A 144,179-nucleotide genomic window follows, 5' to 3' on the forward strand; every position below is an offset into this window, starting at 1 on the left:
TGTGATTCATGGGGTCACAAAGAGTCGAACATGACTGAGAGACTGAACTGAACTGAACTGATGAGACCAGATACCATGATCTTAGTTTTCCGAATGTTGAGTTTTAAGTCACCTTTTTCACTCTCCTCTTTCACTTTCATCAAGAGGCTCTTTAGTTCCTCTTCACTTTCTGCCATAAGGGTGGTGTCATCTGCATATCTGAGGTTATTGTACTTCTCCCAGCAATTTTGATTCCAGCTTGTGCTTCATCCAGCTCAGCATTTCTCATGATGTGCTCTGTGTATAAGTTAAATAAACAGGGTGACAATATACAGCCTTGACGTACTCCTTTTCCTATTTGGAACCAGTCTGTTGTTCCATGTCCAGTTCTAACTGTTGCTTCCTGACCTGCATATAGGTTTCTCAAGAGTCAGGTCAGGTGGTCTGGTATTCCCATCTCTTTCAGAATTTTCCAGCATTTGTTGTGGTCCACACAGTCAAAAGCTTTGGCATAGTCAATAAAGCAGAAATAGATGTTTTTCTGGAATGCTCTTGCTTTTTTGATGATCCAGCGGATGTTGGCAATTTGATCTCTGGTTCCTCTGCCTTTCCTAAACCCAGCTTGAACATCTGGAATTTCATGCTTCACATAGTGTTGAAGCTTCTGAAGATTCTTCAGATTTTTAATAAATATGTTTCTTATTTAGAAAATGGCTTTATAAAGCTACATTTGAAATATTATAGCTATAACTTTTATGCACTGTGCTTAGTTGCTCAGTCACGTTTGGCTCTGTGACCCCATGGACTGTAGCCCGCCAGGCTCGTCTTTCCATGGGGATTCTCCAGGTAAGAATACTGGAGTGGGTTGCCATGCCCTCCTCCAGGGGATTTTTCCAACTCAGGGATTGAACCCAGGTCTCTGCATTGCAGGCAGATTCTTTACCTTCTGAGTCACCAGGGGAGCCCTATTGATAGATACAGTTTGCAATAAATTCTGAAGTTATTTAATTAAATAGAATCTTACAAACTAATTCAATGGCTACATGTCTTAGGCTTGCATTCTTTTTCATTATCTGATATTTATAAAGAAAGATGTTGCCTAAAAAAAATCCCAATAACCTTAGATAGATCTTTACCTTTTTGTAAGTTTTTTCAAATACTTAATGTATTCATCAAAGCTGATTGCAACAATTATTTTTATCAACTTAAAATATTAATGGAAATTTATAAAAATAATTATAAATCCTTAGGAAAAGCAACTAGGAAAAACTACCATTTTATGGACATTAGTCATTGTGTAATTAACCAATCACTAATATTTAAATAGGGCCGTACAAGTAATTTGATACCAGATTAGATTAGTAGCTTAAAAAATTACACACTGATAGTCACTATAGGACAATGGTTACTCTTTAAAAGGTGTTGAAACTGAGATAAGTAGGAAGAGATATAATGTATCCTGTTTATGTTGAATATTTTTCTTTTTGCCATTTAGGGTCTTCATGAAGCAACCAGATTTAAAGAAGTTAAAATTATTAAGAATCATTTCAAGATTTAATAAATATTTTCTAAAACAAATCCATTAAAAAGATGTATTCACTATATTCTATTGAATGTAAGTTGTTATAGTCTTAGGATGGGCTTCCTAGGTGGCTCAGTGGTAAAGAATACACCTGTCAATGAAGGAGACATGGGTATCATCCCTGGGTCAGGAAGATCCCCTTAAGAAGGAAATGCCAACCCACTCCAGTAGTCTTGCCTGGAAAATCCCATGGACAGAGGAACCTGGCGGACGATAGTCCGTGGAGTTACAAAGAGTTGCACATGACTTAAGTGACTAAAATAACAGTAACAATTCTTATGATAAGATACTTTCCACATGCTAAAATTCCAAGTTATCTTTCTTATAATTTTGAGGAAAAAAATTGTGTGTAACTTTGGAGAACTTTTCACTTTCTAAATTATATTTTATTGTGCTCTGTGCCATTCTGCCAAAAGCAAAGATAAAGAAAGTAAAGTGGAGGCAGAAGTACAATGGAAGCTTAAAATATATACATACATATATAAATACAGTTATACCTTTAGTGCAAGAGAACTGGCTTCCATCCCTGGGTTGGGAAGATCCCCTGGAGAAGGAAATGGTAACTCACTCCAGTATTCCAGCTTGGAGAATTCAATGGACAGAGGAGTCTGGCAGACTACAGCCCATGGGATTGCAAGAATTGGACACGACCGAGCAAATAACACACACATATCTTTAATAGTGGTTTAATGATCAATATATCTAGAATGATAAATTAGAAAAAATGATTGTAGACAGTAATAAAACAGACTGTTAGGGGAAACACACTGACTGAAGCTGCCCACCCTGGTGGCACCCTAGTAACCATTTGCATGAGCTGTTTTGTGACAGGAGGTCCTGGTAAGGAACATGGAGCTAATAAGCCAACCCGAAGACTTTGGGAAAGGTCAAAAGGAGACATCACATGTCCAACCACCTCCCAGAATCCTTCTTGCTGACATCCATCTTGCCTGAGCTACCAGGAAAGACTGAGTCAGAATGATTGGCTAAAGATAACCCAGAAACTAATATCGGCAACATAAAACAGGAGACTTCAAGTCAGAGCAGTCCTCCTGGGTTCCCTTACCCTACTGCTCTCCACCCGGACGCCCCTTCCCAATAAAATCTCTTGCTTTGTCAGCACATGTGTCTTCTCAGACAATTCATTCTGAGTGTTAGACAAGAGCCCACTTTCAGGCCCTGGAAGGGGTCCCCCTTCCTGCAACAAGATTTTTTCACTTTTTTTTTACTTTTATGTACAAATTTGTTTATAGAAATTTTGGTACAATGTACATTGGAAAACATGTTAAAATATTGACATTTCTTACAAAAGGCATTGCAGTACTTGTAAATTTCAAGCTGGCACTTGCCATGGGCACTTGTCACCTACCTCTTCAAGGATTAAATTCCAGGTGCTGCTGCAGCTTGGAGGAGGCAATGGTACCCCACTCCAGTACTCTTGCCTGGAAAATCCCATGGACAGAGGAGCCTGGTGAGTTGCAGTCCATGGGGTCACTAAGAGTCGGACACAACTGAGTGACTTCACTTTCACTTTTCACTTTCATGCATTGCAGAAGGAAATGGCAACCCACTCCAGTGTTCTTGCCTGGAGAATCCCAGGGACGGGGGAGCCTGGTGGGCTGCCGTCTATGGGGTCACACAGAATCAGACATGACTAAAGTGACTTAGCAGCAGCAGCTGCTGCAGCTGCTGACTTTCAACACTCCCTAAAGGGAGTTCAGGGTGGAGAGCACAAATGCATTTTCTGCTCTGACAAAAACTGGCAGAATAGGTCTTCAAATAGATATTTTCAAGAGCGGATTTTATGAGCCCAATTTTTGCATCTCCTCATATCTAGAAATTCTGAAATACATGGGAATACCAGACCAGCTCACCTGCCTCTTGAGAAATTTGTATGCAGGTCAGAAAGCAACAGTTACAACTGGACATGGAACAACAGACTGGTTCCAAATAGGAAAAGGAGTACGTCAAGCCTGTATATTGTCATCCTGCTTATTTAACTTATAAGCAGAGCATATCATGAGAAATGCTGGGCTGGATGAAGCACAAGCTGGGACCAAGATTGCTGGGAAAAATATCAATAACCTCAGATATGCAGATGACACCATCCTTATGGCAGAAAGTGAAGAAGAATTAAAGAGCCTCTTGATGAAAGTGAAAAAGGAGAGTGAAAAAGTTGGCTTAAAGCCCAACATTCAGAAAACTAAGATCATGGCATCTGGTCCCATCACTTCATGGCAAATAGATGGGGAAACAGTGGCTGACTTTATTTTTGGGGCCTCCAAAATCATTGCAGATGGTGACTGCAGCTATGAAATTAAAAAGTGCTTACTCCTTGGAAGGACAGTTATGACCAACCTAGACAGCATATTAAAAAGCAGAGACATTACTTTGCCAATAAAGGTCCATCTAGTCAAGGCTATGGTTTTTCCAGTAGTCATGTGTGGATGTGAGAGCTGGATTATAAAGAAAGCTGAATGCCAAAGAATTGATGCTTTTGAACTGTGCTATTGGAGAAGACTCTTGAGAACCCTTTGGACTACAAGGAGATCCAACCAGTCCATCTTAAAGGAGATCAGTCAGTCCTGGTTGTTCATTGGACGGACTGATGTTGAAGCTGAAATTCCAATACTTTGGCCACCTGATGCAAAGAGCTGACTCACTTGAAAAGACCCTGATTCTGGGAAAGATTGAAGGCAGAAGTAGAAGGGGATGACAGATGATGAGATAGTTGGATCGCATGACCAAGTCAATGGACATGAGTTTGGGTAAACTCCGGGAGCTGGCAATGGACAGGGAGGCCTGGTGTGCTGCAGTCCATGGCGTCACAAAGAGTCGGACATGACTGAGTGACTGAACTGATATCTAGAAAAGGGCTAAATTCTTTCATGGTGACATCTATTCCTTGTGACTAGCAGGAACTTTCTGCAAAAATATATGTTTGCTTGCATTAACTCCCACTTCACTAAATTCATACATGTATTGATCTTTCTCCCACCCCACACATCTTTGGAGCACCTTCTCTGAGCTATCTGAAATGCTGTCTTCCAGGCTACAGTCCTCATTTTGTCTTCAGTAAAACTTAACTAGCAACTTTCACATTGTGCATTATTTTGAATCAGCATATTTTAATAAAGGTTCATTTATAAAATGTTAAGGGTGTGTCTGGGTCATTCTTCTACCTCCATTAACCAGCATTGCTTCATTCCATTTAATTTCAGAGCCTCTCTTACAAAAGCAGCCATTCTGCCTTTAATTGCCTTTTTTTCTTAGACCGATAGTCCCTTTTGTTGGTCATCACTCCTTCTGAATATCAACTCTTAACCATAGGTCATGACACCCAACCTAATTCTGGACACTTTCTTCAGAATATCTAAAGTGTGCATCTGATAATACTCTCAGTAGTATTAAAATTTTTTTTCAGGCACCATTTTCTTGGATGAAGCTTATCTTTTAGCACAGGTGGAGGGACTACAGCTCACAGGTCTCATCTGAACTGTTCCCTTTTTTTAAATTTATTTATTGGAGGCTAATTACAATATTGTATTGGTTTTGCCATACATTGACATGAATCCTCCATGGGTGTACATGTGTTCTCCATCCTGAACCCCCCTTCCACCTCTCTCCCCATCTCATCCCTCTGGGTCATCCCAGTGCACCAGCCCCGAGCACCCTGTATCATGCATCGAACCTGGACTGGCGATTCGTTTCACATATGACAATATACATGTTTCAATGCAATTCTCCCAAACCATCCCACCCTCACCCTCTCCCCCAGAGTCCAAAAGACTGTTCTATACATCTGTGTCTCTTTTGCTGTCTCGCATACAGGATTATTGTTATCGTCTTTCTAAATTCCATATATATGCGTTAGTATACTGTGTTGGTGTTTTTCTTTCTGGCTTACTTCACTCTGTATAATAGGCTCCAGTTTCATCCACTTCATTAGAACTGATTCAAATGCATTCTTTTTAATGGCTGAGTAATATTCCATTGTGTATATGTACCACAGCTTTCTAATCCATTTGTCTGCTGATGGACATCTAAGTTGCTTCCATGTCCTGGCTATTATAAACAGTGCTGCGATGAACATTGGGGTACACGTGTCTCTTTCAATTCTGGTTTCCTTGGTGTGTATGCCCAGCAGTGGCATTGCTGGGTCATATGGCTGTCTATATCCAGTTTTTTACGGAATCTCCACACTGTTCTCCATAGTGGCTGTACTAGTTTGCATTCCCACCAACAGTGTAAGAGGGTTCCCTTTTCTCCACACCCTCTCCAGCATTTATTTCTTGTAGACTTTTGGATCGCAGCCATTCTGACTGGCATGAAATGGTACCTCTTAGTGGTTTTGATTTGAATTTCTCTAGTAATGAGTGATGTTGAGCATCTTTTCATGTATTTGTTAGCCATCTGTATGTCTTCTTTGGAGAACTGTCTGTTTAGTTCTTTGGCCCATTTTTTGATTGGGTCATTTATTTTTCTGGAATTGAGCTGCAGGAGTTGCTTGTATATTTTTGAGACTAATTCTTTGTCAGTTGCTTCCTTTTTTTTCTCTCTTTTTTTTGTAAATGAAGTTGAATCAGAACAGTCATAATAATGTCTTTATATATTGTCTATGACTATTTTTATACCACAGTCACAGATTTGAATACTTTGAGAGAGAGTAAATAGACCTCAAAGTCTAAAATATTTGCCATCTAACATTTCACAGAAAAACAACTTTTCTGATATATACTCTAGCAGATTCTTCAGGAAGGACACATGTCCACAGTGTTCCCTAATTTCTGACAGCTTTCAATATAGTTTTTCCTATTGCCTTGATATTTCAAAAAAATCTTAGCCAGTTTGCACTGGTTTAGTTAAACTTTTTGAAATTGCTTCTCTCTCGTTGCCTTGTACATTTCTTTCGAGAAATCTACTACCAGTGGACTTATTTTGCATTTGTAAGTTTCATTTTATTTGTAAAAATTTATCTTTAAAATTTGGGACTTCCAGGAGACTCAGTGGATAAAGAATCCACCTGCCAATGCAGGAGACCTAAGAGACATGAATTTGATCCCTAGGTCAGGAAGATCCCCTGGAGGAGGGCATGGCAATTCATTCCAATATTCTTACCTGGAGAAACCCATGGACGACTACAGTCATCCCTGGAGGACTACAGTCCATAGGGTTGCAAAGTCTTTAACACTATAGTGAAAGAACTGAACACGCATGCATACATCTTTAAAATTTAGCAGTTTTACTAGGTTACATGTTACAGCTGATTATTCTGGATCAATTTTTGCTAATGTGTAAATTCAGGTATTCTGTTTCTGGAAAGTTTTCTGAAAATGTAGTTTTAATGATTAGTTCTTTTACATTGTTTTTATTTTATTCTATAGGGATGTAATTACAGACAGCTATAATTTACCTCTTTGCCTGTTTTCCATTTCAGCCACTTTCTACTGCTTTTTATTGCTTGCTTATCTTGTTTGATTTCTCATTTATTTATTTTTAAAATTACTTTATTATGATTAATTGACATACAAAAAGAAATACATATTTAAAGTATACAGCTTAATGAGTTTGGAGATAAATATATACCTGTGAAATCATCAGTACAATCTATGCCATAAATATACATATTCACTTCAAAAATTTGCTCCCACTCTCCTTATTTATCATTATTTTTGTTTGTATATATGATAAAGACAATACATAAGATCTGTTCACTTAGCACAATTTTAAGTATTTAATACAGTGTTGTTTACTATAGACACTAAAGTATAATAGTATATATAAACAGATCTCTAGTACTTATCTTGTATAACAGAAACATCATACCCTTTGATTAAGTTCAGTTCAGTCGCTCAATCGTGTCCGACTCTTTGTGAGGCCACGAATTGCAGCATGCCAGGCCTCCCTGTCCATCACCAAATCCCGGAGTTTACTCAGACTCATGTCCATCGAGTCAGTGATGCCATCCAGCCATCTCATCCTCTGTCATCCCCTTCTCCTCCTGCCCCCAATCCCTCCCAACATCAGAGTCTTTTCCAATGAGTCAACTCTTCGCATGAGGTGGCCAAAGTACTGGGGTTTCAGCTTTAGCATCATTCCTTCCAAAGAAATCCCAGGGCTGATCTCCTTCCGAATGGACTGGTTGGATCTCCTTGCAGTCCAAGGGACTCTCAAGAGTCTTCTCCAACACCACAGTTCAAAAGCATCAATTCTTCGATGCTCAGCCTTCTTCACAGTCCAACTCTCACATCCATACATGACCACTGGAAAAACCATAGCCTTGATTAGACGGACATTTATTGGCAAAGTAATGTCTCTGCTTTTGAATATGCTATCTAGCTTGGTCATAACTTTTCTTCTGATGAGTAAGTGTCTTTTAATTTCATGGCTACAATCACCAGCTGCAGTGATTTTGGAGCCACAAAAAAATAAAGTCTGACACTGTTTCCACAGTTTCCGCATCTATTTCCCCTCAAGTGATGGGACCAGATGCCATGATTTTTGTCTTCTGAATGTTGAGTTTTAAGCCAACTTTTTCACTCTCCTCTTTCACTTTCATCAAGAGGCTTTTTAGTTCCTCTTCACTTTCTGCCATAAGGGTGGTGTCATCTGCATATCTGAGGTGATTGCTATTTCTCCCAGCAATCTTGATTCCCGCTTGTGCTTCTTCCAGCCCAGCATTTCTCGTGATGTACTCTGCATAGAAGTTAAATAAGCAGGGTGACAATATACAGCCTTGACGTACTCCTTTTCCTATTTGGAACCAGTCTGTTGTTCCATGTCCAGTTCTAAGTGTTTCTTCCTGACCTGCAACACCAGACCACCTGATATTCCCATCTCTTTCAGAATTTTCCACAGTTTATTGTGATCCACACAGTCAAAGGCTTTGGCATAGTCAATAAAGCAGAAATAGATGTTTTTCTGGAACTCTCTTGCTTTTTTGATGACCCAACGGATGTTGGCAATTTGATCTCTGGTTCCTCTTCTTTTTCTAAAACCAGCTTGAACAACTGGAAGTTCACAGTTCACGTATTGCTGAAGCCTGGCTTGGAGAGTTTTGAGCATTACGTTACTAGCATGTGAGATGAGTGCAGTTGTGCGGTAGTTTGAGCATTCTTTGGCATTACCTTTCTTTGGGATTGGAAGAAAAACTGACCTTTTCCAGTCCTGAGGCCACTGCTGAATTTTCCAATTTTTTTGACATATTGAGTGCAGCACCTTCACAGCATCATCTTTCAGGATTTGGAATAGCTCAACTGGAATTCCATCACCTCCACTAGCTTTGTTTGTAGTGATGCTTTCTAAGGTCCACTTGACTTCACATTCCAGGATGTCTGGCTCTAGGTCAGTGATCACACCATCGTGATTATCTGGATCCTGAAGAGCTTTTTTGTACAGTTTTTCTGTGTATTCTTTCCACCTGTTCTTAATATCTTCTGCCTTTGTTAGGTCCATACCATTTCTGTCCTTTATCGAGCCCATCTTTTCATGAACTGTTCCCTTGGTATCTCTAATTTTCTTGAAGAAATCTCTAGTCTTTCCCATTCTGTTGTTTTCCTCTATTTCTTTGCATTGATCGCTGAAGAAGGCTTTCTTATCTCTTTTTGCTATTCTTTGGAACTCTGCATTCAGATGCATATATCTTTCCTTTGCTCCTTTGCTTTTCACTTCTCTTCTTTTCACAGCTATTTGTAAGGCCTTCCCAGACAGCCATTTTGCTTTTTTGCACTTCTTTTCCATGGGGATGGTCTTGATCCCTGTCTCCTGTACAATGTCACGAACCTCAGTCCATAGTTCATCAAGCACTCTATCAGATCTAGTCCCTTAAATCTATTTCTCACTTCCACTGTATAATCATAAGGGATTTGATTTAGGTCATACCTGAATGGTCTAGTGGTTTTCCCTACTTTCTTCAATTTAAGTCTTAATTTGGCAATAAGGAGTTCATGATCTAAGCCACAGTCAGCTCCTGGTCTTGTTTTTCCTGACTGTATAGAGCTTCTCCATCTTTGGCTGCAAAGAATATAATCAATCTGATTTCTATGTTGACCTTCTGGTGATGTCCATGTGTAGAGTCTTCTCTTGTGTTGTTGGAAGAGGGTGTTTGCTATGACCAGTGAATTTTCTTGGCAAAACTCTATTAGCCTTTGCCCTGCTTCATTCCATATTCCAAGGCCAAATTTGCCTGTTACTCCAGGTGTTTCTTGACTTCCTACTTTTGCATTCCAGTCCCCTATAATGAAAAGGACATCTTTTTTGGGTGTTAGTTCTAAAAGGTCTTGTAGGTCTTCATAGAACAGTTCAACTTCAGCTTCTTCAGTGTTACTGGTTGGGGCATAGTCTTGGATTACTGTGATATTGAATGGTTTGCCTTGGAAACAAACAGAGATCATTCTGTCGTTTTTGAGATTGCATCCAAGTACTGCATTTCAAACTCTTTTGTTGACCATGATGGCTACTCCATTTCTTCTGAGGGATTCCTGCCCACAGTAGTAGATATAATGGTCATCTGAGTTAAATTCACCCATTCCAGTCCATTTTACTTAGCTGATTCCTAGAATGTTGACGTTCACCCTTTTCTCTACTTTTTACTTAAAATTTTAATTATTATACTAATCATTTACTTTATTGTAATTTTCTTCATTCTTTTCTTTAGGTTTTCATTAACTTTTGGTTTAAATCTATTTTCCTTTTGGCCCCTTATGATTTACTCTGCATATAAGATAATTTGGTCTTCTTCTTCTATTTCTTCACTGTTAGACTTGGTTTATTTTTTCCCAGCTTTTATTGTTCACTTTTGTTCCTGGATTTTTATTTTCAGGCTTAAAATATTTTTTATATCTAAATGCTGGCTTAATAACATTTGATTCAGCTTTGAATTTTGGTTCTTCTTGTTTTCTTCAATTTTATGGTGTTTTTGGAGGATATTTTTTTGTTAGTAGGGTGTCTTCTGTGTCTTCTGATTTCTGTGTGTGTGTGTGTGTGTGTGTGTGTGTCTGCTTGCTATTTCCTGTAATGGGTTTTTATTTTGTGAGCTTCCACTACCCTGCCCACCCTTAAGTAGTTCTGATTTTTGGATGGTGGTGGTTTTGTGGTGTGGTGCAGGTAAAGGGTTGATGAATCTTGTTTCTTTTCCATTTCTTATGACCTCAGTTCCTTTGTTTCCTTTATTTTTGCTCACATTCTCCAAATAACTACCTCTTTTCCAGAGGCAATGCTTCTTCAAAACTACCATTTCTGGTTCTACACACTATTAAGTTCTTTTTCTGTAACCAAGTCCTAGCTTGTAGTTAGTACTTTGTCATTCATTCCAGTTTCTCTTTCAGGCGGTGATTTAATCTATACCTTGTTTAATATTCCTTTCCCCTTTGCTCTTCTTCATGGGACCTGAAACATCCCTCCTTACCCTTCCTCCATCCCCAGAGGCAATAGCATATCTATAGGTAATTTAAAATTTGAGATATACTCTGTTAGTAATGCTAAAAATGGGTAATCTGTATAGTTCAATTTGTTCTCAATGTTGATTTTAAAGTTTCCATTTTATGCTGTTTTTGAGGGCATCAGAGTGATTAGAAACGTGTTGATTTCCATTTTTCTCTACATCCTAAAGAGTTAATCTCAAGTAAGAGTTTTTATTATGGATGAATTTTAAATTTTAAGGCTTTTCCCCCTCCTATCTATTTGAATGACCATATGGCTTTATTATTTGTTAATTACTGTAAAAATCTTTCATTATTTTATAATTAACAGTGTTATATCTTTCTAGGAATTCCATATAGTTCTTAACTAAATTGGTTAGTACTTATTTATTTTTGGCTGCACCAGGTCTTTGTTGCTGCATGTGGGCTTTCTCTAATTACAGCAAGTGGAGGCTACTCACCAGGTGCAATGTGTGCGGGCTTCCCTTTGTGATCCTTTTCTTGTTGCAGAGCATGGGCTTTAGGGCACAGGCTCAGGAGTTGTGGCTCAAGGGTTTAGTTGTCCTGTAGCATGTGGGATCATCTCGGACCAGCATCAAACTTGTGTCCCCTGCGTTGGCAGGTAAATTCTTAACCACTGGACCAAGAGAGAAATCCAATTAGCTCTTTACTAGTTTTTATGCTTATCTTTTAATTTTATAACCCACCACATATATTTATTTTATATTGTGTCTGACAATTTCAATACCCAATTGAAACTGATGTGTAAGTTTTATCTTCTTTTTGTGTGCTATGCTTCTGTGTGTGTGTGTGTGTGTGATTGCGCTGAGAAAATAGTTTTCTTTGAAACTTCATTTGTGGGAATTCTTTGACATATGTTGGGGAGGGAAATTTTCCCTCTTACCTTTCAGTCTTTTTGGCTGGTTGAATAATTAAAATGACATAAGACAGATTAATTAGAGAAAAGTAAATTTAATTACATATGTACAAAGAATCCATGTTACATGAGAGATTCCAAAGGCAGTTGGGTAAAATGAGGTATATATGTCACCCAAACCTGAATATTCATTTGAAGGACTGATGCTGAAGCTGAAGCTCCAATACCTTGGCCACCTGAAGTGAAGAGCTGACTCATTAGAAAAGACCCTGATGCTGGGAAAGATTGAAAACAGGAGGAGAAGTTGGTGGTAGAGGAAGAGATGGTTGGATGGTATCACCAACTCTGGACATGAGTTTGAGCAAGCTCTGGGAGCTAGTGAGAGGGAAGTCTGGCATGTGGCAGTCCATGGGTTAGCAAAGAGTCAGACATGGCTTAGCAATGGAACAACAACAAATTTTGGGGTGGCCTGTCCTGAACCCCATTACTTGATATGAATAGACTTTCTCCCAGATAAGATATATCTCCTTTTTCTCTCATTTTTCTGGGGAAACCACCAATCGTGGATTAATTTAAATTAAATTTTCACTTTGAGGTCATTTTGATCACTAAGGTAAATAATATTTTGGGGAAAAATGAAATGAAGGTATAAACTTGGAGAGAAAGTATAACACCGAAACCGTCTTTCGTCCTGAAGACATTTGCTAAAGGACAAATTGATCTCCAGTTTACACAGTATTACGGGACTAGGCTTTTTAAGAAAACAAAGCCCAGAAACTTGCCATGGAGGGACGTTTAATATGACATAACCATGTAAGGATATAATTCCTGGTGTAAGAGTGAACTGGAAACAACTCCCACACAAGGGCCTGCAAGGATAACTGGCTAGTTTATAACCTGATGCTTAAAAAGCAAAAACTCTCTCTATTGCTACATGAAATCTGAGATTCATGGCTCACAAGGGTTTGTAGCTGAAATTCCCATTCCTTGGGAAACATTTATGGTATTCATTAAAAGGCAGATCTGCTGAATCAGATGGGATCAAAGATTATGAATTTTAATAAACTTTTTAAAAAATTCCATTGAAATTTGAGAGTCATTTCTGTTTGGACTTTTTTTGGTATCAAAATGCTATGACATAGTCTGTGCTGAAATGGATTCCTTTGTGTAGGTGATTATGTTAATAATAAATTTCAGATAATAAATCTCTACTATTTTATACTTCACATTGCCTGTCTTATATTTGAGATCTAAAATATACACATTTACTTCAAATCAACAGCACAGATTATTGTGTCCAGTTAATACTTGAACTAAAGCAATTTAGAGTTTAAACAATGATAATAAGTTAGCAATTGCTTCAGAACACTGCCATTGAATCTAAGCACTTTTCCTCCTTAAGTTACCAAGCTGAAGATTCAGATCTCCGAAAAGAGAATCTAAATGGTTTATCTTGATTTGTCTGCCCGCCCTTTGAAAAAGAGAAGGCAGGGGGTTGTTATGAACAAACTTTGATTTATAATCATGATAGAAAAACATGAAAATAAAGTCATACTTCTCCAGTGAGTACCAAAAAGGGAGAAGAAATAATGGTCAGGCATAAATAATAGATGTACACTATGATGATATTCTATTAAGTAAAATCAATGCTTCAGGAATATATGGCTTTGCATTGAATGAACTTGGCACCTAAGTATATATATCAGATTATATACTATTTTGAACTAACCCAAAAGATTGGATTGTCAAATCATATTCACAAAAAGAGAAATTACTGAGTGTCAAACTCTAATAATAAGTTTAAAGGTATCAGCAAACAAGGAGCTAGAAGAAGCGTGCATGAGGAGTCATCCTAGAGACTGAAGCCCTCCCAGGTTCTCTGATCAGAGTTAATAAATTCTTCAAGTTAGGTACTCATGTTTTTAGTCAACTAACAAGAAGTGTTTAATCTTAATAACACAACCTAAATGACATTTCCCAGGGAGACACACCTTAGGAATACATAGCTTCTAAATTTAGTACACTGCTTATGTGTACTATATAAGCAGTGGACATCTGGGATTTCCTGATAAGAATATTTTTTATGTAAGTACCCTTTCCTAGTAAATATAATTAGTCCATCTACCCAGAGGTCCAGTTATTATGTTAACAGGAAGATAAACCAGGTCACCTACGGTTATAGACTGAAGAGCTATGCCTTTCCAAAATTCATATGTTGAAGCCCTAATTCCCAATGTGATGGTATTTGGAGATGGGACCTTTTGGATGTGAATATAGGTTTAGATGAGGTCCTGAGATTGGAATGCCCTATGATAGGCATGGTGTACTTATAAGAATAGACAGAAAATCAGAATATTCTTTGTTTTTTTTTCTGTGTAAGGACACAGTGAGAAGAAGGTTGTCCATAAGCCAAGAAGAGAATCTCATCAGGAACCAAATTTGCTAGCGCCTTGATCCTGGCCTCCAGAATTGTGAGAAATAAATATCTGCTGTTTAATTCAGTCAGTTCATGGTATTTTGTTAGAGAAGCTGGAGCTGATTAATATATCTGCTTTCTTTTCATTATCCTGGAGATGTTCCTATAACAAAGAGGAAGAAATAGCCTACAAGTCAGATCCTGTAAGTTCTATTTTACATATATTAAACAGTTTTTAAAAATAGGTAAATTAGATGTGTAGAAATCTACTTTTTTATAATAAAGCTTAAAACCCTTAAACATATCTCTGCTTAATTGCCCTCTTTTAAATCTCCACATCATACTTGCTTTATTTACTACAATTATTCAAATATTATCTTCTTAGGGAAACTTTCATATAGTACTTTATTTAAAATTGGAAACACTCAGTTCCTCCTTATCTCCCATCTATTTTATTTTCCCGAGGTATTCATATCATTGCTTAACTTATTTTACTTATTTTTTCCTCTTTTCTTATCCTTAACTCTATCACTAGACTATAAATGCCACGAGAACAAGTTTTTTTTTTTTTTTTAAACTACTGTAAATCTAGTGCCTGGACTCTGTCTGGGACTGAAAAATTACTAGTCGAATTTTTAATGAATTAAAGAATGAAACAAAAGAAGCTGTCGATGCTTTCATTCCTTTGAAAGTAAGTATAAAATGTAAAATGTGAAGTGAAAATGAATGTTGCTTAGTTGTGTCTGACTCTTTGCAACCCCATATACCCCCGTGGAGCCTGCCAGGCTCCTCTGTTCATGGGATTCTTCAGGCAAGAATATTGGAGTGGGTTGCCATCCTTCTTCAGGGGATCTTCCCAACCCAGATACGAAAGCCAGGTCTCCTGCATTGCAGGCGGCTTCTTTACCTTCTGAGCCACCAGAGAAACCCGAATATTGGAGTGGGTAGCCTATCCCTTCTTCAGGGAATATTCCTGACCCAGAAATTGAACCAGGGTCTCCTGCATTGTAGGCAGATTCTGTACCAGATGAGCTACCAGGGAAGTATACAGTAAGCATCCATTATACATTAATTTTTAACGTTTGTCAGCATTTTAGAGGAATTTGTTTCCAGCTACCTTTTCTAATAGGTAGAGCATGCTCCATTTTAAAATGAACACTATTTCAAAGAAACCTGAAACTTTAAAGACTTAGTTTATAAATTTGGAATATGTAGTTCTACATCATCCAAGACTATCAGGGCCCTTTCCTCTTTTTTTGTAGTAACAGAAAGTTGCATGAAATCACATTTAAACTGCCTAGTGCAGGATCTGGATAACAATAGAATTGTGAAGTTTAGCTCTTTTGGGCCATTTCCAGGTCCCTATTCAACTATTTGTCCATTTTCCAATTTCCATCCAGAATAATGAATACTTGGATTAAATTTACTTGATGGTTAATTTTATATATCAGCTTGACTTGGGGCTCAGGGTTATCCAGAGAGTTGGCAAAACAATATTTCTCAGTGTGTCTGTGATGGTGTTTCTGGAACAGATCAGTGTTGAAATCAGTAAACTGAGTAAAGAAGATCAGCCCTCACTAATAGGGGCAGGTATCATCTGAATCCTCAAAGACTAAATAGAATAAAAATGTGAAGGGAGAATTTTCTTTCTTCTCTTGAGCTGAGTCATCTGTCTTTTGCCTTCAGACACTGGAGTTCTTGGTTCTTGGGTCTTTGGCCCCTGGGACTCACACAAGTGTTTCCCAGCCCCTCTTCTCAGACCTTCAAACTAGGACTGAATTATAATACCAGCTTTCCTGGTTCTCCAGACTGCAGAGAGACTATGGGACTTCTTAACCTCTATAGGTGTGTGAGCCAATTGCTATAATAAATCTATGCATCTCCTTGGGTTCTATTTTTCTAAAGAACCCTGAATAGTCCAATTAATAAACGTCATTAGTCATACCTAGATCTTTAGCACAGTTTTTCAAACTGTGGTTTAACTATGAACTCTATTTACAGAGATGGGGGGAAACAAATATTAAAAAGACAGAGGTTAGAATAGAAAAGAACAAAAAATATTGCACATTTTAAGAATGACCCAAGTTTTGGGACTTCCAGGACAGTCCAGTGGTTAAGACTCTGTCGAGGGCCTGGATTCAATCCCTGGTTGGAAAACGAAGATCCCAGATGCCCATGAGGTGCAACTGAAAAATTTTTTAAAAATGACCAAAAAAGTGAAGTGAAATCGCTCAGTCGTGTCCAACTCTTTGCGACCCCATGGACTGTAGCCTACAGGCTCCTCCGTCCATGGGATTTTCCAGGCAAGAATACTGGAGTGGGTTGCCATTTCCTTCTCCAGGAGATCGTCCCAACCCAGGGATTGAACCTGAGTTTCCCACATTGTAGGCAGATGCTTTACCATCTGAGCCACCAGTGAAATGCTTATTTCAGAAGTGCGTGTATTGTGTGCACACAGGGTTGCCTTGTAAAATACATTCTGTTCTTTGGTTACAGTGCAGAAAGGTTTAAGAACACTGACTTAGTGCTGATAAATCAATATGTGAACTACATTTAAATCCTTTTAAAGTGTAGTTACTATTTTTGAAGACTACCCTTTGTGTTTTTATTGCTGAGGCCCACAGAGCATTCTAAGGACAAAATAAACTTCCAAGGAGCATTTTTTCATCTTGGTGTACAGACTACATTTTTGCATTAATATAATTTGCATCACTTTCTCAGACCCAAAACTTTTCTTCAAACTGGATTATTAATAAATCACAAAACTGCCAGTTCCATTCTGTCTCTGAAATCATTCCTAGGTGCCAGTAGTGCTAATTACGAATAGTAAACAAAATTGTCAAGCAAATTCATGGTAAAATACACACAATGTTTTCAAAACCACAATTCCTGTTTCTAACTTCCTTTGCAACAATAAAAAGCTGTTTTGGAATCTGCTTTGAGTTTCAACATTTCCACTATTACTCACAACTGAAAACAAAGTAATGGAAACAAAATGGAATATATAGATATTATTCAATCTCAAGAGGGTAATTAGTGTTTCTAAGAACACTCAGAATTAATGATATTGAATTGAAGAATTTTCAGCTATGTCTTCCATTGAACATTTTCTCATTATGATATTTATATCTGAAGCAAACCAGTCCCTTGATGTTAGACTCTTAATAGTTCATTATAAAATATTAATAAATAGACTTCACGGGAATCAGAAATTCTTCAAATTTGATAAGCTCTGAAATGGGAAAAATTATAGAGCACCTATATTCTTGGAAGGTCAGAAACTTTTGTGAAAAACACTAATACTTGATTTTGATATCAAGCTTATAGTCTGTGAAGCAATCCGATACATGGCTTAGATTCTATAGCACTTTGAGAAACTGTTAGTAGCTACTTGGATATCAAAGTGATTTTGAATTGTAGAAAAGAGATTTATGGTATATTTAGACAAATGAAAGAGCTGATTACTCTGATGTCCAAATGCTCAGTGAATATGATTAACTAATGTTTTGGAAACGGTGTTTGATTTTTTAAAAAGTCAACTTTATTAAGGGCTATTTAACTTGCAGTAAAATGTTTTAAGAATGCCGTTGATGAAATTAGTTGAAAACGCCACCACAAATCAAGATATAATATGTTTCCATTACCCCTGAAAGTTCCTTCATCTCTCTAAAATTTATTTTTAATTGAAGGATAATTGCTTTACAATATTGTATTGGTTTTTGTCATACACCAACAAGAATCAGACATATATGTACATATGTTCCCTACCTCTTGAAGCTTTCTCCCACCTCATCACACGCCTCTGGGTGTCACAGAGCCCTGGTTTGAGTTTCCTGAGTTACGTAGCAAATTCCCACTGGCTGTCTATTTTACATATGGTAGTGTTTGTGTTTCCATGCTACTCTTTCCATTCATCCCACCCACTACTCCCCCAACCCACTGTGTCCATAACTCTGTTCTCTATGTCTATGTCTCCATTTCTGCCCTGCAAATGGATTCATCAGTTTCATCTTAGATTTTGCATACATGCCTTAAAACAAACAACCCAATCAAATAGTGGGCAAATGACTTAAACAGATATTTCTCCAAGAAGACATACAGATAGATAATAAACACATGAAAAGATACTCGACTCATAGAGAAATGCAAATCAAAACTACAATGAAATATCACCACACATGGGTCAGAATGGCCATCATCAAAAAACCTACAAACAATAAATGTTGGAGAGGGAGTAGAAAAAAGGGAACCCTCTTGCACTGTTGGTGGAAATGTAAATTGATACAGTCACTATGAAAGGCAGCATGGAGATTCCTGAAAAAACTAGGAGTAAAACTACCATATGACCCAATAAGCCTTAGTGTCTCTTAATTACCTTCATTTCTGACTCAAGGCCACCACTAATCTGTTCTCTTTCGCTATAGTTTAGTTTTGCCTCTTCTATAATTTCATATGCAGTTTGTTTTTGAGATTCATTTATGTTGTTGAATGTAACCAATACTTTGTTCCTCTTTTTTTACTCAGCTGTGTGTGTAATCCTGGGGACTTCCCCAGTGTCTCAGTGGTAAAGAATCATAGCTACTGGAAAAAATCATAGCTTTGACTATACAAACTTTATTGGCAAAGTAATGTCTCTGTTTTTTAATACTGCCAAAATAATTTCTAAAGTGTGTGTACTATTTTATGTTTTTGCTAATATTGAACACTTTAGTTGTTCTGTATGCTCACCAATATTTTATATGGCTACTTGTTTTAGCTTTTGTCATTCTAGTGGATCTATGTTTCTATCTTACCAGGTTTTAATTTGCATTTCCCTGAACACTAGTGATGTTAAGCATTTATTCATATCTTCATTGGTCATTTACATATCTTCTTTTGTTAGCCATTTGTTCATGTTACTATCTCACTTTTAAATTTAGCTATTTTTCTTATTATTGAGCATTATTTGTATATCCTGTATTTTATACAAAGTTTTTGTCACATTGAAAATATTTTCCCCAGTGACTTTATTTTTAATTTTTCAAAGTTCCACTATATATGATAATTATTTTTAAGTAGATAAATTAAGATTTTTAGTTGGAATTACACTATCAAACTCTCAAAATGTGATAGAAAGAATATACAGAAATATAAAAGGATATAGTATACCTAAAAAGCATCATGAACCAATTCAACATAAAAAAGATTTATAAAAATTTCACACAAGAGTAAGATGTTGTTTTCTTTAGGGAAAAAAAAAGAATCCAGTTCTATCTTTTGCTGGAGGTGAATGCCTCATGTCTCTGTATTGTATAGACAGAAGTTTTTCAAGGATTTGAGGAGATAACACTTTCATCTACTTCCATCAATCCTCTCAAACTCTTTTCTCTTCCTCTGAAATACTTCAAGTGTCTGGTTTTGAGCCTCTTTAAGGAGCTGTAGGATACAAATATACTACTTGACTGCAGCTTCATTGTTACATATTTTAGGATACAATGTTCTTTTCCAAGTTTCTTTATGAGAAATTCTCTGTGTTTTACTTTCTAATAATTATTTGAAAAGTACCATCTTCTTTTTATTTATTATTATTTTTTTTCATTTACTAGGATTTCACTGGACTCAAATGAAACATGATACCTATATGTGCTCAATCAGATCAGATCAGTCGCTCAGTCGTGTCTGACTCTTTGTGACCCCATGAATCACAGCACGCCAGGCCTCCCTATCCGTCACCAACGCCCAGAGTTCACTCAGACTCACGTCCACCGAGTCAGTGATGCCATCCAGCCATCTCATCCTCTGTCGTCCCCTTCTCCTTCTGCCCCCAATCCCTCCCAGCATCAGAGTCTTTTCCAATGAGTCAATTCTTCATGTGAGGTGGCCAAAGTACTGGACTTTCAGCTTTAGCATCATTCCTTCCAAAGAAATCCCAGGGTTGATCTCCTTCAGAATGGACTGGTTGGATCTCCTTGCAGTCCAAGGGACTCTCAAGAGTCTTCTCCAACACCACAGTTCAAAAGCATCAATTCTTCGACGCTCAGCCTTCTTCACAGTCCAATTCTCACATCCATACATGACCACAGGAAAAACCATAGCCTTGACTAGCTGGACCTTTGTTGGCAAAGTAATGTTTCTGCTTTTGAATAAGCTATCTAGGTTGGTCATAACTTTCCTTCCAAGGAGTAAGGGTCTTTTCATTTCATGGCTGCAGTCACCATCTGTAGTGATTTTGGAGCCCAGAAAAATAAAGTCTGACACTGTTTCCACTGTTTCCCCATCTATTTGCAATGAAGTGATGGGACCGGATGCCATGATCTTAGTTTTCTGAATATTGAGCTTTAAGCCAACTTTTTCACTCTCCACTTTCACTTTCATCAAGAGGCTTTTTAATTCTTCTTCATTTTCTGCCATAAGGGTGGTGTCATCTGCATATCTGAGGTTATTGATATTTATCTCGGCAATCTTGATTCCAGCTTGTGTTTCTTCCAGCCCAGCGTTTCTCATGATGTACTCTGCATATAAGTTAAATGGGGTGACAATATACAGCCTTGACGAACTCCTTTTCCTATTTGGAACCAGTCTGTTGTTCCATGTCCAGTTCTAACTGTTGCTTCCTGACCTGCATACAAATTTCTCAAGAGGCAAATCAGGTGGTCTGGTATTCCCATCTCTTTCAGAATTTTCCACAGTTTATTGTGATCCACACAGTCAAAGGCTTTGGCATAGTCAATAAAGCAGAAATAGATGTTTTTCTGGAACTCTCTTGCTTTTTCTATGATCCAGCAGATGTTGGCAATTTGATCTCTGTTTCCTCTGCCTTTTCTAAAACCAGCTTGAACATCTGGACGTTCACAGTTCACATATTGCTGAAGCCTGGCTTGGAGAATTTTGAGCATTACTTTACTAGCGTGTGAGATGAGTGCAATTTTGTGGTAGTTTGAGTATTCTTTGGCATTGCCTTTCTTTGGGATTGGAATGAAAACTGACCTTTTCCAGTCCTGTGGCCACTGCTGAGTTTTCCAAATTTGCTGGCATATTGAGTGCAGCACTTTCACAGCATCATCTTTCAGGATTTGGAATAGCTCAACTGGAAATCCATCAACTCCACTAGCTTTGTTTGTAGTGATGCTTTCTAAGGCCCACTTGACTTCACATTCCAGGATGTCTGGCTCTAGGTCAGTGATCGCACCATCGTGTTTATCTGGGTCATGAAGATCTTTTTTGTACAGTTCTTCTGTGTGTTCTTGCCATCTCTTCTTAATATCTTCTGCTTCTGTTAGGTCCCTACCATTTCTGTCCTTTATAGAGCTCATCTTTGCATGAAATATTCCTTTGGTACCTCTGATTTTCTTGAAGAGATACCAAGTTTTTCCCATCTTGTTGTTTTCCTCTATTTCTTTGCATTGATCGCTGAAGAAGGCTTTCTTATCTCTTCTTGCTATTCTTTGGGCTCTGCATTCAGATGTTTATATCTTTCCTTTTCTCCTTTGCTTTTCACTTCTCTTCTTTTCACAGCTATTTGTAAGGCCTCCCCAGACAGCCATTTTGCTTTTTTGCATTTCTTTTCTATGGGAATGGTCTTGATCCCTGTCTCCTGTACAATGTCACGAACCTCATTCCATAGTTCATCAGGCACTCTATCTATCAGATCTAGGCTCTGAAATTTATTTCTCACTTCCACTGTATAATCATAAGGGATTTGATTTAGGTCATACCTGAATGGTCTAGTGGTTTTCCCTACTTTCTTGAATTTAAGTCTGAATTTGGCAATAAGGAGTTCATGATCTGAGCCACAGTCAGCTCCTGGTCTTGTTTTTCCTGACTGTGTAGAGCTTCTCCATCTTTGGCTGCAAAGAATATAATCAATTTGATTTTGGTGTTGACCATCTGGTGACGTCCATGTATAGAGTCTTCTCTTGTGTTGTTGGAAGAGAGTGTTTGTTATGACTAGCGCATTTTCTTGGCAAAACTCTATCAGTCTTTCCTGCTTCATTCCGTATTCCAAGGCCAAATTTGCCTGTTACTTCAGGTGTTTCTTGACTTCCTACTTTTGCATTCCAGTCCCCTATAATGAAAAGGACATCTTTTTAGGGTGTTAGTTCTAAAAGGTCTTGTAGGTCTTCATAGAACCATTCAATTTCAGCTTCTTTAGTGTTACTGGTTGGGGCATAGACTTGGATTACTGTGATATTGAATGGTTTGCCTTGGAAATGAACAGAGATCATTTTGTCGTTTTTGAGATTGCATCCAAGTACTGCATTTCGGACTCTTTTGTTGACCATGATGACCACTCCATTTCTTCTGAGGGATTCCTGCCTGCAGTAGTAGATATAATGGTCATCTGAGTTAAATTCACCCATTCCAGTCCATTTCAGTTCACTGATTCCTAGAATGTTGGCATTCACTCTTGCCATCTCTTGTTTGACCACTTCCAATTTGCCTTGATTCATGGGCCTGACATTCCAGGTTCCTGTGCAATATTGCTCTTTACCACATCGCACCTTGCTTCTATCACCAGTCACATCCACAACTGGGTATTGTTTTTGCTTTGGCTCCATCCCTTCATTCTTTCTGAAGTTATTTCTCCACTGATCTCCAGTAGTATATTGGGCACCTACTGTCCTGGGGAGTTTCCCTTTCAGTATCCTATCATTTTGCCTTTTCCTACTATTCATGGGGTTCTCAAGGCAAGAATACTGAAGTGGTTTGCCATTCCCTTCTCCAGTAGACCACATTCTGTCAAATCTCTCCACCATGACCCGCCCGTCTTGGGTTGCCCCACCGGCTTGGCTTAGTTTCATTGAGTTAGACAAGGCTGTGGTCCTAGTGTGATTAGATTGACTAGTTTTCTGTGACTATGGTTTCAGTGTGTTTGCCCTCTGATGCCCTCTTGCAATACCTACCGTCCTACTTGGGTTTCTCTTATCTTGGGCATGGGGTATCTCTTCACGGCTGCTCCAGCAAAGCGCAGCCATTGCTCCTTACCTTGGACGAGGGGTATCTCCTCACCACAGTCCTTCCTGACCTTCAACGTGGGATAGCTCCTCTAGGCCCTCCTGCGCCCATGCAGCCACAGCTCCTATATGCTCAATAGATCATCTTAAACTAAAAGTCTTTTTCAATCAGTTAGAAACTAATCTGAGGCTAGTCCTTTACAACAATGAAGTCTAACCAGTTCCTGACATCACTTCTCTTTCCTCTCCAATCAGTTAGCAGAGTAATTTTGTCATATGCTCAAGCTAAAGCATATATGAGAGGAAACTGCTATTTTGCATGACAATGTTTTACAAGATCCAGACAAATTTATTTTAGAATAATGTAACCATAGTACTCGGAGAAGGCAAGGCACCCCCTCTCCAGTACTCATGCCTGGAAAATCCCATGGACGGAGGAGCCTGGAAGGCTGTGGTCCATGGGGTCGCTGAGGGTCAGACATGACTGAGCGACTTCACTTTCACTTTTCACTTTCATGCATTGGAGAAGGAAATGGCAACCTACTCCCGTGTTCTTGCCTGGAGAATCCCAGGGACAGGGGAGCCTGGTTGGCTGCCGTCTGTGGGGTCGCACAGAGTCGGACATGACTGAAGTGACTTAGCAGCAGCAGCAACCATAGTACTAAACTCTTACGTTTTCAAACCATCAGAGTACTAACCACTGAATTTTTTTTTTTTTTTTTAAATTTCCTGGTAGCTCAGTTGGTAAAGAATCCGCCTGCAGTGCAAGAGACCCAGGTTCGATTCCTGGGTCTGGAAGATCTGCTGGAGAAGGGAAAGGCTACTCACTCCAGTATTCTTGGGCTTCCCTGCTTCCCTGGTGACTCAGCTGGTAAAGAATCCGCCTGAAATGTGGGAGACCTGGATTTGATCCCTGGGTTTGGAAGATCCCCTGGAAAAGGGAATGGCTACCCACTCCAGTATTCTGGCCTGGAGAATTCCATGGACTGTATAGTACATGGGGTCAAAAGAGTCAGACGTGACTGAGTGACTTTCACACACACACACACAAACAGCAGAAGATGAGCAATCTGAATTTGGGATAAAAGTACCTGTGGATGATTAAGAAATTTTGTAAAGATTAAAAATAAAATTAAAAAATAAAAAAAAAAAAGAAATTCTTGGAGGTACCAAGAAATCTGATGAAAAATTTCAACTACAACTATCATTATATAGTCTCATTTTGATTATACCCTGTTCTCATCAACAAATTAAGTTTTGTTTTGTTTTGTGGCAAGAATTGATTTATTGTTTTTTGTTTGCTCATTTAGAATACATAAAAGAATGGTAAATCGATCCTTTAAATCTCAGAGGGGAGAATAATGTCTTGCAATAGAGATCTTTCAAGTGGGTCATGGAGTGGCATGGAAGTTTATTAAGCAATGGGTCAGATTGCTTTAATGGGAAAACCTTCTGAGAAATAGGGGAGCTCTCCAACCTCCGTCGAATGTTGGCATCTGAGATATTTCTGCAAGTACTGGTGGGCCATTAAAAAACATTCTTTATAGGAAGTTATATGGGCTGTATATATATCTGTTTTAGCTAATTAACCTTTAATTTTGCCATCTTTTACCTCGAAATAAATGGACTTGATTTCAAATTCTGGCTTATCCTTTATGAGCATATAACTACAGGCAGGATACATCAGTATACAGAACCTCAATCATCTGATATGTAAAATCATGAGATATTGTTTCAAAGGTAAGTGGTAACTTTATAATTCATATAAAAAGGCATATAAAATATGCATTTGTCACAAAATAAATGTTTTACAAATTATAACATCATCACCACTGTAATTTCAATAACTGAATTTCACTGCATAGATGTAATTGCACTCCTTTTATATTCTTATTTTTGAGGAGGAGCAGAGTTATTTCTCTATTTTCCATTTTTTGGTCCAGGTCAATATGGCTAAAGAAAATTCATATTTAGTATCTTCAAAAGGAACACACCAGTTTCAAGTAGGTTATAGCTCTGGGCATATATCTACTTTTCTGTACATTGTGATTTCCTTTTCTTTTTAGATATCTTTAGGAAGCAAAAAAATCATGTTCATATTCCTAGTATGAAGGAAGTGATAGGAACAAAGCACTTAGCAAAATAGTATAAAAGGCAAGTTTGCAACAGCCCAGCAGGAGAAAGAGATCAATGCCCCAAGGCATCCTGTAATATTTTTTGAGTGATTGAAAAAACTACTCCTTTCTGCCTGCTCTGAGAAATCTTTGGCGCATGTGTAAAATCAGTTCTACAATGGCAACTGAGCAAGGAGTTGCTCTGATACTGCCTTGATACTCTGGGCTATTCCCATTCACATGCCTGCAGTAGCCATCACATAAGAGTATCTTTTCAGAGCATCTGCAAACAAACCTGGATAGACTACCCCCAAACCAAACACCAAACTGTGGAAGTAACGTCATCCTCTCTCTCATAGAATATAGAAGTGGCTTGATTAAAAAATAAAGTACAGTATCCTGTTCACTATTGCTTAATCTCCACTATTTTAGAATAGAACTCTCGAAAGACCTAGTCCCCAGATACTGAGCTAAATACTCAAACACTCAGAATTGAAACAAGGAACAGGAAAAAAAACAATCTTCAACATGTGCACAGTAGTGCTAACAAAATATGTTTGTTTTAGTTCAACTAAAGGAGATTTCCAAAGTGTTTCATAATTTTAATAAAAAAATCATCAGAAAAACACAAAATTCTTAAAAATTCAGTTTTTTTTTTAAATTAGTAGACTAATTTTTAGTAAGTTTATGTTTACAGAAAACTGAGCAAGAAGATGAGTTTCCATATAGACCCTCACCTGACCTATCTCTTGAGAAACTTGTACACAGGTCAGCAAGCAACAGTTAGAACTGCACATGGAACAACAGACTGGTTCTAAATAGGAAAAGAAGTATGTCAAGGCTGTATATTGTTACCCTGCTTATTTAACTTATATGCAGAGTACATCATGAGAAACGCTGGACTGGAAGAAGCACAAGCTGGAATCAAGATTGCCGAGATAAATATCAATAACCTCAGATGACACCACCCTTATGGCAGAAAGTGAAGAAGAACTAAAGAGCCTCTTGATGAAAGTGAAAGAAGAGAGTGAAAAAGTTGGCTTAAAGCTCAACATTCAGAAAACTAAGATCATGGCATCAGGTCCCATCACTTCATGGGAAATAGATGGGCAAACAGTGGAAACGGTGTCAGACTTTATTTTTCTGGGCTCCAAAATCACTGCAGATGGTGATTGTAGCCATGAAGTTAAGATGCTTGCTCCTTGGAAGGAAAGTTATGACCAACCTAGACAGCATATTAAAAAGCAGAGACATTACTTTGCCAACAAAGGTCTGTCTAGTCAAGGCTGTGGTTTTTCCAGTCATGTATGGATGTGAGAGTTGGACTATAAAGAAAGCTGAGCGCCAAAGAATTGATGCCTTTGAACTGTGGTGTTGGAGAAGACTCTTGAGAGTCCCTTGGACTTCAAGGAGATCCAACCAGTTCATCCTAAAGGAGGTTAGTCCTGGGTGTTCATTGGAGGGACTGATGTTGAAGCTGAAACTCCAATACATTGGCCACCTGATGCGGAAAGCTGACTCACTTGAAAAGACCCCGATGCTGGGAAAGATTGAGGATGGAAGGAAAAGGGGACAACAGAGGATGAGATGGTTGGATGGCATTACCAACACAATGGACATGGGTTTGAGTGGACTTCAGGAGTTGGTGATGGACAGGGAGGCCCAGCATGCTGTAGTTCATGCGGTCGCAAAGAGTCGGACACAACTGAGCAGCTAAATTGAACTGATAGACCCTCGCTCCTCTGGATGACAGTTTTCTCTATATTAACATCTTGAATTAAAGTGATACATTTGTTTCAATTATTAATAAGTAATGAGCCAATATTTATGTTATTATTAATGAAACATTTTTTACATTTGGTTTCACTTTTGAGGTTGTAAGGACTTCCAAGATGGCCCAGACGGTAAATAATCTGCTTGCAATACAGGAGACCTGAGTTTGAACCCTGTATCAGGAAGATCCCCTGGAGAAGGAAATGGCAACACACTCCAGTATTCTTGCCTGTGCAATCCCATGGACAGAGGAGCCTGGCAGGCTACAGACCATGGGGTCACAAAGAGTCAGACACGACTGAGCAACCAATACTTTCAGCACTTTGGGGTTGTACATTCTATGAATTTTCAAAAATGTTGATAACATGTTGTGTCTTGTTTGCTTAAACTGCAATAACAGAAGATTAAGTGGATACCAACAATAGAAATTTATTTCTCATAGTTTTGGAGTCCAAGAAGTCCAAGAACAAGATATAGGTAGATACTCATAACTGAATCAATTCCCACAGGCCTACCACAAATATCATCATAGTCTGCAGGTTGTCTCAGTATATGAATTTGGGGTGAACACAAACATTCAATGTATAGAAACTTGTACCATCATTCAGTTCAGTTTAGTTGCTCAGTCTGTTCCAACTCTTTGTGACCCCATGGACTACAGCATGCCAGACTTCCCAGTCCATCACCAACACTTGGAGCTTGCTCAAAACTCATGTCCATCGAGTCAGTGATGCCATTCAACCAATTCATCCTCTGTCATCCCCTTGTCCTCCTGCCTTCAATCTTTCCCAGCATCAGTGTCTTTTCCAATGAGTCAGTTCTTTGCATCAGGTGGCCAAAGTATTGGAGCTTGAGCTTCAGCCTCAGTCCTTCCAATGAATATTCAGGACTGATTTCCTTTAGGATTGACTGGTTTGATCTCCTTGCAGTCCAAGGGACTCACAAGAGTCCTCTCCAACACCACAGTTCAAAAGCATTGAAACATGTATAATATCATATATGAAACGAATCACCAGTCCAGGTTCGATGCATGATACTGGATGCTTGGGGCTGGTGCACTGAGACGACCCAGAGGGATGGTACAGGGAGGGAGGAGGGAGGGGGGTTCAGGATGGGGAATACGTGTATACCTGTGGCTGATTCATGTTGATGTATGGCAAAACCAATACAATATTGTAAAGTAATTAACCTCCAATTAAAATAAATAACTTTATATTTAAAAAAAAGCATCAATTCTTTGGCACTCAGTTTTCTTTATGGTCCAACTCTCACATTCATACATGACTACTGGAAAAACCATAGCTTTGAACAGATGGACCTTTGTTGGCAAAGGAATGTCTCTGTTTTTTAACACTCTATTCAGATTGGTCATAGCTTTTCTTCCCAGGAGCAAGTTTCTTTAATTTCATGGCTGAAGCCACTATCTGCAGTGATTTTGGGGTCCAAAATACAAAGTCAGCCACTGTTTCCACTGTTTCCCCATCTATTTGCCATCAAATGACGGGACCAGACACTATGATCTTAGTTTTTTAATGTAGAGTTTCTAGCAAGTTTTTTCCCCTCTCCTTTTTCATTTTCATCAAGAGGCTCTTTAGTTCCTCTTTGCTTTCTGCCATAAGGTTGGTATCATCTGCATATCTGGTTATTGATATTTCTCCTGGCAATCTTGATTCCAGTCTGTGCTTCATCTAGCCTGGCATTTCACATGATGTATTCTGCATATGTTAAATAAACAGGGTGACAATATATAGCCTTGACATACTCCTTTCCTAATTTGGAACCAGTCCATTGCTCCATATATGGTGCTAACTATTTCTTCTTGACCTCCATACAGATTTTTCATGAGGCAGGTAAAGTGGTCTGGTATTCCCATCTCTTTCAGAATTTTCCACAGTTTATTGTGATCCACACAGTCAAAGGCTTTGGCATAGTCAATAAAGCAGAAATAGATGTTTTTCTGGAACTCTCTTGCTTTTTCCAGGATCCAGTGGATGTTGGCAATTTGATCTCTGATTCTTCTGCTTTTTCTAAAACCAGCTTGAACATCCAGAAGTTCACGGTTCATGTATTGCTGAAGCCTGGCTTGGAGAACTTTGAGCATTATTTTACTAGCGTGTGAGATGAGTGCAATTGTGCAGTAGTTTGAACATTCTTTGTCATTGCCTTTCTTTGGGATTGGAATGAAAACAGACCTTTTCCAGTCCTGTGGCCACTGCTGAGTTTTCCAAATCTGCTGGCATATTGAGTGCAGCACTTTCACAGCATCATCTTTTAGGATTTGGAATAGCTCAGCTGCAATTCCATCACCTCCACTAGCTTTGCTCGTAGTGATGCTTCCTAAGGCCCACTTGATTTTGCACTCCAGGATGTCTAGTTCTTGGTGAATGATCACACCATCAGGGTTATCTGGGTCAGGAAGATCTTTTTTGTACAGTTCTTCTTTGTATTCTTGCCACCTCTTCCTAATATCTTCTACTTCTGTTAGATCCATACCATTTCTCTCCTATATTGAGCCCATCTTTGCATTAAATGTCCCTTTGGTATCTCTAATTTTCTTGAAGAGATCTCTAGTCTTTCCCATTTTACTTTTTTCCTCTATTTCTTTGCATTGATCACTTAGGAAGGCTTTCTTCTCTCTGCTTGCTGTTCTTTGGAACTCTGCATTCAGATGTGTATATCTTTCCATTTCTCCTTTGCCTTTTGCTTATCTTCTTTTCTCAGCTATTTGTAAGGCCTCCTCAGACAACCATTTTGCCTTTTTGCATTTCTTCCTCTTGGAGATGGTCTTGATCCCTGCCCCTGTACAATGTTATGAACCTCCATCCATAGTTTCAGGCACTCTGTCTATCAAATCTAATCCCTTGAATCTATTTGCCACCTCCACTGTATAATTTTAAGGGATTTGATTTAGGTCATACCTGAATGGTCTAGTGGTTTTCCCTACATTCTTCAATTTTAGCCTGAATTTGGCAATAAGGAGTTCATAATCTGAGCCACAGTCAGTTCCCAGTCTTTTTTTTTTTTTTTTGTGACTGTATAGAGCTTTACCATCTTCAGCTGCAAAAAATATAATCAATCTTATTTTTGTATTGACCATCTGGTGATGTCCATGTGTAGAGTAATTTCTTGTGTTGTAGGAACAGTGTATTGGAAGAGTGTGTACCATTATTACAGTATCATTAAAGAAAAGATCACTTGTGTTCCACCTATTCTCTTCCCTTTCTTTTCACTGTCGTGAGTCCATGGAACCTCTTATCTTTTTAGTCTCCTTAATTTTCCCTTTTCCAGAATGTCAACTAGTAGGAATTATATGGTAGTAGCCTTTCAGATTGGCTTGTTTCATTTAGTATTATGAATTTTTGACATTCCTTAATGCCTTTTCATTGCTTAAGAGTTGATTTCCATTTATTTTGAATAATATTTTATCATATGGATGTCCCACAATTTGTTTCTGCATTCCTCTTATTGGCAAGCATGTTAACTGATTTACATTAGATAACTATGAAAAAAGTTTCTATAAACATTCATGTACAAATCTTTTATAAAGAAGTCAGCTTTCAAAGGAGAATGATTACTGGATCTTATGGTAAGAGTATTTTTAGTTTTATAAGAAACTACCAAACTATCTTCCAAAGTGTCTGCCATTTTATATCCCCATTGTGATAAATAAGGGTTCCCTGTTACTCTACATCATCAAGAGTATTTGGCATGAGCTTTATCTTGAATTTTGACAATTCTCTTAAGTGTATAATAGTATCTGTTGTTTTAATTTGCCATTATTAATAGCATGTGATGTTTATCATTTTTCTCACATGCTTAGTTTCCATCTGTATATCTGCTTTGGTAAGATGTCTGTTCAGATCTTTGCCCTTTTTGAAATTGATTTTTTGCTCTCTTATTGTTAAGCTTTAAATATCAGTTCTTGCTAACTTGATCTATACAAAAGATGCAGAATAATTGACATAATATTGAAGAGGAAGAACAAAGATTCACAATAAAGCTAAAATAATCAAGACAGTATCGTGTCACTTTGGTAAATGTGGAATCATAGGATACTTCTGTCATAGTCTACCAGTAGACTGTCAGTTGAACAGATAAACCTGTTGCAAAGTAAATGGCACACAGACCTGTGATAAACATAAAAAGCATATCATGGAATGTTTACCTCAGAGACAGAGAAAATTAGTGTGGAGATTCCTTAAAAAACTGGAAATAGAACTGCCTTATGATCCAGCAATCCCACTGCTGGGCATACACACTGAGGAAACCAGAAGGGAAAGAGACACGTGTACCCCAATGTTCATCGCAGCACTGTTTATAATAGCCAGGACATGGAAGCAACCTAGATGTCCATCAGCAGATGAATGGATAAGAAAGCTGTGGTATATATACACAATGGAGTATTACTCAGCCATTAAAAAGAATACATTTGAATCAGTTCTAATGAGGTGGATGAAACTGGAGCCTATTATACAGAGTAAAGTAAGCCAGAAAGAAAAACACCAATACAGTATACTAACACGTATATATGGAATTTAGAAAGATGGTAACAATAACCCTGTGTACAAGACAGCAAAAGAGACACTGATGTATAGAACAGTCTTATGGACTCTGTTGGAGAGGGAGAGGGTGGGAAGATTTGGGAGAATGGCATTGAAACATGTAAAATATCATGTATGAAACGAGATGCCAGTCCAGGTTCGATGCACGATACTGGATGCTTGGGGCTAGTGCACTGGGACAACCCAGAGGGATGGTATGGGGAGGGAGGAGGGAGGAGGGTTCAGGATGGGGAACACATGTATACCTGGGGCAGATTCATTTTGATATTTGGCAAAACTAATACAATTATGTAAAGTTTAAAAATAAAATAAAATTAAAAAAAAAAAAGAGAAAACTGGATAAGGAGATGGGGAAGCTTCAGGAATTGCCAGTCTCAGTTGCAATCGTTCTATTCTGGCCCCCTTGTAGGATATTATAGCTGAAAGGATTAGTTCTCTCTATTGTCCAAGGTCTCAGGTATATCTTATACATATTTTGAGTGCTTTCTTCTAATGGTGCTTTCTTTTTCATTTCTTTTTTTTTTTTCATTCACTGCTTATGTATACGCAAGTAGCTGATTTTTGTGTGTTAATCTTATATCTGCCAACTCAACTATAATTGTTTATTTGTTCTTGGTTTATTGTTTTTGACTCTGTGACCTTCTACATAGATAACCATGTCATCTGTGAACAAAGATAGTTTTATTTTTCCCTTCCCAATCTGTTTACCTAGTATTTACTTCTCTTGTCTTATTACATTAATTATGGCTTTCAGTACAATTTTGAATAAAAGTGGTGAGAAGGATCATCTTTACTTTGTCCTTGTCTTACTGGTAAAGCTTCTATTTTCTTACCATTAAGCATGATGTTAGCTGTAGATTTTTTGTAGGTAAAAGTTTTACTAAATTGTATCTTTCAAGAAATTGGTTCATTAATTTAGGTTATCAAATCTGGGGAGCATAGAGTTGTTCATAATATTCCTCTATTATTCTTTTAATGTCAGTTATCATCCTGTTGGTGTCCTTTTTGTCATTGTTTAGTCTCTAAGTTGTGACCAACTCTTTTCTGATCATATGGATTGTAGCCCACCAGGCTCCTCTGTCCATTGAATTTCCCAGGCGAGAATACTGTAGTGAGTTGCCAATTCCTTCTCCAGGAGATCTTCGTGACCCAGGGATCAAACCTGCATCTCCTGCATTGCAGGTGGATCCTTTACCACTGAACCACTTGGGAATCCCCCAATGTCCTGTTAGTTAAGACATAATACAAATCTTACTAAAAGAGAATTTCTGATCTCTTTTTTCTCTGAGAGTAAGAACTTGGCTTTTTAAAAATTCATGTGTTGTGAGGCATCCAGAGTTTAGGTTACATTTTAAGCTGATGTCATCACAAGAGGAAGTTCTTACAGGTATAAGCTTTGATTTTTGAAGCATGTCAGTATTTTAAATATTCTAAATAAAACTGAATAAAGATTACAGAAGTAAACTCTAAAATCAAATACAAAGACAAAAAAATGAACTTAACTCTATCAGAAATTAACAAACATAATGAAATATGCAAAGTATTTTTTCAATAAAATTTTGAATACTTCACTTTGTGTGCAATCATTAATGTAAAGTCTAAAAAAAATAAAAATAAATAAATAAAAAACTTTGAAGTCATCTTGTCCTTAACTTAGAGAGTTTTCTTTTGGATATAGTAATATAGCAAGTTTCTTGGATATTTGTTTGCTGTTTTTCATCAACTTGAGAAATCATAAAGAAAGCACAGGTTCTTTAAAAGATACATAACAAAGGACAGCAAAGTTGTAGGATAAATGCACATATGCTTCTTGTTTTCTTCAAAATATGGATAACAATTAGAGATTATTTTATATATTTTTCTCCATCCAACCATGGTAAAATCTCCAAGAAGTCACAAAATTATTGTCACAAAAGAAAATATGCAACACTTAGTTAAATAAATCAATAAATGTTGAGTTCTACTAAGTCATATTTATCTTTGTAATATTTCTTGAACCTAAATTCTCCTTATATTCACTGTCAGTTTTTTCAGCTTAGTCTCTCAGTATTTTTAACTGGGAATTCTGAATAGGGCCTCCACCTCCAGTTTTTTTCTGTTTCTCTCAAGTATCCATCTGCTTCAAGAATGATTTCTAAGATTTAACATAACTTTAGCTAATCTCTGGCCTAACTTTTGATGGATCATCATTATTTATAACCTCAAGTCTAAGTTCCATACTAGGTCATTAAGTGTACTCTTTCTCCCCTACCCATTCTTACTTTTCTTTGGAAACACATATATTCACACAATATGTTCTAGACATAGATAGCTATTTTTAGATACCTGATGGTCTCTCACTTTCTCATTGTTGAAGCACACCTCTCTTGTTTCTTTACTTTGCCCTTGAAGCATCTCTTCATATCTCATTTGTGGCAGGAGGCACTCCTGACATAGATTACAGAGCTCGAAAATGCAAGTTTCACCTATAAATATAGGAATCGAGATCAAAGTTGATAAGTTAGCCCAAATCATAAAGTTCATAAGGGAAAGATTTATGATTAATCCAGGTCTTCTGATTACAAGCTTTGTTCTCATTCTGGAATAGGAAAAGAAAAAAAAAAAAAAACAGCTTTCATATAAAATCTTTGATTCTTTATAGATGATTGTTATGATTTTTATGCAAATATTTCTAAATTATTCTAAGTCTCAGGTTCTCGTAAAATGGAATGCACATAATACCTACATTACAAAGTTGTTGTGAAGGTTAGATGAAATAGTTATACAAAAATGTTTGTTCTAACTTTAAGAGGTTAGAAAGATGATAGCAGAAATAGCTTTTACAAATCTTTACACATTTCAAAGATTTCAAAATTCTGACTTGATTTTTTTAAGAAGGAAAAATTTAAATATTATTTACTGAGTCCATGCCATATGCCCTAAAGTATATTGATTACATTTAATTATCACAACAGCACTTTAAGAAAACAATCATCATTTTCACTGGGTAATGTAGCACCCAAAATCTCCCTATCTGCTTGGATTCTGTCCAGAAATAAACCTTGTGGCTGCCAGATTCCTTGGGAAACAGCCTCAGCTGAACAAAGTTACTCACCCAAGGTCACAAGCTCTTCACTGCTTGTATCAAAGGACTTGTCAATTTGGGATTATGAAAGCTCATGCCTCTCAACCCAACTCCATATAACTCTGAAGCATCACCCTATCTTCAGAACCCAAGTAGAGTGAGCTGAGGTGTCTGTTGATACATTACAGCTTAATTTCTCTTTCTGCCCACTCCTGCTTCTTCCCTTTCCTTTCATACATATCGATGTCAAGAGCACTCACTAATAAACCTCCTTCATGCTTATAGCTAACTGTCTTGGAGTCTGCTTCTTGCACCAGCCATGACTCAGATGAGAAAAGAGAAAACCATCCTAAAAGCTGCAAAATGTGTTATCTATCCTCCAAAACCAAACCTCCTACTGGTGTCCTTTTCTTCTACCCTTTCTGATGAGAGCTCCATGGGTCTTTCCAGTAACTACTATAGAGTAACTAACAAATTCTGAGTACATCGTGTGATTCACCATTCAGGGAATGGTAGCTCTCTGAATTTAAACCTTTTTCACATGCTCTGTAATTTCTGACACGTGCCTGCCTGCTCCTCTTCTGTACATCATTATTTGAAAGTATAAGGTTGGATGCTGTCTTGAACCCCAATTTTGGTTACAATTTATCAGAGACCAGTATTTTTATTCAACTCTTTAAGGGCTAGGACAGAGTCCTTAAAAACAAGACTGGAAGGCTGTCAGCTGTATTCAAAGATATCCTCATATGACAACTTAGACACCATTTTCTCTCATTTTTTTTTTTTTTGTCATTTTTTCTTTGTCCCCTCTCTTATCCCTTGTTTCCAATACTATGGCCATCTAGACAAAGCAGTTTGGTTGACTTTTTAAAGTGGATCGAGTATCTCCTTTTTTTTTTTTTATAAAATCCCTTTAGTCACTGGCTTCACATTTCCACCCCCAATGTTTATCATCTGGTAATGCATCTTCAATGCAAGGCCAATAAATATAAATGGAAGTGTGTTTGAACAAGTTCTGTGGTGATAGAACATTACTCAAAAAAGATATTCAAAGGATTAGACTAAGTTAAGTCCAGATAAGAGTGTATAATTAGGGGCAAAAAACCATTTGCCCTGCTAATATAGTATAATAAATGATAGAAAAATCATCCAGCCAGAAGTCCTCTTTATTCCCCATAAAAACTTTCCTAAATTGTCCTTCAACCAGAACTAATGTATATAATAAAAAATGCAGTGGCAATGAAGTTGGCAACTGTGTCTTAATGAATATGTGCTAGGGAAAAAAATATGCTTAATTGACAGCCCTGGAAACACAAGCACTATTGCTCCAGGAACAGATACAGTGGAAAATATTCCTGTACAAGCTTCTCTTATTGCGTCCCTCTGGACAGGCCGGTTTTGACATATGAAAAGGCAATTAAATCTGTTTAGCTTGTATGGCTGAGAACAAGGCATGTGCTGAGTCCCCATAAAGACAGGCATTAGGTTTGTTTTGTTTTTTAAAGCTTTTTTTTTTTTTTTTTCCTTTCTTTCTCGGCAATGGAATCTCTGAACTGAGATATTGGTTTTTCTAAAGGTGTCATTCAACCAGAGAGTGTTTCTCAATCTTGCAAGAAAATTTAAAGTGCTCTTATTGATGGAATAAGTTAGAATACAGGGCGAGTGTTTTCACTCATTTAAATTGGCATAATAGTCTTAGCCTCAAAAATCACAACCACTCCATTTCTCCCCAAAGTTTCTTGTGACAAGTCATCTGGCTTATAATTCAGACAGGCAGATGGCTGCTAGAGTTCAAGTCAAATCTTCATTTCTCCAAGAGATGGAAATCAAGTCAAGGGAGTAGGTGTTAAATGGAAGAATTATTCAGTACACTGACCAGGAAGAAGGTTTGGGAAGTTATTATGAAGGAATCACTGAAACTATCAGTTCGGTGCAGAGTGGTAGGGTAGGAAAGGAAATAAACAAGATAGTAGGTGATGTGAGTATCAAAAGAAAAAGGAACGATCCTATATCATTCCTTTATACTGTACTTTTTTATCCCTTCTGTAGTAATCTTAGATCTGTGATTCTGTGTTGCCAAAAAAAAAAAAAAAATGACCGTAGGGCAGACAGGTAATGTAATGTCTACTGCCAAAATGACTGTAACTTAAAAGGTTTTGAGCGGAACAAGATAGGTTTTCCTGATAGATGGGTGTCAATTAGATAAGGAGAATAATAACACTAACTAAGATTTACTGTGTTCACGTATTATAAAATACCCTAGCACATGGAATGGTAAAATATACTAATAAATTTAATCATTTGACATCTGAAAAAGATCAACATTATGCTCATGTTGGAGATGAGAATACAGGCTCAAAAAGACTAAGTAACTTGACAAGGTCACAAAGATAGCAAATTTTGAGATTAATTTTTTCAATAGATAATGATTAGTAAATCATATATATCATATTCATTTTATACATAGGGAAAACTGAATACATGTAAATATAAGGAAACATGTATAGATGTAAATTTATAGCTAATGGGGCTATAATATAGATGTCAAATCTTTTTGTTGCAAGAAGAACTTATGCATTTTTACCCTTGAAAAAATAGCTGAGACATTAGAAAGAGACAAAATAAAATACTGTATGATCTCATTTATACGTGGAATCCAAAAAAAAGAATTTTGAGTCTTGTCAAAAGAAGTCAATTTAAAAGCTTTTACTAGAAAAAATATGGAAATTTTTTTCTATTAAAAAACCCCTAGTGATTGCAATGAATTCAAAGGCATCAAAATATGTTTAAATCCATGATTACATAAAAATAAAATATGAAAAAAGAAAACTAATCTGTCACTTTGGGAGGATTCTAGTGAACTTTGTCATTTTTTTGAAAATAAGTCAACAAAATGAAATAATAGATCATTTATCTTGCTTCTTCTATATGGTCTCCACCCCCTAACAGTCCATTAACTGATGAGAGAACTTTCTGTTATAGAAGTTTTCCAGTTACTAAATTGATGGAGGAATAATAGAATTGCATATTACCATTAACATTTCATTACCATTAACATTTCTTAAAAGAGAGCTATCCAGGAATTATGTTCTTTTTATGGGGAGGACACAAAGCTCTGTGAAAACCATCTTATCAAAATATTTTAAACTTAAATGTGATTCCACCTATCGATTCAACTACCAGAAAATCCTGATAACATTAGAATCACCTACTCTGTGGTGATACAATTAGCAAATCCCAGTCTTTGGGAAATTCTACAAGCAAAAAGGAAGTAATTTCTTTAATGTAGAACTTACAAGAAAAGATGAGAGATTGAGGAATATTAAATCTAAAGATTTAAAAAGCCTTAATATTAATGTAATATGTTCACTTCATTTGTATATCTAAACTATCCATACCCATCCACCCATGCCCACCCCATGCTTACTTACACACATATGTGTGTATATGAATGTATTATATAATTTTGTGTGTGTTAATCACTCAGTGTGTCTGACTCTTTGCGACCCCATGGGAGGTAGCCCACCAGGTTCCTCTCTCCATGGGATTTTCCAGTTAAGAATACTGGAGTGGCTTGCCATTTCTTTCTCCAGGGGATCTTCCTGACCCAGGGATAGAACCTGAGTCTCCTGCATTGCAGGCAGGCTCTTTACCATCTGAGCCACTAGGGAAGCCCATTATATAATTATATCTATAAATATATTGTCTTTGCGTACATATATGTAGTATAGTAATATGTCATGTATCTATCATCTCTCTATCTAGAGACTGAGAAAGAAAATGAGGAGTCAGAGAGGACATGAAGAAAGAACATACAAAGTGTGGCATTTATGAAATAATTGAATTCGAAAAGGGGAAATGGCTATATAATGATGTTAAGGAATTATTGTTCTAGATTTTTAGATGTGGTAATGGTGTTTTGATTATTTTTAAAAGTCATTATCAGATAGGCAGATAGTAGATAGACTGCAGAATTCATGGATTAAATAATACGATAACTGGGAAGTGAGAGAGTGTATGGACTTTGAAGTTCTTATCTGGGATGGGTTTTGTCCCCCAGTGGATGTATGATGAAGTCTGAAGATATTTCTGATTATCATGACAGGGGGTCAGAGACTACCGGCAACTAGAACCAGAGGCCAGGGAGCCTATTGAACAAGCTAAAATATACAGGATAACCTGCCTCCTCCCAAACACACAGAAAGAAGTATCTGGTCTTAAATGCCAATACCACCAAGGTTGAGAAACCACAGGTTATAGATAAAAAAAAAAAAAAAAACAACTTTTGTTTACTTTTGTACATGTTTAAACTCTAACATAATGAAATGTAAAAATAAATTAAATAAAAGAAGGTGATTTGAGGAGATTTAATTGTGTTCAACGATGATTTAGAAGATGTTCACATATGACCAATAGATTAACCCCACAGAAGAACTCAGGCACAGGAACGTGCAAGTTATAGAATCAATTTAAGATGATATAATAATCAAAATGTAAAAATGATTTTATTCTTAGGAAAAAATTCAAACTCCCCCAAATAGTTTTTAGGCTGGAGAAATTTGACTAAAATAGGAGAAGCAGGGCACCCTGTGATAAGAAAACCTAATAAATGAAAATCTGGAATTTAAAATGAAATGTTTTAGAGAGTGATGATTCACTTAATAAAATACATCTTTAAGAAAGATTCACTGTGCAATTTCTTTAAATAAATTTCTCTTCTGCATTAATTTGAATTGGTTTACACATATTTGACTGAAATGCAAATTTTTGGGAACTTGAATAGAGTGTGAATAAAATGTGACAAAAATACTAGGTTTACAATGTGCTTAGTTATGCGCTTAAAAAGTTCAGTAAGAAAGCCCTTGAACACCTTTAAGAAAATTCTCTAGTTAGAAGCTGGTTTATAGTTGAGTCTGTAATCCTTCCTCCATTTCTTCCTTCCTTTCTTTCTTTTAGTCAAACCACAGCTTATGGGATCTCAGTTCTATGACCAAGAATGTAACCTGTGCCATTGCTGTGAAAACACTAAATCCTAAACACTGGACCACCATGGCACTCCTGAGTCTGTAATACTTTAAAAAATTGAAATATGTATAATATCATATATGAAATGAGTCACCAGTCCAGGTTCAATGCATGATACTGGATGCTTGGGGCTGGTGCACTGGGATGACCCAGAGGGATGGTATGGGGAGGGAGGAGGGAGGAGGGTTCAGGATGGGGAACACAAGTATACCTGTGGCAGATTCATTTTGATATATGGAAAAACCAATATAATATTGTAAAGTTAAATAAAATAAAATTAAAAAAAAATTAGTCAATTAAATTTCTTCTGGATTAGTGAAAATCTCAGGAAAAGAGCAGTAATCTAGAACATTTATTAAGACAGGAGCAATAAGGAAAAAAAAATTCACATTTGCTTATTTGCCAATGTTTTAGAGGAAAAGCAGGTGGCATGAGTCATGTTTCTCTATTCCATTCTGATAAAGAGTGATATAAATGTGAAGAGTGGTTCCCACCTTTTTCCTAAAAGGAGATCTGACATACTACTGTTTTTTTTTTTTTAATTTTATTTTTTAAACTTTACATAATTAGTTTTGCCAATACTGTTTTTGTTAAGAGTTTTAATGGGTAGAAGGTAATCACCATGCCAACAATAGCTATCAGAAATTCTTTGGTGAGATTTTGCTCTAATAAAATACATAATTCATTAAAATTAACCATATACAAGTCTTATGACAGTATCTGAAGATGCCATGCTATCAGTGAACTCAGCAAATTAAAATTATTAATCTATCTAACATGTTTGCTGAGCACTTGTATGTGTCAGGAACAGTTTGTCTTTTCACAACATACAGTGAAGGAGAGGGAAAATAAACCATTAAAAAACACTAAATGTCAAGTAGTGATAATTTTTCCTTAAGAATATTAAGCTGTGAAAACAAATGAGCAGTAAAAGGAAATAAGTGACTGGGGATATTTATGATAGAGTGTTGAGAGAATACCATCTGAGGAATTGATATTTCAATTATGAGAGGAAATAGCCATGGAACTTTCAGGCACACAGCAGAAGTCCTGAAGTTTGAATTTCCTTGGCACACACTAAGAATGGAAAGAGGCCTGGTTGGTCAGAGCACTGAGATAGGAAAGTGGAAAGAAAGCTGCTGAGAAATATCCAGTGTTTGGGATTTATTCTAAGTGCTGAGGGAACTGTTAAAGGCTAGAGAGCAGGAAAGCAACATCAAATTTGGGTTTAAAAAGTTCATTGTTGTGTAAGGGATGTATTTGAATAAAGTAAGACAAAGAACTCCATGCAACAATCCAAGGAAGATAGGCTGGTGCTCTGGATCAGTATGCATGGTTGTAACAATGGTTGTTGTTGTTCAGTCACTAAGTAGTGTCTGACTCTTTGTGACCCCATGGACTGCAGCACGTCAGGGTTCCCTGTCCTTCACTGTCTTCCTGAGTTTGCTCAAACTCATGTCCATTGAGTTGGTGTTGCCACCCAACCATCGCATCCCTCTCTTCCTGCCTTCAATCTTTCCCAGCATCATGGTCTTTTCCTGATGAGTTGAACCTTTGCATCAGGTAGCCAAAGTATTGGAGCTTCAGCTTCAACATCAGTCCTTCTAATGAATATTCAGGGTTGATTACCTTTAGTATTTACTGGTTTGAGCTCCTTGCTGTCCAAGTGACTCCCAAGAGTCTTCTCCAACACCATAGTTCGAATTCATCAGTTCTTCAGTGCTCAGCCTTCTTTATGATTCAACTCTCATATGCCTACAAGACTATTGGAAAAACCATAGCTTTGACTATACGGACCTTTGTCTGCAAAGTGATGTCTCTGCTTTTTAATATACTGTCTAGGTTTGTCATAGCTTTGCTTCCAAGGATAAAGTGTCTTAATTTCATGGCTGGAGTCACCATATGCAGTGATTTTATAGCCCAAGAAAATAAAATCTGCCACTGCTTCAACTTTTTCCCTATCTATTTGCATGAAATAATGTGACCGGATGTCATGATCTTAGTTTTTTGAATGTTGAGTCTTAAGCCAGCTTTTTCACCCTCCTCTTTCACCCTCATTTAGAGGCTAGTAGAGTAGTATCATCTGCATATCTGAGGTCATTCATATTTCTCCCAGCACTCTTGATTCCAATTTGGGATTCATCCAGCCCTGCATTTCTCATAATGTATTCTGCATATAAGTCAAATAAGCAAGGAAAAATATGCAGCTTTGACCTAGCAATGGTATTATCAAGCAATGGTGATTCAGGATCTATTTTGATGATTATTACATTAATGCTTGGTTACAGGTTAATAATGTGATAGGAAGGAAAAGAAGAATAAAGGAGAACTCTACAATTTTTGGCCTGATGACTACTTAAGGGAATGGGGGAATTTGTTGAGGAAAAGTGAGAAAGAAGGGCTTTAGATGGAGGAAGAGAATGCTGTTTTGTAGCAGAAAAGTGTGAGGTGCCTATTATTTATGAAGTGGAAATATGAGACAGCAATGAGATATATGAGAAGGCAATGAGATATATGAGTGTTCAGTTCAAGATAAAGATTCAGAGTAGAGATATAAATTAGATATCATCAGATTATGAATAGTAATTTTTAAATGAGGTTGAATAAATTTATATAGGTATATGAGTACAGATAGAAAAAAGAAGAACTGACAAATCTGAAATATAATTAGAAGGTTTTCAAAGGAGCAGGAGCTGTGAGAGATACTGAAAAGGTCTCTTGAAGTAAAAGTAAAGGCAAGTTTGTGTTGCATCCTAGAAGTCAAATGATGAAAATATCTTAAAAGAAAGAATTCCATTACCTGGATCTGGTATTTCAAGTAAGATGTGGTGAGAACATCAGATTGAGGATCATGGAAGACATTGGTCATCACTGTAATAGTAGTTTTAATGGAGTTATAGAATCACCTCCATTTAGATTGAACTAAATTGTATGCAGGTCAGGAAGCAACAGTTAGAACTGGACATAGAACAACAGACTGGTTCCAAATAGGAAAAGGAGTACGTAAAGGCTGTATATTGTCACCCTGCTTATTTAACTTACATGCAGAGTACATCATGAGAAACACTGGACTGGAAGAAACACAAGCTGGAATCAAGATTGCTGGGAGAAATATCAATAACCTCAGATATGCAGATGACACCACCCTTATGGCAGAAAGTGAAGAGGAAAAAGCCTCTTGATGAGAGTGAAAGTGGAGAGTGAAAAAGTTGGCTTAAAGCTCAACATTCAGAAAATGAAGATCATGGCATCCGGTCCCACCACTTCGTGGGAAATAGATGGGGAAACAGTGGAAACAGTGTCAGACTTTATTTTTTGGGGCTCCAAAATCACTGCAGATGGTGACTGCAGCCATGAAATTAAAAGATGCTTACTCCTTGAAAGGAAAGTTATGTTCAACCTAGATAGCATATTCAAAAGCAGAGACATTACTTTGCCAACAAAGGTCCACCTAGTCAAGGCTATGGTTTTTCCTGTGGTCATGTATGGATGTGAGAGTTGGACTGTGAAGAAGGCTGAGCGCCCAAGAATTGATGCTTTAGAACTGTGGTGTTGGAGAAGACTCTTGAGAGTCCCTTGGACTGCAAGGAGATCCAACCAGTCCATTCTGAAGGAGATCAGCCCTGGGATTTCTTTGGAAGGAATGATGCTAAAGCTGAAACTCCAGTACTTTGGCCATCTCATGAGAAGAGTTGACTCATTGGAAAAGACTCTGATGCTAGGAGGGATTGGGGGTGGGGGGAGAAGGGGACGACAGAGGATGAGATGGCTGGATGGCATCACTGACTTGATGGATGTGAGTCTGAGTGAATTGCGGGAGTTGGTGATGGACAGGGAGGCCTGGCATGCTGTGATTCATGGGGTTGCAAAGAGTCAGACATGACTGAGTGACTGAACTGAACTGAAATTGGTTTCAAGAAAAATATTCAGTTCAGTTCAGTCGCTCAGTCATGTCAGGAAGCAACAGTTAGAACTGGACATGGAACAACAGACTGGTTCCAAATAGGAAAAGAAGTACGTCAAGGCTGTACATTGTCACCCTGCTTATTTAACTTATATGCAAAGTACATCATGAGAAACACTGGGCTGGATGAAGCACAAGCTGGAATCAAGATTGCTGGGAGAAATATTCAGTAGAAAGAGAGAAAAAGAATTGGTATTCATTTTTCTAGCAATTTTTTATGTCATGCTGCATATGCCAAAAACATAGAACTAAATCAATTTATAAAATACAAAAACAGTAAAAAATAAAGTATTTTATGAATTTATATAAAAGGAATTCTTTTAAAAAATGAAGTCAAGAATCTTAGGAAATAGATGAATTGTTTTTTTTTTTTTCCCTTGATGAAGGTACAATTCAGAAAAATAAGTGTTTTATGAACACAGCCGTTAGTATAATTATTATTGGGCTAGCTGTCAAGTTTTCCTATAACTTTGGAAGAATTCTGTAGGAAAACTTACAAAGATAACTTCAGTAAGTGCCATTTCACTTAGACTATTTGCCACTGGAGTGCAATCTAAAGTATCACAAAGATGTGATATTTTACTCTTGCCAAGATAAAATAAAGTGCAAATTAAAATATACCTCATCTTTAGAACTTACTCTTGAAAACAGGACAAATTTTGTTGGTTACTCCTCATTTCAGTTAAAAATAGGCCAAAAATGCACATAGATGTTCAGTACAATGATTATAGGAAGGCAGCCTGCCTTAAGCAAAGATGATTTCAATGACAGAACTCTAAGGCTGGATCCTAAATGGCCTTAAGATTGTGATATCTTCCTTTACCACTTTAAATGATTGGTTTTAAATGACTGGACTTTAGGAAGAAGTGAAGCATTTTATCAATCCTTTCATTTTATAATACAGAGCCAGATACCATGCAAGCATGTGTGTGCACCTGAGTGGCTCAATGCATGATATTCTCCAGATTCACTGTATTCCTTAGTCAATTGAGAAATAGCTAAAAAATAAAATAAAAGCCCTGAGCCACTTGCTGGATGGAGAGTCATATTACTTCATTTTCTAACACTGCCACATATCTTTGCCACCCCAGGAGGATGGCCATTGTCTGGCTTGGCTTCTTTTGACCCCAACACAATGAGACGTTTAGCAGTGAAAGAATCCAGGCCAAACATAAACATCCCTAAAGAGATTCCAGCTTCTCCCACCACTCTGGACTTACAGGATCATACTGTAGATATGAGGCCTAACTTTGCTAGTGGCATTCTGGAGAGTCTAGTTCATACAACCTGGAAGTTTGAGAGTTAATATGCTTGTGGTCAGTTGCGGGCACTGAAAATCACCATCACAGAAAACAAACCAATGTAATCATATGGACCACAGCCTTGTATAACTCAAAGAAACTATGAGCCATGCCATGTAGGACAGGTCATAGTGGAGAGTTCTGGCAAATTGTGGTCCACTGGAGAAGGGAATGGCAAACCAATTCAGTATTCCTGCCTTGAGAAACCCATGAACAGTATGAAAAGGCAAGAAGAAAGGACACTGAAAGATGAACTTCGCAGGTCAGTAGGTGCCCAATACACTACTCAAGATCAGTAGAGAAATAACTCCTGAAGGAATGAAGAGATGGAGCCAAAGCAAAACCAACACTCAGTTGTGGATGTGACTGGTGATAGAAGCAAGGTCCAATGTTGTAAAGAGCAATATAGCATAGGAACCTGGAATGTTAGGTCCATGAATCAAGGCAAATTGAAAGCAATCAAATAGGAGATAGCAAGAGTGAATGTCAACATTTTAGGAATCAGTGAACTAAAATGGATGCAGATGGGTGAATTTAACTCAGATGACCATTGTATCTACTACTGTGGGCAAGAATCCCTTAGAAGAAATGGAGTAGCCATCATAGTCAAAAAAGAGTCAAAAATGCAGTACTTGGATGCAGTCTCAAAAGGGCAGAATGATCTCTGTTTGTTTTCAAGGCAAATGATTCATATCACAGTAATCCAAGTCTATGCCCTGATCAGTAACGCTGAAGAAGAAGTTGAACAGTTCTATGAAGACCTACAATACCTTTTAGAATTAACACCCAAAAAGCTGTCCTTTTCATTATAGGGGACTGGAATGCAAAAGTAGGAACTCAAGAAACACCTGGAGTAACAGGTAAATTTGGCCTTGGAGTACAGAATGAAGCAGGGCAAAGGCTAACAGAGTTCTGCCAAGAGAATGTACTGGTCATAGCAAACACCCTCTTCCAACAACACAAGAGAAGACACTATACAAGGACATCACCAGATGGTCAACACCGAAATCAGATTGATTATATTCTTTGCAGCCAAAGATGGAGAAGCTCTACATAGTCAGCAAAAACAAGATCAGGAGCTGACTGTGGCTTGGATCATGAACTCCTTATTGCCAAATTCAGACTTAAATTGAAGAAAGTAGGGAAAACCACTAGACCATTCAGGTATAACCTAAATAAAATCCCTAATGATTATACAGTGGAAGTGAGAAATAGATTTAAGGGACTAGATTTGATAGACAGAGTGCCTGAAATATGGATGGAGGCTCATGACATTGTACAGGAGACAGGGATCAAGACCATCCCCATGGAAAAGAAATGCAAAAAAGCAAAATAGCTGTCTGGGGAGGCCTTAGAAACAGCTGTGAAAAGAAAAGAAGGGAAAAGCAAAGGAGAAAAGGAAAGATATAGCCATTTGAATGCTGAGTTCCAAAGAACAGCAAGGAGAGATAAGAAAGCCTTCCTCAGCCATCAGTGCAAAGAAATAGAGGAAAACATAGTGGGAAAGACTAGAGATCTCTTCAAGAAAATTAGAGATACCAAGGGAACATTTCATGCAAAGATGGGCTCAATAAAGGACAGAAATGGTATGGACCTAACAGAAGCAGAAGATATTAAGAAGAGGTGGCAAGAATACACAGAAGAACTGCACAAAAAGATCTTCATGACCAAGATAATCACGATGGTGTGATCACTCACTAGAGCCAGACATTCTGGAATGTGAAGCCAAGTGGGCCTTAGGAAGCATCACTATGAGCAAAGCTAGTGGAGGTGATGAAACTTAAGTTGAGCTATTTCAAATCCTAAAAGATGATGCTGTGAAAGTGCTTCACTCAATATGTCAGTAAATTTGGAAAACTCAGCAGTGGCCACAGGACTGGAAAAGGTCAGTTTTCATTCCAATCCCTAAGAAAGGCAACGCCAAGAATGCTCGAACTACGGCACAATTGCACTTATCTCACATGCTAGCAAACTAATGCTCAAAATTCTCTAAGCCAGGCTTCAGCAATATGTGAACCGTGAACCTCCAGATGTTCAACCTGGATTTAGAAAAGGCAGAAGATCCAGATATCAAATTGCCAACTTCTGTTGTATCAGTGAAAAAGTAAGAGAGTTCCAGAAAAACATCTATTTCTGCTTTATTGACTATGCCAAAGCCTTTGATTGTGTGGATCACAATAAACTGTGGACAATTCTGAAAGAGATGAGAATACCAGACCACCTGATCTGCCTCCTGAGAAATCTGTATGAAGGTCAGGAAACAACAGTTAGAACTGGGCATGGAACAACAGACTGGTTCCAAATAGGAAAGGGAGTACGTCAAGGCTGTATAGTATCACCCTGCTTACTTAACTTATAGGCAGAGTACATCATGAGAAATGCTGGGCTGGATGAAGCACAAGCTGGAATCAAGATTTCAGGAGAAATATCAATCACCTCAGACATGCAGATGACACCACCCTTATGGCAGAAAGGGAAGAGGAACTAAAGAGCCTCTTGATGAAAGTGAAAGAGAAGAGTGGAAAAGTTGACTTAAAGCTCAACATTCAGAAAACTAAGATCATGGCATCAGGTCCCATCACTTCATGGCAAACAGATGGAGAAATAGTGGAAACAGTGGCAGACTTCATTTTCTTGGGCTCCAGAATCACTGCAGATGATGCCTGCAGCCATGAAATAAAAAGATGCTTACTCCTTGGAAGAAAAGTTATGACCAACCTGCTGCTAAGTCGCTTTAGTCGTGTCCAACTCTGTGAGACCCCATAGACGGTAGCCCACCAGGCTCCCCATCCCTGGGATTCTCCAGGCAAGAACAATGGAGTGGGTTGCCATTTCCTTCTCCAATGCATGAAAGTGAAAAGTGAAAGTGAAGTCGCTCAGTCGTGTTCGACTCTTCTCGACCCCATGGACTGCAGCCCACCAGGCTCCTCCGTCCATGGGATTTTCCAGGCAAGAGTACTGGAGTAGGGTGCCATTGCTTTCTCTGATGACCAATCTAGACAGCATATTAAAAAGCAGAGACATTACTTTGCCAACAAATGTCCATCTAGTCAAGGCTATGGTTTTTCCAGTAGTCTTATATGGATGTGAGAGTTGGACTATAAAGAAAGCTGAACACCAAAGAATTGATGCTTTTGAACTATTTTGTTGAAGAAGACTCTTGAGAGTCCCTTGGACTGCAAGGAGATCCAACCAGTGAATCCTAAAGGAAATCAGTCCTGAATGTTCATGAAAGGACTGATGTTGAAGCTGAAATTCCAATACTTGGGCACCTGATGAGAAGAACTGTCTCACTGGATAAGACCATGATGCTGGTCTGAAAGCAGGAGGGGAAGGGGATGACAGAGGATGAGATGGTTGGATGGCATCACTGACTCCATGGACATGAGTTTGAGTAAACTCTGGGAGTTGGTGATGGATAAGGAGGCCTGGCGTGCTGCTGTCCATGGGGTTGCAAAGAGTCGGACATGACTGAGCGACTGAAGTGAACTGAGAACCAGGAGTCAGGATCAAGAAGTCTGAAGATATATCTTCCTTTCTTTCTCTCAGTGACTGTTGCAAAGCCCCAAGGTTCCCTTCAAGCTCTTCTACATTTCATATAACCATATCACAGATAGCTTGGAAATGCATACATTTTAATTGATTTATCTTCTTCCCTCCTTTAACCCTTAATGCCTTAGGATTATACCTCTCAATAAAGTCTTGCTGCTGCTGCTGCTAAGTCACTTCAGTTGTGTCCGACTCTGTGAGACCCCATAGACGGCAGCCCACCAGACTCCCCCGTCCCTGGGATTCTCCAGGCAAGAACACTGGAGTGGGTTGCCATTTCCTTCTCCACAATAAAGTCTTAACCTGTAACAAAATATCAATCAAGTCTTAACCTGTAACAAAATATCAGGTTGTATTTTGTAATAAATCTGTATTAATACAGAGGCCTTGACAGAGAGGTGAAAAGTGGTTTTACCACATTTGAACAAGTGTAAGCATTTTTTTTTAATTAGGGTAAATTCTTCTCATTGTCAATGATTTAAAAAGTGGAGTAAGGATATTTCATATTTATTTTTATGAAAATACTTATTTTTAAGAAAATATTTACTGGATGGACCTAGAGGTCATCATACTAAGTGAAGTAAACCAGAGAGAGAAAGATAAATATCATATGATCTCACTTATATAGGGAATCTAAAAAAAAAAAAAAAAAATACAAGTTAATTTACATTGAAAACAGAAATAGACCCACAGACTTAAAAAGCAAATATGGTTACCAAAGGAAAAAGTGGTGGGGAGGATAAATTGGAAGCCTGAGATTAACATAAACACATTACTATATGTAAAATACATAACCAGCAAGGACCTATAGTGTAGTACAGGGAACTCTGCTCAATATTCTGTAATGATATAAATGGCAAAAGAATCTGAAATATATATATATATATAAAACTGAATCACTTTGCTGTACACCTGAAACTAACACAACGTTGTAAATCATCTATACCTCAATGGTCTATTGAAAGGATAATCCGTCTTCTTGGGGAAATCACATATTGATGGTACCACTTGGTAGGGGGAGGAGTTATGGCTGCAGTATCATAATAATTCTAAATGATGGGAAGAGGCAGTAAAATCACACATTTCCTCCAACTCTGAAAAACTGTAGTGAGCAGGAAGTAGTGATGGGGTGACAGGAAGGGGCGTTTGAAAATGCACACGTGGGAACTGTCAACCTTAGACAATATACAGTCTCTGTCTCTTATACAGTTTCTGCTTCTAATATGCCTACATCAAGTATCATAAACAAGAGAGTTACAAGAGTGCCCTGGACATGAACAGGAATTTAGTAAATAATCAGAACCAACTAAAGCATAGGGTATGTGTTCAGGGGTGATGTGAGGTATTACTAGAGTTAAATAAGCTAGAGAATTAGTTGATCGTGAAAGACTGTATTATCCACAGTAGGAACTTTATATTTATGACAATAGAAAGCCATGGAACAATTTTAATTAGGGGAAAGTAACCTTGCCTTTCTTCTTAAGCTAGGCCAGATCCAATTCCTGGGAATGCACAATAAAGGACCACCAAATATATATATACATTTATTCATTTGTTCTATCACCAGCTGGTCTTCATTTTCCACATCAAACTTGCATCTAAGTATGGGCAGAAAATTTGATATGCTGTGTCCACATATTTCAATTTGGCAAAATTCTGGAAATTGATCCAAAAAAATGCAACAGCATCTTATTTGTTAATGAAAAAGTCAGGTAAGAAAGTGTTTTTTGTTTTTTTTTTTTAATTTAAACAATGAAAGATGTCACAAGTAAAATTTGTGTGAATTCTGACAATAAGACTTGAATGAAAGAAATGTCCTGCTTGTTAGAGGGGTAAGAACTTCTATCTCAAATTCATAATTGAGCATAAAGTCTCTGGAGTCAGGCTTTCTGGATTCAGACTCAGCTCTGCCACTTGCTATCTGTGTATTTGTGGGCCAGTTGTTTATCCTCTTTGGATGTTAATCTTCAATTCAGATAAGAGAGTATAAAAATATACCTATATTTTAATAGGTGAGGATAAAGTGAATTAACATATATATATAATATATATATATATAATACTTGGCACAGTGCCTGGGATACTGTAAGCAGCTTAATAAATATTATTAAAGGCTACTGAGTAGCTCTTGACCTTGGTCGCATGTTTTTTTTTGTCTTCTGCCTTCATAAGTACTCATTTAGTGGAGATGAAAATCAGAAGGATTTGAAGAGATGCGAGGAACATAACCTCAGGAACAAATACACTCAAGGTTATTATTGTTAACGTCTTTCTTTTGCAGGATTGAGAGGATTCAGAAGGACTTTAAATTTTGAAAAATATAAAAGCTGGACCTCATGACTTAGGTCAACTCTAGAATTAATGGAAAACAAGGACCTTCAGATCTGATTACTAGAAGAGTTTCCAGGACAGAACTGTGTAGAGAAAAAATGTATATTTTTACGTAATATGCCATATGTTGTCTTTCTTGGAAAGCTGATGGTGGCATAAATGTTAAAGAAGGTGAGGAAACATATTGTTCCCTGGGGGCTTGCTGGTGGCCTTCTCCTCAGGTCCCACAAGTTTTTTATTAGAGAAACAGATTTTTAAAGACCTGGCACCTTTTCCTGAAACTTCTAATATTTACTTTAGGAAAGGGCAGGTTCTCTCAGCATGCCACCTTCTGAACACCAAGGTGCACAGCAACAGAGAGAAAAGCTTGTTATTTTATCTTCCGCGCAGAGAGAATGAATAGCAGGCAGGTGGCTGTGGGGTGTAACAGGCTCGTCTACAAAGAGAAGAAAATGTTTCTCTCCAGAGGTTCCCGAGCTTCACTTTGAGTTCTGCCACCTGAAGGGGAAAATGCCAGTAAATTTACATCATCATTAAATTAGCGTAAGATTATTCTGATGATCTCATTGTTCAGTATAGATGGGGCAAAAAAGGAAACCAATAATCCTGAGAGAAGTCATATCTCCAGTTGCACTGAAAGATGAGCTGTGTGTCATTAAATATCAATAGATACAGATGAGAAGATAAAAATAGATTTTCCTTTACATTAGCAGAGCAGAGACTAAAAAACACTGATGAAAAAGAACCGCTTGCTCCAACCAGTCACCGCATGATGCCATACAGCGGGCAGAACCAGACAAGCTGCCTCTGCAGAATCACTGACACTGTTAAGCTTGCCAGCGAAGCCTTTCTTTACATCTAACCTTTAACAACATGAAAGCATTTACATTCTGTCCTCACTAAGTTACCATCTGCACAGTCTCCTCACAATGCGAGTTCTTTTAGTTTTCTTTCATTTAACTTAGGATGTATATGACCATCGCCAAGGCAGATTTTCCAGTTCTAATTATTCTCCTAACTGGAGAGATTCTCTGGGGCAAGGGAAGAAGTTTCATGCAGGCCACCTGTTCGATGGTGTGTCTCAGTTCTCCGCTATCAGCTTGTGGCAACCTGTCATGCTCAGCTATCCCTTCTCCCACAGACCTTTTTCTCTTCCCTCCTTGATTGCTCTCACTTTCTCCTCACCTCCCTTCCCAAGAAGAAAAATTTGAGTGTGATATTTTTTTGACACTGTAAACAGTGCAGGGCACAAGTTGCATGTTACAGGCTTGTGAACAGATGGTCAGTTGGACAGAACATATTGACCCATTGATTTACTGAGAGAAAAGAAAAGATTAAAAGTAAAATCATGAGGTTGAGGCACAGGATATTGGCTTTTTCTATCAAAATAAGTATTTCTTACAATAGCACATTGAATCTTTAACTAAATACCAGAGGCTTTAAAATATTACAAAAGTTTCCTAAAGTCCCTGTGTAGTATTCTTGTTATAATTTAGACAGCATATGTGTCCAAGCATTCAACTAAGTGTAACTGCCTATCTTGGAAAAAACGACATGGAATTGTGATGAGGTGGTAAATGGGGAGGAAGAGTGATGACTCATTGTCCTGACTGTATATTTAAGCCTGAGAGGAATATACAGAAGAGAAACTCTTCTCCAGTCCACTCCTCAAAATCAATCAAAGAAAGATTGAATAATTTAGAGATTAAGTGCCAATGCACTTAGATAAGAGAAATGTTTTAGGGGTCAGATATCTATGTCTGTGGCTATTATCTTAGGTCAAGTTACTTAGTAATAAGTGGCAGAAATCCTTGTGCAACTGACTTAGTGAAGGAGAAACCTGAGTGATCAGGCATGAGAAAAAGCTATGCAGAGACGTGTTTTCAGGGGAAATGTAACCCAGGTCAGAAGTTACTAGGAGTTCTGGCACATAAATTACACTGGACAAAGTCCTGAGTTGTTATGCTCTCCATAAGTCAGTCAAGGGCTTACTGGTGGCCCTGTAGAAAGACATAATCTTCCAGGAATCTCCCTGTAAAGTAGTTCCCATTAACCAAGGATGAACCTCAAGAGAAGAGTGCAGGTTTGAATGGTTAGTACCAACACTGCAATAGCTGAGGCAGGTGTGAATCAGACCTACAAAGGTGATCTGAATGGGCATCAACTGCATTTGCTGTAGGAACATTTTCCGATTAAGTTTAACCCAACAATTTTTGGACATTCAATACTTTCAAGAAATAACTATAGATGATACAGAGATTAATAAAAATATATAATTTCTAGCTTCATAGAAACTAATATGTACATAACTATCCAACTATGATTTGAATTTTTTCCAGGTTTTCTTATTTGTTAGTAGATAACATATTAATATTCAAGTTAACATCAATAAATTGTATTGGCTTATGTGGTCTCTCCATTCTGATCAAAGTCTGTTCTCAATGGTGTCAACAGGTGAGTCACAAAGAAGGTGGGTTCACTTTTCTTGTCTATCCTTACTTGAAAAGGTATTTCATTATGTAAAGTTTAAAAATAAAATAAAATAAAATAAAATAAAAATCTCAAGGCTTTGAAATCCACCTGGTAACTCCCACATCTATATTTCAATTTGAACATGTCTCTTCAACTCTAGAGTCAAATATTCAAATGCGTATTGTATATCTCCTTCTTGAATATCTCATAGGCACCTAAAACTAAACAAGTCTAAAGTGGAACCCATCATAGCCACTTCCTACCCACCTCCAGCTACTTTTCCTGCAGATTTCCCTATCTCAGTAATGATGATTCCATATGTGACTAACAAAATTAGATTCATCCTTAATTATTCTCTTTTTGTAATTCTTGTATCAGCAGACTACGTCCACTCAATCTCTGATATATTTAGAATCAGAACTCTTCTCACTTTGACTGCTGTTACCTTGGCCTAAGTGGCATCAGCTATCAGTCCTTTCCTGGATTATGGCTAGACTACTAAATGGTCCCTACTTATTTTCTTTAACTTTCCTCTCCCTGACCTCACTCCCCCGCCCCCACCACATATATAGTCTTCTGTCACCACAACAGCCAAAATACAAACACTATCATATCAATCCTTTGCTTTCACCATTTCACTTGAAGAAAAAAAGTGTCTTTCAATAGCCTACACAGCACTCTATGACTTGGTGCAATTACAGTGTCTGTCAGAATGGGCTATAAAGATTTTTTTTTTGAAAATTTATATTGTAAGTTAGCCCCCAAGTCATTCTACAAGTTGAAGCTCAGAAAATGAGCCAATGCTAGCTCTGAAACCTGGCAATTAATGTACCTATGGGCTTGTACTTAAAATTATGCTCGAGATTATCATTACGTTTGTAGAAAAATAAGTCAGAAGACAAGAGGTTTGGCACAGAGAGAAACTTCCACTTTTCATGGTCACATGAAGGTTGGAAAGACAAGCTTGGGAAATGGAGAGTAGATACTAGGGACCAAGAAAAGTAATCAAGAAAAGTGTGATTAAAAAAATTTTAAAAAGTGTGATATCAGGAAAGCTATGAGTTATATAGAAAAATGAGACAGCTCTAATCTTAAGAAGCTAGTATTCAACCCTTATCTGTGAACTAATTCAATGACTGAACTTCTTGATCTTGCACTGGATGTATTCTACAATCATTGACATTTTAAAATATAATTATAAAAGCTAGACTATTCCCTGTATGTTCTGTAGTAATCACAAGGTCAAGTATTGGCAATAATGATAATGATTTTACACCTATTGAATGCCTATCACATTGGACATCTATCTCAGCAGTTCCTATTTCCATGCTTCTTAATGGCCATTCTTTGAGAAATGCTTTGAAAATGCCTAGTTATTCAGCATTTATGACTATTGTAAATAACTTTGATAGTCCTGGCAATCTTACATTTTCTATATAAGGAGAAAAATTATCATGATATTTAACCTATATAACTTCTGATTTCTTGACCATTGAATAACAGATTTTTACAGTTTTTACAATGTATGAAAACTTAGGAAATTTTCTATATACTTTAAAGTGTCAGTGAATGAACACAGGAATTTAACTAAGCTATTTAAAATAGAGTTATATATATTTCTTCCACAGTTGTGATGAAAATTAAAAGAGGTGATGTATTACAGTGTATTTGGCAAATGATAAAATATTATATAGGCATGATTATTCATTCATCAAATACAGAGGTAGAGCACCCTCTGATGAGCAAAGGGGTAAATATGACAAAGACGATTTATCCTATGACTAAATCTCTTTCCTCAAGATGTTTCCATTCTAGTATTGGAGGACCAGAGTAACTTCAGCATAAGTAGAAATATACTAAATGCAAAACTCAGATGGCAAACTCCTTAAAGACAGGGACCTCTTCATGTTCACTATGATTTCTTCAGTGCTCAGAAATGGTATTTGACAGGTGCACTCAGTACTTACTGAGTGAATAAATTGGTGAATATAAATAAATAATAGAGGCTCAACAGAAATAATAGATTAAACAGGTCATAAAATATAAAGCCATATTCAAATGTAAATAAAAGACAGTATTATGAATCTTCAAAGGAAGGAAAAATCACTTCTGAATAAGAAGAAATAATTAAGCTCCATGGAGAAATGGCATTTGACAGGATTAGGGAAATTTTAACAAGTAAAGATTAAAATTGTTTTTAAGATGGAGAAGTGATAAAAGCAAAGGGCAAAAAGTCTCATGTTTCACATATATTAATAGTATATAATTGGATAGCTATAAAAGACAAGGTTGTTTTAATATAGGTTTAGATCAGAACATGGTAATCAATAATGTAGTCTAAATTTGCAGTGTAAAAGAAAGCTGATTTTGAACATTTTAATACACTGAGAGATATTAAACTATGTGTTTGAAAAAGTAGTCATGCTCATGCTGTGGTGAAAAGATAATTTGATTAAAAGTTAAGACATTTTAAATTAGTCATATTGGATAATTAGAAAAATAACATTGACTAAATGTTGACTAAATAGGACCTTTTACTCCCACTGGAAAACCTATTAAGGAAAAAGGCTATAAACTATGGAGAAATGTTTGCTATTTGTCACTATTTAAATAACTACCGCATTGACTGAAATGTTTAAAGAACTAAATATTTTTCCACAGTTGCAGCCACCTGGTGAGTTGCTAACAGTTAGACAAAGGCAACCTTAAGGAAACATATTTATCACTACACCCCATGCAGTTCCAGTCATAAAGAGTTCAACTCCAAAGTGGATATTTCCCTTAAGCTGTAAAATTTGGTTTCAGAAAACAGCTCCCTAGGGGAATTAAACTTTCTTTTAAAAAAATTGATTTGAGTTTAATAGTTATTCAATTATGCAGTTGTTCAATAAACTTTTATTAAACCTACATATGCCTAACACAAGTCCAGGCACTGTGGCGGTAAACAAGATAAAACTTCACATTATTATAATAGATACTTAAAATATAAACATTGCATCTACACTTGATGGCAGAGAAACTCAGAGGGACATTTTCTAATCATTTATGCAGAAGATACAAAAATTTTCTTTATTACATCTATTTTGATTCCAGGGCCAGAAACATACATAAGTGGCATTAAACACAAAATTATGACCTCCATAACAATCCATTTACTTTAAAGATAAATGAGATTGGAGATAAAATCATACTACTTTCAGATCTAAAAATGCTTTTCATTGCTTTCCCAGGTTTTGTCAAGAAAGCTTCTTATATAATTTTATTTAATGTATACACTTATTGTAGAAAATGTAAAAAATACAGATGAGTATAAATCATAAGATAAATTACCTTTGATCCAACTTCACAAAAATGACAGTTAATATGTTAGATTTTTTCTTAATAAGTTCATCACTTAAACTATTTAAAAAATGGAAACAGAGTAAACTACCTTTGTTTTCAATATTTCTTTTTTGCATGATATAAAGAGAAAGATGAAGCCCTTTCTCACAAGCTCCAGTTCATCTTCAGGTCACTCTCAGATAGAGATGGGTATAATATTCCTGTGTTTTATCTGAATTTACCCATCTCTCTCCATTTATCCTTATTCTTTGTTTTCATCTCTTTACTTAATCTGCAAATGTGCTTTTGTTTTTAATAATAATGGGATCATACTATGCAGGGAGAAGGCAATGGTGACCCACAGCAGTACTCTTGCCTGAAAAATCCCATGGATGGAGGAGCGTGGTAGGCTGCAGTCCACGGGGTCGAGAAGAGTCAGACACGACTGAGCGACTTCCCTTTCACTTTTCACTTTCATGCATTGGAGAAGGAAATGGCAACCCACTCCAGTGTTCTTGCCTGGAGAATCCCAGGGACGGGGGAGCCTGGTGGGCTGTCGTCTATGGGGTCACACAGAGTCAGACACAGCTGAAGCGACTTAGCAGCAGTTAGCATATTAAAGGATGCTTACTCCTTGGAAGGAAAGTTATGACCAACCTAGATAGCATATTAAAAACAGAGACATTACTTTGCCAACAAAGGTCTGTCTAGTTAAGGCTATGGTTTTTCCAGTGGTCATGTATGGATGTGAGAGTTGGACTGTGAAGAAAGCTGAGCGCTGAAGAATTGGTGCTTTTGAAATGTGGTGTTGGAGAAGATTCTTGAGAGTCCCTTGGACTGCAAGGAGATCCAACCAGTCCATCATCCTAAAGGAGATCAGTCCTGGGTGTTCACTGGAAGGACTGATGTTAAAGCTGAAACTCTAATACTTTGGCCACCTCATGTGAAGAGTTGACTCATTGGAAAAGACCCTGATGCTGGGAGGGATTAGGGGCAGGAGGAAAAAGGGATGACAGAGAATGAGATGGTTGGATGGCATCACCAACCCGATGGACATGAGTTTGGGTAAACTCTGGGAGTTGGTGATGGACAGGAGGCCTGGCATGCTGTGATTCATGGGGTCACAAAGAGTGGGACATGACTGAGCGACTGAACTGAACTGAACTCATGCATAATGGTCTGAAACAATTTTTAACATATTGACAGCATGTTATTTCAATATATAAAGTTCAATTTATCCTTTGTAGTGGCTACTGGTGTTCCATGGTATGGATACCTCACTAATTTATTCAACAGTTCTCACTGTTAAATGTCTAATTATCAATGTTTATTATTACAGTTGGAGAAGGAAATGGCAACCCACTCCAGTGTTCTTGCCTGGAGAATCCCATGGACGGAGAAGCCTGGTAGGCTGCAGTCCATGGGGTCACACAGAGTCAGACATGACTGAAGCGACTTGGCATTATTACAATAAATGGAATAATAAATATAGAAATGCATATGACACTTTATGGGCATTTCTGGAGTTAGTGATAGTCAGACATGGGTTATTCCTTTTGAAAATTTTAATAAAAATGTTGAAATTATATTAGAAACATTTTATTTTTCTGTTTATTCTATTCCTCAATTCTATATGTATTATTTATTAAGATTCAATTAGTTATTAGGTTTTGATGTTAAATGCTGCAGATATATTATTAAATAAAATTCAATCTAAGCTGATAAAGTTTGAAGTGGGAAAATTTGGGATTTAAATAGGTAATTTTACACAGAATGGCAAACACATCATAGAAGGAAAATAATAAAAATAAAAAAATACCTAAGCTCAGTTCAGAGGAATCAAAGAAATTCTGCTGGAAATAATTTTAATTTGGACTAGTGAGAGCTATTCAAGTGAGATTGGGTTAGAAGAAAATAACCTAATAAGAATAAAAAAGCATTTATTAGGTGGTGAAAATTCAGGGTTCCCCTCTGACCATTTCTGGGTATGATCATACTTGTTTTCACCTTAATGAGGACCCTAGGGCAGTTTCCTGGTGCACCCTATATGCATGCATGCTAAGTCGCTTCACTCGTGTCTGACACTTTGTGACCCCATGGACTGTAGTCGTCTAGGTTCCTCTGTCCATGAGATTCTCCAGGCACGAATACTGAAGTGGGCTGCCACGCCCTCCTCCAGGGTGTCTTTCCCACCCAGGGATCCAACCTGAGTCTCTGATGTCTCCCACATTGACAGACAGGCTCTTTATCACTAGCGCCACTTGGGAAGTCCCCTCACTTGGGTCTGACTCTTCTGATAAAAAAGGTCTTAACGTGAGCATATGACACCACCCTTATGGCAGAAAGTGAAGAAGACCTAAAGAGCCTCCTGATGAAAGTGAAAGAGGAGAGTGAAAAAGTTGGCTTAAAGCTCAACATTCAGAAAACTAAGATCATGTTATCTAGTCCCATCACTTCATGGCAAATAGATGGGGAAACAGTGGAAACAGTTGATGACTTTATTTTGGGGGAATCAAAATCACTGCAGATGGTGACTGCAGGCATGAAATTAAAAGACACTTAGCCCTTGGAAGAAAAGTTATGACCAACCTAGACAGCATATTAAAAAGCAGAGACATTACCTTGCCAAAAAAGGTCCATCTAGTTAAGGGTATGGTTTTTCCAGTAGTCATGTATGGATGTGAGAGTTGGACTATAAAGAAAGCTGAGCACTGAAGAATTGATGCTTTTGAACTGTGGTGTTGGAGAAGGCTCTTGAGAGTCCCTTGGACTGCAAGGAGATCCAACCAGTCCATCCTAAAGGAGATCAGTCCTGGGTATTCATTGGAAGAACTGATGTTAAAGCTGAAATTCCAATACTTTGGCCACCTGATGCAAAGAACTGACTCATTGGAAAAGACCCTGATGCTGGGAAAGATTGAAGGTGGGAGGAGAAAGGCACAACAGAGGATGAGAGGGTTGGATGGCATCACCAATTCAATGGACATGAGTTTGAGTAAACTCTGGGAGTTGGTGATGGACAGGGAGGTCTGGCATGCTGCACTCCATGGGGTCACAAAGAGTCGGACACGACTGAGCCACTGAACTGAACTGAATGTGAGCAAATATCTATTCGAAAAACAGTGAAATTAGAGCTATTGGAAGGAACACACTGGTTTTGTAGTGGTGGAGGCAGAGAAAGCTCAGTAGCTGCAAAGGGAACATCTTAGACCCTGAGATGTATTACAGTTAGAGGAACATTAATGCTATCTAACTTTCAGAAGCTCCTTCACCCCCAACCTTTCTAACAAAGGAAAAACCCTGTGAGGCTCTCCCAAATGATTTCAAGTATTGTTTAACTGACCATAGGATTACCCATCCTTCATTAGATGACTCTGACTTGACCATGATTTAATTACTACCCTTCTTATCTTACTGAGAAGTATATCCTCAGTTAGTTGGGGGAGCTTCCTAAAGGGAAAGGTAGCTCATTATTTATGTATACTTCATAGTCAGTTATCCATACAATGGGGGTTATCCAATAAGAAAAAAAAAATTTAATTTTCCTTAACTTTAGCTGATACTACCAATTTGCATGACATTCAAGTCAACATCAAATCACTGACTAGGGTTATTAAGGGTGTTGAACTCACCCTGCGTGCTTCTCTTGCTGGCCATGGTAGTGACTATGAAATTACTAACACATTCTTCTTTACCTAAATTGATGTCTTGGGCAAGTGAAGAGGTTAATACACAAACTTTAGGAAGGTCAACACACAAACTTAAGGAAAAACCCACTTTGGTTTCTAAGTTACACTCTGGTGGTTTTGGGGATTTGTTGAGCTGGTGGGGTCTGGGAACTTGACTTCCAGATCAATACTACAAGTTGGTCTCATCCTGATGCTTGAAGCATTGTTAATAGTCTTTATCAAATGGCCTAGCAGACAAAGTGAACAGGTTTGGTTTCAGTCTCTGTTGGTCAGACTTATCAAAGTGGCCAATGCTGCTGCTGCTAAGTCGCTTCAGTTGTGTCCGACTCTGTGAGACCCCATAGATGGCAGCCCACCAGGCTCCCCCGTCCCTGGGATTCTCCAGGCAAGAACACTGGAGTGGGTTGCCATTTCCTTCTCCAATGCATGAAAGTGAAAAGTGAAAGTGAAGTTGCTCAGTCTTGTCTGAATCTTCGAGACCCCATGCACTGCAGCCCACCAGGCTCCTCTGTCCATGGGATTTTCCAGGCAAGAGTACTGGAGTGGGGTGCCATTGCCTTCTCCGAAAGTGGCCAATAGAGTATTGTATTTATGGGAAATTCACCTGAAACCAAGACAGTGGCCACTCTACACTCTAAATCACATCTGGCATGATCCAAGGCTTCTAGGCAAACAAAAATATTCCCATCAAGGTTAACATTCCAAAAGCTTAGAAATTATCTCCCAGAAGTAAAGGTTAAAATTTTTATTATGCAATATCTCACTTTACTCTATGATTGATTCCTGTCTTCAATATGTTATGACCCAGAAAAATTAGCCATCTATGATTTTGAAAATTGGTTATCTTGTCATTGTATGACATGTCTGGTAATAGGAAACCAATTACCTCTAAGATAGATTCTTTTTATTTTGGGGAAAATTTATCATTTATATTGAGACTTCATATAACATATGATATACATTGCTTTACATCTAGCACAGAACTTCGTGTGTAATTTTTGTTAAATAAAGTCATTCTAAATGAATAAGAGCACATATTGTATTTTTGCTCTACCGTGAACCAAAGTCTAATATCATATGTGACTGCATGTAGACATTTATAAAAATGGGAGCGATAAAAAGCGAAGTCTCCTGAAATAAGCAAATGAGGAATGGAAGAACTTCTCTTGTTAAGAAAAGGGAGAGAAAAATCTCAACAGAATAGGATATTTTGCTAGTAGGTACATATTGCAACTTATATGAACAGCATGCTATAAATTGTGTTATACTGATAGAGAAATAATAAATCAAGAGTAAGTCAGGCAAAATAAGACTGTGTGATCTCATGACGCCTTCAAGGTAGCAGAGTTTATTTGATGGATAGCTGACCTTCCAAATATAAGGTGAAGAGAATGTACTTCTTATTGGTACTTTGCTCTATGTTTAAGCTTACTGATTTTTCTCTCTGAACCCAATTCATAGAGAATAAAATTGAGATTGTAAAATGATCTTTAGCTTAACTACTAATTCAACTCTATTCACAAGCCAATTGAAAACTATAAAATATTTTGAGCATTGAGATGGTGACTTTGTTATCAGGCTGCCACAGTGCACTTCATTTCTCCATTTCAGTTCACTTTATAGATTCAATATTGAAGCTAAGCAGTATATTTACAAAATACTTAAAGTTACCAGTGTCAAACTGATTATCTTTGAGTTTTCCTCATTTCCATTGCCTTTCAGAAGTTAATTTTGCCCACACTTTTAATGTCCTGGAATCTTAATCTTCTTGAAATTTTCATGTTTTATTTCCTTGTCATTTGAGTGAGACAGTGAATTTGGAACTCAGGCTAAATCAAATCTAAGTAATGGCTATGTATATCCCACATGTATGCCATCCCCTCTACAGCTAAGGAATTATAAAGCTACCTGTCCCATATAAGAGACATACGAATTAGATGGATTATAATCAAGGTAATGTGTGTGCTCAGTTGCTCTGTCCTGTCTGACTCTGAGGCACCATGTACTGTAGCCTGTTCATGGAATTTTCCTAGCAAGAATACTGGAATGCCATTTCTTACTCCAGGAGTCTTACCGACCCAGGTATTGGATGCATGTCTCTTGCATGTCTTGCATTGGTAGGCAAATTCTTTACCACTAGCGCTACCTGGGAAGCCCATAATCAAGGTAAATTTCGTGTAAATTAGACATAGATGATTATATTTATCTGCTATAACAAACTAATTTTTAATCATTGAAAGAGAAAGTGAAAGTCGCTGAGTTGTGTCCAACTGTTTGCGACTCCATGGACTATACAGTCCATGGAATTCTCCAGGCCAGGATACCGGAGTGGGTAGCCTTTCCCTTCTCCAGGGGATCTTCCCAACCCAGGGATCGAGCCCAGGTCTCCCATATTGCAGGCGGATTCTGTACCAGCTGAGCCACAAGGGGAGCCCAAGGATACTGGAGTGGGTAGCCTATCCATTCTCCAGAAAATCTTCCTGACCCAGGAATTGAACTGGGGTCTCCTACATGGCAGGCAGATTCTTTACCAACTGAGCTATCAGGGAAGCCCAATTTTTAATCATTAACCAATTTAATATACTATGATTTATTTTACTATTTTTGTGGCCTCTGTATATCACTTTAGAGACCGCTGCTAAGTCGCTTCAGTCGTATCCGACTCTGTGTGACCCCATAGACGGCAGCCCACCAGGCTCCTCTGTCCCTGGGATTCTCTGGAGTGGGGTGTCATTGTCCTCCAGGACCCTTTTTATTCTGTACAGACGCTATAACTTCTGTAATTCTAATCTGAAGTAAATCAGAGGTGTATCATTTTACAGCAAGAGCCAAAGAAAAGAAATTAAAATGGCCTTCGAAAATGTCTTCAGTTAGATTGTAGCTAGAACTGGTATGAGAGAGAGAGAGAAAGAAAGAAGGAAAGAAAGAAAGAGGGGAAAAGAGAGAGAAAGATAAGATCATGGTACATGGGGTGGTGCTGACATATAAAGCGAGGAGGAGCTCCAGAATGCTCCTAATTCAAGTCCCACATTTGGTTGAATTGATTCTTTCCATGAAGGAACTGGGGTGGATCTTTCTGCCTCATTTTTGTAAATGTGGAAAACGAGGAACAGAAAGGGGACAGGGCTTGACCTACATTGTCCTGAAAAAGTGGGAGTCAAGACTGCTTGGCTGTTTAATGAGGCCACTGTTCCCTTTGTGGATCATATCTATGTTACAAATAGACTAAACTAGCTTATCAGTGCTCTGGATCTCAAAATGAAGCAGAGATTTAAATTATTTAGTGATTCTGATCCATGTGCATTGACTAAACATGGTTTATGGTCATGACAAGAAAGAACAGTTAAAAAAAAAAAACTCTGTCTAAAAATATATATTCATTTATTGAAGAAGTCAAAGTTATTTATATACTATTTAATTTTTTTACCTGTGGTGAAATATACATAACAAAATTTACCATCCTAACTATATTTAAGTGTACAGTTCAGTAGTATTAAGTACATATATGGTGTTTCACAACCTCACTACTACCCATCTTCAGAACGCTTCATTTTTCAATAATGAAACTCGATACCCATTAAAGAGGCTTCCCAGGTGGCATAGTGGTAAACAATCTGCCTGCCAATGCAGGAGATGTAGGTTTGATCCCTGGGTTGGGAAGATCCCCTGGAAAAGGAAATGGCAACCCACTGCAGTATTCTTGCCTGGAGAATTCCAAGGATAGTGGAGCCTGGTGGCCTACAGTCCATGGGATCACAAAGAATGGGACACGACTGAGCGACTGTGCATGCATACCCGTTAAAAATTAACTCTCCATTCCTTTTTCCCTCCAGCCCCTGGCAACCACCATTCTATTGTCTGTGTCTATGATTTTGATTATTCTATTTCATATAAGTCCAATCATACAATATTTCTCTTTTTATGGCTGGCTTATGTCACTTAGCAAAATCTCCCTCAAAGTTCATTCATTTTGTAGCATACGTTAGGATTTTACTAACTTTACTTTTTAAAGGTTGCATAATATTCCTTTGCATGTATATACCATGTTTTATTTACCCATTCTTCTGTGAATGGACACTTGTGTTGTTTCACATTTTACCTATTGTGAATGATGCTGCCGTGAACTTGGGTGTATATTAAGTCTTTAAGAATCTGCTTTAAATCTTTTGGATATATGCAGAAGAGGAATAGCTGAGTCATGTGGTAAATCTTTTTAAAATTTCTTGAGTGTCACCATACTCTTTTCCATAGTGCTGTCCCATTTCACATTCCTACCAACAGGGAACAAGTGTTCTAATTTCCCCATATTCTCACCAAAACCTGTTATTTTCACTTTTTGTTAGTAGCCACCCCAAGAGGTGTGATGTACCTCATGTAGATGGTTTTTTAAAAAAATACTTTTGATGAAAAAACAATACTTTCCTGGGTCAACTTCTCTAAATTTCAAGTCCTAGAAGAAATTTCTGTCATTTGTTATCAATCAAAAAAAATTTTTTGCAGTCCTGATCTTTCAGTTAGATATCTTTCCTTCCTACAATGAAATACAAGGATTTGTTTTTGTCCTTTATTACAGACACACATGCACATGTACACACACATTGTCCCTTTACCTTTTTTTTGGTTAAGTTTATGTCTCCAATTTTGTTTACAGCAATTAAAAGTTTACATTATTTATTATTTTTCTTTATAGCAGTAGGTAAAGTTTACATTATTAATATGATGTAAATATTTTAAATTTTATTAAAATATTATCTGACAGATAATATTGATAATGTGAAAAGATAATGTGAAAAGAAAGTGTTAGTTGTTCAATTGCATCTGACTCTTTGAGACCCCATGGGCTATAGCCCACCAGGTTCCTCTCTCCATAGCATTCTCCAGGAAAGAATACCAGAGTGGCTTGCCATTCCCTTCTCCAGGTGTTCTTCCTGATCCAGGGATCAAAGTCTGGCCTTCTGCAATTCAGGCAGATTCTTTATCATTTACATGGCACTCACTATCCCCAGGTTATGTATCTGCAGATATGGAGAGCTGACTAAGGGATTTGAGCATCCACGGATTTTAGTTTGTATAGGGTGTTTTGGAACCAGTCCCCTGTGGATTCAAAGGGGCAACTGTATTTTATTTCTCACCCAAACTTTTGATTTCCTTGGAATTAATAACTGGGACATTTTTGTTTGTTTAATTTCATAAGAATTGGTTGTGGTTCATTATCAAACTCTCACAGAAACATAAATCTCTAAGAAAAATGTGCTGAGTACCTGCTAGATTGCTAGGTACTGCTCTGAGAATCTGCAATATAACAGATATAACAGTTTCCCATAAAAAGCTACTTGACCATTTGGAGCTTACTTTCTGGTGGGTGAGACAGAAAATAAACACTACTATAATAAACAAATGTACTACCAATAATGTCAAAAGGTCTGGAAACTGTGGGGGAAAAACAGGTAAGCATAATTGGTAGAATGCAATTTTTGGTATTAATAGGGAGTTGGGACAGGCCTCCTTGGAAAGCCAAATTTGAGAAGATGTGAAAGGAGTGCAGGCTTCAAAGTAGACAGCGAAATAAGGAAGGATGCTGGCATGTTGGAGATACATGTGTAGCAAGAACTGAGGAAGTGAGGAGGTAAGGGGTAGGAGATGAAGTTAGGAAATGGAGCCCACCTAAGAGTTTGTCTTTCATTCTGAGGGAAAGAAGCTTTTAAGTCTTGAGCAGAAAAGTCATAATCTGATATCTGTTTTAAAAGAATCTTCTGTGACAACCTAGAGGGGTGGGATGGGGTGGGAGGCGGGAAGGAGGTTTAAGAGGGAAGGGACATATGTATATCTGTGGCTGATTCATGATGATATGTGACAGAAACCGATACAATATTGAAAAGCAATTATCCTCCAGTTAAAAATAGATAAATTTAAATTAAAAAATACAATAGTAAATAAAAAGAATCTTCTTAGCTGCTGTATTGAGAAAAATAGGTATTATTTGGAGAGGAGGTCAGAAGAGGGTAGGGTAGAATAGGAAGAAGAATTAAGTGGCAGTTATAGTGAGTGAGGCGAGATTCTTGGTGGTTCTGTTGTTCACATACATCAGGAACTCTGTGCATTTTGTGTTTTTCTTTAATCATTTTTGCCAGTACTTTTGCAGCTTCCTGGGTGGTACTAGTGGTAAAGAACCAACTTGCCAACGCAGGAAACAAAAGAGAGGTGGGTTTGATCCCTGGGTCAGGATCATGTACTTTAAAGAAAAATGACTTTCCTCCCCTCTTTTTCAAAAACCTACTGAAATATTTGTTTCACAGAAATGGAATCATCAAGAAAGAAGAAGACTTTGAATAGTAAACGGTACATCCATTGAAGGCAAAGGGCATCCTGTTGATGACGGTGAACAGAAATTCCAGTTAAGAACACATGTGAAGCAGTCCATTCAGACTGCTTAATGAAGGCCAGGAGGGCTGTGTGTGCTCAGTCATGTCCGACTCTTGGTGACTCTATGGATCATAGCCCGCCAGGCTCTTATGTCCATGGGAGCCTCCAGGAAAGAATACTGAAGTGACTTGCCATTCCCTCCTCCAGGGGATCTCAACAAAGGAATAGAAACTATAAAAAAGAATCAATTTGAAGCCTGAAAATATTTTTATTACAGTCTCACATTCAATAGCTACCTTGACTGAGTAAACAATTCTAAATAGAAAATTAACTCCTTTTAGAATTTTGAAGAAATTGTTACTTTGCCTTCTGACTTCCAATGTTGAATTTTCATATCATAGCAATGGGACCTCGGTGTGACTCTTTTCCACCTCCTTTTCTTCCATATTGTATTTTTAAAGACAAGAAACAAATGTTTTAATCTCTGGGAAATCTTCTAGTATTATTTGTTCTTTATTAATTCCTTTCTCTATGTTTTCCCATTTATTTCTGTTTGAAAATTTATTTAGATATTAGACCTTCTCTACATTTGTAATATTAGTATTCCTATTTTATAACTTTTTCTTTGGTTCATATCTTGAGAAATCTCATACTCATGCTCATGTCAACTGAAGATATTGTTTATTTTTTCACTGAGGATAATTTTTTAAAAATTTAAAGATTTTTACAAACTCATACTTAACACCAGTTTACTCAGATACTACCATCTGGTCCCATCTGTATTGCCTGTCGTCTGTGCTATGGATGAATTACCCATACTTCTATCAAAGACTCCATATCCTTTCACATACTTAAAGATGCCAGTAAATTCTCTGTCAATTCTCCAATATTTTGCCTGTATCATTTTTTAATTTTCCACAGATTATTATTATCAGTGTATTATCACACTACAATTTACCTCATCTTAAAATGGCTTGATCCTACTATCCACTCCCACTGACCACTCATTTTCTCTGCCTTTACAGGAAGAAAAAAAACAAATCTTGGAAAATTGTCTACACTCATTGCTCCATTTTCCCTTATCTCCTTCTTTCTTAAACCCATGCAAATTTTGCCTTTGTTGCTAATAAGTCACTTTTTGCACTTGTTACCACTGCTGTTGTTGTCAGTGACCAACTTTTTGATAATCTCAAAGGTCAGTAATTAGCATCTTTTAATACACAATATTAGTTACCTTATTTATGGCCTGCATTGCCCACCAATATGTAAGCTCCATGAGGGAAGAATACAGGTCTATTTTGTTCACTGATTTAGGACAGTAGTTTTCATTATCTTTTAATTAACATTTGTTATAATAATTGGATACATTACCTCCTTTAATAAGGATATTCATTATCAATTTGCTTCATTTTTTTCTAAGCTGTTTACACTTTATTTCATTATTAGCCAGTTAATTCATTCGTTTATCCATTTGTTTCATGCCTTTCATGTGGAATGCTTTCTTTAAAAGTTTCATGATCTATGACTCTAAATTGAATACAATTAAGAGGCAAATAACTAAAAATCTTATTGGCCTAGAAATGTCCCGATTTTACCAAGTAGCTCTGTTTAGACCATTCCTCACACAGCAAAATCAAAGAAACTGGAGGGATGTTTACATTTGCCAGGAAAGAAACACTTTGAGTGCAGCAGCTCTCACATTCAGGTTGAGCTCTGATCTGTGTGTGTTAGTCGCTCAGTCATGTCCGGTTCTGTGACCCCATGGACTATAGCCCGCCAGGCTCCTCTGTTCATGGAATTCTCCAAGCAAGAATACTGGAGTGGGTTGCCATTCCCTTCTCCAGGGGATCTTCCCAACCCAGAAATCAAACCCCAATTTCCCTCTACTACAGGCAGATTCTTTACTATCTGAGCCACCAGGGAAGCTGGAGCTCTCTTCTATGTGTGCATAAAAAAGACTCCAAGCAGCCCAGCAAAGGTTAAAATAACTAATTAGAAATCAAGTTTATAGTCTAAGTTAATTGTATGCTAAAACCAAACAAAACAAAAATCAATACTGGGAACAGAAAAGAATCCAGAGCTTCTTCAACACAATACTCACCATGCCCAGGACATAATCACAAATTACTAGATTCATTAAAAAATAATAAAATACAACCAATCTTCCAAACAAAGGTAATAAATAAAGACTAACCCCTAGATGGAAAATTTAAGAGAAAAGAACTTTAAAGCAGCTGTTATCACTGTATTCAATGATATACAGCAAAACATGCTTAAGATCAATGAACAAATATGAAATCTCAACAGAGGAATAGAAACTATAAAAAAGAATCAATTTAAAATTGTACAATTGAAAAGTAAATGAAATAAAAATGCCTAGATAAGCTTAAAAGAAGAAATATAAATTATATTATCTAATTTGCAGAAATAGAAAAAAAAGTATTGACCCCATAAATGAATGGAGCATAAAGTACCTGGTAAAATAAAAATTTCCAATACATAAGCATTTCAAGTCCCAGAATGAAAAGACAGAAAAAAGGAACAGAAAAAATATTGAAAAAGCAACTCCTGAAAATTTCCCAAATTTAGTAAAAGTCATAAATGTACAGATTCAGAAGGTCACTGGTCCTAAAACAGTATAAATACAAAGTAAATTACATTTTAGTCAAAATAAGATAATCAAAGAAAAAGACAAAATCTGAAAGCAGAGAAAAAACATACATTAGAACAAGGGACAACAATTTCAAAGCCACGTATTTCCTGTCAGAAACAATGAGGGTCAAGACAGTGGAACTAATCATGACAGTGGAATATCCTGAGGGCTAAAAAAATGTAATGTCTATATTTGGGGACGTTAATAATATCCTTCAACTGTAAAAGCATAATAAGGTATATTTAAATGAACAAACTTTATAAAATTAATTGCCAGAAGATCTGCATTAAAGGAATACGTTCTAAATGGACACATATATTCAGAAAGGAATGAGGTGCACCAGTAATTATGATTAGCAATATAACACTATATTTGTGAATTTAAAATTCTATTTATACTTATAAAATATTTTTCGTAATTTATTTGACGTACATATGAGTGTTTAAAATAAAATATACAACTTGTATTAAGCAGATTAAAATATATATCCTTATAAAATGAAACTATAACATAAATTATGTGGAGAGTGGTAAACGGAGTGAAATTCTTGCCTGCATGCGTGCTAAGTCGCTTCAGTCATGTCCGTGTCCGTGTCCGACTCTTTGAGACGCTATGGACTGTACTCCCCTAGGCTCCTCCGTCCATGGGATTCTCCAGGCAGGAATATTGGCGTGGGTTACCATTTCCTTCCGGAGAAGGCAATGGCACCCCACTCCAGTACTCTTGCCTGGAAAATCCCATGGACGGAGGAGCCTGATAGGCTGCAGTCCATGGGGTCGCTAGGAGTCGGGCACGACTGAGCGACTTCACTTTCACTTTTCGCTTTCATGCATTGGAGAAGGAAATGGCAACCCACTCCAGTGTTCTTGCCTGGAGAATCCCAGGGACTGGGGAGCCCGATGGGCTGCCGTCTGTGGGGTCGCACAGAGTCGGACACGACTGACGTGACTCAGCAGCAGCAGCACCATTTCCTTCAGCGGATCTTCCCAGCCCAGGGACTGAACCCTGGGCTTTTACATCTCCTACGCTGGCAAAGGGGCTTCCCTGGTGGCTCAGACGGTAAAGCGTCTGCCCGCAATGCGGCAGACCCGGGTTCTATTCCTGGGTTGGGAAAATCCCCTGGAGAAGGAAATGGGAATCCACTCCAGCACTCTTGCCTGGAAAATCCCATGGACGGAGGAGCCTGATAGGCTATATAGTCCATGGGGTAGCAGAGTCGGACACGACTGAGCGACTTCACTTCTACGCTGGCAGACTGGTTTTTTACCTCTAGCGCCACCTAGGGGGTGGTAAGCGGAACTGTTGGTGAACTGTACAATACCAACTCTTAAGCAGACTGTAAAAGGTTGTATATTATAACCCTAGGTGGTGTAAGTGAAACTTTTATACGTTGGCGGTCGAAACATAAACTGGCATAACTACTTGAGAAAATTGCTTGAAATACATAAAACAATGAATCATATGTTTATCTTATTGCCCAGAAATTACACAGCCAGTTTTATTTCCAAGAGAGAGAAATGCATTTGTCCACTAAAAACATGTATAAGAACATTCATGACCACTTTTTTCTTAGTAGTTATATATAAATTGTAAATAACAATGTCCAATGCCAGAAAAAATTTAAAAATGTAGTATATTAATAAAAAGGAACACTACAGAACAATAGAATGGATAAATTTCAATCACATGTAACAACAAGGTGGGTTTCATAGACATTGTATTGAACAAATGAGACCACATATAAAAGAGTGCGTATCATCTAATTTCATTTGTATGAAGTTCTAGAATAAGCAAAACTAATCTATTGTAAAAGAAGTCAGTATAGTACCTTCCTTTGCAGGTAGACAAGTAATAAATTGGATACCAAGGGATACCAGGAAACATTTTGATGTACTCAGTTCAGTTCAGTCGCTCAGTCGTGTCCGACTCTTTGCAACCCCATGAACGGCAGCACGCAAGGCCTCCCTGTCCATCACCAACTCCCGGAGTCCACCCAAACCCATGTCATTGAGTCGGTGATGCCATCCAATCATCTCATACTCTGTCGTCCCCTTCTCCTCCTGCCCTCAGTCTTTCCGAGCATCAGGGTCTTTTCAAATGAGTCAGTTCTTTGCATCAGGTGGCCAAAGTACTGGAGTTTCAGCTTCAACATCAATCCTTCCAATTAACACTCAGGACTGATGTCCTTTAGGATCGATTGCAATCCAAAGGACTCTCAAGAGTCTTCTCCAACACCACAGTTCAAAAGCATCAATTCTTCGGTGCTCAGCTTTCTTTATAGTCCAGCTCTCACATCCATACATGACTACTAGAAACGTCCTATACTATCTTTTAAAACTTGATTCATAAAAGATAATCAGATGTAGTTACCACAATCATATTTTAATATTTTTGCAGATAAAAATTCATATTATCATATATATTTATATCACGTAGATGAAATAATATTGTTATTTATCTACCAAGAGTTAATGGTAACCCTGACTTTCAAAAGTTATTAATTATATTCTACCAATAGTAACAATAAATTCTAAAATCTGAATTTTGATGAGCTAACATTTATTTAGGAAGTTAAATTATAATTTCCCATTTCTAAGGACCTAGAACCACTTTTTCCTACATAATTGTTTAAATATAGAAGTTGGTGTAAAAACAGAGTAATGAAAAAAATTCTTTAATCATTTCTCTTTTAATCATGTGCACTTATTGATATTAGGTATTAACATAATCTTATATATGAGAGGGAAATTAGTTTATTGGCTTAATAATTACATTTTAGTACTTATATGTAGTCTGAATTATAATCATATGGATCAAGTTTGCCACATCATGCCTTAGTTCAAAATGGTATCATTAGATCCCTAATAGGAGATAGAGAGAAAATGTATGACTGAGTGTTTCCATTTATAACAAAATAAGACCAATTCCATAAGTCAGTTGTTATTACATGTGTCATGTTATTACATGACACAATACCATGTGTTATTACATGACATGTGTCATGTTATTACATGACACAATACCATGTGTTATTACATGACACAATACCATGTGTCAGTTGTTATTACACAACTTCATTGAAATCTGCAGTCATCAATTATTTGTAATCTATTTTGAATTTTGGTTTTGTTTCAAATTTTCATATAAAACTTTTAACCATGTCTTGTAAATCAATAATTTAGAAACTAAATGCTGTCTTTTTCATTTATCTTTTGTTTGTTTTTGTTTGATAAGCAGGGCAGTAAAACCAAGGGAAGTGTGATTGAATGAGACAAAGTCACCAACTTTGTGAAAAATATGGCTAAATTCATACTTTATCCTCTTATTAATCATTTTATTTAGGTTGTTAAATATAAAGGCTTATAAAATTTAAGAAAATATAGTCTTCATGTTATTAGTTGATAATAAAAATTCCATGTCTTTTTTTTTGTAAAGAAATATGCATCCTTGGCATTTTTCTAACATCTGTAAAGAATAGATTCATCATTTCTTGTGTTAAAAATATTGGTAAATTTCGTTATCTGGTTAACTTATCATGCATCTGCACTTTAGAAAGAATGCAGCAGGTGTTCCATTTCATGGCCATCATTGCATAAATATGACTAAATTTTCATTCTCTGTGAAGAAAATGACAATACATTTGTAAATGGATAAACAAGATATCTTTGAAAGAACCTGTAGCAAATCCTTTTGCTCTTCAACAGAATTAATCAAAATATTTTTGCTTTTTCCCACTGATATGGTGACTTGAAATGAGTGCAAATGAATTACTTTCTTTCATTCGCAATATTTATTAGTCTGTAATTCTAAAGTACCAACTTTTATAATTCACCTGAAAAGAAGGCAGCAATGTGCAAAGTACGTGCCTTCCCTTCAAAGCCCTTCCAATTTGATGGGGTTGGACACTGCTATATTTTAAATGGATAATCAACAATGACCTACTGTATGTAGCACAGGGAACTCTGCTCAATGTTATAAGGCAACCTGGATTGGAGGGAGTTTGGGGAAGAATGGATACGTGTATAGGTATGGCTGAGTCCCTTTGCTGTCCACCTGAAACTGTCACAACATTGCTAATCAGCTATACTTCAATACCAAATAAAAATGTTTAATAATAAAAGGAAAGACAAAGTAGTTACAGTATGATAGTGTGGAAGTAAACCATGGGGCTAAAGTGAAACATATCCCTAAATGACACAAAACACATAACAGAAGATCATGGGCTCAATTAATCTTTAAGTTTGTTTAAGTTCCTATATTGATTGAGAGCAATAGTTGATATAATATGCTATGCAGTTGGTTTCAAAATGATAGATTCTTTAAAAGTCAATTTGTTGCTATTTAATAGAATAGACTAATTGACATTGGATCATACCTTATCTCACCCTGTACTTTTCTTGGCTTCTAACATTTTCCTTCTGAAATTTCTGTCCTATTTACAAGAGTTTATCTTACCTTTCATTTTTTTCCTAAACACTTCAAATCTGTCATCCTAAAGAACTCCATATAATTACTTTTAACTTTCTCAAGTAGAAGTTGACCAAAAAGTCAGTTTTTTTTCTGACATGATGCTGATACTTCAAGGTCACTTTAAATTTTTTTTTTTCTAAAACAGCTAGTCCTCTAATAATGCATTACATAAGACTACCTCCCCCTTCCCACTTTCCATCATCTTAGCTCATGCATGCAGGTGTCCAAGGTACTCACTTTCCTTTGATGAGGACTTCGGCACTTATTTCAAAAGCTCCCTCTACCCCATTCGTGTTGTCATATTGGACTGTTTTTAAATCCAATGATGTGAGTTATAAAACCCATTTTTAAACCAATATGTAATATTTATGTACTGAACATTGTGTAAATCATTAGAAATACAGATCTGATTATTTCAGAGCCTCCAGCTTCAGGAGCTCATATTGTGAGACAAACAAGTGAGCCAAAGAGTTATGGTACAATCTTTCATTAAATATAAGACAATTTTGTTTGAAAGCCTGTGGATAGAAAATCTAAATAATTCTTACTTACTAAAGTAAGACATATGCCATTTTATAACCTTGACTCCAGTCTAGCCCATTAATCTGATTTCCATATCTTCGTTTACTAATCTCTGAATTTCTCTGCTTACCACCCAGCAGAACTCCAGACTTTATCCTCATCGAATTTCTCTCCATTCTTTAAACTTGCCATGGCTTTTGTATTTCTGTGCTGTTTTTCATATGGTTCCATCTGTCTGAAATATCTACCACCCTCCTTGGCCATCTGTCAAACTCCTGTTCATACATTCTATCTTAAAAATTAGCTATCAGATGAAAATTTCCCTGATACGGCGAAGAGGTTGTAAAAATCGACTCTTCTGTTCTCCCATGCCCTTTGTGTGTACCTGACATCATACATTATAGTAATTTAAAATGCCATCTCTTTAACATGTCTCTAAGCTCCTAGAAGGCAGAGTCTGAATATATATACTTAGTAGTTGGCACATAATAAGTGATCAAAAGTTTTTTTTTATAAAATAAAGATTGACACACAAAAGAGGGAAGATACTAGAGAAATTCACATCAAAGGAAAGGTTTTATTTTATTCCTGTGATGTTTCTTAGATGCAACTTTCCTGTTAATAATTGATAAATTTTTAAGTGTAATGAAAATTACCTTTAAGGTCTTTCACTTATCTAGACATCTTTATTAGTCAGGTAAGCTAACTTCTCTCAGGAGCAAGCCTCAAATTAGAGTACTTAACACAATAAATTTTACTTTTTGTTCATATAAATTCCTATTCTGGTGTTCCTATTAAGTAGTTTTACAAGGTGGCCCTATTCCATGTGGTGTCTCTCACAAACCCAGGCTTCATGCAGCTTATGAATTTGCCATCTGTAAAATATGGTTTCTAAATGTGTTGACAACGGAAGAAGAGCTCCTCTTCCATTTTCCTTCTAGCTAATATCTCAGCCAGAAACTGTCACCTATCAATTCTGCTCATAAATTAGTTTCTTGACCATATCTAGATACAAAGGATTGGGAGATATTCCCAGGTGCAACTTATACTATAGAGATTATGGATATCAGTGGTCCATTAGCCTTCTGTGTTTCACAAGTGAACTGGCTTAAATAAATGTAAATAGTAATTATTAGGCTGAAGTTAGGATTTGATGATAGATGAGAATTTGAACCCACTAGAATATGCATCTGTAGATGACTAAAGAAGAGGCATAATTAACTATGGATTGAATAAACTATTTTGAAAATGTTCTCTTTAATTTGGATAGGACCTTAAATTTTATAATAAATAATTTAATAGACCAAGAAAATACACAACAGTGACTGGTTCCCTGAATTTTATTGTTGTTTTAAAGGAAATATATTTTAGGTCATGATCCAGCATAAAACATGTAGGTTTTATTTAAAGTTCAGAAAATTGATACAAGGAATTGGAATTTTTGGCTTCCCTGGTGCCTCAGATGCTAAAGAATTCACCTGCAATGTAAGAGACCCGAGTTCGATCCCTGGGTTGGCAAGATCCCCTAGAGGAAGGACTGGCTACCCTCTCCAGTATTCTTGCTTGTAGAATTCCACAGACAGTGGAGCTTGGTGGGCTGCAGTCCATGGCCTCCCAAAGAGTAGACATGACTGAGCAACTAATACTCACTTTTCGTTGGAATTTTGTCTTGCCCTTAATCCAAGTGATCTAAGTCTCTGTGGAAAGCTGATTTCATGTGCAGTTGCTCCTCATGTGTGATTTCTGTTCTTCTGTGACAAATGGGCTCACAATTCTGTCTCAGTTATAATAAAATGTGAGTTTGAGTATTTTGGTTTTGAATCCAAACTTGCAGATACATGGCAAACTAGAGTTGATAGCCGATATTACTATTTTTGCCAAAATGTTTATTGATTGTTGTCTATATGTCACAAAATTACAAGGCACTAGACCTTTGCAAATCTCCATTAGATGAAAGTATATGAGATTATTTTCTGTAGGATATACAAAATCCCCTTTTGTATGCTACTATTAATTTTTCTTACTACCACTGTATCTGCCTACCAGTGCAACCTGAATATATGGTAATCATTTTATATGTTGACAGATGTTGATTGTGTATTTGTTTCTTGTGCTAATCTTAGTACTGGGTATGAAGAATACAAAGATTAACAAAACTTTTTGTTAACTTCCAGTATGCAGTGTTTCTCAAAATTAATTGACACAGTCTCTTATTAAAAAACAAAACAAAACAAAACATGTTTTAACTTACCAACACTCCAAGGAACTTTCAGTTCAGTTCAGTTACTCAGTCGTGTCTGACTGCGGCCCCATAGACTGCAGGCTTCCCTGTCCATAACCAACTCCCGGAGCTTGCTCAAGCTCATGTTCATCTAGTTGGTGATGCCATCCAACCATCTCATCCTCTCTCGTCCCCTTCTCCTCCTGCCTTCAATCTTTCCCAGCATCAGGGTCTTTTCTAAGGAGTCAGTTCTTTGCATTAGGTAGTCAAAGTATTGGAGCTTCAGCTTCAGCCTCAGTCCTTCCAATGAATATTCAGGACTGACTTCTCTTTAGGATTGACTGGTTTGATCTCCTTGCAGTCCACGGGACTCTCAAGAGACTTCTCCAATACCACAGTTCAAAAACATCAATTCTTCAGTGCTCAGCTTTCTTTATAGTCCAACTCTCATATCCATACATGACCACTGTAAAACCATAGCCTTGACTAGACAGACATTTTTTGGCAAAGTAATGTCTCTGCTTTTTAATATGCTGTCTAGGTTGGTCATAGTTTTTCCTCCAAGGAGCAAGTGCTTTTTAATTTCATGGCTGCAGTCACCATCTGCTGTGATTTTGGAGCTGAAGAAAATAAAGTCTGTCATGGTTTCCATTGTTTCCCCATCTATTTGCCATGAAGCAATAGGACCAGATGCCACGATATTTTTTTTTTTTCCAAATGTTGAGTTTTAAGCCAACTTTTTCACTCTCTTCTTTCACTTTCAAAAAGAGGCTCTTCAGTTCCTCTTTGCTTTCTGCCATAGAGGTGCTGTCATCTGCTTATCTGAGGTTATTAATATTTTTCCCAGCAATCTTGATTCCAGTTTGTGCTTCATCCAGTCTGGCATTTCACAAAATGTACTCTGCATATATGTTAAATAAGCAGGGAGACAATATACAGCCTTGTTGTATTACTCATGACACAGTTTAGGAAATATTATATTTATATATAATACAACAGATACAATTGAATTAATCTTATCCTTTTAGCAGGATAAGAATGGGTTTCAGAATGTGATGCAACTTAGTTTGAATTCTTCCTTTGCCATGTTATATCTATCTAATATAAAGCATATTTCATAATCTCTCTAAACATCATGTTCTCAAACCATAAAATAAAATTGTTGTTACAGTTAAAGAACATGTGAGAAATAATTGTGCAGAACCCAAATGTACAGCAGTTCTTTAATAAATGTTAATTTATTTTCACTTCAGCTTTTAATTTTTTTTCAAATTAAATAAGAAAGGTTTAAAGACTTGATGTTAGACACTAGATTATGAACAGAATCTCTACCTCTTAAAATATAGGAAAATATAACTGTATTCACCCAGTAATAACAGTAGGTCATCTGGAAGATAAGAACATGAAGCTTTCATGCTTCACAATATGAATTATAAGGAAGTAGCCTTCCTAAATTGCTAAAAACATTTCCATTACGTTCATACATCAACCCAAATGCTTAATAATGTAAAGGAACAGTGTAGTTTAACTTCAGAGAAGATTGCCTGTACCTTGCAACAGTGAAATAATCATGCTCAGAGATCAGATAGAATATTTTGTTTATTTATCTCAACAATAGAACAACTTACTGGTAAGAAAAATAATAGTTGAATATTCAGTTTTGCATCTTGAAAAAATAATAGCTTGTGAAGTGATGGTTTTTTATCCTCTACCCTACCTTTCATCTTTTTTATTCATACATTCTTCCAGTTATTCAATAAACTTTGTTGAGTATCTACTGTTTTCCAGAAATTTTACTAGGCATAGGAGTCAGTTATAAGCAAAAATATGTATGGTTCTCAACCTTGTGAAAATTTAATTTATTCTATTAGAATTAACTAATAGTGATATCTAATATCATTGATCTTAATTATTTTTAGCAATTCTATAAGATAGGCACTATTATTATCTTGATTTTGAGTCTATTGAAGTGAAGTAGGGTTATGATGAAATCACAGAGTAACCAAGTGCTGCAACACAGGCAGTCTGCTCTAGAGTCTACACGCTTAAGCCCCATGATACACTGCTACTACAGTAGTGGCTTTCATCAGTACAGAGATACCTCACTACGGGGCCTAATGAAAGCCACCTGGAGATTTTTAATCTTATCCGGTAGATGTGTAGTACTCACTTATTGATAATGATAAAGATTTTTGAAATTAAGTAATAATAAAGATTCCAGTTTTTAAAGAGCCATCTATAGAAATATAAAAGTGCTCTTTTACAGAGTACAGAGTTTCAGGCCTCAAGGGCTTTGCTTCAAAGTTGAGTATGAATTTCAAGAAATAAACTCACATAAAATAGTTTTAGTTATACTACATTAGATATGTTGGGTTGCTCTGTTCCACTTAGCTCCAAATGTAACATTATATTTTCAAAACCATTGCTGTGCCATCATTTTTTTACTCTCCCTCTAAAATTCCTAGAAGTTGATATGCTTCCAATATGACAGATGCAGCAAAATGACTAACTATTTTAGGAGAAAACTATTATAAATACATAAAAAGAAGAGCAATTCATTTTGTATTTTATTTGCTACTTCCTATAGGTTATAACACTAGTGTTTATGATATGATTGGTTATTTTCAAGGACAGAGAAAATATTCTCTACCTAATGGGTTTCATTTTTTTTACTTTCTTTCAATTCCATTGTTTTAACAACAACAACAAAAAATGTATATTTTAGAAAACAAATAGACTTCAGGAAACAACTCTTTAAGAAATGTATTATTGTGAGACTCAAAATAACAATATATAAATCAATATTCTATTGCCAGCATGGAAAACATTAAAGTCTGATTTACACTTATTTTCATATTGTTTCTTCCCTCTCTTTCATGTTTTCAATAACTACTTATGGAACTCTAAGCTGTAACGAAAGGAATTGAAGATCAGATCAGATCAGATCAGATCAGTCGTTCAGTCGTGTCCGACTCTTTGCGACCCCATGAATCGCAGCACGCCAGGCCTCCCTGTCCATCACCAACTCCCGGAGTTCACCCAGACTCACGTCCATCGAGTCAGTGATGCCATCCAGCCATCTCATCCTCTGTCGTTCCCTTCTCCTCCTGCCCCCAATCCCTCCCAGCATCAGGGTCTTTTCCAATGAGTCAACTCTTCGCATGAGGTGGCCAAAGTACTGGAGTTTCAGCTTTAGCATCATTCTTTCCAAAGAAATCCCAGGGCTGATCTCCTTCAGAATGGAATTGAAGATAGTAATAAAATATTACTGGATATACAAAAATTTTTTTGTTATTCTGAAATTGATATTTTACCCTCCCTAATAAATATTCTATTTTTGCCATGTATTTAACCAAACACTTTTTTGTTTGTTTCTATCAAGTAGAATATCAATGCAATAAATTTTCTGGAATATTTACTAATTATAGCAAAAAATAAAAATAAACAACAAAAACCAAACATGTTCAACTAGTGTATAATTCTTCCAAAATTATTTCTCCCTTCTTGACTAAATATTCCAGGGTACTAGGTAAGGGAAGATTTGTCATTTTATAGTCAATATTTTATTTTCTGTGTGTGTGAGTGAGTGTGTGAGTGAAGTCGCTCAGTCGTGTCCAACTCTTTGCAACCCCATGGTCTGTAGGAGCTTACCATGCTCCTCTGTCCTAGATAAGCTCTAAATATTAAGTTGACTCCAGACAAATATTTATTTTGACTTTTGGTATTATTTTAATAAATATAGAATATTCTTCTTCAATTTATTTTGCATTGTGTCAGGAAGGAAGAAATTTTCCTCTACGCTTCTAGGTTCTTCTGCCTGGTCTAAGAATTAAACTGACATGAGAAAGATTAGCAAAGGAAAATCAAATAAAAGTTTAAAACCATGTAAACATGGGAGAGATCTCAGAAAACTGAGTAACTTGTCAAAATGGCTGAAACTCTCACCTTAAATATCATCTTCAGCTAAAGGCAAAAAGATGTTGGGAGTAGTGGTTTGAGACCTCAGAAGGAAGAAAGGCAATTGTCATGGAAATAAAAAAGTAAATGCTTTGTAAACAAATGTTTTCTGGGCCTTGCAGAGACAGTCGGACACAGAGGGATTTTAACAGACTTTACTAGGTTCCACATGTAATTTTGGGAAGATCCCCTGGGGGAGGGCATGGCAACCCACTCTAGTATTCTTGCTTGGAGAATTCCATGGACAGATGACTCTGGCAGGCTACAGTCCATGGGGTTACAGAGAGTGGGACACAACTGAGCCACTAACACCTAACTGGTACAAGAGTTATCGGTGGCGATATCTCCCTTCTTGGAACAGGTCCTCTATCTTCATTCCTTAGGCAGTTAGGGGGAAGGCCAAAGTTTCTTCCTGAGTCTTTTGGACCTTGATTGTTTTCAGTTTGAAATAATCCATATGTCAAAGAGACATTTTTGAAGTGGCAAATTTTATCCCCTATAATAACATAGGGACAATAACATAAGCATATTTTATGTAATTTATATGGAGCTTTTACAAGTCTAATAGCCTCTTTCTATCTTGGTTTGCTTAGTTTGAAAGAAGAAAGATAATGCCTAACTTTGTATATATTTACAATTAGAAATAGTTTGAAGAAAGTGCCTGGAATATAGTAGGCACTCAATAAATGGTAGCTAAATTTAAAATGCCAAAAATTGAGACAGATTTTTGTGAATAAATTGTGTCTAACTCTTTGTGGGAACCCATGGAACTTAGCCCACCAGGCTCCACTGTCCATGGGATTTTCCTGGCAAGAATACTAGAGTGGGTTGTCTTGCCCTCCTCTTGACCCAGGGGATCTTCCCGACCCAGGGATCAAACCCATATTTTCTGTGTCTCCTGTATTGGATGTGGATTCTTTACCTGCTAAGCCATCAGGGAAATCCAATTATATGTATGGGTGTATATATATATATATATATATATATATATATATGTGTGTATATATATATATATAAATATGTATATATGCCAGAGAAGGCAATGGCACCCCACTCTGGTACTCTTGCCTGGAAAATCCCATGGATGGAGGAGCCTAGTAGGCTGCAGTCCATGGGGTCGCTAGGAGTCGGACACGACTGAGCAACTTCACTTTCACTTTTCACTTTCATGCTTTGGAGAAGGAAATGGCAACCCACTCCAGTGTTCTTGCCTGGAGAATCCCAGTGGCGGGGGAGCCCGGTGAGTTGCCATCTCTGGGGTCACACAGAGTCGGACACGACTGAAGTGACTTAGCAGCAGCAGCAGCAACAGCATGTATATATGAAGGAAATGGCAATCAGCTCCATTATTCTTGCCTGGGAAATCCCATGAACAGAGGAGCCTGGTGGGCTGCAGTCAATGGGGTCCCAAAAGAGTCAGACAAGACTCAGGGAGTAAAACAAAACAACCTCATGTATATGTACTTATCATAATGAATTTTTAAGATGAATATGGCAATAATTTTTATCCTACTGGATATCTGGATACCCATCATTATTTAGTTAATTGTGCCCGATTGCTTTCCCAAGTACATCCTCAGTACTCTTTGAGCTGTTTTATCTATGAGTATTTAGTCACTACTAAATGATTTGTGTCTTAGAGGCTTTTAACTCAGTCTTTTGGGTAGTTAAGAGGTTCTGTTCTTCCTTTCTGCTTTTTATTATTCACTCATTCTTTCATTCATTCATCTCATTTATTCACCCATTCACTCATACTATGTTCACTTAATAAATCTTTACGGAGAAACGGTTATCTGCAATAAAAAAATATTAACAGTGTCCTGCCCTCGTAGCTTAGACTACTTTTGACTTTTATTCAGCAAACACTGATTGGGTATGAATGTTGTGTCATGCTCTTTTCTAGGAGTTGAGAACATAGGTGAGGAAGAAAAAAAGTACTCTTCTTTCTCTCTTGGAACTTATGCTGTCAAAGAAAAATAAAAACAGATGTACGGAATAAATAGAATATAATATTATATAAGCACTAATAGAGTATAAAGGAGCTTCCCTGGTAGCTCAGATGGTAAGGAATCCACCTGCAATGCAGGAGACCCCGGTTTGATTCCTGGGACAGGAAGATCCCCTGGAGAAGGGATAGGCTACCCACTCCAGTATTCTTGGGCTTCCCTGGTGGCTCAGACAGTAAAGAATCCACTTGCAATACGAGAGACCTGGTTCAATACCTGGGTTGGAAAGATCCTCTAGAGGAGGGCATGGCAAACCACTCCAGTATTCTTGTCTGGAGAATTCCATGACCAGAGGAGCCTCATGGGCAGCAGTGTATGGGGTTGCAAAGAGTTGGACAAGACCGAGTGACTAAGCATAGCACAGCAATTGAATGTAAAAAAAGTAACCTTGTTACTCTGACTGAGAAAAACCTTTCTTCATGATCAAAGATACATACTTTTATAGAATCCATTTTTATAAGTTGGATTTTTTTCAGTACCTCCATTTTGGTGCCACTATTTGCCATTGTCCTGCTGTGCTTTAGTTTGTCCTGAAGCTAAACTGTCTAAGAATCAAAATTGATTTTTAGTTTCAGCTAATTAATATTTCTCTAATTTAGCTTATTTTCCCTGTTTGGGAAATGAGAACAAATATTTCTCTGGTCTTCTTCATACTATCAAGCTAAAATGGAAGTTGGGGCCTTGCTTCTGCTTCCTCTTTGTCCACTTGAGTGTGTCTCTAGTGAAGAGAACTTCTCAGTCAGAATCAGATGCTTGTAAAGTAAAAGAGCTGCTGAATGCCTAAGGCATGTCTGAGCAAGCTTTACTGCCCTATTTATAAGACAACAGGGTGCTTTGCTTAGAAAACCCAGCTTCTTCTGGGAGCCCACAGGCAAGTTGGTTACCAGGCAACAACTGATTTCTTATGAAAACCAAATATAAAAGCCTACATCATTAATTAAACAGATAAGGATACAGTCTTCCCATAGTTACTAACCTGAAAGCAAGGAACTTATGCATCAAATATGTATAAATCATCATTTTGGTTTTGCAAAGATGCTCTTGTTTTAGTCATATACAGCAGGTAACTGCTGTGAGAATAAGATGAGTAGCCTGTATTAAAATGTCACTTATTGGTTAGAGCAGTTGAATAGTTTTTATCTATTAGAAAAGAGATTACAGCCAGGAGGTTTATATGTAAATTTCGGGAAAGGTGCACACATTGATGTTGTCAGTTTAGCATAAACTGTGCCATTTCAGTCTTAGGCGATAAAAAGAGGACAGACAGAGAATAAGCATGTTATGATAGGCCCCAAGGAAGCAAAGCAGAAGAAACAAAATAAATTGCAGCATTCAAAGTCCTATTAAGTAGATCATTGTCAGCATTTAGATTTCCAAAATTAAGTCAGAGGGGATGTCATACAATTGAGCAGTTCTTTTCTAGAACCATAATGTGGCAGTTGCTACTGTAAGCATTAGTCAGAGGCTAACTGCACTCTGTTCCACTCGTAAGCTCTACTAGGCCACGATGAATAAGTTGGACAGATACAGAAAGGCAGGAACACCCAGAACCTTACATTATTTCTACCAAGAGATGAGTAATAGGTACAGAGAGGTTAGGAGGAACAAGGAACTAAACTTGTTCCCAGGAAGATAAGAATAAGATGTTTGCAGGCAGATAATAATCTGGCGATCTCAGAGAATATGAGCTGGTTTGAATATCTCAGAGCATTTTTGTGAGAGGTGTTTCTCTGCTTGCATTCATAATTCCTATAATTGGTTAAATTTTGATATCCTCTGAAGTTTGTTGTCCTCTGATAGGTAGATGCCTAAGAATGTTAATTTGGAAAGATGTAGTTATATTTTCTATAGGGTTTCCTAGGTGATGCTAGTGGTAAAGAACCCGACTGCTAATGCAGGAGACGTAAGAGATATGGATTCCATCCCTGGGTCAGGAAGATCTGGAGGATGGTATGACAATCCACTCTAGTAGGCTTGCCTGGGGAAGCCTATGGGCACAGGAGTCTGGCAGGCTACAGCCCACAGGGTTGTAAAGAGTCAGGCATGACTGAAACAACAGCACACGCACACACACACACACACACACACACACACACACACACAGAGTTATATTTTAAAATTAATTTTAGTAATATTATCTTTTTAAGTGGGTTGAACAATGATGTACTTTAAGAGAAGACAGTTGACCACTCTGTGTATGTGTATGTGTGTATATTTTTTTTAAAGTCACATGATGGTTGTTTTATCCATGAATTGACAGGTAGACTGAATTGTATACCCATCATATACCCTTCTCCACTTACCCAACTTGTCACTTGAACAAATGTTGACTGAAATTTTTGTCTCCGAAGCAACTATGAATGAGAAAACGGTTATGAGTATACACCAGTTTTTCAGGACAACTATATTCTTATTTCCTGGTTTAGTTTTTTTCAAGGTCAGAAGGCCTATAATAAGTCACATAGCTTGAGTATTATAAGCAACTGCCACCCTGAATTGAGTAATTCTTCCAAAATCCAGTTATAATCTGCATCCAGTGTGATGTCAAATGCTTGTCTGTAAAAGATAAGAGAAAATCCAGATTCTCTTCTCTGCTTCCTCTGGGAAGTTTCTCTGGTGATAAGACTGGAAAATAGGATGATAAGAGTTAATTGACATTACTACAAAGTTCTTTCAAAAGTTGAGCAGTTCAATGTTTTTTCATGATTAGATTCAAGTTATGCTTCTCCAATAGATATACTACAAAAGCATTTTTTGTGACCCATTTGAGGTATCACATTCAGATACAAATGTGGCAAAATAAAAATTGGTTAATCTGTGTATATATGGGATTTTCTTTTACTATTTTAAAAACTTTCAATAAGTTCACTATTATTTCAAAATAAACGTTCAAAAATAATTATGATTGACTTTGGAATGTATTTCATAATAAATCCTAATGATATTCTTATTAGATAAGCTTGAAATATATTTTTGAGGCTATTAAAGTTATTATATGGTTGTTTTTTGGAGGGTTGCTATGGTTTTCTTTGTCTACTTTTCTTTATGTCTTCGTGTTTGTCTTTAACATGATCATATGGATGATTAATTCTGATTATTATAACTGTAAATATTCAGTATTAATGAATACATTATCAAGTTCTAATTCCCACATTTTGTAATGTTTTGCTTTAATTTAAAAGAGAAATGAAGTAGGTTTTTTAGTGATCACTTAATAGATCCAGATTTTTGCTGGTACTTTCCCTTGTGTTATCTAATAACACAATTTAATTTAAATTTAATTTAATCTTTCTAATAACACAGTGATTTATGTGCTATTGTCTCAATATTTTAAATGAAGAAAATGACTTTCAGTACATATTTTTTCAGGGTCATGAAATTTTAGTAAATGAGTCAACACTAGGATTCAAAGCTATCTAGCTTAAAGTCAATGGGTTTTCAATACAGTTTCATTTCAGGATTAAATTTGTTATTCACAGTTTTAATTTTAATAGGTATGCTATATGATCTATGTTGAAAATAGTATGACTGTGATAAGGGAACACTTAAGAATAAGAAATTTTCAATTTAATTTTTAAATAAACATTTCTCAAGCACCTAATATGATGTGTTGATCAATATATTGAGTACATATTAATCAGCAAATTAAATCAGATCTTTTCTACCTTCACCACACATTTTTAATTCAGAAGTTGACTAAATCACTGACACATGTTCAAATTTGTTGGCATGATTAATACAAAATTGTATGTTTTTATCTGTGGCTCTAACATGGTGATTCTCAATAGGAACGAGAAGGAGAAATATATACATATATATATAAATATTACCACTTACTGTTTCTCCTATCCCACACTTACCTCTGAGGGTACAGTAGAATCTGGGCATGATTTAGACATTGGGTGTATAAAAGCTTCGCTTATAAATCTTGACAAATGCCCTACAAAATTCTCTCATAATCATTCTGTAGTTTAGGAATAAAGTTATATTCTGAGAATATTATATCACCATTCAAGAAGACAAGTCAGAGAAAGCATTTATGCTTTTATGACATTGGTTATTACTGTTGACTTTCATCTAGTCTACATAAAAACTAACATTTAAGAGGTTTAAGACTTCTTAAATATTATGTATTGTGTGATTAATATGCTTGATTTTAATATTTTTAATTACAAAAAAATACTAGGCCGTACTTGCCCTCTGCAACAGCCGATAGTCTTGTCTGTGGAGTGTGTTTCTAAGTAAATGCAGTTCTTACCTATCAAAAAGGAAAAAAAAAATAATAGTCAGGCAAATTAGGATGTCCAGGGTCATCTCTTACCCCCAATAATATCTATATCCATTATATAACAATTTTCACTTCTGCTTTGAAATTATTAAATAATATATCTTCTCCTTTCAATTTTTTTGACTGTGCCTTAGTGCAGGCTATATAGTTAGATCGTTGCAGTAAAACAAATTATCATCACAAATACAAATTTATGTGTATGAGTATGTGTGTTCACCAAAACCTGCAGAGTTCCTCTGTCTCATCTAAGATCAAATTCAGCCTCCTGAGCCCTATGTTGCATTGTTTTTTGTTCTGCATCATTTTGGTTAAAAGGAAAAGGGGAATTTTCTTAATTAAAAATAATTTTATTTAGAAATATTTATGTACAATGTATTTTATTTAACATTGAACATATAGCATAAGACTAAGATAGAGGAATTATTTCTCTCTGACATTCTGAGGAAACAATTTAAATCTATTATTTATCTTTCCATGAAAAACAAATTAGAAAACACATTATTTTATATTTATTTATGAAAAAGCTTGCATTGCCAAATCTCAAGCATGGAACAGTTAACTTCGCTTACTCTTTTTTTTAAAAAAATCCCCTTTTCACAATGTTTAAGTCACTGAATAAAATAACACACCTAGTGTAAACCACTCATGGCTTAATATTATCAAATGTATGAATAATAAAAGAATATAATGGAAAGAATACCAAAGCCATCTTTTTCATGCATACACTTCTTATTAAATCATATATCAAAAAAGAAACTGTAAAAACTCCATAAAAAGACATGCATTTATACCACTTTTCCATTAAAACACTTCCTTTCAATACAGATAATAGTTTTAGAGTTAAATTCTCCAGAAGAGAAGTCTATTTAAAAATATTGCCCAAACCTACTACATACAGTTTACCATTTTAGAAACTAAATTTTCAAAATGATAGGAGATGCAGAAACCCACTGTTCTACATTAAGATGCCAACTCTTTCCACTCCTCAAATATTTGGTAGAGTTTGAGACTTTAGGAATAGAGTTTATTATTGATTAAGAAGTCATATTATCTTAGGAGAGAATAAAGAATTAGGAATACTATCAATACTAAGAATCAAATAAAAATTACTTGCTCATGTGTACTTTCCAAGGGGTGCAATTTTGTATTCAGTATCTATTACAGTGCCAGGAAAAAAGACAGGATATTTACAGGGAAAAAAAGAACATTGTTCCAGACCATGAGGTGATAGGGTATTTTCTTGGGAGGCTGTTAGATGAGTAAGAATAGGTGAGTGGGTTTTCCAGGAACAAATACCTAATTAAAGAAGAGAACAACAGGACTGGACATAGATCTTCTAAACACCAGTTTATTTACCATAGCTATCTTCAAGCAAAAAGAACTAAAGTGTAAGTGTAATTTTACATAAAAGGCTACAGTCCAGATTCACATTTTTTTTTTTTCACACTGATTGGGCACTTATTAATCTCTAAGCCTAGCTAACTACCTCAAAACTTTTGTGCAAGTTTGTTAGCTGAGAGAAAACAAGATGCCTGTTTTACTAATATTGAAAAAAGTGGTGAAAAAATTTTAATTCACATACCCCATTGATGAGCCTGGAGTATAGTCTTTTTTTCTATGAAGAAAAGCCCATTGTTATTGCAAAAACTATTTAGGTGACAGAAGTATTGAAAAGTGCTTTATTCCAATTAAGTGACATGTATTGGACTCAGTTTATATAATGAGGCAAATGATCCAGAATAGCCAACACAATAATGAAGGAGAAGGACAAGGACACTACCCTGTCTCAAGTCTTGCTATAAAGCTACAGTAGTCAAAGGGCCTCCCTGGTGGCTCAAACGGTAAAGAATCTGTCTGCAATGGGGAGACCCAGGTTTGATCCCTGGGTTGGCAAGATCCCCTGAAGAAGAGAATAGTAACCCACTCCAGTATTCTTGCCTGGAAAATCCCATGGACGGAAGAGCCTGGGGTCACAGGGAGTTGGACACGACTGAGTGACTAACACATTCATTTTCACAGTGATCAGTACAGTATGATATTGGTGAAAGAAAAGACAAATAGATCAATGGAATGGAATAGGAAGCCAAGAAACAGACCACATAATTATAGTCCAGTGGTATTTGACAAAGCAGAAAAGACAACACGATAGTGGAAAGTTGTTCTTTTCAACAAATGGTGCTGAAAAATATGAACATCTGTATGCAAAAAAGGAAAAAAAAATCTAAACACAGACCTTACACCCTTCACAAAATTTAATCCAAAATGGATCATAGGCTTAAATGTAAAATGCAAAAGTATAAAACTTCGAGAAGATAACAGGAGAAAATCCAAATGACTTTGGATATGGTGATAACTTATCAGATACAGCACCAAAGAAGAAATAATTGATAAGCTAGATTTCATTAAAATTAAACACTTGTGTTCTGTGGAAGAGAAAGAGAAGCCACAGACCTGGAGAAAATCTTTGCAAAAGACATAAAGGGCTCATCCAAGATATATACAAAAACTGTTAAAACTCAGCAATAAGTAAACAAACAAACCAAAAAGAAAAGGGCCAAAGACCTTATAAAACATGTCACCAAAGAAGATATACAGAGGGAAAACAAGTATATGAAAAAAATCCTTTGCATCATGTGTCATCAGGGAAATGTAAATTAAAACCAGATAGCTATGTATTTACTAGAATGACGAAAATCCAAAACACAACATCAAATGCTGACCATGATGTAGAGCAAAAGGAATTCTTATTTATTACTGGTGGGAATGAAAAATTATAACAGTCACTTTTAAAGAAAGTTTGATTAGTTCTTGCAAAACAAAACATGCTTTAACCATATGTTCTAGGAATTATGCTACTTAGTATTTCCTCAAATTACTTAAAAATTATATCCACACAAGAACCTGCACATGATTGTTTATAGGAGCTTTATTCATAATTGCCAAAACTTGAAAGTAACAAGATATCCTTCAGTAGGTGAATGGATAAATAAACTGTGACAATCCAGACAATGAAATATTCAGTTCAGTTCAGTTGCTCAGTTGTGTCCAACTCTTTGCAACCCCATGGACTGCAATACACCAGGCTTCCCTGTTCGTCACCAACTCCCAGAGCTTACTCAAACTCATGTCCACAGAGTTGGTGATGCCATCCAACCATCTGATCCTCTGTCGTCCCCTTCTCCTCCTGCCTTCAATCTTTCCCAGCATCAGGGTCTTTTCCAATGAGTCTGTTCTTTGCATCAGGTGGCCAAAGTATTGGAGTTTCAGCTTTGGCATCAGTCCTTTCAATGAATATTCAGGACTGATTTCCTTTAGGATAGACTGATTTCCTTTAGGATCAACAGATTTCCTTTAGGAAGGATCTCCTTGTAGTCCAAGGGACTCTCAAGAGTTTTCTCCAACACCACAGTTCAAAAGCATCAATTCTTTGGTGCTCAGCTTTCTTCACAGTCCAACTCTCACATCCATACATGACTACTGGAAAAACCAAAGCTTTGACTAGATGGACTTTTGTTGGCAAAGTAATGTCTCTGCTTTTTAATATGCTGTCTAGTTTGGTCATAGCTTTTCTTCCAAGTGTCTTTTAATTTCATAATGAAATATTATTTCGTGCTAAAAAGAAATGAGCTACAAAGTCATGAAAAGATAAGGAAGAAACCTAAAAATATATTAATAGGTAAAAGAAATCTCTGAAAAATGCTATATACTGTATGATTCTAACTATATGACATTCTGGAAAAGACAAAACTATGGAGACAGTGGGGAAAAAAAAATCAGTGATTTCCAGAGGTTGGGAGATGAATGAGGTATAAATAGGCAGAGCATGGAGGATTTTAGAGGCAATGAGAATACTATGTGTGATACCAGAATGATACATATGTGTCATTATACATTTGTCAAAACTCATAGAATGTACCTGACCAAGAGTGAACTATGGACTTTGACTGATAATATGTATCAATGTAAGTTCATTGACTGTAATAAATGTACCAATTTGGTCCATGAAGTTTATAACTGAGTAATACGTGTGAGTGTGGGAGCAAGGGGCATATGGGAACTCTTGTGCTTCCTTCTCAATTTTGTTGTGAAACTAAAGCTGCTTTAAAAAAAGAAAACCTACTTAATCAAAAAGTGTACATTGAGCTCCTGCTACATGTCAGACATTGTTGTTGGCTTTGGGGTATAAAGATGTTTTAAGCACCCAGTGGAAGTAGATAATTAAACAGATAATTTGAACATAATTGTTTGAGTGATAAGATAGTGATATACATAAAGCCCAGAAAAGGGAAGATAATAAGGCAAAAGAAAAAGTCAGAGAAATCTTGGAGAAGAATTTTCTTTCTGCTTGAGCTAAAGTTTTAGAATTGTGTGATGATGGCTCAGATGATAAAGAATTTGTCTGCAATGCAGGAGACCTGGCTTCGATCCCTGGGTAGGGAAGATCCCCTGGAGAAGGGAATGGCAACCCACTCCAGTATTCTTACCTGGAAAATCCTATGGACAGAGGAGCCTGACAGGCCCATGGGGTCATAGAGTTGGGCATGATTGAGCAACTAAACACTTGAGCTAAAAGCTTTAGAATTGTGTGATATAATACATAGTATAGGATTTTCACTAATACGAGAAAAAAATGGGAAATCATTTTCATTTATCACCTTAGCAAAAATAATCTTTCAACATTTCAAGTTTGTATAAGGTAGAGTAGGAGTGTAATTGCTGAAAATATCTTTTATAACCCATGACAAAAATTCCAAAATATCACGTTTGGAATAAATGCTCAAAGGTAAACATTTAGTATTACTCTACCATATTTTAGATTTATAAAGAATTACCAGAAAATGAATTATTTTCTCACTTGTATGTTTTCTTGTATTGTTTTACATCAGTTAAATCTTAAGCCAATACATTGGCTTACATAGCTAAGAAGTCTACAGATAAACATGAGTTTAAATAGGATTGAATATAAGACTCATGGAAGGTAATTAAAATCATGTCTATCACTATTCTTTGATTTGGCTTTACTCTCTATTGGCTTCATTCTTAGGCTCCATGTGGTACTTAAATGACTGCCAATAGCTGCAAGACAATTGTGCCTCATGTTCACTTCAAATGGAAAAGAGAATGGAGTTCCTGCTCAGGCCCAAGGATTATTTGTTTGTTCCTCAGTAGAATTAACACCCATCTCGGAATCAGTCACTGGGCCAACAATAAAACGTTATTCTAATTAATATGACCTGGGTAAAATGTCCCACTTCTGGAGTTAGAGAATAGAAACCAAATTGAAAGTTAGATACAGTGAAAAATACGTGATTCTATGCAGAAAATTCATGATGCTGAATAAAGGATAGACGCATGGCAGCTAAAAAACTTCAAATGTCCTGGAGATATCAACTGCTCACTCAGTTCCAGTACCCAATATCTCTTCCTTTATTCAGATTCTAGAACATCTGAATGTCAGCCATACATATACTTCCCTGAGTATAGGCAGTATCTCCTAGTCTGTCTTGAAACTACATGAGCCAATAGCTCCAACATCTAAGTTTGAGCCAAGCGGATAAGAGCAGAGGTTGCGTTTGACACTTCTGAATGATCTCTTTAAAAATGGTTGTAGAGATGTGGTTGGACCAAGAGTCTGTCATATAGAGTGAAGTAAATCAGAAAAAAACAAATATTATATATTAATGTATGTATGTGGAATCTAGAAAAATGGTACAGATGAGTGAATAAAGATGAGGATGTAGAGAAGGGCAGAGGGGAGGGGAAGGTGAGGTGAACTGGGAGATTAGGTTTGACATAAATACACTAGTGTGTGTAAGATAGATAGCTAGTGGGAACCTACTGTATAGCATAGTGTTGTATAGAATCTGCTGTGTATTTATAGCTCAGTGCTCTGTGATGATCTAGATGGGGAAGATGGGGAATAGTTTCAGAAGGTCCAAGAGGGAGCAGAAATGTGTACATGTATGTATACATACAGCTGGTTCACTCCGTTGTACAATAAAAACTAATACAGCATTGTAAAGCAATTATACTCCAATAAAAAATGATTACTCTGAACTCTGCCTTTATCCCATTTTATAAGCAGTGAAATGACAGTGATTTTTGGCAACATTGGAAGTGTCAGGGAGGGGAAAATTTCTTTCTCTCCTTCTTGGTTCTTTGGGCCAGTAAATAATTAACTTAATACAAGACACATTAACAGGAAAAAAAAATAATAATTTGGTACATGTGAAGGTCCCTTAGACATAAGACCTAAAAAGTGACCAGAACAGGTAGCTTTTCTACCTTTTAAATAAAGAAACAATACATTTGTGAAGATTGAAAACATAGAGAAGTTTGGGCTTGGGATAGCAAATTAGTGAAGAAGTAGCAAGTTTTGTGTATACAGCCTTCTTAGCTTCTAAATTCTCCACTTCAGGTGATAAGGATGCCTCTCTACTTCCTAGTATAGAGAGAGGATCATTCATATGGGAGATTTCTTTTCTCCTTTCAAGGGGGTCAGAGTACTTTTCTTGCATCAGCTATTTCTTAAGTAACTTTAATTCAAAATAATATGCCAAAGTGGCATGTTTGGGGGCACTCCCTTGAGCCCCATCAGAAGCCAAATCTAGAACCGATGACTCTTTCAATACTATGAGAAAAATCTCAATATTTTGAAGGCAAACATGTATATCTGTGTGTTTCCAAATAACTGGTTTATTTTTTAGCCACTTTTATTTTAATAAATTACTATTATAATTGCTTAGAATTATGCTGGGATCAGCAATGTAGTTTGTCTAGAAAAGAAAGACATTTTCAATTTTATGCATAATACTCTGAACCTACTCACACTATTTCTAATTTTTTTCTTTTAATAGGTAAAATCTATACTTAAGAGGAAAAAAATGACTTCAAATCGGACACTTGACTGAAGTAATAAGTGAATTCTCCATTCAGCATTGTTTAGGTTCAGGTCTATTCTATTGATGACATAATGACACAGATCAACTCTTTCCTGGCCAGGTAGAACTGGCTTTAGACTTGTCCCTGAGGAGAAAGTTATTAGTATCTGTCAATCCCATCAAAATTATCACAAAATAAACAGATATTATACTTCAGAAGGGATTGTTTTAAACACAAAGTTTGATTAATTTTGACACAAACCGTGTTGTGGCTCTAATTAAGTGTCCTGGTGGGTTAGTCTCTGTTGAGAAGATTTCCTTACCCTTAATGACAAGTATAAATGAGAAGAGTTGCTCTTTCAGACAGGAGATGCAAAGGCTTCCAAGGCAGCCCATTTTGTTGCAGAAAAGCATAACATTCAGAACAGCAAAAATTAAATGGGGTTAAAAAAACCCCAATCTGTAATAAGTACAGATTGTCAATATACTCAACATACTATTGTTTCATCCATCGGTGAGTCAAATGGTTTGAGTTCGTAAGTAATACTTCTCCCAGGTACTTGTCCTTTCACACACCTCACCTATTAGTGTGAATTTACACTAAAATAAGTATGCACAATCCAGGACTGAGAATTTCCATAAGATCCAGGGTCTCAAAACTTAAAGAACATAATGCATTTTTTAAGAAAAATTTTAAAAACCAAGTCATAAGCTTTCCAAAACTAGTGGATTTCCTGAATATTTATAAACTAGCAATTATGCAATGCAGGAGACGTAAGAGACACAGGTTCGATCCCTGGGTTAGAAAGATGCCCTGGAGGAGGGCATAGCAACCCACTCCAGTATTCTTACATGGAGAAACCCATGGACAGAGGAACCTGGTAAGCTACATTCCATAGGGTCACACAGAATTGGACACAACTGAAGTGACTTAGCATGCACAAAACATCTATCATTTAATCTAATTTCAGACACATTTCTGAGTGTTTTAAATGTATTAGCTCAATAAATTCTCCTAACAACTCTATAAAAAATGGTAAAACATTATCTCTATTTTGCAGATAAAGAAACAGAAGCCTGTAAAGTTTACATAACTTGTTCAAAGTCAGCTAATAAGTGACAGGGGACAGCTATCAGATGCAACCAATCTGATTTCATACTTTTTCATACTTTATATTCTATTGTTTAAGAAGATAAAATCTATTGTATGGAAAATATTCATGTTTGAAAGAGAAGGATGAAAGAAGTTTGAAAGATGAACTTTAACAAATGTATATGCTCATATGTTTTTAATGAGAATGAACACATGTGTAATGGTTACTATAATTCTATCACCAATTTATTTGGTCTTTAAGAAGCCCAAATCATACAATGATACTTCTTCCAGGAATGGGAAGGTGGAAGATCTGTTACTGGTTTGCAAACAGTGAAATCCTAAATTTTGAGACATTTACTGTACAGTGAATAAGAGAGATTGAGATGGAAAGGAGATGGTTATCTAGGAAGTGTAGATGCCGGAAACCAGAGTAAAGCAAGGATATAGCAATATTGCAGGGGAAACGGGAGCCTTAAGAGCAACAGAAGAGTTTGTGGGCAGAGGAGGTAGTGTTGGAAGCTACTCTTCGTGTGCTTCTCTCATTTCTAAACTGATTTTTAAAAGATAGTCTATGTCTATTTACTTGTTGCTCACCATATTTGGCCTACTACCCATACTTCATAAATATTAAAAAAAAACTTGAACACATTCTTGCCTTCTGCTCATGTCATTTTGGCTCTTCTGTTCTCGCCATTTACAAAACCTGTATTCTAATTACCTGAAGGAATTTTACACCCGTGTGTTGTTCCTTGCTTCGATTGCTGAAAAGAATAAACATCTTTATTTAGTTAAGTAAGTTTAGGGTGTGTCATTTGTTTTCTAGCTTTAGATATTTCTCACTGAACAAGGAAGATACTTTAACCTTTTACCCAGAGGCTGTGTCTGTTTGAAGCAAGGAAACAGTAAATTGATTCTTTCAAATATTGGTTAATTTAAGAAAGACAATTCATTCCATATAATTTTAGACTGAGGTTGCTGAAGTGTTGTACACTTCATGCCAATGGGCAGGCTCTATAAGTACAGAAATATTTATGAGAATATTCATTTATTCTATATTAATTAAATAGTAATTATTAATGGCTTTCAATTGATCAGATACTGTATTATGCTGAGATATATTGATGTCCTAAAGTTTTCAGATTAATAGGAAATAAAGGTAATGTTCATTATAATTTGTTTAGTGCATATGTGCCAAGGAAAATGCTGGGGACTTTATATGCATTATTTAATTTGGTCCTCTTGGGAAGGAAAATAAAATTCCCTTTCTGGTTAGTCTAATAATTAAATTGACAGGTTTAAAGAGAAAATCAAATTTTAATTTTGTATGTACAAGAGTTCATAGAAATATGAAACTCAAAGAAAAGAGCAAAACAGGCAGCATTTACATCTGACTTCCCTGGTGGCTCAGACTGTAAAGAATCTGCCTGTAATATGGGAGACCTGGGTTCTATCCCTGGGTTGGGAAGGTCCCTAGAGAAGGGAATGGCCACCCACTCCAGTATTCTGGCCTGGAGAATTCCATGGAGAGAGAAGGCTGGTAGGCTACCGTCCGTGGGGTCACGAAGGATTGGACATGACTTAGCAACTAATACTAACATGCTTTTTAGATAAAGATTTAGTACATTTGTGAAGAACTGACAAGACAAATAAACTTAGGCTTGGATACTAACTAGTGAAGAAATTCAGCAGAGTTGCTTTACATTGTTTTCTTTATCCTGAATTCCTTGTCTCTAGGGTAAGGTTGTCTCTCTCCCTCTTCATGCAGACAGAGTACCTTTCATATATGAGATTGTTTTCTGCTTTCAGTGGGGACAAAGGAGTGTCAGAGCATCATTCTTGCACCAGTTGTTTCTCAAATAACTTTAATTCAAAATAGTCAATAGGCCAAAGTGGCATATTTGCGGGCAACTTGCTTTGAACCCTGTTAGTCCTCAAAGCCATTCTAGAGTTTGCTGCTGCTGCTAAGTCGCTTCAGTCATGTCCGACTCTGTGCGACCCCATGGACTGCATCCCACCAGGCTTCTCCGTCCATGGGATTCTCCAGGCAAGAACACTGGAGTGGGTTGCCATTTCCTTCTCCAATGCATGAAAGTGGAAAGTGAAAGTGAAGTCGCTCAGTCGTGTCTAGCCTACCAGGCTCCTCCATCCATGGGATTTTCCAGGCAACAGTACTGGAGTGGGGTGCCATTGCCTTCTGCCATTCTAGAGTTTAGGCACTCTTATTAAAATGGCTGACATTTATGTGCCTCCCCGTGCATGCATGAAACTCCCTCAGTGAAAAATGGAGTCTTGCTCCAGTCCCTTGAATCTTCCCTGGCTTGTGAATGCTGTACTAGTTTCAGGTCTAGCCTCAAAGACCCTTGCTGGGTTTTGCTACCTGCCTATGGGAGATTTGGACACTATGGAAGCACTGCAGGCTACTTTACCTGTGACAGAACCTCGTGTGGAACCAGACATGTACAGAAAGAGGTCAACTTGGAATCCTGCTGCATCCAGCCTTAGAATAATTCCAATATTGCTGTTGTTCAGTCACTCAGCCGTATCTGACTCTTGGCAACCCCATGAACTGCAGCACGCCAGGCTTCCCTGTCCTTCTCCAACGACAGGAGCTTGCACAAACTCATGTCCATTGAGTAAGTGATGCCATCCAATTATCTTGTCTTCTGGCGTCCCCTTCTCCTCCTGTCTTCAATCTTTCCCAGCATCAGCGTCTTTTCTAATGAGTTGGTTCTTTGCATCAGGTGGCCAAAGAATTAGAGCTTCAGCTTCACCATTAGTCCTTCTAATGAAGAGTCAGGATTGATTTCTTCTAGAATTGACTGGTTTGATCTTGTAGTCCAAGGGACTCTCAAGAGTCTTTTCCAACACCACAGCTCAAAAACATCAGTTCTTTGGCACTCAGCTTTCTTTATAGTCCAACTCTCACATCCATACATGACTACCGGAAAAACCATACGTTTGACTACATGCAACTTTGTCAACAAAGTAATGCCTCTGCTTTTTAATACGCTGTCTAGGTTGGTCACAGCCTTTCTTCCAATAAGTAAGCACATTTTAATTTTGTGGCCTCAGTCACCATCAACAGTGATTTTGGAGCCCCCCAAAAATCAAATCTGTCACTGTTTCCATTGTTTCCCCATCTATTGGCCATGAAGTGATAGGACGGGATGCCATGATCTTTGTTTTTTGAATGTTGAGTTTTAAGCCAGCTTTTTCACTCTCCTTTCACTCTTCTTCATCAAGAGACTCTTTAGTTTCTCTTTGCTTTCTGCCATAAGGGTGGTGTCATCTGCCTATCTGAGGTTACTGATATTTCTCTCAGCAATCTTGATTCCAGCTTGTGCTTCATCCAGGCCAGCATTTCCCATGATGTACTCTGCATAGAAGTTAAATAAACAGGGTGACAATATATATCCTTGAGGTACCCCTTTCTCAATTTGGAACCAGTCTGTTGCTCCATGTGTGGTTCTAACTGTTGCTTCTTGACTGGTGTATAAGTTTCCCAGGAGGCAGGTAGGGTGCTCTGACATTCCTATGTCTTAAAAATTTTCCAGTTTGCTGTGATCCACACAGTCAAAAACTTTAGTGTAGTCAGTGAAGCAGAAGTAGATTTTTTTTTCCTGGAATTCTCTTGCTTTTTATATAATTCAGTGGATGTTGGCAACTTGATCTGTTTCCTCTGCCTTTTCTAAATCCAGCTTGAATATCTGGAAGTTTTCAGTTTAAATACTGTTGAAGTCCAGCTTGGAGAATTTTGAGCATTACTTTGCTAGAAAGTGAAATGAGTGCAATTGTATTGTAGTTTGAACATTCTTTGGCATTGCCTTTCTTTGGGATTGGAGTGAAAACTAACCTTTCCAGTCCTGTGGCCACTGCTGAATTTATCTTCAATGAAGTAGTCATAGTAATATTTTTAAAACATAACTTTCTGTTGAGAACTCTATAATTGTTCCCCTTTTGATTCAAAGTGAAAAATCAGTTTTTACTACACTCTTTCTTTTGTCATACTTACATATTCCTCTTTTTTTTCCTTACCTTATTTCAGTCACATTGACTTTTCTGTTCCTTGACTTCATCAAGTTCCTAACTTACAGACTGCTGCTTGTATGAGGAAAGTTTTATTGTTGTTGTTCAGTTGCTCAGTTGTGTCCAACTCTTTGATAGGCCATGGACTGAAGCATGCCAGACTTCCCTGTCCTTCACCATCTCCTGGAGTTTGCTCAAACTCGTGTCCATTGTGCCGGTGATGTCATCCAACCATCTCATCCTCTGGAGTCCCCTTCTTGTCCTGCCCTCATTCTTTCCCAGCACCAGTGTCTTTTCTAATGAGTCAGCTCTTTGCATCAGGTGGCCAAAGTATTGGAGCTTCAGTGTCAGCACCAGTCCTTCCAATGAATATTCAGGGTTGATTTCCTTTAGGAAATCAGGCACCAGGAGAGCTTAGCCTGTATATCACCATAGCCATCTCCCTAGCCTCCTTCAGCGTGTCTATCTAACCTCATCATTGCACACCACTGCCATCCTTTTCACCCTTCTCTGTGTTTTCTTTGTGTCAAAGCAATTATCTCATTGTAACATTCTATATTTAATGATGTATTTATGCATCATATGTTTGTTTTGCTCCTCTCTTTTCCAGTATTACTTCCATGAGGACAGTGGTACTTTCGATCATCCTTCTACTCTAAGGGCTCAGTGGATAAAGAATCTACCTGCAATGCAGGAGACACAGGAGACATGCATTCAATCCCTGGGTTGGAAAGATCCCCTGGAGGAATAATTGGCAACCCCCTCAAGTATTGTTGCCTGGAAAATCCCATTGACAGAGGAGCCTGGTGAACTTCAGTCCAAAGGGTTGCAAAGAGTTGGACGCGACTGAGCACGTGCTCCTACATGTCACTCTAAATACCTTAAACATGCAGTTGATTATATCTGCCACGTGAAGAACTAAATGAGTGGTTCATGGGGAAAGTTTGGATGGTTTAAAGTGCTGTTTAAAATTAAAAAATAAAAAGTCACTGAATGGAAAGATTTCACCAGTGTTAAACTTCTAAACAAATCAAGCTACCCAATGAGTTTCTAAGCTTTAGAAGAAGTGAAGATAGAATAAGTTGAATCTTTACTTAAACTTTGTAATAGCCTGACAGATATTTTGGGATCAAATATTTGGTAATATTGTATTTTATATTCTGTACTTTCATCACAAAATATAATAAAGCACCCCATCTAAAAAACCATGTTAATGAAATATATACATCTGTTCTATGATATTTGGGGAGGGAGCTTCCCAGGTGGCACAGGTGGTAAAAAACTGCTTACCAAACAGGAGATATAAGAGATGTACTTTTGACCCCTGGGTTTGGAATATCCTGGGGAGAAGGAGATGGCAACCCACTCTAATATTCTTGCCTGAAAAATCCCATGGACAGAGGAGCCTGGCGGACTACAGTCCATAGGATTACAACAGAGTCAGACACAACTGAGGTCTGACAACATACAGAACTATGATATTTGAAATATTATTTTAGGTAACTGATGATTATAAATATAGTATATTTGTTTTTTATCATACATCCTTGGACATTTCTCGGGTTTATTTTACAATTACTATCAGGACGTAATTCCTTCCTCCTAATAAACTGATTATAAAGCATGGGGGAAACAGAGTCATCCTGGATGAACCCCTGGTTTTGCTCAAAGCAACTGGACAGATGGAATGGCCATCAGCTAAAATGGAGAAAGATACAGATAGGGCAATTTGAGGGGGTGAGTAATCAGGAGCTTTGGGATATATTGATTTTTATATCTCTACTTAAAATCTAAGTTTATCTATTCAGACACTTCTTTGCAGCATCTAAATTCCTGAAATCATCGCTAGAAAGAATAGCTGCAGATTGCTGGCAAATGGTGTTTGCAAAACTATTTATTGTTTTTTTTAGTTGTAAAATCGGAAGACAAATACCAATCTTTTGGATTTTTTGTGAGAATTAAATATATTAGGAATATTAATAAATCACAATTTACCTTGTATAGAATAATATGTTAGCTGTTTTAATGTTATGTGTAAAAAAGGACTTCTCTTAATAACTAAACTGGTTCTTCATCATTACAAAGTGCAGAGAATGGTAACTTCAACTAGATGTGATAATAAAACATCAGAAGTCTGTTCAAATACATATAATCTAGTAATTTTTGATAACACAGACATAATAAATCACAAACCAAGGAGACTCAAATGAAGATCATTTGCTTTGTGCTTGCATAAGCATTTTTTCACCTTTCCAAAGCTTAAGATTGAGAGCTAACTAGAGATCTGAGGGAAAAATGGCAAAATTTAGGCCTGGTCACATACTGATCAAACCTCTAGAAAACACAGTGTGGGTAATAGCCTTCTCTTACTCTGGGGACCTAGTAATTGTGTAGATCTTCCCTTCCATAACTTCTGTGAATACAAATGAAGTGTTCAGGTGGAATTTACATAATAGGTGACTGCAGCTGTCTTATCATGAACTTGACTTTTTTTACATAGCTACAAATAGCAAATTCCTTAAGTGCATAATGTATATTATAAACTGGTAGATTTTATAATTTAAAGTTTGAAAGAGTTTTCCCCTAAGTTCATCTAAACTGCTCTGACACCTTAAAAGTGAATGTTTCATTGTTTTTGCCCTTTGGCTGCTACAGAACAGATGAATATTAATACTTTTAAATGATGGCAAATGCATATTTTTTTTTATTAGAGGATTATTGCTTTACAATGTATGGTTGTCTCTGCTATGAATCAGTGTGAATCAAATATATTTGAATCTATATATAATCTATATGATTATATACATATAGATCCTCTCCCTCTTGAGCCTCTCTATCCCCCTCATTCCATCCTTCGAGGTCATCACAGAGCGCCAGGATGGGCTTCCTGTGCTATATAGCAGTTTCCCACTAGTTATCTATTTTGCACATGATAACCCTGTGTTTTTAAATGTTATATATAGAAAACTAATTTTGTGTCCAAAGGTAGTATTGCTATGATATGTCACAAATATACTTTTAGCAAAATATGGACAATATGTTCTAAATACTTCCTTTACCTCAACCCCAGTTATGTAATGGAGTCTGTCAGGTGACTCAACTTAGAGAATAAAAGCTAAAGGAAATTTATTTCTCTGTTAATTTCTCTAATTCAAGAGGAAAATACCAGAACACCAACCTACCATGCTAATTATTTGCCTTTGGGTCACAATGTTCTACTTTCTTATTGAAACATGCTATTTCCTTTATCAGTATTTGTTCATTCACTGCACTGACAGCCAAAAAAAAAAGTGTCCATGACATAGGCTCAGGACAATCTTAAATCCAGTACAGCAGTTTTTGTTTGGGGTGACAGATGTGAGTGTGAAGGAGGGGTCAGCATCCATGTGTGTCATGGTGGTCCTGTGCTGAATATCACATGCTATAAAGCAGATTATAGTGTCAGTAACAGCTGATGGTGACATTAGAACCTTGGCTTTTTTGTTCCTCCTGCATTACCTCTAGAAAATAAATTAGAATAAAAGCAAATAAGCAGAATGATTTTATGTAATAGTAACTGCTATAAACAGAATTAAATGTTAAAAAGACAATAGGAGTATGATGGGAGTGTGATTTAAAGAGTGGTCAGAGAATACGTCTCTGAGAGGTGCCTTTTGAGGTGATATTTGCATGACAAGATGATACAAGCCATGAGAAGAATTTGGGGTCAGGTGAATAAAATGGAAAATAGGTCACGTGCAAAGAGTCTAGGAAGGAAATGAGGTTGGTGTGATCTAGAGAAGAAAAAAAGACCAGTGTATAGTAAGGGTGAAGTTGAATAGCATGAAATAAGGTTTACTTGCTTTGTAGTAGAAAGAAAATTATTGTATTAATAAGTGTCATCAAAATTGTTCCTAAAGAAAATTCTCTGTATCTAGTAAAATAACCATTAATCTTCTTGGAAACATTAGGTTAGAAGTTGAGATTATATTTTGGAGTAAGGCAAAGAAAAAATAGCCATAAATCTCAGCATGAGGAATAAACATAATCTGCAAAGAAAGGGAACAGGAACAGAGAACAGAGGAGGAAGACAGAACAAAGACACACTTTGGAATTCTGACCTCAACTTGATGGAAAAAAATCGAAGGTCCATTGAAAAACTGATATTTTTAATGATTAATTTTTGACTGTAGCCACAAAATTAAAGCTCTATACAGTCAGCAAAAACAAGACCGGGAGCTGACTGTGGCTAAGATCATGAACTCTTTATTGCCAAATTCAGACTTAAATTGAAGAAAGTAGGGAAAACCACTAGACCATTCAGGTATGACCTAAATAAAATCCCTTATGATTATACAGTGGAAGTGAGAAATAGATTTAAGGGTCTAGATCTGATAGATAGAGTGCCTGATGAACTATGGACTGAGGTTCTTGACATTTTACAGGAGACAGGGATCAAGACCCTCCCCATGGAAAAGAAATGCAAAAAAGCTAAATGGCTGTCTGGGGAGGCCTTACAAATAGCTGTGAAAAGAAGAGAAGTGAAAAGCAAAGGAGAAAAGGAAAGATATAAGCATCTGAATGCAGAGTTCCAAAGAATAGCAAGAAGAGATAAGAAAGCCTTCCTCAGCGATCAATGCAAAGAAATAGAGGAAAACAACAGAATGGGAAAGACTAGAGATCTCTTCAAGAAAATTAGAGATACCAAGGGAATATTTCATGCAAAGATGAGCTCAATAAAAGAAAGAAATGATATGGACCTAACAGAAGCAAAAGATATTAAGAAGAGGTGGCAAGAATACACAGAAGAACTGTACAAAAAAGATCTTCACGACCCAGATAATCACGATGGTGTGATCAGTCACTTAGAGCCAGACATCCTGGAATATGAAGTCAAGTGGGCGTTAGAAAGCATAACTATGAAGAAAGCTAGTGGAGGTGATAGAATTCCAGTTGAGCTCTTTCAAATCCTGAAAGATGATGCTGTGAAAGTGCTGCACTCAATATACCAGAAAACTTGGAAAACTCAGCAGTGGCCACAGGACTGGAAAAGGTCAGTTTTCATTCCAATCCCAGAGAAAGGCAATGCCAAAGAATGTTCAAACTACCGCACAATTGCACTCATCTCACACACTAGTAAAGTAATGCTCAAAATTCTCCAAGCCAGGCTTCAGCAATACATGAACCATGAACGTCCTGATGTTCAAGCTGGTTTTAGAAAAGGCAGAGGAACCAGAGATCAAATTGCCAACATCCACTGGATCATGGAAAAAGCAAGAGAATTCCAGAAAAACATCTATTTTTGCTTTATTGACTATGCCAAAGCCTTTGACTGTGTGGATCACAATAAACTGTGGAAAATCCTGAAAGAGATGGGAATTCCAGACCACCTGACCTGCCTCTTGAGAAATCTGTATGCAGGTCAGGAAGCAACAGTTAGAACTGGACATGGAACAACAGACTGGTTCCAAATAGGGAAAGGAGTACGTCAAGGCTGTATATTGTCACCCTGCTTAGTTAACTTCTATGCAGAGTACATCACGAGAAACGCTGGGCTGGAAGAAGCACAAGCTGGAATCCAGATTGCCAGGAGAAACATCAATAACCTCAGATATGCAGATGACACCACCCTTATGGCAGAAAGTGAAGAGGAACTCAAAAGCCTCTTGATGAAAGTGAAAGTGGAGAGTGAAAAAGTTGGCTTAAAGCTCAACATTCAGAAAACTAAGATCATGGCATCCGGTCCCATCACTTCATGGGAAATAGATGGGGAAACAGTGGAAACAGTGTCAGACTTTATTTTTTTGGGCTCCAAAATCACTGCAGATGGTGACTGCAGCCATGAAATTAAAAGATGCTTACTCCTTGGAAGGAAAGTTATGACCAACCTAGATAGCATATTCAAAAGCAGAGACACTACTTTGCCAACAAAGGTCCGTCTAGTCAAGGCTATGGTTTTTCCTGTGGTCATGTATGGATGTGAGAGTTGGACTGTGAAGAAGGCTGAGCACCGAAGAATTGATGCTTTTGAACTGTGGTGTTTGAGATGACTCTTGAGAGTGCCTGGGACTGCAAGGAGATCTAACCAGTCCATTCTGAAGGAGATCAGTCCTGGGATTTCTTTGGAAGGAATGATGCTAAAGCTGAAACTCCAGTACTTCGGCCACCTCATGTGAAGAGTTGACTCATTGGAAAAGCTCTGATGATGGGAGGGATTGGGCGCAAGAGAAGAAGGGAACGACAGAGGATGAGATGTCTGGATGGCATCACTGACTTGATAGACTGAGTCTGAGTGAACTCTGGGAGTTGGTGATGCACAGGGAGGCCTGGCATGCTGCGATTCATGGGGTTTCAAAGAGTGGGCATGACTGAGAGACTAAACTGAACTGAACTGAACCCTTACCTCTCAGCTTCCATTAAAATTCTATTGCATACATCTGCCTGTGTTGAATTGGGTGTGGCATGGAAATAAGAAAAATCACTGTAGGATTTGAAATTGAGAATAAGAATTCCACAAAAGCCAGAGCTGAAAGAAGTGTAGAGTAAGGAAACAGCATTCACAGAAAGCTTAGTTCCAGACAATCTAGCACATACCATAAGAAGCAGGGAGGAAAGAGTCTCTGCTATTACACAATCTCAGCCTACATCTCCACAAAATTCTTTATTTTGTCCCAGAATCAATGAAGATTCAAATTAGTAAAATCGGGCCCTGCCAACACCAATGATGTATCACTACTGGCCAATCATTGATGATGAATTTCTGTTATCATAGTTAACAGGGGGGCAGTCTTCAAACAAACAAACAAAGCAAGCTTTCCTAATCAAACTGAAGATCAGAAAAATGTACTACCCTGAATTCAGCTCTGTCCTCACACTGGTCAGAATAGCCATCCTCAAAAAATCTACAAAGAATAAATGCTGGAGAGGGTGTGGAGAAACGGGAACTCTCCTATGCTATTCGTGGGAATGTAAATTGATGCATCCCACTGTGGAGAACAGCATGGAAGTTTCTTAAAAAACTAAAAATAGGACTACTATATGACCCATCAATCCCACTCCTGGGCTTATATCCAGAGAAAACCAAAACTCAGAAAAATATATACACCCTTATGTTCATTGCTACACTATTTACAACAGCTAGGACATAGTAGAAGCCTAAATGTCAGCAACATGCATGGACATAGAGATTGTTATACTGAGTGAAGTAAGTCAGAAAGAGAAAGGTAAATATTATCTGATATTATTTATACATGGACTAAAACAACAACAAAAAAATGAAGGTACAAATGAACTTATTTACAGAACAGGAGTAGAGTCAAGGATGTAGAAAACATACAGTTACCAGAGGATAAAAAGGGTAGGAAAAAATTTAGAGATTGGGACTGACAATATACCCACACCTCATGCGAAGAGTTGACTCATTGGAAAAACCTCTGATGCTGGGAGGGATTGGGGGCAAGAGGAAAAGGGGACGACAGAGGATGAGATGGCTGGATGGCATCACTGACTCAATGGACGTGAGTCTCAGTGAACTCCGGGAGTTGGTGAGGGACAGGGAGGCCTGGCGTGCTGCGATTCATGGGGTCGCAAAGAGTCAGACACGACTGAGTGACTGATCTGATATGATCTGATATATAAAATTGATAACTCATAAGAGCCTGCTGTATAGCACAGAGAATATAATGGGCTATATTCTAAAGAGAATCTGGGATGACCCAGAGGGATGGTATAGGGAGGGAGGAGGGAGGAGGGTTCAGGATGGGGAACACATGTATACCTGTGGCGGATTCATTCTGATATTTGGCAAAACTAATACAATTATGTAAAGATTAAAAATAAAATAAAATCAAAAAAAAAAAAAGAAAAGCTTAAAAAAAAAAAAAAGAGAATCTGAAAAAAAAAAAAGTGGATATATGTAAATGTTAGCTGATTAATTTTGTTGCATACCTGAAGTGAAATTCGGTCAGTCGTCTCTGACTCTTTGCGACTTGATGGACTATATAGTCCATGGAATTCTCCAGGCCAGAATATTGGAGGGGGTAGCCTTTTCCTTCTCTAGGGGATCTTCCCAACCCAGGGAATGAACCCAGGTCTCCCGCATTGCAGGCAGATTTTTTACCAGCTGAGCCACAAGGGAGAATCTAGTACAAATTTGTAAATCAGCTATACTCCAATAAAAATTAAAATAAATACTAACGCAAGTGAAGGAAAAAAAAAAACAAAAACAGAACTTTCCAAATCAAAGATCAGTAAAATGTACTAAAAGTTACAATTTTGAAGAGACACTAAACCCTTGTGAAATTACATGAGAATCAAAATTGCTGAGAACTCTGTCTACATATTTTTGCATTCAATTGTCTGCTAAAGATAAAATCAACTCTATGGTCATCAAGTATAATACTGTTGCAGTGCACTGGCCTCTGGATAAACAACAAAAATAGAAAATCCAGACTTGATTGGTATTTTTCTTGAAAATAAATATATTGGTTCCTCAGCTTAAAATCAGTTTCCTTTTTCTTAGGTGATGGGAGCAGATAAAAACAAAGCTGTCAACTCGACACTATGTTGAAGGTGACATCTGCAAATGCAGGTTTCCTTCTTCCATTGTCTGAATCACTTTAATCATTCATATTTGCAGCTGTTTGAAAGGGCTCTTTATATGCATCCTTTTCTTAGGGGCAGAGAAATGGAACTGACTATTCATTTAGTCCACTTAGAAAAAAACCCAAACCATGTATTCTGAGATACTGAGCCTATCTTTTTGGAGTTGCAGCTGTTTTCTAGCACCGGTTCTTTTATACTTCTGAGAAGGAAAAGAAATGGCTTTATTTATTGCTTAGAAAAAAATGAATCTTCTTGAATTTGCTGCAATTAGATTTCTAAAATTGAATGCATTGAACTTGAATCACTCTGGGGTTAAGAAATAATAAAGCATGTGCTTGATTACTGGAAAGGCTTGTTCTTGTCCGTATCTCAAATTTTTAAAATTTATTCAAGAATCATCATTGTTATTTTCATCACTTTTTGTCTTCCTTTGGTATTCCAGACACTGGAAGGTCAGCACAGTGGCTGTGGAAAGACTGTTCTGTGTTCCCTGGACCTGGCCATATTGTCTGGATTTCTCTGTTTTTAGTATGGAGCAAGTTGCAAATAGAAATGTCCAAAAAATGGAGTGGTGATTTCAAAATTCACAAAAAATAAGCAAATATTATGCAGATGAAGAAAAATTGTGATTTAAGACAGGGAAAAGTTATAGAAGTGATGATAGAGCTACCATGAAGTCAGAGGCATTAGATAAAGCATCTGCATTATAATAAGGGGAACAATGACACACTACCTTGCGGGCTAATTGGCTTCAAGAACTTGATATGACAGTTATATCATATTTCTTGTGTCTTTAACACTTTTAGGACAGAAGATTGATAAGAAGAGCATGATGGGGTTTAAAACAATCTTGTTGGGTGTGAGTAGCATGAGAGCACCTTTTCATTGGCACCTGAAAAAAGGTGGTTTACAACTTACTAAATAACCATGAATATTTCATTGCAATCCTATATTTCTTGACTATCAGTTCATTCATTCATAAATGTTCACTACTTGCAGAATACATAAGAAAGACAGCAGAAATTCAATCAATCACTATAAGGAAATCAATCACTGTAAGGAAAAGTTCCATGCCAAAGTAATCAAGAATCTGAAACACAGTTATTTTTCAGAAGCAACATCCAAGGTGGGTTAACATTAGAAGAATTAACTGCTTAAAAACAGTTAATTAAAATTTTTGTTGAGTAATTACTAAATGCCATTCTAACCAATGTACAGAACAGACTGAATTCAGTGAAGATATGTGTAAAATGGTTTTATGTTTTGCCAACCACTGCTTTCAGCCATACACCTGCCAAACCTTTCTTTCTAGGGCATTAATGATACCTCAGGCAGATCTCATAGCTTCCCAGTCATTTTCAATCATGTTTACTTTACTCTGGTTGCAGTGAACTAAAATTCTTATATTCAGTTTATTGGTTACTTCATTCTATTTCCCAGACCAGCCCACTTTTCAGCTTGAGGGACTGCATGCAGTAAGCTGGTAAGAAATTCTCAGTGAAGAAAATTTTCTGGGCTCCCAGCAAAGGTGAATTTGCATTGTCATGCAAAACACTTGAGACTAGCCGGAGTTGCTTCACTTCTCTTCAGTTATCATGAGAAGTGAGCTGTGATTTTAGGTTTTCTCCGTTTCCTCTGGGTTTGTTTACTTGCCAGTGCTTTGGGATTTGCTTAACCAGAGCTGTTTTTATCTGCAGTTGTTTTGCTGCTGCTGCTCTGGATAACATCCCCCCCATCCTGCCCCCACCTAACCTCTCTATAGCAAGCATCCAAATCCTCTGGGGCACACGTGTGAGCTCTTTAAAACTTTGGGTGTCTCTTCATGGGGCAGGTCCGTGTACAATGTCTCAGTCTCTTTGAGATCCCACCCCTGTCAATCCACCCCACTTTCTCTAGCTGCCAGGGTCTTTCAGAGCTGGGATATTGGCGAGATGGTTGAAGTCTACTTTAGTCTACTACTGCGCATAGTATCTACTTGGCTCCTGTGAAATCACATGTCCACATCAAACTGTGTAGGTTCAAGCTTCTGCACTGAGAACTGTATCCGTCTACCTCCATATTATCTTCATTTTTATCTATCACTGTGTATATAAACACAAAATGTAGATCAGCGAAGATGCTACATAAGCACATCTTTACTGAGGGTCTGAGATACCAATCTTTCCACCTTATTGTCAACAAGTCTTTATATGGAATTCTCTTGGAGCTCCCCTCACTCCGTTTGGTACTTTCCCATGGACTGAAAAATTCCCCTGATCTCTGTTCCTTGAGCACTGATATAGCCTAGGGGTTAGTTATGGCCTGGGATGATGGTTGGGGTAACGTAGCTTCACAATACTTGAAACAACTTTATCCCCGGATTTAAGTTCAGATAACCTTTTGTGGAACAGCAGAAAAAGTGACATGGCACTTTCAAGGGTTTAAAAATTACTTTGTATTATTTCTATGATTAATCTAGCAGATAAAATAAGACCTTATTTGGCTCTATGCAGAGATAGTGTAAAGTTTTAATCATATGGATTTGTTGTTATTTAGTTTCTAAGTCATGTTCAACTCTTTGCAACCCCATAGTCTATAGCTCACAGGCTCCTCTGTTGATGGAATTTCCTAGGCAAGAATACTGGAGTGGGTTGCCATTTCCTTCTCTAGGGGATCTTTCTAAACCAGGGATCAAACTCACATCTCCTGCATTGGCAGGTGGATTCTTTACTGCTGGGCTACCAGGGAAATTCCAGTCATATGGATTTTGTCATAAATTTATGTTGGAAGAACTGCTTAACATTCATAATCTTACTTTCCAAACTCTTGACCCAATAGATACCCACTCTGAAGTAGTTTGCCAGAAGTGAGATTAAAAGAGGTCACAGAGATTCTGAGGACATGTAGGTTACAGAAAATAAATAAGAATATTAAAAAGGCCAAGTGTAGACAAACAGCAAAGATTTTCCTTTGATGAACATCAAAGTTAAATGTGAATAAATTCACAAGGAATAAGCTATTAGCAAAATTTTCCCTGGAAGAAGTCAGAACAACATTTTTATTTCTACCATTATTTATTTCTTTATTTGCCAAATAGTTACTGAGCATTTATTTTTTGTCATGCACTGAGATATAACATTTACCTTAGAATATACGTTTCCTACCTTCACAGAACAATCATAAAACATGTGAAGTCATAGTCTATACATGTTTTAAGTGAGAGGGATGGTATGGGGAGGGAGGAGGGAGGAGGTTTCAGGATGGGGAACACATGTATACCTGTGGCGGATTCATGTTGATATTTGGCAAAACTAATACAATTATGTAAAGTTTAAAAATAAAATTAAATTAAATTAAAAAAAAAGTGTCTATGGTAAAAGTATGTTTCAGTGATTTTCACACTACAAAATTACTGTGAACAGACAAAGAAAGACTTAAAGGTGGGCATAGAAACATGGAGGCATTTGTGACTTTGAACAATGAAGCAAGATGATCATGTTTACATTTTACTGTTTATAATTTGGAAAGCAATATAGAGGATGGGCAAGGGGGGGGTTGAGAGGGAAATAAAAATTAAAAAGAACATTTGGGAAGTTATGGCATAGATTTCTTAAACATCTAACATACCCCAAGGTAGTATCGTATTAACATATGATGTTGGAGATATCAAGGTACAAGGCATGGTTCCTAACATGAAGGAACCTGTATTCTATTATGGAAAGTAAGAAGTGTGCACACATGTGTGTGTGTGTGTGTGTGTGTGTGTGTGTGTGTGTATTGCTCCTGTAAAGGAAATTGATGCCAAATGAAATGACTGGCAATTGTTGGCTACTTAGCTTCATGGTCAGAGAAGGCCATGGCACCCCACTCCTGTACTCTTGCCTGGAAAATCCCATGGATGGAGGAGCCTGGTAGGCTGCAGTCCATGGGGTCACTAAGAGTTGAACACGACTGAGAGACTTCACTTTCACTCTTCACTTTCATGCATTGGAGAAGGAAATGGCAACCCAGTCCAGTGTTCTTGCCTGGAGAATCCCAGGGATGGGGGAGCCTAGTGGGCTGCCATCTATGGGGTCACACAGAGTTGGACACAACTGAAGGGACTTAGCAGCAGCAGTAGCTTCATGGTCTATACATTCTTAATGGCACAATGAGCTATGGGGAGCAGTAGTTCTGGAGTATTTTCTACTTATTTTCATTCAGCTAACAATGAATCGCATTTTTTCCATCTATTATAGGATAGAAATAATGTAGGGTAATACAGTATAATAAATTATAACTAAAAATTCAATACAGTGTCCAAAATAAATTAATATAAATTAAAATGCCCTAATTTGGGACTTAAATATTGCCTTACTCTATTACCCTGAGCACACAAACCACTTAACCTCAACCTTGGTTTCCTCAAACTGGGAGCTAACAATTATTTACCTACCTCATAAGAACGTGAGGATTAATTAGTTAATGTTTATAAAGTGCTTTAAAGAGGAAAGAAGCTGAATAAGTAGTTTTATTAATAGTACAGCCACTTAATTTGATTTTAGTGTTTGAGAACAATGCATGTCTAATTCAGCAGTTGCCACACAGCCATGGTTGCTATGCCTTTAGAATGAATTCATTTTTGGTTTCTTAAAGAATAGTACCTTATAAAGCAACTACTATAATACTAAAATTCTACATCAACTATAATTTCAGAAGACACTGGTTACATGGACCTTCTTAGGTGGCTCAGATGGTAAAGAATCTGCCTGCAATACAGAAGACCCGGGTTATATTCCTGGGTCCAGGAAGATGCGTATGGCAACCAACTCCAGTATTCTCACCTGAAGAATCCCATGGACAGAGGAGCCTGGCAGGCTATAGTCCATGGGGTTGCACAGAGTTGGACACGACTGAGTAACTACCACTTTCACTTTCACATGTACCTAGAGCCAGGTAACTTAAGATCAGAATGCTTTCATCAAATTAAAATTGTGTAGAGGATGGTACACAATTTCTATGTAAATGATTGCTGCTGCTCCTGCTGCTAAGTCGCTTCAGTTGTGTCCGACTCTGTGCGACCCCATGGACGGCAGCCCACCAGGCTCCCCCATCCTTGGGATTCTCTAGGCAAGAATACTGGAGTCGGTTGCCATTTCCTTCTCCAAAATTATTGCTGCTGCTGCTGCTAAGTCGCTTCAGTCGTGTCCGACTCTGTGCAACCCCATAGACGGCAGCCCACCAGGCTCCCCCGTCCCTGGGATTCTCCAGGCAAGAACACTGGAGTGGGTTACCATTTCCTTCTCCAATGCATGAAAGTGAAAGTGAAGCTGCTCAGTTGTGTCTGACTCTTTGCGACCCCATGGACTGCAGCCTACCAGGCTCCTCCGTCCATGGGATTTTCCAGGCAAGAGTACTGGAGTGGGGTGCCATCGCCTATTGCTAGCATGCATTTATTCAACTCTTGCAGCTTTGCAAGAACAGTTCTAACTGTCTTACGTAGATTATCTCATATAGTTCCAGTAACTATTCTATCAGATAGATACTCTGTTTGTTCCATTTTACATGTGGGATATTATAGTTCAGAAAAGTTAAGTAACTGGATCTAAAATACATAGCTATTTATTGATAGAAACATAATTTAAATGTGACATGTGTGCAGTTAACTATTGAGGTGGATTGCCTCCTGAGAATGAACATGGAAATTTAAATAATATTTGTCCTTATTTACTTTCCCTAAGACTCCATTAGAAGAAACTTATAGTTCCCCACTGTGCTGTCTCTTCATGTCCACATTAATAGGAAAGCCTCTAGATGCATGACTACCTTTTACATCTCTAAGCATTGACCTCACTTCTGTCTCTTAAGGTATTTACAAGCAGGTTGTAGAGAGTCAGGTACATTGATAATGTAGGGTTTAACCTACCACTAGGGTTCATAGTGGGCTTTGCAGGTGGCTCAGCGGAAAAGAATCCACCAGCAATGCAGGAGATGCCCTGCAGAAGGAAATGGTAACCCACTCCAGTTTTCTTGCCTGGGAAATCCCATGGACAGAGGAGCCTGGAGGACTATATTCCATAGGGTCGCAAAAGAGTTGGATGTGACTTAACAGCTCAACAACAAAGGTTTATAGCAAAGATTCCACACACTATAGACAAGACTTATAATGTTTCTGTGCCATCTCCTGCCTGCTAGCTATCTGCCTTCCATGCTCTATTTTGGATTAGTGTATGGATTTATAAATTTAGCTTTCACTGACTCCAAGACCCTTCCATCTTATTGCTGAGTCCTTTAATTTAATGTCTTTGCTGTCTGGTAGTACAGCATTTATTGTTTATCACATCCTCTTCATCCAATGTCTTGACCTCCTACTTTCCCAACCCAATAATTTCTGGTATATTAAAAGTAATCAATAAATATTTCAATGAAATATTTTAATAAACAAAATCTGGCCAGGAAATTTGGAAACAACTCACAACTGCTTCCCTGGAGGAATCACCTTCATGATCTCAACTAAGAACGCCAAGGGTTCTTCCTCTATCCATTCAGAAGCACTTATGAAAGGTCCAAGAATCTTGACTAACCCATGCTTATGTGGTCATTTTCACTTTACTAGATAAAAAAGAGCTCATTCAATTTGTGATGGAGTACTTAAAGGCAGTGGCCAGAACTTTGAGGAGGGAATTTCAGACACCTCTATCTTTGGCGTCCATGAACTTGTCATGTGGTCATGGCCTACAGCTGAAACCAAGAGAGTATATGTAAACCATAAATATGTATAATAGATGTTTTTCAAATTAGAGACTGTGATGATTTATTAGAAATATGCAAAGAATGTTATGTAATGTATTTAAACTATATGGTATATACTCCTTTCTAGTTTTAAAATTCTATGTTTCTAATGGTTTTCTAGCCTTATAGGAATTTTAAGATCATACACATTTCAGAATAACTTAATATCATAGGGTTATTGTGCTGTGTGTCTTATCATCCTTTAGATATGCTGCAAAACATTGATGTGATAGTTATATATTCTTCATCAACAGCTTGTAGTAGGCAAATGAAATGTGAGCTAAGGTGTTGTAAACCTCTTTTCTAGAGCACTGTCATATTTTATAGTTAAGGAAACCAGTGACTACAGAGTTTAAAATACCCATTTCCAGTTTTATGGTTATGACAATAATAAGTTACAATTAGAAACAAAGTCACTTGCCATCATAATCACACATTTCTTTTCATATGTGACTTTAGCCTTTTTCACATAACCATTCTCTTCATAAAACAGCTCACATGATTTATATGCAGATTTGCTACATAGCATTACAGGATGCTATAATTGGAAGGGAACCCAAGGGTACTTTAACTTTCCAGATGGAGAAATTGAAGATGAAATTTATACCAAGACACAAAGCTCTTGCTATGATACAGCCAGTTTGAGCACAGATGTCCAAGTCTAGTGATCTTTTACCACGCCATCGAAGTAGTATTCTAGAGGAGAAAATTCAAAGTTTGAAAAAGATCTGATTTTATTAATGCTATAAAATATGGTTGGTGTCTCAGTTTATCATAAAAAAGTATATTTTTAAAGAACGGTTGGTCATGCTGCCTCAGCAGGCTATATGATAACCAAATGAGCAGTTACAAAGTAGGAAGCTAGAAAGTATCTTAAAGCAAAGGATGCCATGCTTTTCCACATTCTACATAAAGAAACCCAATGAGTAAATAACAAAAAAACAAATAAAGACCAGAAGACTTAAAGCTAAAATTCACCTTTCTTTATTCTTACTGCTAAATATTTCTAGTGAGATAAGGAGTACAGACTCATCTCTAGATTATATGCATTCCATTAAAAAGATAATAATCATAGATACTTTTTAAACAATGAATTAGATATGCATTTTAGGCCAAAAAAAGAGAAAGGCATAAGCTTTTTTCATTGGTTTTCACAGATATAGAGTTATTAAAAATTCAAGTATCATATTTAATGGTAGATATTGGAATATCTTGATTTTGTAATACCCTTTGTAACTCAATAGTGAATCTTTTGCATGTTCTATTTGTAACCTTGCCTTTTGAATGCTAACATAAATGTTTCCATTCCATTATTATCATTACCCTACATTATGGAAGAATTTGTCTTATAGATGGCTGTTTTCCATGTCCCTTTTACTGCAGGTCTGTCAATGAACTTGGAATCAGATGTTTCTATCAGCTTACTCTCTAAGAGACATGCTAGAGGAAATGCAAAAGCATCAGGAACAGAATTTTGGCTAAGGTCACTTAGATTTGTGTGCTACAAGCAGCTTACAACAAAACCTACAATTTCTTTTATGAATATGCTTGCTTAAAGTAGCTCACCTTCACATTTTCTTCTTCCTTTCTGAAGAGTTACATTTAAGCACTTTTCCTTCTTATTTTGTAGAAATCACTCTGTGACTTATGAAATGATGGATGCAGCCTTCATCACTGACCCTCTTTGTCCTACTGAGAGCATTTTTCTATTGCTTCCTTCTTTTGCCCCTATCCTATTCTCCTTTTAAAAATAACAGTCATTTCTAATCATCTAATTGTATATGGGATAGTATTATGCAAAAATTACTTTGGTTGAAGTAACACAACTCCAGGTGGGCTGTCAATTTGGTAAGATTATCAGAATGGTAGTTTTATCTACAGACTATACTAGCATTATGATTTACTGGTCACTTACATGAAGGTTAAAAAATATACACCAGAAAGGTGAAAGATGGTTTTCCCAAGGGATATACAATGTAAATCACATACAAAGGTTAGAGGGAAGATGGCAGAGAAAAACGGCAGAGTAGAAGGACTTGCGCTCATTTTCTCCTGCAAGAACTCCAAAATTACAACTCATTGCTGAACAACCGTAGACAGGAGAATGTTGGATTCCCACCATAAAAAGATACTCCATGTCCAAGGGCAAACAAAGGAGAAGCCCCAACAAGATGGTATGGAGGCAAAATCTCATTTAGAATCAAACCGCATACCCATCAGAGATACTCTCAAACAAATCTTGTGTGCACTAGGACCCAGAGAACCCATAGAGACTGAGCAAGAACCATCTTTGAGTGTTTCCTGTGGAGGTATGAGTCAGCAGTGGCCTGCCACAGGGGCAGGGGCTCTGGGTACAGCAGACCTGGGTATGGCATAAGCCCTGTTGGAGGAGGTCACTATTAACCCCACCGTAGAGCCACCAGAACTTACATAGGACTGTGGAAACAGACTCTTGGAGGTCACAAATAAAACCTTGTAAGCACCAGGACCCAGGAGAAAGGAGCAGTGACCCCACAAGAGACTGACCCAAACTCTTCCATGAGTGTCCAGGAGACTCTGACATAGATGTGGGTCTGAGGTGGCCTGCTGCAGGGTCAGGGACACTCAGTGCAGCAGTGCATGCATGGGACATTTTGAAGGAGGTCACCATTATCTTCATTATCTACACCATAGTTTGGCCTCTGGTCAAACAACAGGGAGTGAACACAGCCTGGCCCACCAATAGAAGATTGGATTAAAGATTTACTGAGCATGGCCCTGCCCATCAGAACAAAACACAGTTTCTCCCTCAGTCAGTCCTTCGCATCAGGCAACTTTCATAAGCTTCTTATCCTTATCCATCAGAGGGCCAACAGAATGAAAACCACAAACACAGAAAACTAATCAAACTGATTACATGGGCAACAGCCTCGTCTAACTCAAAGAAACTATGAGCCATGCAATTTAGAGCCACCAAAGATGGACGGGTCACGGTGGAAGTTCTGACAAAATGTGGTCCACTGGGGAAGGGAATGGAAAACCACTTCAGCATTCTTGCCTTGAGGATTCCATGAACAGTATAAAAAGGCCAAAAGATAGGACACTGAAAGATGAACTCCCTAGGCCAGTAGGTGCCCAATATGCTCCTAGAGATCACTGGAGAAATAACTCCAGAAAGAATAAGGAGATGGAGCTTAAGCAAAAACAATACTCAGTTATGGATGCAATTTGTGATGGAAGTAAAGTCCGATGCTATAAAGAACAGTAGGACATAGGAATCTGGAATGTTAAGTCCATGAATCAAGGCAAACTGGAAGCCGTCAAACAGGAGATGGCAAGAGTAAACATTGACATTTTAGGAATCAGTAAGCTAAAATGGACTAGAATGGGTGAATTTAACTCAGATGACCATTATATCTACTACTATGGGCAAGAAGGCCTTAGAAGAAGTGGAGTAGCCATCATAGTCAACAAAACAGTCCAAAATGCAGTACTTGGATGTGATCTCAAAAACAACAGAATGATCTTTGTTTGGTTCCAAAGCAAACCATTAAATATTGCAGTAATCCAAGACTATGCCCTGACCAGTAATGCTGAAGAAGCTGAACCTGAAAGGTTCTATGAAGACCTACAAGACCTTCTAGAACTAACATCCAAAAAAATTATACATTTCATGATAGAGGTCCAGAATGCAAATGCAGGAAGTCAAGAGATACCTGGAATAACAGGCAAATTTGGCCTTGGAGTACAAAATAAAGCAGGTCAAAGGCTAATAGAGTTTTGCCAAGAGAACACACTGATCATAGAAAATACCCTTTTCCAACAACATAAGAGGAGACTCTACACATGGACTTCACCAGATGGTCAATGCTGATATTACATTGATTATAATCTTTGCAGTTAAAGATGGAGAAGCTCTATACAGTCAGCAAAAACAAGACCAGGAGCTGACTGTGGCTCAGATCATGAACTCCTTTTTGCCAAATTCAGACTTAAATTGAAGAAAGTGGGGAAAACCACTAGACTATTCAGGTATGACTTAAATCAAATACCTTATGATTATACAGTGGAAATGAGGAGTAGATTCAAGGGATTAGATCTTGCCTGAAGAACTATGGATGGAGGTTCATGACATTGTACAGGAGACAGGGATCAAGATCATCCCCAAGAAAAAGAAATGCAAAAAGGCAAAATGGTTGTCTAAGGAGGCTTACAAATGGCTGAGAAAAGAAGAGAAGCTCAAGGCAAAGGAGAAAAGGAAAGAAATACCTGTTTGAATGCAGAGTTCCAAAGAATAGCAAGGAGAGATAAGAAAGCCTTCCTCAATGATCATTGAAAAGAAATAGAGGAAAACAATAGAATGAGAAAGACTAGAGATCTCTTCAAGAAAATTAGAGATAGCAAGGGAACATTTCATGGAAAGATGAGCACAATAAAGGACAGAAATGGTATTGACCTAACAGAAGCAGAAGATATTAAGAAGAGGTGGCAGGAATACACAGAAGAACTGTACGAAAAAGATCTTCATGACCCAGATAACCATGATGATGTGATCACTCTCCTAGAGTCAAGCATCCCAGAGTGTGAAGTCAAATTGGCCTTAGGAAGCATCATTATGAACAAAGCTAGTGGAGGTGATGGAATTCCAGTTGAGCTACTTCAAATCCTATAAGCTGATCTATAAAAGTACTATACTCAATATGCCAGCAAATTTGGAAAACTCAGCAGGGGCTACAGGACTGGAAAAGGTCAGTTTTCATTCCAATCCCAAAGAAAGGCAATTCCAAAGAACATTCCAACGACCACACAATTGCACTCATCTCACATGCTAGCAGGAGAAGGCAATGGCACCCCACTCCAGTACTCTTGCCTGGAAAATCCCATGGACCGAGGAGCCTGGTGTGCTGCAGTCCATGGGGGTCGCTAAGAGTCGGACATGACGGAGTGACTTCACTTTCACTTTTCACTTTCAAGCATTGGAGAAGGAAATGGCAACCCATTCCAGTGCTCTTGCCTGGAGAATCCCGGGGACCGGGGAGCCTGGTGGGCTGCCGTCTATGGGGTTGCACAGAGTCGGACACGACTGAAGCGACTTAGCAGCAGAAGCAGCAGCACACGCTAGCAAAGTAATGCTCAAAATTCTCTGAGCCAGGCTTCAATATTACGTGAACCGTGAACTTCCAGATGTACAAGCTGGATTTAGAAAAGTCAGAGGAACCAGAGATGAAATTGCCAACATCCACTGGATCATTAAAAAAGCATGAGAGTTCCAGAAAAACATCTACTTCTGCTTTATTGACTACACCAAAACCTTTGATTGTGTAAATCACAACAAATTATTTAAAATTCTGAAAAAGATGGGAATACCAGACCACCTGACCTGACTTCTGAGAAATCTGTATGCACATCAAGAAACACCAGTTAGAACTGGACATGGAATAACAGACTGGTCCCAAATTGGGAAAGTAGTACTCAAGGTTGTATGTTGTCACCCTGCTTATTTGAATTACATGTAGAGTACATCATGTGAAACGCTCGGCTGGATGAAGCACAAGCTGGAATCAAGATTGTCAGGAGTAATTACCTCAGATATGCAGACGACACCACCCTTATGGCAGAAAGTAAAGAACTAAAGAGCCTCTTGATGAAAGTGAAAGAGGAGAGTGGTCTAAAACTCAACATTCAGAAAACTAAGATCATGACATCTGGTCCCATCACTTCATGGCAAATAGATGGAGAAATAATGGAAACAGTGAGAGACTTTACTTTTTTGGGCTCCAAAATCACTGCAGATGGTGACTGCAGCCATGAAATTAAAAGATACTTGTTCCTTGGAAGAAAAGTTATGTCTAACCTAGACAGCATATTAAAATGCAGAGACATTACTTTGACAGCAAAAGTCCATCTAGTCAAAGCTATGGTTTTTCGAGTGGTCATGTATGCATGTGAGAGTTGGACTATAAAGGAAGCTAAGCACCAAAGAATTGATGCTTTTAAACTGTGGTGTTGGAGAAGACTCTTGAGAGTCCCTTGGACTGCAAGGAGATCTAGCAGTCAATTCTAAAGGAAATCAGTCTCAAATATTCATTGAAAGGGTTGATGCTGTAGCTGAAATTCCAAAACTTTGGCCATCTGATGCAAAGAGCTGACTCATTTGAAAAGGCCCTGATGCTGGGAAAGATTGAAGGTTGGAGAAGAAGGGGATGACAGAGGATGAGATGGTTGGATGGCTTCACTGACTTGATGGACATGAGTTTGAGTAAGCTCTAGGAGTTAATGATCGGCAGGGAAGCCTGGCATGTTGCAGTCCATAGGGTAGCAAAGAGTCAGACATGACTGAACAATTGAACTAAACTGAAGAAGATTAGATGCTTACTCTTTGATATTGCAATTTTATTTTTCCTGGATTCTCTTGGGTACTATCCCAAGATAATTTCTTCTAAAGTTTGTCTTTAGGTTAGGGGAAAGGAAATCAAAGATTATGCCTTCCACTTATTGATGCTGATTAAACATCAAGAATCAGGTGCTTTACATAAATGATATAACAGTACAAAAACTGATGATTATTCTCAATGACCATAGTTTCCCATGGAATGAACAAACAATTGAATGCTAGGTACAGAATAGGAGACAAGAGACAGTTATATCAAGATAAGTACTCCATGTCATTGCCTTGATCTCAAGGAAGATTAAGCCAAAATAAATCCAAAATGAAAATGTTTTCAAATTAAATGCTTTGCCTCATTAATCAAATTGGATACCTAAATTGGGAAAGGATAAATCCTGTCACATTTTGGATTTGTTAAATGTCTGGAAATATTTTCAAATGAAAGATCTTCCTAAAATTCAATGCAACAAAATGTCAGTCACTTTTATCTTTAATTTTAAAACATCTGAGTAATGTAGACATAAAATGTATTTCTATGCTTTCAGATTATTTTAGTCATCTGATTAAAAGTTTGCTTTTTGGGACATTTTCAAGAAGACAGCTTTCAAAGGTTTCAAATTTAATTAAATAAACTTGGTGAATTTAGCTGTTCTATTTTGAAAAGTTTCTACCCAATGCTAATTGGTCATCATACATCCAACTATTTCTTTTTTCTTATGAATATTTAGCTGAAGGTACAAGATGATGCAAGCATTTAAACCTATGTTACTAATGCAAAGTCAAATGAAGGGTGTTATAGGACTTTATTATTACTATTTTGTGATAATAAAAATTAAACAATCTAGTAAATGATATTGCTAAAATACCAGCTATTTTATTTTTAATAATCATAGTCTAACTGGGAAGGCATTTATTAATGTTATACATCAGAATATATGCTTTGGAAGTTAGAGAAATTGATTGAGCACCTTTTCATGCTAACAGCAATCTCAATTCTTTTAATATATAGTAGCCTATTGTTTTGGTTTTGAATGAAACTTTATAATCCCTGTTTGTTCCTCTGGTGGATTGTGTTTCAAATTCTGTAATGTTTAAAATAGATTTTGAAGATTACAAGTAGGCTCTTTTGAGTTATAATTTAGAATCTGGGTCTGCCTTTTAATATAACTATATTTTTACTATGGTTGATGGACATTCTTCTAGGGTTTTGGCATTTTATTTTCATTCTGTTAGTTTATATAATTTCTTTTTAGATGTTTTGATTTTATGTATGTGAGTGGGAAATTGGTAGTGCTTCAATAAGCTGCTAGATAACACCATACTGCATCACTGATGTTGGAATATTCTTCTGTGACTTACTTGGGCAATTTGCAAGACCATGAAGACCTGAGAAATAATGTTCAGCAATGGCCAATGGCACATGGTTTAGTATAGTTAGAACAACTTTTTCTATACTCTTTAAAAACTTGTTTCTAATTTCAATATTTATTTTTGTTTTTAAACAGGAGAATTCACAATTGAACAATTAATATTTACACATCACAAAAACTAAGTTATGCAGTGAAGCATTTCCCCTTCTCCCTTGCCCCAACAACCCATGTCATCACCTGATCATATAGGTAGCTCTTGGTTTTGGTATCCTGAATATTCTTCCAGCTTCTTGAAAACATACACAAGGAAATACAAAATGCCTCCCCCCCTTACTTTCTTAGCACAAGCAATTGTATACCTCTGTTTTATAATTGGCTTCTCTATTTGACAATTTTTGCATATTAAAGGATTTTCTTAATCTTCATTTACTATCTTGCAACTTATTTAACCCAATATCCTATCAATGTCCATTTAAAAAGTTTTCAATATTTTTCTACTAGAGATAATGCTTTAAAGAATATACTTTACACTTGAATATGCAAAATTTTGTGCAAGTACAAAGGTGTCTGAAGTATATATTCCTAGAAATGGACTTGCTGAGGCAAAGGGCATACAAATTTACATTTTGTATGGATCTTGTTAAACTTTCCTTCATAAGGATTTTATTTATGCATGTTATACCATCCTTATAGGACTGTTTCCACACACTCTTGACAATAAAGTTTTTGTCACACTGTCTTCTTTATTGCTGTTGTTCAGTCACTAAATCGTGTCCAGCTCTTTGCAACCCCATGGACTGCAGCACACTAGGCTTTCCTGTCCTTCACTATCTTTCAGAGTTTGCTCCAACTCATGTCCATTGAGTTGGTGATGCTATCTAATCATCTCATCTTCTGTCACTCTCTTCTCCTTTTGCCTTCAATCCTTCCCAGCATCAAGATCCTTTCCAATGAGTCCACTCTTCACATAAGGTGGTGAAAGTATTGGAGATTCAGCTTCAGCATCAGTCCTTCCAATGAGTATTCAGGGTTGATTTCCCTTTGGAGTGACTGGTTTGATTTTTGTGCTGTCCACGGAACTCTGAAGAGTCTTCTCCAGCAACACAGTTTGAAAGTATCAGTTCTTTGGTGCTCATCCTTCTTTATTGTTCAACTGTCATATCTGTGCATGACTACTGGAAAATCCATAACTTGACTATATACACAACTATATATTTGGATTTTGTTATTCCATTATTGAGCATCTTTTCACATTTAAAACCCCTTTGTATCTCCTTTACAATGAATTGATTGTTTACATCCTTTGCCCATAATTTCTAGTGGTCATTTTTGTATTCATTTAAAGGCACATATTATCAGGGAGATTAATCATTTTTCTACTATGTTAGAAAAAACAGAATTTTTCTACTATGTTAATTTTAATATTTCCACACTTTTAACTTGCCTTTTGAGTTTCTTTTTTTTTTTAAATCACAGTCTTTGCCGTATGGTTGAATTTAGATTTTGTGATATAATTGTATAAATCTCTTTTATTTGAATCTCTTGGAGGAGTTGTGCTGTAGTTTAAAAAGCTTCTTGATTCTGAAATACAAAATAATATCCCTAAATTTTCTTCTAGTATTATGTGTTTTTTGTTTCAAATTTATATCTTTGACTTTTGAAGATAATCAATTTATAAAGATATAAATTATAGATCCAGTTTTATTTTTCTGAAATGGCTATGGTGCTGTTTCAATATCACTTATTTGGCAGACAATTAGATTTCTCTGTGATTTGAGATGCTATCTTTTGCTTATTAACTCAGTTCATTCAACAAATGGTTATCAAACTGACTGCATGTCAGACATTGCTCTGCTGCTGCTGCTGCTAAGTCACTTCAGTCGTGTCTGACTCTGTGTGACCCCATAGATGGCAGCCCACCAGGCTCCGCTGTCCCTGGGATTCTCAAGGCAAGAACTCTGGAGTGGGTTCCCATTTCTTTCTCCAATGCATGAAAGTGAAAAGTGAAAATGAAGTTGCTCAGTTATGTCCGACTCTTCGCGACCCCATGGACTGCAGCCTACCAGGCTCCTCCGTCCATGGGATTTTCCAGGCAAGAGACATTGCTCTAGAAACTGGTAATTCACAGGGCATAAAATATGCAAAAATCTATCCTCAGAGAGTTTATGTTTTAAAGAAGGAGACAGAACACCAAATTGGAAAGTAACATATATTATGAATACTCTTAAAGGCTAAAGTAAAGTGAAAGTGAAAGTCCCACAGTCCTGTCCAACTCTTTGCGACCCTATGGACTATACAGTTCATGGAATTCTCTAGGCCAGAATACTGGAGTGGATAGCCTTTCTCTTCTCTAGGGGATCTTCCCAATCCAGGGGTTGAGCCCAGGTCTCCCGCATTGCAGGCAGATTCTTTACCAGCTGAACCACAAGGGAAGCCCAAGAATACTGGAGTGGGTAGCCTATCCCTTCTCCAGCGGATCTTCCAGACCCAGGACTTGAACTGGGGTCTCCTGCATTATGGGCAGATTTTTTACCAATATCAGGGAAGCCCACTAAGCCCACTTAAATGCTAAGGAGAAAATAAAATAAGTAAATAGGTTAAATTTCTGAGGGAGAAGTTCTGGTGTCATTTTTAAATAGGGTGAAATATTTTTGGCAAAGGTGGAATTTGAGGGGGAAAAAAAGAAGAGAAAAGAAAAAAGCTTCAAGGAGTGAAGAAGTGAGGTTTTTTGAATATAAAGGTTAAGAGAAATCTAGGAGGGAGAAACAGTCAGCATGAATCTCTGAACCTGGCTCTCACCTGGTACATTCTCTTTAAAACTAGAAGATCTACATGACTGAAACAGAATAAGCAAGGGGAGAACAGCAGGAAATAAGGTCTGACCCTTGATTGGGTACCAGGTTGTGAGAGTTCTATGTAGGAATCTTACATTTTACTGAATGAGATGGGAAGTCAGAGAGGGGGTTGCACAGATAAGTGGGATGATCTGACTTATATTTTAAAAGATCACACTGGTTGCTTATGAGAGAATAGATTGTAAAGAAAAAAAAAAAAAAAGCAGGGAGACATTTAGGAAGCTGTATCTGCAATAATCTGGGTGAGAGCTAATTTGGAATAGAGTTGTAGTTAGCTCTGGATACAGTGGTAAAACACAACACAGAGGAATCCAGGACTGAGCTTATTTTGTTATTTTCTGTGCTGTTTTCAAAGTTTCTTGCTATAAGGACTTCCACTTAAATTTGACCATATGTCTGTTGACTTGATATAAAGGTTGTTATAGAATTCCAGGGAGTAGATGTGCTGTCTCTAGTACTCAGAGTGACTAATCAGGTGTTGGACCTCCTGAGTAGTTTTTAACAGCTTGCCTTTAACGTTCTTGGGTTATACTTTAGATAGCTCCTATAGTGAGCACTTGGGTGGTGGTGTCTTAGATTATGTCCTTCATCAAAGCCCATTCGTCTTTTTTAGTTGTGTTTAGATAACATTCAATGCAATGCAAGCAGTTTTCTCAGCAGAGGCTATTGTCAAAAAGTCATTTTCATATGGGTTGTATATCCACCAACAGTTTACATTTGTACTAGAGTTTATCTCACTCAGTGAGATAAAGGCAAAATGATTTTGTTTTCCTCTCCATCATTGTTGTCATTTAGTCACTAAGTCATGTCGGACTCTTTTGCAACCTCATGGACTGTAGCCCACCAGGCTCTTTTGTCCATGGGATTTCCAGGCAAGAATAGAGAGGGTTGCCATTTCCATCTCCAGGGGATCTTTCCAACCCAAGGATAGAATCCATGTCTCCTGCTTGACAGGCAGATTGTTTACCACTGAATCACCAAGAAAGTCCCTTTTCCTCTCACTGAGTCTGAGCACCAATACTAAATGCCTGAAGTGGTAGCACATTTAGTCACTGTTAAAGTGAAATTGCTCAGTCATGTCCAACTCTTTGTAACCCCATGGTGTGTAGCCTACCAGGCTCCTCTGTCCATGGGTTTTTCCAGGCAAGAGTACTGGAGTGTGTTGCTATTTCCTTCTCCAGGGGAATCTTCCCAGCCTAGAGATCAAGCCCAGGTCTCCCTCATTGCGGGCAGATGCTTTACTGCCTAAGCCATAAGGGAAGCCCTAGTCACTGTTAAGATGTCAAAGAAAACAAAAAAAACAATTTTCTTATTTGAGTCTGTATGGCCCACAATAACAATGTCTTCCACTAGTCAGTCAGGATATTAAATTTAGAAATGACTTTGAGTAACACAACTTCATGAGCTAGCTATCCTCTGAGAAAAGCAAGTAGTTTTTTTCCTTTTAGTTTGAGTTATTATTTCAGCTGTAAAACCTGGGCATGATACATGTCATTGTTGGCCACGCATTCCAGTGAATCTAAGGAATAACCATAACCAGCTTGTTCATGCATGTGGTAAACAGAACACTAAGATGCCCCGAAGATTCCTAAACTTTTGTGTACTACTACCTTTTCTCAATTATTCAGTCAAACACTAATCTTGGTACCTCTCTGGAGGGATTTTGAACATGTAATAAAGGTGCCTATTCAGTTGATATTAAGATAGAGAGACTATCTGGGTGGGTCTGAGCTAACCATGTGAGCCTTTAAAAAGCAGGGAATTTTTTCCTATCTACTGGTAGAAGAAGAAATCAGAAATTTGAAGTATAAAGAAAATTTTAAATAAGGGAATTCTCTTTGCTCACTTGGAAGTTGGAAGGGACCACGTGGAAAGAGACTGAGTACTCTATAAGATCTGAGAGCAGTCCTTTCCTGACAGTAGATGAGAGAAACAGATTTGATCCTATACCTGTAAAGAACTGAATTCTGTCCACAGACTGAAAGAGCTTGGAAGAGGCTCAGAACTCCAGATGAGAACATAACTTGCAGACACCTTGATTTCAGTCTTGTGAGACACTCAGAGGAGAGCCCAGCCAAGCTTGTGCCTGGACTTTTGACTTGTAGAACTTGAAGCTTATAAGTGAGTTTCAATTCAAGCTTCTATGTTTATAGCAATTTTTATGCACATTAGAAAATAATATAGCACTCAAGCTCTCAGAGTATCCTTATCAAAATGGAAGAATAGGATGGTAGGCAAAAAGCTAACAAATATATTTCACATGGGCTCCCCTGGTGGCTCAGAAAGTAAAGAATCGCCTGCAATGTAGAAGACTAGGGTTCAATCCCTGGGTCGGGAAGATGCACTGGAGAAGGGAATGGCTATCCACTCCAGTATTCTTGCCTGGTGAATTTCATGAACAGAGGAGCCTACAGTCCACGCATGGGTTGTTTGCAAAGAGTCAGACACAAACTGGGTGACTAACACGTTCACTTTGTTTACTTCATCTTTTGTATTGCTACTAAGAGAATTTCAGCTAGACTCACTAGTGTTTGTAATTTTATCAGTTTTCCAGCTTTCAGAAATAATTTCATATATGTTTTAGCATCTCCTCAAAGAACTTTGCCTCCTATTTTCTACCTGTCAAAAGTATCACCATCTGGGAGTTTTCCCTTGTGGTGTATATATCCTCATATCTTTTAGATAAACTGCTTGTGGGAGAGTTTTAGTCCCATTAAAGTTTCCAGCTGTGGTTCCATCTCCTCTGGGTTGTGAATCATATACCTCCAAAGTCTTGCTGCATCCTGGATTAATGGACAACCATGGGCACTCTATCTTCTTCTGAGATCTAAGCCAATGATACCCCAGTAGCCACTCTAGAAGATTCTGGGCTATGGACACTGTGGCCATACTGTGCACTCTTGGGTCATTTGGCTTACTGGTGAACATTTGTTTGTTGTCCCTAGGTGTCTCTTGCTTTCAAACCCTAGGGTGGTCCAGTTAGTCTAAAACTCTGTAAACAAAAAACCCTACTTTATCCACCAACTCTCATGCAGATATAACAAAGGTATTGTTCAAGAGAAAAGAAAAAAAAATATATATATGGCTAAAGAATTAGCAGAGCACAAAATACTCCTGAACTCTCATTGTTTCTCAACATAAATTTTCTGCATTCATTATGGCCAGCTTAACTACAGAGCAGTGTTTGCCTTCTCTGGAAGGCAGGAACAGAATCAGAAGCACCTCAAGACCAAGAACAAGCCCTGCATTGTGCTGATTTGTATTTACAGATGATTATTACAGGGTCTAGGGAACCCCATCCTCATCATCATCCTCTGAATAGCAAAAAATTGAACAAGATAATTCTGCATCCATGGACATCATTAGAAACAATTCAAACCAAAGGCCAAAGACAGCATACAGAGGGTCCTGAGAGCTGCCTTATTTGTTAGAAATGATGACTTCACAGAAAGATGCTGATGCCTCTCTTCAGATGGACTCATTTCAGCTGTTGTCAGTTCTTTGCTAAGCTATCCCTCAAACAGAAGTAAGAGGTATATTTCAGACAGAACTTGTCTTTCTGAATTTCAGAATTTGTCTAGCCAGATTTGTCTTTCATTACATCGATGCTCATGCTCATGTGTAGTATGTCTGTTCACATTATTTTCTAGATACTCTGTAACCTTTGTTTGGTTTCACTCTTTGAAAAAAGAGATATTTAAGAAAGAGTTTTACATTTCCAATTGGTAAATACTTTTGTTTTATGGTTTAACCATTACTTTCTAGTTTTATTCCATTTTGTTTAGATAATATTGTGTTTGTTGTTGTTTCTACCTTGGAAGGTTGTCTTTGATAGTTAGTAAATGAAAAATTTTAATAACTTCTATATAAACAATTGAAAAGAAAGCCTACTCCTGCTCTAAAATCTTTGAAGCAAAGGGAAAACCCAAGAAAATCACCATTATGTCATTCCTTGGGTCTCAAGATAATAGCTTATTTACCTTCTCTTTAACTTTCAGAGACATCTTATGTTTGTTTTATAAATTTTATCCAAAATTTTAGTTGTTTTCAGTGAATAAAGAAAAGTATGCCTACCACATCTTCTTTATATAACATCAATTTTTTAAATCATTAAGAAATCTAATTAATTTTATTTTTTTTTATTGAACTATATTTGATACAGAGTATCATGTTAATTTCAGGTGTACAACATAGTGATTCAGCATTTAAATACATTACAGAAATCACCATAATAAGTCTTGTTACCATTTGTCCCCATGCAAAGATATTACAATATTATTGACCATATATTCCGTATGCTGTATATTACACCCCCATGACTTATTTATGATATAACTGCCTCTGAACTGGAGTTATGGTGTGTAAGATTTTGCATGCATGTTTTACAGCAGAGGCTCTATTTCCTATAACCCTCTTGTTCTCCTGAACTTAAGCTCAACTTGTTTTCAAAGTTAGACATTCTGGGGGCCCAACTTCCTGGAACAGGGCCTGAAGGCTGGGAAGCCTGATGTGGAGCTCAGACTCCTTGCTCCCTGGGGAGGGCCACTACTGTTGTGATATTCCTAACATTTGTGGGGTGCAGACTTGGGAGTATGTGTCCTGAGTAGACTGTGTCTTCACCCCTCCTACTGTTTTCATTATGGCTCCTTCTTTAAATCTTTAGTTGTATAACATCTTGTCTGCTAGTTTTCAAGTCATTCTCATAGACAGTTGGTCTCTACGTAGTTGTAATTTTGTGCTCTATGGGAGGACATGAGTACAGTGCCATCTTGGTTCCACCTCCATGTATATTTATTATTTCTGAAACAAAGATTACTTTTGTGTATGTCTGAGTTGTATAGTCATCTGTCTGGTAACATGTCCCTAAGGAACTTTGTTATACTTTTCTTGTTGTGCTGTTTTGATAGTGATAAATTCTCTCAATTTTTTTTTTTAAATCTGAAAATGTCTTTATTTTGCCTTTATACATGAAAAGTATTGTTATCAGATAAGGAATTTTGCAGCTTCCCTATTGGCTTAGTGGTAAAGAATCCACTTGCCAGTACAAGAGATGTGGGTTCCATCACTGAGTCAGGAAGATCCCCTGGAGAAGGAAATGGCAACCCACTCTAGTATTCTTGCCTGGGAAATCCAATGGACAGAGAAACCTGGTGGGCTACTATCAATGGGATTGCAAAAGAATTGGATATTACTTTTCAACTAAACAACAACAACAGAGGGATATTGTTATTATTCTTTCATCACTTATGTGAAGGACTCATTCCATTATTTTAAGATTTGTATAGTTTTTAATCAAAAGTTAATGGAAATTCTTATTACTCTCTTTAATATTATTTGTTTCTTTTTTATTCTCCATCTCTTTTTAAAATTTTCTTTTTAAATTTGGTTTTAGTAATTGACTATGATATACTTATGTGTGCTGTTCTTTGTGTTGATCCAGTTCTATTTCATTCAGATATGTGGATATTTAGATTTATGACTCAATTTAGTCATAAATTTAGATGTACATCTACACAAGGACATCAGAAGATGGTCAATACCGAAAATAGATTGATTACATTCTTTGTAGCCAAAGATGAAGAAGCTCTATACAGTCAGCAAAAACCAGGAGCTGACTGTGGCTCAGATCATGAACTCCTTATTGCCAAATTCAGACTGAAATTGAAGAAAGTAGGGAAAACCACTAGACCATTCTGGTATCACCTAGATCAAATTCCTTACAATTATACAGTGGAAGTGAGAAATAGATTCAAGGGATTATATCTGATAGAGTACCTGAAGATCTGTGGAGAGAGGTTCGTGACATTGTACAGGAAGCAGTGTTCAAGGCCATCCCCAAGAAAAAGAAATTCAAAAAGGCAAAATGATTGTCTGATGAGGCCTTGCAAGTAGCTGAGAAAAGAAGAGAAGCTCAAGGCAAAGGAAAAAAATGAAAGATATACTCATTTGGATGCAAAGTTCCAAAGAACAGCAGGGAGAGATAAGAACATCTTCCTCAGTGATCATTGCAAAGAAATACAGGAAAATAATACAACAGGAAAGACTAGAGATCTCTTCAACAAAATGAGAGATACCAAAGGAATATTTCATTCAAAGATGTGTACAATAAAGGACAGAAATGTTATGGACCTAAGAGAAGCAGAAGATATTAAGAGGTGGCAAGAATACACAGAAGAACTATACAAAAAAGATCTTCATAACCCAGATGATTACAATGGTTAAAGCCATTCACTTAGAGCCAGACATCCCAGAATGTGAAGTCAAGTTGGCCTTAAGAGGCATCACTACAAACAAAGCTAGTGGAGGTGATGGAATTCCAGTTGAGCTATTTCAAATTCTAAAAGATGATGCTGTGAAAGCGCTCCATTGTCAGCCAATTTGGAAAACTCAGCAGTGGCCACAGGACTGGAAAAGGTCAGTTTCATTTCAATCCCAAAGAAACGCAATGCCAAAGAATGTTCAAATTACTGCACAATTGCACTCATCTCAAATGCTAGCAAAGTAATGCTCAAAATTCTCCAAGCCAGGCTTCAACAGTACATGAACCTTGAAATTCCAGATGTTCAAAAAGGCAGAGGAACCAGAGATCAAATTGCCAACATCTGTTGGATCATAGAAAAAGCAAGAGAATTCCAGAAAGACATCTACTTCTGCTTTATTGATTGCTCTAAAACCTTTGACTGTGTAGGTCACAATAAACTGGAAAATTCTTAAAGAGATGGGAATACTAGACCACTTTACCTTCTTCCTAAGATATCTGTATGGAGGTCAAGAAACAACAGTTAGAACCAGACATGGAACAACAGACTGGTCCCAAATCAGGAAAAGAGTACAAGAAGGTTGTATATTGTCACCCTGCTTATTTAACTTATATGCAGAGTACATCATGAGAAATGTTGGGATGAATGAAGGAAAAGCTGGAATCAAGATTGCCAGAAGAAATATCAATAATCTCAGATATCCAGATGACATGGCAGAAAGTGAAGAGGAACTGAAGAGCCTCTCAATGGAAGTGAAAGAGAAGAGTGAAAAAGTTAAACTCAAAATTCAAAAAACTAAGATCATGGCATCAGGTCCCATCACTTCATGGCAAATAGATGGGGAAACAGTAGAAACAGTGGCAGACTTTATTTTCTAAAGTTCCAAAATCAAAGCAGGTGGTGACTGTAGCCATGAAATTAAAATATACTTCCTCCTTGGAAGAAAAGTGATGACCAACCTGCTGCTACTGCTGCTAAGTCACTTCAGTCGTGTCTGACTCTGTGCGACCCCATAGATGGCCGCCTACCAGGCTCCCCCGTCCCTGGGATTCTCCAGGCAAGAACACCAGAGTGGGTTGCCATTTCCTTCTCCAATGTATGAAAGTGAAAAGTGAAAGTGCAGACCAACCTAGACAGCATATTAAAAAACAGGGACATTACTTTGCCAACAAAGGTCCATCTAGTCAGTGCTATAGCTTTTCCATTAGTCATGTATGGCTGTGAGAGTTAGATCATAAATAAAGCTGAGTGTTGAAGAATTGATGCTTTTGAACTGTGGTGTTGGAGAAGACTCTTGAGAGTCCCTTGGACTGCAAGGAGATCCAACCAGTCAATCCCAAGGGAAATCAACCCTGAATATTCATTAAAAGGACTGATGCTGAAGCTGAAACTCCAATACTTTGGCCACCTGATGCGAAGAACTGACTCATTGGAAAAGACCCTGATGCTGGGAAAGATTGACAGTGGGAGGAGAACGGGACAACAGAGGATGAGATGGTGGGATGGCATCACTGACTTGATGGACATGAGTTTGAGTAAGCTTCAGGAGTTGGTGATGGACTGGGAAGCCTGGCATGTTGTAGTTCATGGGGTCACAAAGAGTCAAACACTATTGAGGTACTGAACTGAACTGAACTGAAAGTTCAGTTAATTGAAGCTATACATATTTCTGGGTCTCCTTTTCTACATCTCTCTCTTTTTTTTAGTTCCCTGCCCTGAAAAAACATTGCCACCTCCATATCACTGAGATCTAAATGTTGTTTTTTCTAAATAGCAAGATCTATAACCTTGAGCTCCATTTCTCTATGTATAGGTTGGAAAGGGCTGCCAGGCAGAAAGTTATTACACTTGTGAGGCTAAACTAATGTGTTTTCTTCTTTCAAAGTTTATGAGATAGCAACTGTGCACTGTTTTTTGTTAATTTCCTGAACAAAATAGTTTCATGTATTTTGTACTGAGTTTAGCTGCTTATGAGAGACGATAAGTTAGGTGTCTATTAATTCACCCAGACCAGAACCAAAAGATGGCCCTATTCTGGAGGCTGTAACTTAGCTTTTAATTTATTTTGTTTTATAATTGTTTCCTAAAAAGGAATATGGAAGCTGATCTTTACAAACATATTTGTTCCAGACATCTTAGTAATTAGACATCTTAAACATCTTAGTAACTTCTTATTTGAGAATAAGAAATTTATTTATTTAAGAATATTTATTGGGTATGAGGCATGGCCCATCAATATTTCATGTGATGGAGATATAATGAAGAATAACTGAATTATATCCATCTCCCTACTGAGTTTCAGAAAATAGCAAGAGATTTTGCTAGAAATTTAGGCAAAAATAAACAAAAACAATTTGTATGCTTTGTAAAGACTATACTTAATATCTTAAAGTTACAGATAAGCATGAAGACATTTAAGACCATATTTATATGGGAGGATAATGCATTGTCTGGAAAGCTTTCTGGGCAATGGAAGACTATGTATTAGCACACATATGTAGTATTATATGTTTGCCTCCTTATATCCTTTACTGGGGCTTCCCACTTGGCTCGGTGGTAGAGAATCCACCTGCCAATGCAGGAGACGTGGGAGACATGGGCTGGATACCCAGGTCAGAAAGGTTCCCTGGAGGAGGGCATGGCAATCCACTCCAGTATTCTTCCCCGGAGAGGAGAATCCTGTGGGCAGAGGAGCCTGGCAGGCTGCAGTTCATAGGGTCCCAGAGTCAGACATGACTGAGTGACTGAGCATGCACATATACTTTACTGAGGAAATGGTTGGGCCTTGGGATAAGACTAAAGGGACAAAGGGTAAATAGGGTAATTGGATAGTCCCAAGGGGCTCCAAGTGCAAGAAAATGCACTGGTCATAACAAACACCGTCTTCCAACAACACAAGAGAAGACTCTATACATGGACATCACCAGATGGTCAACACCGAAATCAGATTGATTATATTCTTTGCAGCCAAAGATGGAGAAGCTCTATACAGTCAGCAAAAACAAGACCAGGAGCTGACTGTGGCTCAGATCATGAAGTCCTTATTGCCAAATTCAGACTTAAATTGAAGAAAGTGGGGAAAACCACTAGACCATTCAGGTATGATCTAAATCAAATCCCTTATGATTATACAGTGGAAGTGAGAAATAGATTTCAGAGCCTAGATATGATAGATACAGTGCCTGATGAACTATGGAATGAGGTTCATGACATTGTACAGGAGACAGGGATCAAGACCATTCCCATAGAAAAGAAATGCAAAAAAGCAAAATGGCTGTCTGGGGAGGCCTTACAAATAGCTGTGAAAAGAAGAGAAATGAAAAGAAAAGGAGAAAAGGAAAGATATAAACATCTGAATGCAGGGTTCCAAAGAATAGTAAGAAGAGATAAGAAAGCCTTCTTCAGCGATCAATGCAAAGAAATAGAGGAAAACAACAGAATGGGAAAGACTAGGGATCTCTTCAAGAAAATCAGAGATACCAAAGGAACATTTCATGCAAAGATGAGCTCAATAAAGGACAGAAATGATATGGACCTAACAGAAGCAGAAGATATTAAGAAGAGATGGCAAGAATACACAGAAGAACTGTACAAAAAAGATCTTCAAGACCCAGATAATCACAATGGTGTGATCACTGACCTAGACCAGACATCCTGGAATGTGAAGTCAAGTGGGCCTTAGAAAGCATCACTATGAACAAAGCTAGTGGAGGTGATGGAATTCCAGTTGAACTATTCCAAATCCTGAAAGATGATGCTGTGAAAGTGCTGCACTCAATATGCCAGCAAATTTGGAAAACTCAGCAGTGGCCACAGGACTGGAAAAGGTCAGTTTTCATTCCAATCCCAAAGAAAGGCAATGCCAAAGAATGCTCAAACTACCACACAATTACACTCATCTCACACGCTAGTAAAGTAATGCTCAAATTCTCCAAGCCAGGCTTCAGCAATATGTGAACCGTGAACTTCCAGATGTTCAAGGTGGTTTTAGAAAAGGCAGAGGAACCAGTGATCAAATTGCCAACATCTGCTGGATCATAGAAAAAGCAAGAGAGTTCCAGAAAAACATCTATTTCTGCTTTATTGACTATGCCAAAGCCTTTGACTGTGTGGATCACAATAAACTGTGGAAAATTCTTCAAGAGATGGGAATACCAGACCACGTGATCTGCCTCTGAGAAATTTGTATGCAGGTCAGGAAGCAACAGTTAGAACTGGACATGGAACAACAGACTGGTTCCAAATAGGAAAAGGAGCTCGTCAAGGCTGTATACTGTCACCCTGTTTATTTAACTTCTATGCAGAGTACATCATGAGAAACGCTGGGCTGGAAGAAGCACAAGCTGGAATCAAGATTGCCGGGAGAAATAGCAATCACCTCAGATATGCAGATGACACCACCCTTATGGCAGAAAGTGAAGAGGAACTCAAAAGCCTCTTGATGAAAGTGAAAGTGGAGAGTGAAAAAGTTGGCTTAAAGCTCAACATTCAGAAAACAAAGATCATGGCATCTGATCCCATTACTTCAGGGCAAATAGATGAGGAAACAGTGGAAACAGTGTCAGACTTTATTTTTGTGGGCTCCAAAATGACTACAGATCGTGACTGCAGCCATGAAATTAAAAGACGTTTACTCCTTGGAAGGAAGGTTATTACCAACCTAGATAGCATATTCAAAAGCAGAGACATTACTTTGCCAACAAAGGTTCATCTAATCAAGGCTATGGTTTTTCTTGTGGTCATGTATGGATGTGAGAGTTGGACTGTGAAGAAGGCTGAGCGCCCAAGAATTGATGCTTTTCAACTGTGGTATTGGAGAAGACTCTTGAGAGTCCCTTGGACTGCAAGGAGATCCAACCAGTCCATTCTGAAGGAGATCAGCCCTGGGATTTCTTTGAAAGGAATGATGCTAAAGCTGAAACTCCAGTACTTGGCCACCTGATGTGAAGAGTTGACTCATTGGAAAAGACTCTGATGCTGGGAGGGATTGGGGGCAGGAGGAGAAGGGGATGACAGAGGATGAGATGGCTGGATGGCATCACTGACTCGATGGACATGAGTCTGGGTGAACTCCAGGAGTTGGTGATGGACAGGGAGGCCTTTTGTGCTGTGATTCATGGGGTCGCAAAGAGTCGGACATGACTGAGCAACTGATCTGATCTGAAGGGGCTCCAGGTTCAGTATACTGACATGGGATAGGACTGAGAGTATCTGTGATATAAAAAATATAATCAAGGTCACTAAATTTATAATGAGGTTTGGATACTTATAAATATGTGAGCCTCATATGGAGTCACTTGTGCCAAGAGAACTCCACGACTATGGCTATGCATATGAAAAGCCTGTGAGAAATTGCTAGGAGACTACACTAATTCAGTTTAGTCATCACTCACTTATGATACTTCCCCCATCTCTCTTTTCCTTACTCGTTTAGTGTGACTGTGGGATAATTAAATGGAAATGTTCAGAAAATGGCATTGAAGAGAATCACTTGATTCAACAATAAAGGTTTTAATGTCATCAAAATCTAGGTTTCTTTAAAGTCACAGACTTTAAGAAGAGGACCATGAATGAAATCCTGCAGGACACCGATTTTCAATAGTTAAGTGGAGGAATATAACACTATATAGGAAATTTAGAGTTCAGTAATGAAGTGAGGCAAAGGTTGTAAGGACAAGAAAACCAAAGCTGAGAGTTAATCAACACTAGACCTGTATTACAGAAATGTTGAAAAGAGCTCTTCTACTAGAAACAATAAAGCTACTATACACAAAACTGTGAATGAGGTGATAAGTAGAGAGAACCAGAAAATTGCAAATCTCTATCATAAAAGGTTTTTAAATACTCTATTACAGAATAAAGGTTAATCGGAGAAATAAGAGGAAACAGTTATACACACAGAGAACAAACAGGTGGTTTCCAGATGGGACAGAGTTGAAAAAAGAAAGAAATAGGTAAAGGAGATAAGAGCTACAAACTTTCAGTTGCAAAATAAATGAGCTATGAATATAAAAGGTACAGTGTGGGGAATGCAGGCAACAACTATGTAGTTTCTTTGTAGGGTGACATATTATAACTTGATTTATAGTAGTGATCATTTCAAAATATACAGAAATATCAAATCAGTGTACTGTATAACAGAAACTAACATAGCATTGTGATCAATTATACTTTAAAAACTAAGAAAGAAAACAGTTAACAATGTCAGTACTTCAAAGGAATCAAATATGATAAAAACCTAAAAGTTTCAATTGTAATTTATAATTAGCATGTCACCTTTAACCCCTGCCACAGCAGTTTCAGTGATGGGTAGGAAAAAAAACATCCAGATTGCTGTGAATTGAAAACTAAATGAGTGGTAATAAAAAGGGTAACAAAGACTATAGACACCTTTGTCATCTCGCTTCACTATTAATTAGGTAATGGCTTTTTGCTGCTTTTTAAATTATTGTTAATTTTAAGATCAAAGATAACTTAAAAGTGTTTATGTCTTGAAGAATCAGTAGAGGGGAAGAATGTAAGGAAATAGGAAGTCAGGTCTCTGAAGAGGTACATCCAGAGTAAAGAATTAAGCCCTCTTTTACTGAAATGGATTTCCCTGGTGGCTCAGATGGTAAAGCGTCTCTCTGCAGTGCAGGAGACCCGGGTTCAGTCCCTGGGTTGAGAAGATCCCCTGGAGAAGGAAATGGTAGCCCACTCCAGTATTCTTGCCTGGAAAATCCCATGGACAGCGGAGCCTGGTAGGCTACCATTCATGGAGTCACAAAGAGTTGGACACGACTGAGCGACTTCACCTCACTTTACTGAAACAGAAAAAATAAACTAGTGTGATTTTTGATGTGTGTGTGTGTGTGTATGTTTGTGGGTGGCAGAGTAAGAAAGTTGATGAGATTATTGTCCTCTTATATGACAGAAAAGTCACCTTTTCTTCTGAAGTAAAAGTTAGAGGTATTTGCTAAAAGTGAAAGTGAGATATGAGTGTCTTAATGAGACCAGGAGGAGTTTGGAATGACTTCAGCAGGAATTAAAGAGGAAGCCCAAACAGAGGTGCATCCCTGGATTAATAGTCATAGTCAAGGTCCCAAGTGAAGTTGGGAACTACAGTCCCACAGCAGTGACAATCCATTCAGTTGGCTTTTTTCACCCCCTCACTGTTCCTTATGCTAGATAAAGAAAGAAAGAAGACAGGCAGTTGGTATGATAAAGGATTACAGTTTTTGTAGGGGCAATTCAGAAAGGGATTAAAATGTGAAAAGATAATTTATGGAAACTGTTAATGATGTCAAATGCTATAGAAACATCATGGCACATGAGAATTTGCAATAGCCCTTTTATTGATCTTAGGGCTTTCCTGGTGACTCAGACAGTAAAGAATCTGCCTGCAATGCAGGAGACCCAGGTTTGATCCCTGGGTTGATAAGATCCCCTAGAAAGAAATGGTTACCCAGTCCAGTATTTTTGTCTGGAGAACCCCATGAACAGAGGAGCCTGGTAGGCTATAGTCCATGTGGTCACAAAAAGACGGACATGACTGAGGGACTATCACTTTCCACTGACACAAAGAGTGAGATTTTAGAATGTTTATGTTCTCCAAAATGACAGCAGAATCTTTATTATAGCATGCTGCCTCCTGTCTGTCTTTCCAATAACAAAAGCACAGTATCTTTTAAAATGTATTGATATTCACTCATATAAGAGGGAAAGTACTTTCATTTAGACAATTTAGTCTGAATATGAAAGGGATAAATATTTTATATACTGTTATTATTCTTAGCTATGGTTCTGATAATTTAAATTTAATTTTTGTGTTCTCTTTATACTTCTAAGTAACACTTAAATTATTATCTTAATATATTCACATCAGCTGTACATGCTCCTGGGGCTGTCTTTTAAAGTACAGGATTTATGTTTGGATGGTACACACACTATAGTGAAATTTTCACATATGTTACTTAGTATTCTCATTAGGAACCTGAAAGTTAGGTCCATGAATCAAGGGAAATTGGAAGTGGTCAACAGAAGATGGAAAGAGTAAAGATCAACATTTTAGGAATCAATAAACTAATACCAGGCAAAGGATAATAGAGTTTTGCCAAGAGAACGCACTGGTCATAGCAAACACCCTCTTCAACAACACAAGAAAAGACTCTACACATGGACATCACCAGATGGTCAACACCAAAATCAGATTGATTATATTCTTTGCAGCCAAAAATGGAGAAGCTCTATACAAAAGCAAAAACAAGACCGGGGGCTGACTGTGGCTCAGATCATGAACTCCTTATTGTCAAATTCAGAATTAAATTGAAGAAAGTAGTGAAAACCACTAGACCATTCAGGTATGACCTAAATGAAATCTGTTATAATTATAGAGTGGAAGTGAGAAACAGATTTAAGGGACTAGATCAGATAGAGTACCTGATGAACTATGGACGGAGGTTCATGACATTGTACAGGAGACAGGGATCAAAACCATCCCTGTGGAAAAGAAATGCAATAAAGCAAAATGCTGTCTGGGGAGGCCTTACAAATAGCTGTGAAAAGAAGGGAAGCAAAAAGCAAAGGAGAAAAAAAAAAAAGATATTCCCATTTGATGTTGAGAATAGCAAGGAGAGATAAGAAAGACTTTCTCAGCGATCAATGCAAAGAAATAGAGGAAAACAACAATGGGAAAGACTAGAGATCTCTTCAAGAAAATTAGAGATACCAAGGGAACATTTCATGCAAAGATGGACTTGATAAAGGACAGAAATGCTATGGACTTAACAGAAGAAGAAGATATTAAGAAGAGGTGGCAAAAATACACAGAAGAACTGTACAAAAAAGATCTTCATGACCCAGATAATCACGATGGTGTGATCACTCACCTAGAGCCAGACATCCCGGAATGTGAAGTCAAGTGGGACTTAGAAAGCATCACAACGAACAAAGCTAGTGAAGGTGATGGAATTCCAGTCAGGAATTCAAATCCTGAAAGATGATGCTGTGAAAGTGCTGCACTCATTATGCCAGCAAATTTGTAAAACTCAGCAGTGGCCACAGGACTGGAAAAGGTCAGTTTTCATTCCAATCCCAAAGAAAGGCAATGCCAAAGAATGCTCAAACTACCGCACACTTGCACTCATCTCACACGCTAGTAAAGTAATGCTCAAAATTCTCCAAGCCAGGCTTCAGCAGTACGTGAACCATGAACTTCCAGATGTTCAAGGTGGTTTTAGAAAAGGCAGAGGAACCAGAGATCAAATCGCCAACATCTGCTGGATCATGGAAAAAGCAAGAGAGTTCCAGAAAAACATCTATTTCTGCTTTATTGACTATGCCAAAGCCTTTGACTGTGTGGATCACAATAAACTGTGGAAAATTCTTCAAGAGATGGGAATACCAGACCACCAGACTTGCCTCTTGAGAAACCTATATACAGATCAGGAAGCAACAATGAGAACTGGACATGGAACAACAGACTGGTTCCAAATAGCAAAAGGAGTACGTCAAGGCTGTATACTGTCACCCTGCTTATTTAACTTATATGCATAGTACATCATGAAAAATGCTGGGCTGGAGGAAGCACAAGCTGGAATCAAGATTGCTGGGAGAAATATCAATAACCTCAGATACGGAGATAACACCACCCTTATGGCAGAAAGTGAAGAGGAACTCAAAAGCCTCTTGATGAGAGTGAAAGAGGAGAGTGAAAAAGTTGGCTTAAAGCTCAACATTCAGAAAACGAAGATCATGGCATCCGGTCCCATCACTTCATGGGAAATAGATGGGGAAACAGTGGAAACAGTGTCAGACTTTATTTTGGGGGGCTCTAAAATCACTGCAGATGGTGATTGCAGCCATGAAATTAGAAGACGCTTACTCCTTGGAAGGAAAGTTACGACCAACTTAGATAGCATATTCAAAAGCAGAAATACTACTTTGCCAGCAAAAGTCCATCTAGTAGGCTATGGTTTTTCCAGTGGTCATATATTAATGTGAGAGTTGGGCTATGAATAAAGCTGAGAGCCGAAGAATTGGTGCCTTTGAACTGTGGTGTTGGAGAAGACTCCTGAGAGTCTCTTGGATGCAGGGAGATCCAACTAGTCCATTCTAAAGGAGACCAGTCCTGGGTGTTCATTGGAAGGACTGATGCCAAAGCTGAAACTCCAATACTTTGGCCACCTCATGGGAAGAATTGATCATTGGAAAAGACACTGATGCTGGGAGGGATTGGAGGCAGCAGGAGATGGGGATGACAGAGGATGAGATGGTTGGATGGCATCACCGACTCGATGCACATGAGTTTGGGTGAACCTGGGAGTTGGTGATGGACAGGGAAGCCTGGCGTCCTGCGATTCATGGGGTTGCAAAGAGCTGGACACAACTGAGAGACTGAACTGAACTGAACTGAACTGAACTAATATGGTCAGTAAGTCTTTAATCTGATTTTCTTTTGATGGGCGGGGCTGTGTTCCCTCCAGATTGTTAAGCCTGAGGCCAAAAACAAGCTGGACTTTAAAAAGACAGAGGGCCGCAGATGAATGGATAAGAAAGCTGTGGTACATATCCACAATGGAGTATTACTCAGCCATTAAAAAGAATACATTTGAATCAGTTCAAATACATTTGAATCAGGTGGATGAAACTGGAGCCTATTATACAGAGTGAAGTAAGCCAGAAAGAAAAACACCAATACAGTATACTAATGCATATATATGGAATTTAGAAAGATGCTAACAATAACCCTGTGTACGAGACAGCAAAAGAGACACTGATGTATAGAACAGTCTTATGGACTCTGTTGCAGAGGGAGATGTTGGGAAGATTTGGGAGAATGGCATTGAAACATGTATAATATCATGTATGAAATGAGTCGCCAGTCCAGGTTCGATGCATGATACTGGATGCTTGGGGCTGGTGCACTGGGATGACCCAGAGGGATGGTATGGGGAGGGAGGACGGAGGAGGGTTCAGGATGGGGAACACATGTATACCTGTGGCAGATTCATTTTGATATTTGGCAAAACTAATACAATTTGTAAAGTTTAAAAATAAAATAAAATTAAAAAAAAAAAAGAGAGAGAGCAGGCTTCAAAGTCAAAAATAAATAAATAAAAATAAAAAGACAGAGGAACTGGAGACCAAATTGCCAACATTTGTTGGCTCTTAGATAAAGGAGGAGGAGCCTGGTAAGCTGCAGTCCATGGGATCGCTAAGCGTCGGGCATGACTGAGGGACTTCACTTTCACTTTTCACTTTCAAGCATTGGAGTAGGAAATGGCAACCCACTCTAGTATTCTTGCCTGGAGAATCCCAGGGACGGAGGAGCCTGGTAGGCTGCTGTCTATGGGGTCACACAGAGTTGGACATGACTGAAGCGACTTAGCAGCAGCAGCAGCAGAATAAAGTTAGCGGAGAAGACAATGGCAACCCACCCCAGTACTCGTGTCTGGGAAATCCCATGGATGGTGGAGCCTGGTAGGCTATAGTCCATGGTATCGCAAAGAGTCAGACACGACTGAACGACTTCACTTTAACTTTTCACTTTCATGCACTGGTGAAGGAAATGGCAACCCACTCTAGTATTCTTGCCTGGAGAATCCCAGGGATGGGATCCTGGTGGGCTGCCGTCTATGGGGTCGCATAGAGTCAGACATGACTGACGTGACTTAGCAGCAGCAGATAAAGCTAGAAAATTTCTGAAAAACATCTACTTCTGCTTCATTGACTACACTAAAGCCTTTGACTGTGTAGATCACAACAAACTGTGGAAAATTCATAAAGAAATGGGAATACCAGACCACATTACCTGCTTCCTGAGAAATTTGTATGCAGGTCAGGAAGCAACACTTAGAACCAGACATGGAACAACTGATTCCAAATTGGGAAAAGAATACATCAAGGCTATATATTGTCACCCTGCTTATTTAACTTCTATGCATAATACATCATGCAAAATGTCAGGCTCGATGAAATATGAGCTGGAATCAAGATTGCTGGGAGAAATATCAATAACCTCAAATATGCAGATGACAGCACCCTTATGGCAGAAAGCAAAGAGGAACTGAAGAGCCTCTTTTTGAAAGTGAAAGAAGAGAGTGAAAAAGCTGGTTTAAAATTCAACATTAAAAACAAAGATCATGGCATCTGGTCCTATCACTTCATAGCAAATAGATAGGGAAACAATGGAAACAGTGGCAGACTATTTTATTGGGCTCCAAAATCACAGCAGATGGTGACTGCAGCCATGAAATTAAAAGGTGCTTGCTCCTTGAAAGAAAAACTATGACAAACCTAGACAGCATATTAGAAAGCAGAGACATCACTTTGCCAACAAAGATCCATATAGTCAAAGCTGTGCTTTTTCCAGTAGTCATGTACAGATGTGAGAGCTGGACAATTAAAAAGGCTGAGTATTGAACAGTTGATGCTTTTTAACTGTGATATTGGAAAAGACTCTTGAGAGTCCTTTGGACAGCAAAGAGATCAAATCAGTCTATCCTGAAGGAAATAGGTCCTGAATATTCATTGGAAGGACTGATACTGAAGGGGAAGCTCCAATACTTTGGCCACCTTATGCAAAGAGCAGACTCATTGGAAAAGACTCTGATGCTGGGCAAGATTGAAGGCAAGAAGATAAGGGAAAGACAGAGGATAAAATGGTTGGGTGGCATCACTGACTCAAAGGACATAAGCTTGAGCAAACTTGAGGAGATGATAAAGGACAAGGAAGCCTGGCATGCTGCAGTCCATGGGTCACAAAAAGTCAGACACGTCTGAGCAATTGAACAACAGACGCTCATTATATGGCTTCCCAGGTGGCTCAGTGGTAAAGAACCCGTCTGCCAAAGCTGGAGACATGCGAGGTTCGAGTTCCATCCCTGGGTCAGGAGAAGGACATGGCAACCCTCTCCATTATCCTTGCCTTGAGAATCCCCATGGACAGAGGAGTCCGGAGAGTTACAGTCTGTGGGGTCACAAAAAGTCAGACACAACTGAAGTGACTTAGTGCATACTCATTGCAACAGCTCTTAGAAGTATTTATCATTTTATGCATAAGTAAGCAATTTCACAGGTTTAATACCCTGCCTAGAATTGCAATGCTTTTAAATAATAATAAACAGTAATTAAGTCCAATCTGTTTGTTGCTGAAGTCAT

This window comes from Bos indicus, chromosome 3 (genome assembly GCF_029378745.1).
Source record: "Bos indicus isolate NIAB-ARS_2022 breed Sahiwal x Tharparkar chromosome 3, NIAB-ARS_B.indTharparkar_mat_pri_1.0, whole genome shotgun sequence".
In the NCBI taxonomy this organism is placed as follows: domain Eukaryota; kingdom Metazoa; phylum Chordata; class Mammalia; order Artiodactyla; family Bovidae; genus Bos; species Bos indicus.